This window comes from Lepisma saccharinum, chromosome 2 (assembly GCF_977018435.1).
Source record: "Lepisma saccharinum chromosome 2, izLepSacc3.1, whole genome shotgun sequence".
NCBI classification, from domain to species: domain Eukaryota; kingdom Metazoa; phylum Arthropoda; class Insecta; order Zygentoma; family Lepismatidae; genus Lepisma; species Lepisma saccharinum.
In genome coordinates, this window is record NC_139230.1 from 167,745,585 (window position 1) to 167,889,763 (window position 144,179).

At 38.2% G+C, this 144,179-nt stretch overlaps 2 protein-coding genes across 4 annotated transcripts; one reads left to right on the forward strand and one right to left on the reverse strand.

The window, feature by feature from the left end:
* Positions 1 to 1,906: 1,906 nt before the first annotated feature.
* LOC145984181 (UDP-N-acetylhexosamine pyrophosphorylase-like) lies at positions 1,907 to 63,876 on the reverse strand. Of its 3 annotated transcripts, none has more exons than XM_083117677.1 (12): positions 63,693 to 63,876; positions 29,213 to 29,346; positions 22,917 to 23,077; positions 17,511 to 17,715; positions 16,659 to 16,834; positions 14,495 to 14,667; positions 12,825 to 13,018; positions 11,610 to 11,750; positions 9,886 to 10,071; positions 7,656 to 7,712; positions 7,027 to 7,140; positions 1,907 to 3,614 (listed from the first exon to the last, which is right to left on the reverse strand). In XM_083117677.1, the coding sequence occupies exons 2-12, from the start codon at positions 29,329 to 29,331 to the stop codon at positions 3,419 to 3,421; spliced, it is 1,722 nt and encodes a 573-aa protein (XP_082973803.1). In that variant the 5' UTR covers positions 29,332 to 29,346; positions 63,693 to 63,876; the 3' UTR covers positions 1,907 to 3,418. The 3 variants fall into 3 exon arrangements, with proteins under 3 accessions (XP_082973803.1, XP_082973804.1, XP_082973805.1); XM_083117678.1 differs by lacking the exon at positions 63,693 to 63,876 and adding an exon at positions 62,476 to 62,594; XM_083117679.1 differs by lacking the exon at positions 7,027 to 7,140 and having other exon boundaries at positions 1,908 to 3,614; positions 63,693 to 63,866.
* A 4,679-nt stretch (positions 63,877 to 68,555) lies between these two features.
* On the forward strand, positions 68,556 to 68,972 carry LOC145983752 (protein GVQW3-like). The gene has a single exon (XM_083116801.1). It carries the CDS (start codon positions 68,556 to 68,558, stop codon positions 68,970 to 68,972), a length of 417 nt encoding a protein of 138 aa, XP_082972927.1.
* The last annotated feature ends 75,207 nt before the right edge of the window (positions 68,973 to 144,179 follow it).

Genomic DNA, 144,179 nt, shown 5'->3' on the forward strand with positions numbered 1-144,179 from the left:
TGATTATACGAAGTGCATTTCAAAAGAAAGGGCCAATATTTTATAGGAAACAAGAAAGTACGTTTAGCAATATCGTATTATTGGTTACAAACATGTAATGATCCACTTCATTTTTCAACATAGTCACCATTATTTTCCAAGCACTCTGTACCGTGGCACAAGCTTTTTTATACCCTCTGCATAAAAGTTCGCCACCTGGGAGTTCAGCCAATTCAACACTGTCATTTTCAATATCTCAGTTTCTTCAAATCGTTGAGATGAAAGCCACTTTTTTAGATGCAGGAAGAGGTGAAAGTCACTTGGCGCAAGGTCCAGACTATACAGGGGGTGATCAAAAAGTTCCCATCTGAACTTCTGAATCGTCTGAACAGTGAGGCCAGCAGTGTGTGGTCTGGCGTTGTTATGGAGAAGCACAATTCCTGAATGCAACATTCCACATCGTCGGTTTTGTATGGCACGTCTGAGTTTGAAGTGTTTCACAGTATGCTTGCGATGTGATTGTTTTCTCCGGTTCCAGGAAATCTACCAAAAGTATGCCCTGTTGGTCCCAGAACACAGTTGCCATCATTTTTCGTGAAGATGGAGGTTGCTTGAACTTTTTCGCCTTTTGGTGAATTTGAATGATGCCACTGCATCGATTGTTGTTTGGATTCGACACTGACGTAAGAAATCCACGTTTCGTCACCTGTAACAATGTGAGTAAAAAAAATCATCACCCTCTTGGTCGTAGCAATCCAAAAAGGCACGTGCCGATGTCTCTCGTTTCGTTTTGTGAACATCTGTCAACATTTTGGGGACCAATCTGGGACACAATTTCCAATATCCTAATGTGTCTGTTACAATGCGGAACAATGTGGATGGCGAAACTTCTGGAAATTCAATGGCTAGAGAGCTAATGGTGAAGCGACTATTTTCGTGCACCTTTTGATTCACAAGCTGCACCAAAACGTCAAGCTGAATGCTCGGTCTTCCACTCCTCTCTCCATTGTGGATATTTGTACGGCCTTTCTGAATGCGCAACATTCCCTCTTCCTTTTCTTTTTCTTCCCCCACATTCACTTTATTTTCTTTGTTCGAATATTCCAACTCTTTACCACAAATTTTACGTGCTCTTTAGGCATAGTTTCTGAATTCCTGTCTAACCCATATCAAATCCACACTCTTATTCCTGGTTTTTAAAATATCTTGACGTGGCTATGGAAAGTTTTTCATAGTCAAAGTTTTGGACCTGGAGAAGAGGTCGAAACATCATTTTGTAAATAACATACTCATAAAGCGTAAGTACCATTTTTTGTGTTTTTTGAATATTTTTAAATATTTTTAAATATTTTTAAAATACGTGTTATATTGCTATTGTGAGTAATTCACACATTCATAATGAGTAATAATAATAATGCTATAACAATAATATTGCCACCAACATCAACGTTCTTGAATGTGGCGATGTTCAAATTATGCTGCACAAATTCCATAAACAAAGCAACTAATGGACTTGGAACTGATGATCATTAGTTTTCATATATACTTGGATTCTACAAGCACGGAGCACTCCAGAGCAACTCCGGAGCATTTACACCTTGCAGTTGCTACTCAACCTCTGCAGAGCAGAGAGAGAAATTTTCCAATGCCCGCTGCTCCAATTCAGATTGGAGCACCCCAAGATATCACTCCACTCCAGAGTAGAGTGAACCACTTCTTAGAATATCACTCCTCACTTCAAGAGTGTATGCAACATCTGCTCCAAAACCCTGACTTAAACTAAATTGAAATACTAGTTGATTGCCATTTTTCAAATATGCTGCATAAAGAATGTGTTCTAATTATGATTATTGTTGTGTCAAGTTCATATAAACTTCATTTGGTACTTTCCCTGACTCTATTCATGGAAAAACTTATTTTGGTTAGAAATAAAGCAATGTTTATAAAGTTAATGTACATATATATATCTTTAATCAAAAATTGGAGAATGAAAAAGAAATAAAGGCATCAGATAATACAAAGCAGTTATATGAATAAAAATGTATTTACACCTACAAACCCAAGATAAAATAATAAAATTTAAGAAAAAAGAATGCAAGAAGAGCTAAACTGCTAAATATAGTGCAAGTGAATCTCACTTGACTCACAAGGAAAAAGTATATATGTGATCATACAAAGATATGTTACATAAACAAGAGTTAAAATGAAATTCAAATTTTGATACAATATTATCAGTCCTAATGGCATTGCCATGTAATCACAAAATATAAACTGGTTTGAACCACAGTTTACATATCCTTGCCTATAAGGCAAATCTTATTTTCAGTTCCACCACATATTTCATGGAACAGCCCTACACCCTCCTTTTGCATGTAACTATATACACAACCATTTCTGGTGTCAAAGATAACTAACATCATTGAAAAAATATAAAATTTCTTTTCTCTATAAAAGCAAAACACTTCAGTCCATTGCTTACAGTTTCACTGATTTAACAGTGCTTCGAATCCTTAAGAAATTTTAATTTCTTCTCTGCAGTGTCATTTGAAAATGCCATTCTAACTGCAAGTGTAGTAAGGTGCTTAGTGTGTTTCATTCATAGCATTGACAAATTAATACATAAAGGATAGGTGGACCAACTGAAAATTTAATTTACTTTGATAATTAACTCTAAAATTAACTCCATCTAAAAGTCCAAATTAATAATTTCAACAATCGTAACTCCTATTCTATTACATAGGAACATGGTGTACAATTTACAATATTTACAATGTAAAATATAAAATACTTTTCTACATGGTATCAACTATGTACATGATCCCAACTTTGTTATAGAATTTATACATAAATTATAACTTTTACAAAAATATTATTTAATTGCACATTTTTAAAACAATTCATGAGGAATGTGATTCAACATTCATCAGAACTTTACTATAAAGTAATAAAAGATTTTAATACACAACAAATGACTACATACATTCCGAAATATAGGGAAATAAAGTCAATAAATTATTATTTCTTTTTAGTAACATAAATATATGAAAGGATTCAAGGCTTATGTGCAAAAAACAAGATAATTTAATATATTTGTCTAACAAAAGTTGACTGTCATGGTTTATGGATATACTGCCAATTCAATGAATGACAAATAAAATTCTAAAAATATCAAACAATGATACACTCTTTATCCTGTCACATACACATTCATACTTGCATTCTCACACTCTCACACATCATATTTTACACCACACATGTATAATTTTATCTCTCAATTAAATGCCATGAGTATTTTAGGAATTTTCTTCTGTTGAATCAATCTGTGTCCCATTTCTTTGCATGGCATGTGTGTGCTGTGTGACATTGCATTGTGCAGTCTTCTATAAAGTAAAACTAGAAATAAGATTTTGGATTTTCATAGGAAGCACTTGTAACTCAGTCAATGGTTTCCATTCATACAACCATTTGCAATTATCTTGCTCTCCTTTGAAACATCTTCTTCTGGTGCATTCAAAGATATGGGGAATGTTAACTTCTTATTTTTCACCAACTTGTCTAGACCTTCTCCTGCGTATGACACCAGTGGAGATATTTCACACACCACGGGCACTTTCCACTTGATGAAAGATTTTTCTCTGTTGAAAAGTGACAGAAAAGGCATATCAATATTTCCAAGTTCAAACAATGTCTAAAGGGCAGCTCAAGGTAAAATATTCATCTGGGTGAGGTGGATTTTGGCACCCCCCTACTTTACACCCTGCCCCCCAATTACTACCCTGGTCCCCCTTCTTTCCATCTTTCTCCAATGAAAAACATGACCATGTTACAGATGTAATTAGGAAAAATAATAGCCTTATTTTAAAGTTGCTTTAGGAGTTCAAGAGCACATTTATTGTAGGTATGTGTTTATTTAATACCCACATAATGACATAAAAATAACAGTAATATCTCAGCTTAAATTGCTACTTGATTTTGCAATATAGTTATTACCTTATATAACAGTAACTTCAGTTAATTCTTGTCAACAACAAATCCAACTCTTTTTAAAACAAATAGCCATGCACCTGGTGGAGGCATATAGTGGTTCGGATTCCACTTTAAATTGTTGGTCCAGTCCCGATTACCCTTTCTGTGCATAAAGGAGACTTACAAATAAACTCAAACAAACAAATGGCCACTCTTATGTAATCAGAAATTAGGTTCTGGTGCTAATCTAGGGGGATGTCCAATTTTGCACCCCCCCAAAAGTGGCACCCTGGGTCACCTGGCCCTTAAGCCGCCCTTAAATTAAGTAACCATTTTGTGTAAACAACTATATGTACAAGGTCCAGTGGCAGCACCAGAGGGACAGAGGAAGAATGCCCCTCTCCCCCAGAAAACAAGAAAACAAAACAAAAAATATGGATTTTTGCATTCTCACTCTTCATCTTCCACTGTCACTGACAAGGTATAAAGGAAATAGTGATAGATAGGTACTTTTAAGATGTGATGACCTATGAACATTTGGCCAAAAATACATATTGACAGTGCTTTAGGTATGGCAAAAATTACATTGACACAAACAAATATGGCATTTGTCAAAAAGGCAAACCCTGTAGCAATGTCAGAAAGTCACATGGAAAGAGCAATCTATGACAAAAGAAATTGGCAAAGTGAAAATGTGACTCATTTGAAAGTAACTTTGAGGAATAAGGCATCTTCTTACCCTTCCCAAAGACCTCACAGGGCAGCAGCGTACCATTTACTCCTTCCAAAATATCTAATCTCAGATTAAACAACTTCCATTATGAGTGAAATATAGTCCTATAAAAATTTTGTAAATTTTACCTTCTCCAAAGTACCTACATGTTTAGTATATAATCTTAATTAAATTACTCTTCAGGGCTATTTTTGCTTTGTTCCATTAGCATGTGAATATTTCTGATGTACAGTAATAGTTTCATTGAATTCTAATTTGTTTGTTTGTCCTATTATGAATATCTATCTTGCCCCTCAGTCATTATTTGAATTCACACAGCCCTCATTTTTCTGTTTTAGCTATATCATTGTCTTCAATAGGCATCTCTTTCACTTTTGCAATCTAACATCACTCTCCGCCATTATTGAATTTTCTTTTTCAATCTGCCCAGATATTATTATTATTATTAGTAATAGTTTTGCTCTAAAATGTGTATCCATCACTATTTTCTTTATAATAATAATAATGACAAGAGCAATAATGTAATAATAATTGCATTTTGTGTTGTGCTTGAATAAAATAAAAGAATTTGATATTGGAAACATGTGATAGAGTATAAGGTGCATTTGTGGTTGTAATATTAATACATACAATTTACAATTATAACTGTGTAGATATATTATAGTATAGAGTCCATGCATTTTATACTGGAAGTAAAGTTTAACTTTGTCACAGAGTAAACTAAAAAAAGGTAATTTTTAAGCCTGGTTACTATATTATTTTTCAACTTATTTAGTTTTGTGTTTAGTTCAGATACTTTGGTTTGTTGTAATACAATATATGAAACTATAATCCAATTCAAAACAGAGAAAAAAGCTCCCTTGGGCCAAACATGTTGAGCATTTGACTCACAAATATGCCACCAAAGGTTCCAGTTTCCTGGCATGGGTGTTTCTTTGTGAGTGTTCATTCATTAAGTCATTTAATCATCATTCATCCTCGTCATTGCAATTAGCCCAAAGAGGCAGAAAAGTGGCATAAGAAGTAAAATAAAAAAGCAGAAAAAACAGGTTTTGTACTGGAATATTGAGAGCTGACTTTCCAAAAGGTGGCTGGCACAATATCCTATCATATATTTGCCTCAAAATAATATATAACCAATTGCAAAATGTGAAATAAATGTCTAAACATGAAATATAAGGTTACTGGAAGTATCCAAAATTCCAGGTCATTAATTAATTCTGTGGTAAAATGTGTAATGGAAAATGAACTTCTAAAAACAAAACTCTTCATGAAGTTGAACATTTATAAATATTTAGATTAATTTGAAATTACTTCAAAAATACTCCAGAATCTGTCTTGGCAGGAATCAATAACAGTATCCCTTGCATGTGATTGCTCAGCATTTTCCTTTCTTACTAACAATGCCTTTAACACATATATATTCCATCTGTGGTTCTGTACTATTGGACAGGAAAACCATCACAAAAACAGAGAATATTGAAGTACTCACTTCCATGCATAGGCATAGGTGAGGTTGGAAATTTTTTATTTAGCATTAAAAATGCATGCTTTGAAACTAATTTTGAGATTTTTTACCATTTTAACAATAGAATGTCTTGTTATTACTGAACACAAACCTATGTTTGTGTTTCTTAGGAAATATATATATATATATATTAATTCATCAATAACGTGTGTATCAAATTGACTAGGATAAAATATTAATCTCTAGTTTTAAAAGGTTGATCCAGAATATTTCACTTTGAGTAATTCTGTATGTAAAATAATTTTGTGCTCTATGTGGAAGCATGTTTCCAATAATACCACACTCTCTGGAAGTATGAAATTGAAAACATTCTAGGAGAAGCAAAGTTTTTCTCTCTTGTATTGTGGCTTTCTTTGCTTAACCCTTTTGTATCCCTCCCTCCTTCTCTTCCCACCCTTTTCATGCCATATCCAGAAGAATCCCACCTCGATGTGTATGTATACACTTGAAAAAGTACATGTATTTCAGATCTTCAGTTTAGTTCAGTTTATTTCATGATTTTGTTTATAAATCATTTTTGTATGAAAACATCTTTTGATAGTATATTAAATGTATTACTAAGTTGGTCTATAGGAATACAGGTACTGAACATATAAATTAGCATATCAAATTTACATTTTCAAATTGTATAATTGATGACTGTGAAATATTAGTTTTGATTATTTTTATTTTAGAAATTATTTAGTAATATGTCAAATATGTAGTTTATTTCATTTTATATAACTTTGATTTTTATCTATAATTTACTTTATTGTGAATTTTTATTACAATATATGCAGGTGCTGATCTAATGTGCTCATTTGCCCCAAAAACCACTCACGTATTTTCAACTTCTGTAGATTTAAAACAACAGAAGCCCCGTCCAAAACTACATCTTTGTGTTACAGCTTCGAAGAAATATTCTGAGCTATTGTTTTGGGTTGTGTTGGACCTCCTAGAAAATGAAGGGGCACTATGATGATTACACAAGCAAAATAAAAATAAAAGTTAATTGTCATCAGGCAGTTATTTATATTAAAACCTGTCAACTGAAGTATTTTTTTCATTTTTCTGAAAGCATGAAAACAACGATACGTTTGGTACAGTAAGACAAAGATTAACTGCTGCCAATCACTGCTATGATGAAGCAAAACACATGTATCCAAATTATAAACAGATAATTTGTTACATTGTCAACATATTGTAATATTTATTTGTACTTCAATAATAACAGTTTTCAAGTAAAAAACAAATGTAGACTATGAATTTATTTATTCAATCTACTTTTAAAATATGATTCAAACCAGGAATTGAAATAAACTAGAGAACTGTGATAGCCATTACATTCCTTCCTTCTGTAAAACAGTTTCTTACATTTTCCTCTAAAAGTGTCTTGAATATTCCTTTTGTGAATGAATCACATAATAAACAAATTATACATTTGGAATGATAGATAGTAAATCTACTTACATGTCATTATTATTTGTCTCATGGACAGTACCATTTTCCAGCCCATTGAGACCAGAGCTGCAACAAGAAAAAATAACATTCAAGCAAGCAATTTTCTACTCAAAAACAGAAAACATGTCAAATTTGTAGAATTGTATACTCTTGCAATGTCTTATTTATTCTTAATTTACAGCTGAAACATTTTAACAATTTGCTATGGATTTCTATAACTTCCTAACTGGGTAGACATATGTCTGTCCATGATGTCCTTGATGGGATCTTTGCAAATATATAGAGGTAATAATGGGTTGAACATAATAAAATAGTTCTTTGAAGTAGTGCTACCACAAATAGTTCTATGAACAAATTATGCAATAATTACTTCCAAAATATTGTAACAGAGCATTAATTTAAAATATTTGCTATTATAAGTGCTTATTTGTAAAATATTATATTCTCTCGCAATGTCCTATTTTTCTATACTAAAATGCCCAGGATAGATTAGAACAGCAGCATGAAATAAAAGTTAAAATAACAATAAACAACTAAAATTGCAAGCAAAACTTTTGAATTCTCTAAGTTGTTATCTCATTTTGAGAAGTATTTTCACCTATTTATAACTATTCATTCTCCCTGTATATGTGCAGTGCCTTTCGTGGCCGAGGTGGTCGTGTAGCAGCAGCTATCACAGGGAAGTAAGATCGCATCTGCTGGCAAACTGGATGCAACATCCACGTAACTGAAACTGCTAGCTATGTAATGAAATAAACTCGTACAAATACATTGACAGTTCACAATTAAAATGAGCACATACCTTGTTACAAGAGGTGTTGGAAATGTTGTCCTGCTTCCACACATTTATGAAATATTTATAGGAAATTTTCACTAACACTTATCAGTTCCTCTTCCATTTCTCTCCTTATATTTTCTTTCACTTCTTCTAATGTATGGCTTCAGGTTTAAAAGCTTGGTAGCTTGCCACGCAAACATCATGAAAATGTCTGTTTCTTGTGCAATGCACCAGAGAGATTTTTGAAGAGTAACATCATCTAGTTTCTGCTCAGTAAGCACACGCCATTTTACCCTTCACTTCTTATCAAGAACAGACCCTGATTCCCTAAATTTGTTTACAAGTATCCAAACACTGTCTCTGTGTGAAACAGGAACATCTGGGAATTCTGCTGCAAAATGCATTCTAACTTCCTTCCCTACAAGAATTCGTAATGAGTTAAGAGTAGTACATAAAAAATCGTTGTTCTATCGTAACGATCCATAGTATCTTTTCATTATTATGGACAACGAATTCCAACTTCCAGTCATTCAACCATCGTTTTCCAATCAGGAAATATTCAGAAACATCACAGGAATGCAGTGTCAGACAGCACTGAAGCTCTTCCTGGTCATCAGCGGTAAAAACATGTAAACAGACAAAATCCAGGAAGACGCTACAGCCCTGACTGTGCATTTGTTTAGTAAATTGAATTGCAATAAATGTCTGGGAGGCAGAGAGTTTGGGGTCAGTTCTAATTCAGTTATTGAGGAGCAAGTTACGATTGAATAGAGAGAGAGGAGGAGGTTCTAGGGAGAGTGTGTTAACGTTAGTCGCTAGTCAGACTCTACGTACAGTCACAAGCATAACGTCTCCCAGCAGATCTTCAGTTGGAGTACAGAGACAGGTATATCCTTACATTACCCATGCTGATCCAGTCTTTAGGGGTGTGAAACTGAAGTGTCATGTGTTGCCATTCAAATGTGTAAATTTAGTACCTCTAGCGCCTTACCACCAAGCTCACCACGAGCAGAGAGTGCTTTACCATCAAGGATGAATGATGATTAGTGAGCTACATTCCCAAAAGATCCCCCCCATACCTAAGGGTATGAGACGCTATATTGTATGGATAGCATGTCATTATTCGACTGCAGAAAAGCACCAGTAATATGTAAACCAAGACAGAACAATCTAAAATACTTGTTAACACCTTAACACTTCACAAACACCTGCAACCAGGACACCAGCTATCTGGATACTGAAGCACTAACGCATCCAGTGCCAAGGTCAGCATACAGTACAACTTTTGGTCTAAATGCCAGCAGATGCACTCTTACTTTCCAGGTTGCTAGCTGCCGTTCTGCAGCCAGCTCGGCCGTCAAAGGCACTGTATAATACAGAATTTAATCAAATGTAGAAGCCTACTGTGATAAATAAATTCAAATAAAATGACAAAAATAAACAAGCTAAATAATAACATACCTTGAAAAAGGAGGAATTTCTGTCCCATCTTCATCTACAATCTTGCCTCCAGCTGCTGCAATATACCTATGATGCAGAGAATACAACGCTTGCCTTGCGGTAGTTGGGGTGTCCTTTTTAGCTCCATCTGCATTCTTCAATGGACTAAATTCATCTTCTCGAATTACCTCCCACACAACAAAGTTTCTGCAAAATTGTAAATGGTTATTATGTAACAAGAGCACGTTAAATTAATTTAATTCACTCTGTAGTGGAGTAGTTAGTACAGTATGCTATGAAGCCAGAGATCCTGGGTTCGAAACCCACCCTGGGCATGGGTGTTCTTTGTGATATTCCTTCATCAATTTCATAATATGACCACTCATCCTCATCTTCGAGATTAACCAAAAGTGACAGAAAAGCGAAGTAAAATAAACTAAATAAATCAATCAAAAATCAATCAATGTTATTTTCATTCATTTTGATTTCATTTAAACAGTTCCAAACAAAGAGATTTATATTTTATGAAAGATTTTCATCATCTTCTGTCAGCTTAGACTGCATATATCTAGAAACTTTGAATGCTTTCTAAAGCTCCACTGAAATCCACTGCATAGATGTCACATCTGACTATATGTAATCTTACTACTATTCCTATCCTGGACCACCTATACAAATTTACACCACAATGGACTTAGAGTGAAATGACAAGGCACCATTCCATTCTAATCCATTACAAACTGAACAGGACACTAGGACATAGCATGTATCACAAACTCACTCGCATCAATCTGTACTTAAAATCATCCATTGCAGTAATCAAGAAAAATATATCATCTCTACATACATAGCATTCAAACAGAATCAGACAGCAGCAGAAAAAAAAAGCAAGCTGAAGAGAGTTCTATCCTGCAACTACAAGACAGCCACCAACCAATACAACCCATAAGATATGAAGTCCTCAAACACTGGAAACCCTTCAAGAATTATTCATCATTCTTATCCTCTGATATTCACAAAGCAATGACCCTATATCTGTGGTTTATGGTATAGCTTGCAATTAGTTGCATAAGAAACTTGCATCCAGATACATCAGGTCTAGTTGAAGATGTTGTTAACAAAGCATTGATTTCACCACAACTGAAATCATCACCAACTTATTCAGTTGTTGGAAAGTTGTCATCACAAGAAAGTGTAAAATCCCAGGTTCGATACCCATTGAGGCACATAGTTGTTCGGATCCCACTTTAAACTGTAGGTCCAGTCCCGATTAGCCTTAGTGTGCATAAAGTGGACTTAAAACACCAAATCAACCAATCAATCAACTAAGGAGAGACACTGGCCTACAACTGAATTATGCTTGGCTGGTTTTACTCAATCAAGAACTTGGTCAGACAAGAAGATGTTGCACCTCAATAGCTAACAATCAATGTGGCAAACACTGATTTTTTCCTCACAAACCATATATAAACCAGATTGACAACAAAACTTCAAGTCCTTGAAGATTATCTGCTTTACCAGTTACTTTTCTTTAATTCTTCAAGAGCATTGCAAATCAAGATCTTAATTACTATGAATCATCAATTAAGTTTTTCATTAAAACTTTACATGTAGAATGATCCAATTTTTAAAATAGATCTGCATAAAAGGTTCCTTAAAGAAATTAATAATTTGAACTTTATGACAAGACTAAACTGAAAGGCCTTTCTAAATGAAAGTTGCATATTTGCAGCTGAAGTACATACCGTGAAAACTGAAATACATCAAAAACAAACTTCTCCATTTTGATTCCATTGGGTTTTTCTGGTTTCACAGGTTTTCCATTTTCATCAATGAATGGAATCTTTTTTTCGGCTATGTGGTGCTTCAGTTCCCTTTCATGCTCACTGGAAATAAATAAAATAATGACAAAAATAAACAAATGCAATAGATTTCAATGGTCCAAAAGTAACCATCTCACTTCAATAATATGATACACCTCATTCATTCATATGAGGAATGACTTACTGGTGTTGCATATGTACTGTTTACCCCATACATTTAACATCCCCCTGATGTAATTAAATTAAACTTGTTAAAATGGCAATACATGTAGAATTGAACTTTATGTTACCAGAAGCACACAATAACCTAAATTTGCTTTCATGTGAGCAGCTAAGTAATGGGAACATGTAAATTGCCATTCATATGTGAGTACGTATTCTTATTCTGTATTTCTAATGGCTTTTCAGATATTTGAGGAGGAATTTTGTTGAATGTCCTCTCATTTTGCATTATTAAGAACTTTCAGGGAAACATCATTTTTCAGTTAGAAAGCCTGAACATATGTACAGTATATATATTTTCTCATTCTATGACAAATTAAACTGTTTACTGTTTTATAGAACAAACATTCAAATTCATTTAACACTTTTTGAGCTTTATGTATGAACCTCATATCCTTTAAAATTTTAATTGACAATAATCTGGTATTTCTTAACAATAAACTAAGTACATGGCTGTCACTTTCACAATTATGAAAAGTATTGTCAACATTTGCATGGCATTCAAAGATACAAAACATTACTTGCACATTTGTTAAAATGTTTTGTTCCAAAAGATTCTCATACTCAAATATGTTCACGCAACTTTTTCATATGTGTTATATATTCTGTGAAGTGACTCAATTTTTTTTTTTTTTTGGTTCATCTTGTTCTGGCTTTAGAAATAAAACTTCTAGTTTCCAGTTCAGTTCGGCACATTAATTTTTATGCAGTATCAGGTTTGAATAATGGCTTAAAATTTAACAACATTGAATAGGTTTACATTTGTAACTTTATAAAATCTTTAAGAAAATTTTTTGCTGCAATTGTAAAATATATATAATTGGAAGAGATAATGAGTCTTGGTTTGTCAAGTATACTCTGTCTAGTGAGGTGAATCTAAGGCACCCCTCTCGCTGCTAGTTATTATATACTTACTTGACCACTCTCTGCAGAAATTTAGTAGTGAAGAAATGATTGCAAATGTTCCCAGCACTAAATGTCAGTCTTCCATCCGGATTTCTCTTCTCTGCAAGGTGTGTGGGAATTTCGCTGTATTCAACTACTTCATATAGGCCATCTAATTTGGAAACTACTCCCACAGCTTCTGTTGGAAATTCTTTTTCTACAACCTAAAAATATTAGAAAAGTTTAAGAATAGCTATGGTACAGTACATGAAATCTGTATTTAACTGGCAAAAGATAAACATATCCCATGTCCATTGCACTATGCCAAGAAGGAACAGGGGTATGGGGAGAGGGTAAGGCCCCACATATTCTCTCAATCACCACCACCATAGTAGAGATGTGATCAGCACCGTGATGCAGCTACCTATACTCCTTAGGGTTGCCCCCAGGCATAGAGGCTGGATGAGCCTCAGAGATGCTCTATCAAGGATCTTAGTCATAAAAATTCCCAGATGAGATCACCCACCACAGAAATCAAAACTGTGTCTATCTGGCAGTCAGACACCCTGCTGGATGGACAACCATGGCTATCATTTAAGTATTTATTTATAATATCCGTACCCTAGAGTTTGAGTTCACTTTGAAGACCAAGGCTTGTCACATATTCTTCCTTTTTCCCTTAAGTTTCACATAGTTAGGGTTTGAAGCATAATTTTAAATTTTCCCATGCTAATTGAAAATTGAATCAGCTATTATATTTGTTCTCAAAATGGTACATCAACACTGAATGTGCAACACCCCTAAATGTAAACTTTCACCTTTGTAACTTTTGAACTCATATTTTGTATTTATTTGCATCTAGATGGCATCTGCAAAATATTACAAGAAACTAATAGTGTAATATAAATCTCTAACATGAGAATTTCTGCAAGTGAAAATTACAGATGTATAGAAGAGACAAAATGAAGCAATTGATATTTCATGATTTGGTGATGTTATCACTGGAGATCAAAGGATAGTGTCAGATTTACAGTATAGTCACATGAAGATTGTTCATGATAAAATCATGATAAAACATGCATTATCAAGATGGAGCTCAACAGATCAGAGATACATGCTGATGCTATGTTGGTTGGTATGGTATGACAGACATCAGGTGGAATGCCCAAAGTAAACTGTGATTTGGAGTAAGTGATGAGATTATTTGCTGGCTAGTTTGACTACAAGGAATATATTCACATGTAATCTCCTTTCTGGTGATTTCTGGAGTTCCCAGTGGATAGAAGTACAGTCAGCTGCAGTCATTGATTGTAGTGCTGTGGCTGTTGATTTGGTAGAAAGGGTGATTTCTGAGTTTTGGTTGGAGGAAAATGAGGTTGAAGGTTGTAAAAGTTTCTCCAAGATAAAAAGAAGTCAGCATTCAACACTAGTGGGAGCATATTTTTTTAAAAATCTGTTCCCTATCATCAATCTTCATCTGGCTACACTGAGCAGTCCAATTCGATCATGAATGATAATGAGGCCTGGCCCCAAAATATCAACTGCTTCTTTTAACTCATGGGTGTTTTCCATTTCTTCTGACACTCTTTCCTTGTGGAAATTAAATACCTGACAATGAATTAAATTTGTAGTAATTACACCAGCTACAATTTATAACTATAAACATTGCTCGATTTCACTAATTCATAGAAAAATCTTACCTTTGCACCACAATCCGATCCTTTTGAAATGCAATAACCCATAAATACAGGGTCAGCTAATTTCACTAGAATGTTATCTACACAGTAGACATGCAGGTATTCAATTCCTCTGTCCAGCAAATCATCAAGAATATTGTTGTCTCTCAGTGCCCTGTAGAGACCACCATTCCCATCTACAAGAGAATGATATAAAAGGCACATGGATATTGTCATCTGAAATCGCATGCATGTAATACATATATTTCAAGATATTACAACCTACTTTCCATCATGTACATAAATTTCAAATAGAATGCAGAAAAATATAAATGTGTGCAGATAAATTAGAAGGGGACCAAAAGAGGGCCAGACTGGCAAAATTACAATAATCTTTTCAGTAGATTTTCACTATAGCACAGGGGTTCCTAAACTTTTTCGCTTCAGGGTGCCCATAGTGTTTCAAGATTTTTCCGTGTTGCCCAAGTCAGAATGTAGGCCTATCTAACACTTGCAATGCTCAGTAGTGTGGTTAGGTTACTTGCCTTAAGTTAGAAAATAAACACATATTTCAAATTCAGAAACATTTTATGTGTAAAACAACGTTTTGGAACAATCATATCATTTCAGTGAAAATACTGGAACATTTCACGGCACCTATGTAAACCAACCACAGTGCACCAGGGTGCCATGGTGCACACTTTGGGAACCACTACTATAACATAATAGTGCCATGATGTTAATATCTCACTGGGATCATCAGTGCCAATGGCAATTTAAAGAAAGAACTCGGGCCTCCCCAGTTACATAGTGGTAATGCTGTTGCCTTGTAATTAAGAGATCTCTGGTTCAATCCTCAACAAAGGTGTGTTACACAGTGGTTTGAATTCCACTTTAAGACTTTAAAATGTAGGTGAAGTCTCAATTAGCTTATTGAGCACCAAATAGACTTGAAACAAACACAAGGGAAGAGCTCAGAATAAAATTTTCAGAGCTTAGGTCGATGATGGGCAGAGGATTAATAGGGGCCACACACTCTTGTTTAGCAAATGCAACATGTTCCTTCTCACAATATGGTTTGGTGCCACTGAGACATAGTGGTGACTTAAGCTGAAGTGTGATGCCTGAGCAAGCAAGAGCTAGGACAAGTGAACTTTTGCTTATATCTTGCGATTCCCACCTTACACACATACACAATATATATTATATTATACTATATTATCTTACATATATATAGATAATAAGTGAAGATCTTGGTAATTTTGAGATATATTAACTCACAAGAACGAAAGTTTGCCAGAGTTAAGACAAAGATTTACATAGCTAACCTGTTCTCAGATTTATAGCAAAATAAAACAGATACTTCATTGGGACTATTGAGATTAGCAACTCAGCCAATACAAAATGTCAAAATACATTTACAAAATGCCATGTTATTAGAAGATATAACAGGTCAACCTAAGAAAGTAATTAATTTTCATTACCACCAATTCATTAAGATTCAAAACACGTCGTCCTGTTTGCAAATTGTCCCAGTAATTCAAGTTCATAATATTGTAAATGGTAATAATGGTACAATTACATACCAGTCAAAATATTATTTAAAAAGAAAAAAACCTTAGGGGCTACAGAGGCCAGCTGCTATTTTGGTGGGGGTTGGGAGGGGGTTGGCATATTCTGCCACCCCTCTAGTATCACCACTCAATGTGCAACAGTGATTATTACAATAAGTGCATTTCAATATTTGGAAAGTTACTTTTTAAAAGTAACTGAGTTACAATTACTCATTTTAAAAAGTAACACAGTTATACAGTTACCATGAAGGTACATTTAGGGGATGTGGGGATAGGGCCCCACACATTCTCGATCTCATCCATTTTGGAGGTGATGTGATCAGCACCATGTTCTGGCCACCTTCATCCCCCACGGTCGCCCCCAGGTACCCATTGATTTGAGGCTGGGTGAGCCCCAGAGCAGCTTCATGTGGGAACAAGACCGGAAAAATTCCGACCTTAGATCACCCACCTTGGGAATCGAACTCTGGTCTCCCATGTGGCAGTCAGATGCCCTAACACATTTATATGATTCCAGACATTGATTGTAGCAACATAAGATTTACAAAATGAGGAAACAGTAAGACACTGTAGAATTTAAAGAGAAAATATCTAAGCTATATAATTTGATTTACCTGGAGCTCTTGCAACTTTGTATTTCTTGTCCAAAATTATTTTTCCAGAAAATGTGAAGCAAGGTAGCATTCCCTGCTCAAATACTTTGATATTTTCCTTTTTCAGTCCAAAATAATTGTGTCTGGCAAAGAAGTCCATTGTTGGTTCTTTGGTATGTTCGCTGGTCATGATGTACCTGAAAAAGTAAATGAAATAAATAAATATGAGGATACAATAAATGCAGATCAAGACACAAAACTGAAATCTTTTGAAAAATTGACTCATTAACTAAGCGATTTTTCAATAATGACATATCAAAGACATATTATTCATGTATCAAGAAGATATATCAAATACTTCTTTGTGGCAAAATAACAAGTTAGGTAAGTGCACCATGTTTAAGTATTGTCAATCTACTCACAATTAATCATACATTTCTTGAAACAATAGCTTCATCGTTTCTTTTTCCTTATACAGACTAAATGCCTCAAAGTCAAAAGAGTTATCTTCTGAGATTTGAGTTTTGCTTTAATTACACTTTATGCACAGATAGGCTAGTCAGGAATAGACCTACAGTTTAGAGTGGGATCCGAACTACTATGTGCCTCCACCAAGTATCAAACCTGGGACACCTTAGTTGAGTTTTCTTCTACATGTCTCTCTAAGATGTATTGATCTTTAGCTTGCATTTCTTAACATGTTACTTTTTATGGAAATAGATTTTTTCAGCTACCACTTAATAAATTTCTGAATCAAAATAAATGCCAAATTTTGGCTGCAATGATTAAAACTGATTAAGATATTCATAATGGTAATAACAACAACACTAGCAGCAGTAGATAGTAGTGGTAGAACAAGCAACCAGTAATTACCATGGTATTGTGCCACGTCTTCCTATCCTTTCCTGTACAATTGTTTCCAGTCTTCTGATTCTTTCTGCCTGAAGCTGATACAAGGTTTTGTGGGAAGGCAAATCTACATCATACATTCCTTTCGGATGTGAAACGCCCAATCTTGTGCCTTGTCCACCAGCCAGTAACAGTACTCCAACCTTGCCTTTGGATATTTCTTCCATTCCTGAAATTTTATGAATGAACATAAAAATTACCAACAATTCCATTAGGTTCTTTTACATTGCTTTGCTGCCACTTTTGGCTAATCGCAATGACATAAGAATTTGAATACTACAGTCATTATAAACATTATAAATAGGACTACCAATAGTATGTGTTGAAACGTTCTTGAACATGATTAGTACTAATGGAAAGAAATAATTGCAATGGAATGAGTACTTGCAGGTTTATTAATTTAAGATGTAATTAACAGTTCATAGCTTTAATATGTAGATGGTTATTAAAACCAATGGTAGTGATACTACCTTTGTGCATTCCCAGCAGAATAGAATAAGGGAGCTCTACAGATACAGAGCTTAAATTGCTTGTGGTTTCCAGTACGTAAGGTTTTCAAATATTAGAAAAACTCTAATGAGAATTTAATGATCAGAACAACATCATTGACATTGAAGGAAATAGGATAAATTAAGTAAAAATAATATGCTTGCATGTTATCTCCACTGTGATTAATACCACAGCAATGGTAAAGGTGGAATTTTTTGTATCTGTGCTAAAACATTGGTCTTGAACTCAACTTCAAACCCTAGTTGCTGTGACAGGAACACTCCTGCTCCAATATTTACATTACACGAGTTAAATAGATCACTTTGCAAAATATTTTATGCACTGTTAGAATTGTGGTAATTTTTTATTGGTCAAAAATGTTTGCTTGACACGACACAAATAAGGATCCTTTGATTAATGAACAAGTTCTTCAACTACAATATCAAGGTGTTTCATTGATTTCATATTAAGATTCATAAATGGAGTTGTGTATAGAGAATATTAAACCATTGTTCTTTACTTCATGGTAATTTTCATCAGAGTTTTCAATTTTATCATCTGCAAAAAAATCATATCTTTTAAATATTACAATTGTCTGTGGGGCCTTAATTGCTACCACTGATTAAAAGATTGTTTTTAAAAATTAAGACAAGATGAAATAAGGAAGATAAAAATTAGAATCATGACCACATGATAAATGTCTTCAATTTCCATGTAAAAGTAAAGGATATGACTAAAAGTTTGATCAGTCTTATATAATGTAATTTTTTCCAGAACTTGACATTCCTCTATCTACAAAATCTGTCAAAGCAAACGATATTTCTCAAGAATAAAAAAAAAAACCTTTATCCTTATTTATGATATGTTTAAGACTAAAATTTATTTCCCGTAAAATAATCATTTTATAATTTAACTTAAAGTAAAACAAACTGATTACATCCTTCTCTATCGCCAACCTCCATGGTGGAGTGGTTATCACAGTGTGCTGTGACACCAGGGGTCCTGGGTTTGAATCCCAGCCTGGGCATGGGTGTTCTTTGTGAGTGTCTCTTCATCAATTTCATCATTTCCACTCATACTCATTGTCACAATTAGCCAAAACATGGGAGAAAAAGTGACACTAAATAAAAATCAAATCAACATCTTTCTCTATTCAAATTTTACAGTTTGTTTCTTATGCTTGTAACTCTGTTAACGTTGATGTCCAACCATATGTATAAATAGACTTTGTAAAATTGTCTTAATGTTCTGATTTCATCTCTTACTAGCAGGGCCGCCGTTAGGGGTGTGTGACGCATGCCACCACACGTGCAAGCGAGATTGCATTCGAATAGACTAATAGAGGAAAGAGAAGGAAGAAAAACATAATTCCTGTGAAACGAAAGATTCCACCATAACAAAGTTGATTTCTCGTAACGTACAACAGTGTCCATTCTTGTGAAGCCATCAGTCAGAATTCACCGACAAGGAACAGCGACGTATTTGTGAATCCAACTTTCCTCGATTTCCTGTCATATATTATTGCTCGACAGAGGACAGGCACCATGAAATGGTTGTTTGTCTACTTCAAGCTGAGGGACAACACATTCGATGGTGTGCCACCCCTCGCTTGAAATTTACGATCTGTTCAATTTGAGAAAAGATGAAAAGAAGAGGCGGCATCGAAGTCCTGAAGGACCAACCGCTTAGGCTCTTTTCAAGCCCTCGTGTTTACAACCGCAGCAGGGATTGTTTCTCTGACGGTAAGATGAAACTGTCTTTGGAGTGTTTGGTACTTCAAGTAGTGCAAAGCATGTAACACTCTTGTTTTAGAAAGTAATGTGTATGGCTGGGGATTTGTAGGCAATAGAAACTCCTAAAACAAGTAGGCAAATGGGCACCACAATGATAAAAAGACGTACTTTTCTGTTCTTTGGGCTAATCGTGACGACGATGGTAGATGATATATATAAAAAGTTACTTTAGATAAAAAATAAATTAAATATAAGCATACCTAAGTGAAGAGGGCTCCTCGTAACATAGTGGCTCTGAGAGTGGTAAGCACTCTAGCTTTGGAGCGAGCGGTCATGGTCCCGGTGGGAATCCCCAAAATTTTGGGTTAACCCAGCATCATGAGGATAATTGCGGAGCTACTTGAATAGATGTTGTGTAGTCTCTAAAGCCAGAAAACAGCGGCGATAGGACTCGATGCGCAGACCACAGGTCACCCACAGAAAAGCTACTTGGTAGGCCCTGGCCCTCAGAGGGCTGGAGTTGTTTGTAGCAGCATTAATGTGAAGAACGTTGAAGTTATGGATACGTTCAGTGCTTTTGCAAAATAAATATCATCCCAGTTTTTATACCAACGATTCAATGTAAATCATGCATGACTTTGTCTACCTGTTTATATTACTCGTGGCGCGAGGTAATTGTGTGCGTATCATTTAGTTTCCTTTTTCCAAAAATGAAAATTCTCCACCGCACAAAGTTTGCAAGAAAAGTTTATCTAGAGCATTCTTATTGAGTTCTCTGGTAAGAAAGTCGATCATTGTGATTTTAAGACATGGGCCTACCTTAGTGGTCAAGGTGGTTGAGCGGTCAACCCCACCGAAAATTCCAGGTTCAAATCCTGGCCTGGGCTTCAGTGTTTAATTTCATTTCATTGTGAGTATCCATAAATTTCATATAATGGTGGGCATGGGTGTTTCTCTGTGAGTGCCCCTTCTTCAATTTCATCTAACCATCATTCGTGCTCATCGTTACAATTTGTCTAAAGAGGCAGAAAGTGACGCAAAATAAGAAAAGCACGTTTGAGAACAGTCCTATTGATGGCACAATCAATAATTTGCCTCTTTTTACTTGTGACTGCACAGCACTCAGTTTGCAATAATTTTTTCATGGTATTTTTATTTGGCCTTTTCGAGGTGAGCAATTCGCAACACACGATTGGCGTCCATTTTTATTTAGTCCCTTATAGGGTGATATTGCAAGCAATTAAGATTTTAAATAGCGCTCGTAGCACACTCGTGAAAAAATAAAGCGCAAATTTAAAGCGCTGAAGCCGAGGGAATATTCTAATTACTTCCTGCTACTTTGACTTCAGCTCGTAAATCAGATGAACGATTGTGATATTTGTTCATTTTATTCTGTGAATTTTACCTTTATCAAGTCTTGAGAAAAATAATATCTGCTGTCTACATTTTCAATAATAACGGCAAATAAATAAAGAAGTTTTATCAAATTTCAGAGGGGGCTGAGCACCCCATGGCCCCTGCCTGGCTACGGCCCCGTTTCACTTTCTAAGCAGACATGTCCTATGTTTTCTGCGGCAACCTTTCATCCCTCTGACGTCAAACTTTACAGCTCTATCCATTTCCAAAATGGGGCTTTATATATAAATCTCTCAAGGCAGGCGGTGAGCAGGTCAACGGCCCTTGGGTTGGCATATCCCCCCCAGATGAATAGAAATTAAGATCTGGAGACATTTTTTTATTATTATTTCCTCACAAACCCTGCCAGAAAAGGAGCGTTTGCAGTCAACTATGCGAAAGTGCCAAGTTTCAAGTCAATGAAGTAATTCTTGTTCGAGACAGTAGCGCGTGCGGGTGTTTTGTAGAACTGCAATTATGGGAACAAATCAAATGTCTAGGAAACGGGTCAAATTTCGTAACTTTTAATCAGGATTCCAAAAGGCTATAAAAAAAGGAAAGAAGGGGGGCGCGTTTTTAAAAAGCCAGAAAGGTGCCTTCGAAAAATTGTTACTACCTCTAAATACCGTTTGCTTCCATTTCGCCAATTTCGATAAAACGGAAATAATATCGAAATCATGGGGTTTAGTGTTAGTGTTGTTCGATTTGATTGATTTATTTTACTTCGCGTTTTTTGCCTCTTGGCTAATTTGCGAAGATGGGGATGAGTGATGAAATGATGAAATTGATGAATGGACATTCACAAACAACCAAGCCCGAGCGGGATTCGAACCCGGGACCCTGTAAGTGTTGTTGTTGGTGATAAAGTCGCAGCCGTGTGTGCCAGTGGCGGTGGTGATCTTAAATTTAACTCTTCTGTGAGTCAGGTTGCAATGTAGGAACAAACTGCGAGGAAGAGTGTATTGCATCATCTGCACCAGATGATTGATTAGTTCTGCTTCTGCTTCTAGACTCAGATGAGTGGCCGTCGGTTTTAAACAATAAACTTGCAGTACATGGCTGCGATATCCCAGGGTATTTGGGAGGGGGGTTATAGCGCAGAAATAAGGTCTCAATCAGCAAAAGTCATTAAGGAAAGATGTTTGCCTTGATATCACCTTCCTCTACAGGGTGTCAAATTTTAGATTTCATTGGTGTTAAAATGGAATAGTACATACAAACACGCGCGTGGGCGTGGGCATAACAATAGATAATAATTACCGGTACATAATATTATATCCATGTTTGCTTTAACGTAGAGTTTTACGAGAAACGTATGATGTCGATATTTTCACTGTTCATAATACAGGGGCCTCGCGGATATAGATCGCACAGGACTTCGCGTTCCCTAACGGCGGCCCTGCTTACTACACCTAGATTTATATATGTGGAGGCCTGGAGTTAACATCCTCCCATATACGATTTCAGTTATAACTTTTAGGTCAAGATACATCACAAGGTTACTTACATTATAATTTTACCACATTCCAAATATATTGTTTTTTATTATGTGGCCCCTTTCAAAGCAATTGTTCTCCAGTGAAGATCCAATTTGCAGTTCAAGTACTCTCCCCCCTTAAATCTGGGCCTCTTTCTAGCAAACTTTCCACGTGTTAACATGAAAACAATGATGTTCCCAAGCAAGTGAGAGCAAAGTGATCAAATCTTATTTTCCAAACACAAGTTGTAATCCTCAGAAATGAAACAATCTTACCTCTGTTTTCATACTCCTTAATCTTATCAGGTGAAGACCTAACTACTGCTTCATGGAGTTCTGAAGGAATTGGTTGCAGACGATCGTCAAGTTCTTGCCTGTCCTTGTTTCTCGATTCCATAGCCTTCTTGAAGAAGGCAACTACCTCATCAAAGTCAATCCTGAAAGTATAAAATAATTGTATCATGCGTTTGCTTGTCTCTTCAGTTCTGTCATATACAACTTTTGTCAACAATTGTCATCAGATTATTTAAGTGTATATCAGCGACCTTTTGTTTGAACTTTGTGATCTGCATGTTCAAATTCTTCACAATAGTTAAAGAACATAAATTGGCATGAAACGCAGTCTCTGAAATGTCTTGGTTCTTTTATGGGAAGCTGGTCACACTACAAATGAATCACTTTCATCTTAAATTGGTATTTTCTAAGCAAGATAGAATTTGAACATGGAAGACAAGTGTAACGAAAGTATGGTCACTGATACAAACGTACATACATACAAAAGTAAAAAGTAAAAGTAAAGTGTTCCCCTGTGCATAGCACCACGCCATGAAGGCGTATAGGGGGTGTGGGGGTAACGCCCCACACTTTCTTGATCCGGTCGTGAGTGGGGGTGATGTGATCAGCATCACGCCCCTGACCGCCTTTACCCCCCAGGGTTTCCCCCAGGTACCCATGTTATTCGACGCTGGGTAGGCGCCGGGGCCGCTTCCACCGTTAGAAAAGTTCCCGGATTTGAACCGGCCGGGGATCGAACCCGGGACCTTGAGCATGGTAGTCAGACGCGTTACCGACTGAGCCACCGCGGCCACTAACGTACATACATACTCTGATGACAATTTTGAAAACTGTATATGAAAGAACTGGTAGAAGCAGGAATTAGTACACAAACAAATTAATGAAGCAGTGTGTAACAATTATTGATTTTTGTGTGTAGAAGAGGCTCTTCTGTTATTAAGTATATGTGCTTTGTTTTAATGAAGAAATACTTTTAAAAATGTAAACAAATGTTTGAAGGGAATATTGGTGCGATATTTGAACTATTAATATTTTTGAATAACAGTAATTTGATTTATCATGGATTCAAATTATTAGGTGGGCGCATTGAGTGAGTTTTGGCTCCCAAAATTGTGCTGAAGTTGTGTCACTAAATGCCGCACATAGTTACAACAAGATGATGCCACAGCACACACATATTGCCTTCATGTTCTTGAAATGATTGCGGTCGCTCAACAGGGAATTAAAATTGCTGGAATGCTCCCAAACTTTCTTATATGTGATTTTTTTCCCTTTGGCAATACCCTTGCAGTTTTGGTGCATGTTATGACAACGTCCGCCATCTTAGTGACTGCCATATTGGATCCAACTTCATTTCTTTAAATGGGAAGGGGGCATGTGGAATATGGTTTTGGGCTAGAATTTAACCAGGAATTCAGTGGTGAAGTCAGATTTATGAAAACTTTAATGATAAGGAAGTTTTGGGCATATGAAAGTGATAATTACGTATCATTTGCAGGTGCTGAACCATGCCATTAACGAAGGCCGAACGAATCCAGATCATCAAGATGTGGGGGGAGGGGCGGAAGTGCTCGTGCTGTAGCTCGTGATTTCAACGAATGGAACCCACAACGGAACCCAGTGTCGCACGACAGTGTCCCAATTGCTGACCAGGTTCGAAGAGAGCGGTACAGTCCAGGTCAGACCACGATCTGCTAGGCCCAGAACTACCACTGAACAGCACACGTCGAATGTCTGTGCAATGTGGTGTCAGCCAGAGTTCCATTTGCAGGGTGTTAAAGATGGTTAAGTGGCACCCATACAAGCTGCAGCTACAGCACCATCTCTCTGAGGATGACCTGCATAGGAGAATGCAGTTTTGTGAATGGGCTGTGGAGCAAATTTGCAGAACCCACACTTTGCACTTCATATTCTGCATTCTGATTAAGCAAATTTTTATGTGAATGGGGAAGTGAATAAACAGAACATGGAGTACTGGAGAGATCCGAGGAATGTGGTTGGTGCTGAGAAGGTTATGGTGTGGACCGTGATCTGTGGGACACGTATCATTGGCCCATTCTTCATTCATGGCAACTTAAATGCAGAGCGCTACTTGCAGTTGTTACAAGAACACATTTTTCCGTCACTTTTGACGGAGGATGGCAGCTTCCCCTCATATTTTCAGCAGGATAGGGCACCACCTCATTATAGCGACAGGTTCGTCACTATCTGGACCTCCGGTTCCCTTCCCGATGGATTGGTCGACATGGGCCAGTGGAATGGCCTTCCCGATTGACCCCACTCGATTTTTACCTGTGGGGTCATGTGAAGTCCATCGAGTATGCCGAAAAGATCCGGCATATGGGTCACTTGGAGCGACGGATACTGGATGCCTGTGCACAAATCACACCTTAGATATTACTCCGTGTCCACAAAGCATGGGAGAACCGTCTCAATATGTGCATAGCACAAGAAGGAGAGTATATTGAACACATTGTGTAACTTTCATATGCCCATAACTTCCTTATCATTAAAGTTTTCATAAATCTGACTTGACCAATGAATTCCTGGTGAAATTCTAGCCCAAAACCATATTCCACATGCCGCCTTCCCATTTAAAGAAATGAAGTTGGGTACAAGATGGCGGTCACCAAGATGGCGGACGTTGTCATAACATGCACCAAAAAGTTTCCCCCTAGGCCTAACATATTACTAGAATGACCAATTGCTGCAATCTACACTCCCTTTCATTTTATAAGGGGTGGTCAGGGACTTTTGACTCACCCTGTATATGTATTAACAGGGAGTGGGAGCAATATCCAACCCTTACATATTAGGCCTTAAATTGACACGTGAATTCTGGTGGGGGACAATATCCAACTGTTGAATATCAGTGTTAACTCTTAGATTATGGTGGGAATTTTAGTTGGAGGGTCATTTAGCATTCAATTTGGGGAGCAAATCCAACTCTTGTGTATTAGTATTACGTCTTGAGATTGCGGAAATTCTAGTGTGGGGACTGAGAATTATTTTTTTTTGGAGGGGGCAATATCCACTCTTCAATATCAACAGTAAGTCTAAAATTGGCATGGAAATTTAGGTGGGAGGATTGAGTATTAAATTGGGGGGGGGCAGATATGAAGCTCTTGATAAAATGTTAGATCTTCCATCTTTATTTTGCAAATTAATGGCACGCTAGAAATATCAATTAAATCAATTTCTTCTTCGGTAAAGCCAGGATCTTCCTTATCGTCTTGTATTTTTTTTGTAATTGATTCCACAAGCTTTTACAGATAGCTTGCCATATAGAGTATCATTGGTAGCAAATGTACTTTTCGTAAGACTTGTATTTACACATTTCCTTGCCTCATCACATACGCGTACATATAGTGAGATCTGATTGGTAGCCTTGTCAAGGGATTTTTGTAGTGGGGAGAGGGTTCCAAAATTATAATTTGGGGACTATATTTAGCAGTGGCGGCGATTGGGTCCCAAAACTGGGGGGCAAGGTGCCAAAACTAGGGGGGCAAAGATAGTATATTTCCCTTTGTAGATAAGATTTAGCATAATTCGATGGCAAAAGTGTGAAAATTGAGGGGCAACTGCCCCCCTCGCGCTCCTAATCGCCGCCACTGATATTTAGCGATATGGCATGCACACATTTTCGGCGCTGAACGTGCGAAAAGAGAAGCAGGGGAAGAGTAAATATCGCCGTATCCTATGAAATTACTGACATCCTATTAAATTAATATTCTTGAAAACCTGGCAAGAAATTAATGTAATTATACTATAGCTGCATTAGAAAGACATAAACAACATCTCCGTCCTCCTCCGTGGCCGTGCGGTCTAAGGCGCTGTGCTTTGGGCTCCGACTGCGGGACGGCATGGGTTCGAGTCCGCCTGGGTTCAGTCTCTAGGTTTTCGGCCTGTGTGTAGGACCGGTGGCAACCCACCATCGTGAGGAAATTGGAGTAACCCGGTCTGGGAAATCTCCTACAACGGCTGAGGGTTCGACGTGCTGACCCAACGTCACCCCATTACCAATTGAAGATCTCCACACCCCTAGGTAGGATTGTGGAAGGGAGACTGGCAGTCGGGAGATAGGCCCAGGCTCTTTCAAGGGCTGTCGAGCCATGGGTTATTATTAAACAATATCTCCATATTGATTAATATTTTGATGTCTTAAAATATAATGCTTAGTTTGGTATGCTGCTTAATTTAAAAAAGGCGCATCATTTTGATGATGTAGTTCTATTAGCAATATTATTGTATCCCTGTATGCTGTAATAGGTGTACAAAGTGTACTTCATAGTAACACCTTGCACATTACTCGATAAAACAGAAAAATAAATAATGTCAATTTCGCGTTTCTTACTTATTGTCGTAGGACAATTTTGCTTTAGCATGGAAATTTGCACTTAAGATAAAATCCATATAATTTTTGCTATGGATTACTAAAAATAATTATATTTATTCCAAGCAAAAGGGGCGAGTTCTTTGGAAGAGGCACCTTATTATATTCTAGCAGCAGTCTTAGGAATTTCTAGCTAGGGTTCTGTATGTCTCGTGAAACAATAATTGAATCGGTCACACGAACAAGCCAGACAACAGACAACTGTAGCACCTTGTTTGGTTTGACCAGGTTGAATTTTCTATCTAAGTTGTGTAAAAATTTGTGTTAAGTACTCAAATTGTGAGTTTTTAAAATTTTATTCTTCACTCACAAACATGCTTATTTACATAATTTACTTTATGACATTTGAGATTAACTTAAGCATTCAACCAATCAATGTACTAGCTTTCCGTTATTTCAAAAATTTGAACAATTAAAAAAAAAGGACAGTTTAACAGGCTATTGTATTCAAATAATAATCAAGTGTTACGTATTCTTCCAAACTATTTTGGGGATCATGATGAACGATATGGGAGGACGCATGACATGATCTGGGGGAGGGGGGGAGCGCCTTTGGCCTTGGAGGGGTGGGGGAATGGGCACCGCTGTGACGAGTCCGAGCAGTGACGTGCCCAGGATTTTCGAAATGAGGAGGTTACGTATACTTTTTTTTAGTAGTCAGCCTTAGTTTTCCAATCTTTTCCTGCCTTCGACGTTCTTTTCTTTTTAGGAATACTAGGCCAAAGGGAGGTTATCATCAACCGCCTTCGGCACGCCACTGACCGAGACCTAGGCAGCCATGCACAACTCGAGACGAGGATTAGTTCTAGGATGACATGAAACTGAGACTATGGCAAGCCTCATTTCGATATCATCCCTAACAACTAGCCGGTTGTGGAAGCCCTGAAGGGCAGGGCTGGGAGTAAGAGCGGTTGCTAACCCCCTTTACTGTGCTAGGTCTGCCTCACTGACAATATATATTTTTTAAAAGCATTGTTTGCACATCGCTAATGCATATATGTTTCCTCAGACTAAAATTTTTGAAATTTTAAAAGGCCGAATTAATTCTGCCGCGTCTTTAACATTAATGAACAAGATGTATCAGCACCCATATCATCAAGAGGAAGGGTCCAGGGGGTCCGGACCCCTACCAGAAAGACTTGCCAAGTACTAAAATTAAATAATCAAAATATACTTGTTTAGCATTTGTTATGTAATGGATGGTTATTTATGTCCGCAGAACTTATTGGCAGCCAAGGAATTGGGATCATACGACTTTGATGGACAGTTCCAAAGATTTATGCACACCACTATGATAATATGCATAAAATATTAATATTTTAGTCAACTGGATCTAACTCCTTTTTTATTATTCAATAAATATTTAATTCTTTATCTATTTGACATTAATTTCCTCGCCATGGCAATTGTTTTTATACAAATTTTGGCGATCTTAACTACACGTAAGCTAGATAATGAATACGTGCTGTTATATCTCTATTCTTTTACCATCCTTTTACCTGTTGATGTAATAATAACAATACAATATTAATTAATTTACAAATTTAATTAATATCATTTTCATTTAAATATAATTCTTCTGTTATTACTATTATTGAGACACTTGGTCGGACTCATCACCCGGAAATGTATTTCTAGATACGTGACTGCATATCATCAATATTGTTACCTATCTGATAAAACATTCAAATTCTGACCAAGGCTATATATATATATATATATATATATATATATATATATATATATATAAATTTTGCCTTGGTCAGCATTTGAATGTTTCATTAACATGGAAACAAGGCTTAACAGTGTTTACCATTACCTATCTGTCATTTCCTAACTTTTATTTTCATTTATGAGAACACGGATAAATAATAAATATACTTACTCTTGCAGGTCGCTGCACAGATCACTCCGCTCCTTCTCATCCAACGAATCCCAGTGCTGAAGCAGGTGTTCTTGGCCATAGTCGGCCAGCATCTTCCTAAGAACTTCTACGTCCATCATGTTGTGGCCCTTTTTCTGGAAGAAAGAAAGAACTATGTGTACTGTGCTGTAAATCCATGACATCGTCTGCACTATTGCCTTACTTAAAACAGTCCATCTGCTCGCATTTTATTAGATCAAATTCCAGCGAAAGTTTAAATCATGAATTATGAAAACATGATTGCTTATTTATGAACCTTCATATTTTCAAGAGTTTCCGTTTGTTATAGAAACTCCAGATTCCTGACTGACAGAAACAACGATAAAAATGATTGTCTTATGTGAATCGAAACGAAAAATCTGTTGTACATTCTGATGCTTGCAAAAACCTAAGTATGTTGTTGCACTTCAAAGTGATTTCAGCCAGGGGCGCTAATTTTTCAAAAGCATTGGGTGGGCTCCTTTACATGTATTATGATATTAATGCCAACCAACAATGCATCCTAACTTATTTTCTTTTTAAATCTCAACTTATAGTTTTCAATAAGCACTCCAAAGTGAATCACAATAAATATAATAATAATAATAATAATAATAATACGACAAATTATTGGGTGGGCTCGGGCCTCACGGGCCCATATAAGTTGGCGCCACTGATTTCAGCTGTTCCAAATGGTTTACTCCCTCTGTCCCATAATTATTGTCCGGTACACTTTTGTTTATTGTCACAAAATACTTGTCCGATATTCAAACTGTCACACTTGTGTATACAGAATAAGAAAATGAAACACGGGAATGAGTCATACAACGTTATTACTCAAGGATCAGTACAAATTGGCCGATCAAGTATCCAAAAGAACATAAATAAAAAGTTACCATTTTGGCATACCGGACTATAATTATGGGACAGAGGGAGTACTAATTATTGTATTATTTATATATGTATAATAAGCCTTGGTAGCTCAGTCGTTATGTCAACCTCCGTGGCGAAGTGGTTAGCAGAGCGCGCTACAACGCCAGGGGTTCCGGGTTCGAGTCCCGGGTAAGGCATGGGTATTTGTGATTGTCTGTCCTGAAAAAGAAATGTAAATGAAATGATGTGAGTGAATGAAGTGTGATGGGGGAAGCTTCCGCTTAGGGGCTTTCAAAAAGAAAAAAAGTCGTTAGGGCGTCTACCATGCGAGAGACCCGGGTTCGATCTCCGGTGGAGGAGAACCGGGACTTTTTCAACCTGTTCAAGCGGCTCCGGCGCTGGAGGAAATTCTGGCGGGTAAAGGCGGCCAGGGGCGTGGTGCTGTTCACATCACCCCAGCTCGGCCGAGAGTGATATTTAAACCTTCATGCCCAGGCCGGGACTCGAAACCAGAATCTCCTCCACCGAGGTGGTAACACATTCAAGTTCGTTTACATTATTGATAAATATATTTTTATTTATAGTCTCATTGCTCCTTTGCAATGAATCTATTGTTTCTTTTATTTAACTCTAGGAACCGGTACTAGTGGCATAAAAAGCAGTTGCATATCTTGAAAATCATTTATTCGCAGAGCCGAACACTAGTTCAGATTTTGACCTTTTCCTATTTCCAGAACGTCCTTGTACGTACTATTGGTCATTGCTTGGAATCCTGTACAGTGAGATGCACAAGTATTGGCAAATTGTCTATGACTACTTTCATTAATTTTTCTCATGCATCTTACGTGATTTCAAGGAATTTATTGTTATATATGCTGGAGTTGAGGTTGTCACAGAAGCTTGTTTGACATTTTGTTTCAATTCTTTAAGCTCTCATTGCGTACAACAAAGATAATAAACATGGTGATGGACAATTTGCTTAAAATACTTATGCATTCCACTCTACACTGTTAGAAGTTGCCATAAAGTTTACAATATTCTACCGTTAAGATTTAAGTGTATCTGAATTTACAAAAACAGGACGCAACCGTTTTTTATTTAAATTTTAATATGCAATCATGACGATAGGCGATATATTTTTTAAAACTAATTAATTAAATTTATATTAATTACGGGAAGTATGTAATAGCTGTTAATATATTTTTTAAACTGTCATGGTCATTTCATATATTAGTTGGATGGCAGCGAAAATGATTGATTGATTGATTTGCTTTATTTTACTTCGCCTTTTGTGCTACTTTTGGCTATTTGCGAAGATGGGAATGAGTGATGATATGATGAAATTGATGAATGGACACACACAAACATCCATGCCCAGGCCGGGATTCGAACCCGGGACCCCTGCCGTCGTAGTGCGATGTGATAACCACTCCGCCACGGGGCCGGCTGGATGGCAGCGAAAAATTTACGGTCTTAGACTGTCATTCTCCAGTCAACTTTTTAAATTGTACAGTCGCCGGCAAAAGAAATGGGTCACCTAGATCCTGAAATACTCACTTCCCTGCAAGGCGTTATGTGTGTTGTCTAACTGTACGGTGGTGGTAGAAGGTGCCATTGAAAATTTGCTATTAAAATTCACTTCACCGTGGATTTAGGCAACACACATTACACTTTGCAGGGAAACGAGTATTTCAGAATGTAGGCGTCCCATGTTTATTGTCGGTGACTGTACATCACATCATCATCGTCACCATCAAACTTGATGTGGTTGTTACTTTTCCATATTTTATTTTTGTTCTTTCCGCACTCTCTTCGCCTCAGCGCCTTGGTCAAACACACTCTCTCTCCACGTAGGCACGGCTCTGCAGATTCATGAACAGGTAAGCCAATATAAAAGTGCCTAGGTGAAAACCTCCTTTCGAAATTTCTGGACACGCTCCTGTTAATAGTGTTATTTGTCAGTTGCTTGTTAGTTAAATACTTAAATATCAAATGCATACAATCAAATTAAATCATAACAGACGCATGTTGAAAAGTGCAATACAAATCTTATAAAAGAGAGATTACATGATAAAATTCAATTAGAAAATTCACGTAAAATCGATAACGGAACAATAGTTTAGCAAAAACAATCAAGTAATTATTCTTCTTGAATAAAGATAACATTGTGACGGTTCATTCTTAAATCATATCTTAAGACATAGTCTAGATAAAAAATCATAAGTACATAAAATATTATGAATACATGCCCAAGTTTAAAATCATTGAACTTTCCTCTGCTATCAAATGTTCCTTTCCCGTGTGTTTTCAAACACATTATCATACTCAAGACATTGTAAAGATTTTTATTGAATTCATAATCATATACATTCTTTTCAGTATCATGTGTAGGTTTCAAAAATGCTTGAGTCATATTCAAGGACTGATCTGGCAATCTAATCACGAAACCACGGGATGGTGATTATATAATTTGGTGTGTAATTCGTAATTAGAACAGCGTAAATTATAACAAAGAAAACAAAATTACGGAGGGAAATATATTAAGTACAAAATAAATAATAAGTTTGATTTAACAGATTAATCAGGATTTGGCTTAAATACGATTTGTTTTTTATTGATTTGGTATTTTAAGTCCACTTTATGCACAGTAAGGCTAACCGGAACTGGACCTACAGTATAAAGTGGGATCCGAAGCACTATGTGCCTCCAAAATACGATTTGGTGCCATCAGACATAAGGATAAGGACCCAGGATGAGGACCTACACTGTTCGTTACAATGGTGGTGACGTCGTGGAGAACAGGAACAGCAGAGGTGGGGACAGGTTTCGGGGACTGAGGGACGATCAGCCAATGGCGTTTCCTGAAAATCTGAGGGGGAGAACATATCACAAGCTATCAATAAGGAATGAGAAGCCCACATAGAAGGAAACCTTTATGATCTACACGATGTCCCACAATGGACTATTTCTACTTTTTATAAAGTTTTTCATATTGTGCTCTTTCAATACTGGATCTTGAGTTTTGGTGTAACCAGGCATGGGCTCACCGGGCCCGTGCCCCTCCCAAAAGTTTGCCAAATTGGACTGCTCTATAGTTGATTAAAAAAACAAAACTATTTTATAGATTTGGGGACTCTGAATTCCAAAATGACAATAACCTTTGTCCCCCCTCACTTCAAGCAATACAGATGCTCCATTCGTAACAATTGATATTACATTTTATATTCAATTTCGTTGTTTTCATACTATGAAAAACACCTCTGGAACTAGGTCTTCTCCAACCTCATTATCAGTCTTCAGGGACTGTCAATTTATTATACTTATGTGTAATATAATTTGTAAAATGGACACTCTGGTAAAGGATTGTGGCAGGCACAGATTTTGAAGGGTTTGGGGGGGGGGCTACAGCCGTGGACCTCCATCTGCACAGGAAAAAACGTGCTTTGGAAAGGTCAAAAAAATATTAAAAATCAAGGTATTTGAAGTGTGATATGTTTTTTTTTAAAAAAAAAATACCAACAATATGGCATAACTTAACCTAAACGTTATAAATTAAACTGCATATATATGAAGGACGTCACGATATTGTTAACCTCAGGCCTCCACATGCGCATGTGCAAGGAGGCAACATTACCCACCATGTTATGGAAGAGAATAAGAAAATCTTGACACTATTTGAAACCAGGGTTTCGGAGCGGAGCGGATCAACGCTCCGACTGTTGCCAACGCTCCGGAGCGAGGAGCGAGATTCTAAGAAATGGTTCGCTCCGCTCCGGAGCGGAGCGATGTCTTATCCCGCTCCGCTCCGGAACGGAGCAGCGGGAATCGGAAAATTTCTCGCTCCGCTCCGGAGCGAGGAGCGAAATTTTAGAAAATGGTTCACTCCGCTCCGGAGCGGAGCGCTACCTTGACACGCTCCGCTCCGGATCGGAGCAGAGGAAGTTGGAAAGTTTCTCGCTCCGCTCCGGAGCGAGGAGCGAAATTTTAGGAAAAGGTTCACTCCGCTCCGGAGCGGAACGATACCTTGTGACGCTCCGCTCCGGAGCGAGGAGCGATATTCTAAGAACTTGCCCACTCCGCTCCGGAGCGACTCCGGAGCGCTCCGAGGTTGGATAATACGAGTGTATACAGAAAACTAACGATCAAAAGTTCCGAGTACATTAGTAAATTTGTTTGTGGAATTTGTACAGCATTTGAAAATCGCCCGTTATTGTTGTTATAAAACTGATTATTACTAAAGCTAACGCCACGGAAACAGTCCAGAAAAGATTACGTCACTCACCTACAGTGTCGCCAATATGCAAGGAATAATCCTTACACAATACACCAGGGAAGGCACAATCAACCGCATACGTACTGTCCGTGACTGTACAAGGCGCAATGTGTCAACTGTGAAGCGTAGAAGAAGTGTGACAAACCTGGAGGGCCAGGGGTGTGGAGGAGGCAAGGGGAAGCTTTGATCTTCACTGGATTGTTTTCGTGAAGAGAGCAATATTATTATTAGTATTATTACATTTTCATTATCACTTTTACTACTCTACTACTACTTCTGGGGACAATATATTTCAATAGTAGGTGTGCCACCTGTGGTTTTATAAGTTGAGAGAATGGAACCACTCATTTCCTGCCACCAGGGATCGCGACTGAAACTCATTTCGGTTCAACTTCTGGTTCGGGCTAAGCACTTCGGCATATCGGCCCAACATTACAGTCCACTCCGCGGGAGAAGTGAGTTATTCCGGAATATTGGTTCGAGTAACACTGGCGAAATTACTGCAGAGAATCCATTCGACCTTCTAAAAGGCCAGAGGAAAGGCGAAGCAACTTGTACGGAGGAAGATAAAGGCAGACGGGTGTTCATGCAAAACACTCGCTGGTGCATGATTGTCATATCTAACTTTCTTTTACGCTGGTTATGTATGATACTTTGAATGTAGCGAAAGGAAAAAGTTTAAAGTAATTGGAAATTCAGGTTGCTAATTTTAACTTTTCGATTTTTGAATGTATGAAGTTGAAAATCGGAATCATGCTTATTAATGTTACCGTCGGCCAATAAGGAAACGTTTTAATTTGAAATACAGAGTTTTCATATCTTTTTTAAAATTCTGACACTAGATAGTTGAATACCGGCTTAACCAAAAATGTAAGTTGCCACATTTGATTTACTTTTATGAAGGTATAAAGTCGAAAATCGGAATGCTGTTTGTATACAGCCGAACAGGGGAATTTAAATAGTATGAAATACAGGGTTGTCATATCGATTATTTTTCCCAATTTTAAAGGCAGGAAGTTGAAATAGGTATTTAATGGTTACATACGTATACTACTGCAAAAATTACAAAATGTCTGGTTGCCATATCTAACATTTCAAGTTTGTAAGCAGTAACCTGGAAATAGGCATGGTGGTTATAAGAAAATTGAATTTTTTTTGGATAAGACGACGAATGGAATGTTGCTATATTTAACTTTCTGAGTCTAGAAAGCCAAAAAACGTATACGTATAAAATTAATATTTTTTGTATTGAATACGTTGTACACAGCAAACTGAAAGCAAGTTTTCAGTAATGAACAATGTGTAGTCAACAGATAAGTCGAAACAAGATGTATAAACCTTAATAACCGTGATAAACACAAAATGTAATATTATCTACTTGGATAGGGTCATGTCCTGAATTTTATGGTTTCATTTTGAAAAACAGGGCTGCGAGCAATACGTGCCTTCCTCACTGATGGCATTTGATTTGATTTTTGTTACTTAGCTTTGAATTTTTAGCTAATCGCGACGATGATAATGAGAGAATTGATAAATGTGTACTGATAAAAAAAGAAAGTAGCGCCCTGTACCCCGATAACATAGTGGTAACAACGTCTCCTTGTAATGAAGGGGCACTGGGATCGATAACCGGTGGAGGGACATAGTGGCTCGAATCCCACTTTAGGTAGGATTTAAACTGTAGGTCTATTCTCGATATCGTATTGTTGAGTCTTAAATCCACCAAAAGTCCATAACAAAAGGCATTGTTTCAACGTATGTTGAATGTATAATTGCAATGTATATTGTGATAAATTAATCCTTAAGCAAATATACATTTGTAATTCTGTTTAATAATAAGAGATGTCACTTTCCTTTAAATCTATTCACAAAATCATAAAAATACAACTCGGAAATTCATTTCCAAATGAACAACTTCTTATGCATAGCTTTTACGTATGTGTGTGTGTGTGTGTGTGTGTGTGTGTGTGTGTGTTTTCTGAAATCTGGCAAAGTTCTAATAATGTATTCACTTCATAAATGTCTATTACATAACAGAAAGCATCATTGGGTATTCAATATCAGACGAATAATGAATTCCATGGGAATATTTCAGCGAGTTCGTGGATTTGAGTTCAGCTCTCAACAACAAATGGTGTTGGTTTGACCCGCGTTAATGTCATTGGTGTTTCCTTTGTGTTTGTTTCTCTATCACAGTATAATTCTTTTCCATAGTTTCGGGGTCCTATTTTTTTACCGACTTATCTAGGATTTGTTTAAAATTACGGGTCATGAGAAATATACGATTAAATGCAAGGCAAAGGTAATAGTCGGGAAAAGACAAATTGAAACTTACACTTAGTTGACAGGACAATTTGTCATTGTTGATTACAATTATAGAAATAACTTTATCGAAATACTTGGTTTTCTTTTACATACATATTTGTAATTCTTTTTGTGCACCATTCCATTCCTACTTGAATATGTAGACTATAAATAAAAACTCGGCATGGTTTCCTTCAATTCATTATTACAGTATAGATCTTCCATGATTCTCTTGGCTTATGATGCATAGAATTAACAATTACGGATTTTTTTCGTTCTTTTTTGTTCTTTTATATTGATTTAACAAATCTAGTCACCTTACTATTCTATTAAACGATACTGGTTGGAATGATTTCTCCATTCGCATGGACGTCCGGAAATGGAGGGGGCCACGCCACCCGGAAATTAAAGGTAATCAAGAAGTACATATTTCACGCATATAATTTCATTTCAGTCACAGTAATATATGTTAATTATTGCAAGGGCGTTGCAGGAACATGATAACTTCAAACTGTAGAATATTTTTAATGGGAGTAATACTATTTTGGGGAAATTCTGCCTCATTCTGCCCCCCTCCCTTGGACAAATATCTTGCTTGTCCCTTCCTGGAAAAAATCCTGAAGACGTCCATGTATCAGCGGCGTTAATAATTTCATTAAATGTCCATACATCACCGTTGACAAGGACACATAATATGCATGTAATGATACAAGAGAACACAGCCTTTAAAGGCTTCTTTTTATGACAGTGAAGAGAAGAATAACACGCGCAAGTAATACTTTTAAAAGAGAACAATCTAGCCAGAATTGGTGTAGCATAATTCTAATACAACTGGCAACACTTGATCTGTCTGGCAAAGGCGATGTCTCTACCATGTACGGATAAGTCGAACGCAACGTACAGCGCAGCGAACGAAGTTCTCAACCCCGAGAGCACACACAAACAAGCTATGTACCAGTTTCACCCTCCTCCCCTCTTGAAACGGGCACAAGACCAATGAGCTAGCCGATTGCACTGAGTCACCTGCAAGGAACACGGAATACGGCACAAAACGAAGCTGTCTGTTGTATGGGGGAGGTGAGTCGGAAAAATCCGTAAAGCAGAAAAAAATGATTGCTCGAAATTATTCGTAACCCATTCAACACAACATTCAAACTTTTATATCTAAGAGTCACACTACAAAATTTGAAATACCCCACGGATCCCTGACGTCATAGGGTGCTGTGATGTAGAGCGACCACAAACAAAAAAGCTTCGGTCAAAAGTCCCCGCGCACCTCCTCCTTCACCAGTTCGACTAGGGCCATAAGAAAGCATGATTCACTCTGTCCCTCCCCTCCAAGCGGGGGCGATCATACATACAAACAACTAGAGTACGTGGAAACAGGACTGCAGGCTCTTTTCCATGTGGTCCCATTATAACCACTCCGTCACGGAAGTCGGGTTTAACGCGCCCATTCCATTATTCATAGTTGCATTACAGCATTCGTGTAAAAAAAACTCCTAAACGGATCGGAGCGTGCTGTCAAAAGCACCACGCTCCGGAGCGGAGTGCTGTTGCCTCACGCTCCGCTCCGGATCGGAGCGTGCGTCTAAAAAATCTGAACCACTCCGCTCCGGAGCGGAGTACTGCTGTATCACGCTCCGCTCCGGATCGGAGCGTACGTCTCAAAAAGCTGAACCACTCCGCTCCGGAGCGGAGTGCTGTTGTATCACGCTCCGCTCCGGAGCGGAGCGTGTCTCACAAAAAGCTGAACCACTCCGCTCCGGAGCGGAGTGCTGTTGTATCACGCTCCGCTCCGGAGCGGAGCGTGTCTCACAAAAAGCTGAACCACTCCGCTCCGGAGCGGAGTGCTGTTGTATCACGCTCCGCTCCGGAGCGGAGCGTGCGATTCAAAAAGTCGAACCACTCCGCTCCGGAGCGGAGCGTGTCTCTCAAGAAGTCGAACCACTCCGCTCCGGATCGGAGTGCTGTCGTACCACGCTCCGCTCCGGAGCGAGGAGCGGAGTAGAAATGACGCTTCGAAGTCGCTCCGGAGCGCTCCTTTAGTACGCTCCGCACTCCGCTCCGAAACCCTGTTTGAAACTTGCTTCAAAAGTTGCAGTTTGCAGAGACTTATCGGAAGCGGAATCGAACCCAGGAGGCCTTTGACAAGGTAACGTACGCAAAATCAGCACACCAAAACCAGTTAAATCGCGAGGATAGCGATTCGTTCCGTAGTCAACAGCATCCCGTATTTGTCCATGCGTCAGCGGTTCTCAACTCCCATTGTCGTTGCGGCACAGCCCATATACTTCGAAATTCTCTGTGCTATTTATGGGAGATCGTTGCTGTACGCTGCACGTCATGTCGTTTCGTAAGCTGCAAATCAAGCAAATGGAACGTTAAACAGCGCAATCTGCGAAGTTCCGATCGCACGTACTGTCATGGTTTGTGCTGCCAGTGCAACGATTCTCTTCTTCCTCTTATTTCTGTAGTTTGCGACTGGCTTCCTTGTTGCACTTCTCAACGAAAGAACTCGTGGAAAGTTAGCTGAAACGAGGATGTGCATGAAGTTTGTGTAAGTCTACTTTATGCACAGATAGGCTACTGTTTAAAGTGGGATCCGAAACACTATGTGACCCCACCGGGTATCGAACCGGGGCCCCTTGAATACAACGACGATAAACGATGATGTAGCAATGCTCTACACTCAGCCACGACTAACTAGATTATCTCAGTGGCGTATTTAAGATTTCATTTTGGGTTCGGCTAAAAGGTTATACACGAGTGACTCGAGAGTAAAACCTAATAACTCACACATCTTTCGAAATTGAGCTTACATTGGATCCAGTTCCATGTACCTCCACAACAGTAATCTACGTTTATTCACTATAGCCTATAAGTGGCAGCAACATCCTACACACCCATCTGTGTTACCCACAACACTTTTAGCTGTTTTTCTCTGCTCCATACTTTTGTGCAGCGCTCGAAATGAAAGTTGTTAAGTTGGGGGTGCTTCCTTGAGCATTGAGGTTAGCGCGCGGGGGGAGGGGGGTGCTCCTATGTTTTAACATGGGGACAATGGAGGGATTTTAATGGCAAACTTCTACCGTAGAGTTAGGCAGCACACATAACGCCTTGCAAGGAAGCTAGTATTTCAGCATCTAGATGCCTTATTTTATTGGCAGTGATTGTACATAGCTGTTATGAAGATATACAACATACATTCTCAATTGTGGGAGTGATGTGTTCAGTACCTCGCTCCGGTCGCCCTTACACATAAGTGTCATCTCCAGGATGTCACCCCCATGGCGCAGTGGGAGCGTCATTGCCTTGTAATCAAGGGGTCCCGGGTTCGATACCCGGTGGAGGCACAAGTGGTTCGGATTCCACTTTAAACTGTAGGTCCAGTCCCGATTGTGCATAAAGTGGACGTAAAACAGCAACTCAAACCAAACCCAAGAACCATTGATGAGGGCAGGACATGGAAAGAAAGAAATCCTTCCCGCGATCACCCATCGTTGGAATCGAATCTGGTTCTCGCACTACACTCTATCCCATCTATCTCTGGAGCAGGTGACGGAAACAAGTCTCTGCGCAAGTACTGATGCGGAACGGTTACACCAACGAACTCGCGAGAAGAACGGGATTTCGAGAAGGGAGGGGACGCGACTGCATTTACCAGCTTTCCCATTCGATTCCCCCACTTCTCTGACGCTATGCGCAACTTTGCTCCAGGGATATGTGAGACAGGTTATAGCTTCTGGTCCACCGAGCCTCAGAACTTATATGGCCATAAAGGCCAACAGCGTGTCACCATGTAAAGTAAAGAACCACGTTTTATCGTGAGTCTGACCTCTTCGCCTCGTGGCTCAGACGACAATCACACAGTCACGATACTTCGGGTGCTGTACGGCTATCTACGGCCCACGAGGAAAGTACTTCCAAATGAAAGCACGTTTTGTTAAGTCGAAGAGGGACAATTACGCACCAGTTGTGCATTTATTTCAATATCCTCGGATTGGGCACTGCCATTTAAAAAAGGGATTAGTATGCAAGAGAGTGTAAATTTCTCTCCATGTTGCAAGTGAAAACTGTTTTTCAAGTTGACTAATAAGTTAGACACGATGTTTGAAAAATATGATTAATAAGTATTTACAGAATCCCAGGTATTCCTTATGGGAAATCAACTTCAACTTCACGTTACGGCTAATCAAAGGGAAGTTTCGACTTTTCCTACTACTATGACATAGTTCAACGTGTCCTTTATCCGTCCATGTACTGTTCTACGTCATTGGATGTTTCATATTCCCGAAAGAACGAATAAAATAATGGTCCCATACGCATTTCTCCTTATCTTCTACGGCCATCCTGGCAGTGTTGCCAAACCTAACGTGCATAAAAGAGCTAAATTTCACCATTAATAGAGGTAAAGATGACTTTCAAGGCGCTAGATTAACGAAGGCTGCATAAAGTGCCTCCTAGGGTAATTTTAGGTGTCAGAGGGGTGGGGGCGCTGCTATTACCGTTAGCTTTAAAGTGATGGCAATTTATTCTCAATTTTCACCGCCTAGATTTGGCGGCATAACCCATCTCAATAATCCACTGATGCTCATATGAAGTCGAAAATAAAGGATTCCCGGATAACAATATTGTCATCTTCACCTCAGCCACAGCGCTATATGAAAGAAGCTGGGGAGGTAAGAGAGGGTAGGTGAGGCAGACAATATAACAATATCACGTCACGTGCAAATTGTACACTCATGGCAAGAGTTGGTCTTTGTGGGCCGGAGCCAGTGGTGGCATCATAGTGGGGCAGAGGGCGGGTGCCACAGTTCACAGTCGAACGAGTGCATGAAAGAGCCAGATCTGGCTCCAAAAGAGCAAAGTTGGCAACAGTGATTGGCAGCTGCCGCAGTGAGAAAGACCTAAGGGAAAATGTCCCTCTTCCCCTTAAGAGGAGATGAAACATGGTTATGTAATATCAACAATGCAGGAAGAAGCGAAATGCTAAAGTTCCACCGCGCTGCACGTAGAGCCACGTTAAATGAGGTTCTGTGCGTTCTCGATCTTAGCTGTAGGTGGAGATGGTATGACGTGACTCACTTTGACTTAATTCCTGTTGTCACCTGTGGAACATAACGCATCAACAAAACATATCCATCTGGTCCTACTGAAGGGCATACTCTTTACTGCATTCCAGCTCTTTCATTCCTCCATGGTGTAAGTTTCTTTTAAGTTTATATACAACAAACACTGGCGTACGTAGAGGGGGGCTTAAGGGGCTACAGTCCCCTCCGAAATGTTGAGAAAATCAACATTAAAAAATAAAAGCATTTAAGAACTCTGGAAAAACCAGAGTGGTAAATGAAAGGAAAAACTCCCGATTGCCATTTTTTGAGAGTGGAAAGTTCTAGATATACGAAATATCTTATTGGGTATTCTGCCCCCTAGAAAGCAACTATGTACTGTCCGCCTTTACAATTCCAGTCCCTCCCGAAAAAATCCTGCATATGCCAGTGACAACAAACATCTAGTATTTACATTTTTTTATATAAATACAGTGTTTTATTATTGACTCTTTCTGTAGCAAAAGCGCAAAAAATCGCCTAGGATCCTCTGATATTAATCGGGTACGCCAGAGTGCCTTTGCAGAGTGTGGACAATAAAACATAGCTGCATGTTGTCGTCAACTACAGGAAGAACTGTGGAAGAAAGAGCAGGTTGTCCTCGGCCACCGATGAGCAAGGACGATGGACCGTTGGGCGACGAACCAGCCTCTCGCCCACCATCCTTCCCCGGGGCTTGTTAAAGGTCGCTTTGTGAAAGTGAAAATGTCAGCTAAGCTCCCTCTCAGCGACATTCCACAAGAAGTGGGTTCAGCATCACTCAGGTGTTTATTTTTGTTTTATGAATCTTGGTCTTGCATGCACGGCTGCCCGCGCACGTGTAGGCACTCTTCTAGCTTCTTGAACTGGAGATATTGCGCTACGATCCCAGGTTTGAATCCCGGCCTGGGCATGTGATTGTCGCTTCATCCATCTCATCCCATCACCATTCATCCTCATTGTCGCGATTAGACAAAAGTGCCAGAAAAGCGAAGCAAAATAAACGAAATCAATCAATCAATTGATATTGCAATTATATATGCTGATGAGAGCGGTGATTTCTTTTAATCCACACTCCATTTTTTTCAAGTATCCTCAAGAATGTTTTTTGGAAAGGCCTAATTTATGATCACTTTTGTGCCTAAGTATTTCGACACACACGCCAAAATTTCCTTACGCTCCTTGTAGTATGAAAATTCTACATAAATCCCATGGCACGATTCTCATTCATACTGGAAGAGTGTAATTGTTGCATGAAAATATTTTATCATTTCTATTTGGCCTACATAATTTGCCACAATTTCAATGTCTACTCAAGTAAAATGAATGCTTCATTTATCAGTAAAGTTGAGCTTGATATTCGAAGCTGATAAGATGATAGATTGTTACCAGTTCTGCCTATTACATCATTCTTGTGCAAATATAATAAAAAGCTCTCTCTCTCTTTTCAGAGGTGAATTTTAAAAAAATTGCAGGAAATTGCAGTATTTCAAGTTACATTACTTATAAAACGTGAATCGTCAGCTTTCCACAGTGACTGGAAGCTTTCTTTCTTTTCTCGTTGTTACCTGCTTGTAGACAAACTATCACTTTTCTTTCAGAGCCGCCAGCCTCTGTAAGGAAGTGGTTAGAGTAAGGACCTACAAAGCAAATGTCCTGTAAGTTCGAATTCTGGGCAAGTCTTTGTATTTATCCAATCATTTATTGCAACAGTTCGTCATCCACCTCCAATAATCATGATTAAACTAAGGAGGTAGAAAAGAAACGTAAAATAACCACAATAGACGTAGAAAATTTATAAAAGAGATAAATCTAAATCTCTTTTAAAATTTGCAACAAACTCGAAAATTAGATCACAGATCTTCCTCTGATCTTTAAACATTTTACCATTTCAAATGAGAATGGGATAGTAAAGAGCATTTTATCAACCCTGTTAAAGTTGTTGGACAAGGAAATCGTGAAGAAGTCACTATAGTTTCAATTGTTGTTTTCACTAGAAATTTCCTTTACAAATTTACTTGATGCACCCACATATGTTACAAGTTCCAGGTGCAAAAATGGGAATTATACGTTGCCTGGGCTTGAAAATTTGAGAGGGAGGGGGGATTTTTTAATATACAGGCAGTCCTTCATTTTATTTCGAAAAAGCTATAAAATTATCAAATTTTCAAAGAAGATGCAGCGTTTTAAAAACTCCAACCTGTAAACTCTGCCACCTCGATAAATGGCTGAAAGTTACATACGACGATCGCTGAAATAATTGCATTTAGTTTTCTCGACAAAATAATGAACAGAAATAGGTTACAAGAGCTCTGGGAGGTCAAGAGTTGAAACTATAAGTTGTTTTTTTTATTTTTATTTTTCACGGTCGATCGAAGAAAATACCCTTCACATTCCATCACGATTGTGCTAGTCGTAGGAATAGTCAACATTACAACAGAGCATGATGATGCCGTCACAATGACCGTTAATTGATCTGTAACTGCACGAATATGTGATGAAATGAGATTCGAATCCGGAACTTCTGCTTTACAAGTTTCCAGTTCAATCACGGAAGTTGGTTAGATGCCTTCCCATCCTCATCTCACAAAATAAACCCAACTTCAATGAGGCGTATAAATTCCAGAGACAGAAAATAAAATTGCTGCATTCCTTTACAATCGCATTTCTCGTGATGAAAGTTAACGAGCGCGATTTGAACGTTTCCGGCGTGGATCCTGTGATGCGTGGCAGCATGTGTGGACTTTCCATACTTCACATTGTTTCTTCGCTAGCCTTCCACATCCCAACGCTTCAACGGGCACAATTAAACCATTCAGGGTAAAAGTTATCCATTCAGTACGTCTCATGTCACAATCGCATTCCATTTTCTTTCTTTTACACGTTTCACTGCAGACTGTCGTTACACGTCAACGATTAAATGATGGCTGTTTACAACGGGTGTCCCACAATAGTCAAAGATCTTTTCTTTACCAATGCAGCTGTAGAAATATTGATGTCCAGCGTATTATTATTATTATTTTGGTTCGCGATTCAGATTTCCAGAGACTACATAAAATCTTGCATGGGAATCTTGATTTTGGTGCGAAATTTTAATTTAGTGAGTTTTGTTTCGAAGTGGAAAATATGTAGTCACCGGTAATAAAAAAAGGACGCCTAGACCATGAAAAACTCGCTTCCTGCAAGGCGTTATGTGTGTTGCCTAACTCTACGGCGGTGGTAGAAGTTGCCATTGAAAATTTGCTTTTAAAATCCACTTAAAATCAGTTACAACCACAGCTTTTGTTTTCAAGGCTTTTTCATTGAACAAGAATTTTCCTTCAACAAATCTTCTTAAAATCACGAGAGCTTTGTAGTATGGTGTAGCAATGAGAGCAATTTAAAGTGAAGAAAGGAGTCAAAGGTTCGAATCCCGGATGTTTCACTCTTTGTTCTCTCGCAAATGTGCTCTGTTGCTGTGTTCAACAATGGCTTAGAAAATGCACGTTAAACAATAGAAGAAACATAATAATAATAATAATAACAATAATTAATTATAATTAAATGTTAGTCTTGTATTGACCGCATTCAATTTCCCGTGGGGATATGGCTACGTTAGGGAAAGTTGTTCTTCATCAAGATATTTGACGAAAGCCCTTTAGGAAACAAACGTTAGAACCACTTTAAAAAATAAAATAAGATAATAACCATTTGACCCTGATCTATACTTTTTTATTAAAAAAAGAAGAGATCTCGGATGGATTTTTGCAGTAGTGATCAGCAAGTCTTTAATAACAAGTTGACGAAATATTTTGGAAGGTTTGAAAGGTATAAACAAGTGTAATGTGAGGGAAGTTAGACAAGGAAGCAGTGGAATAGCTCCACTCCTGCCTAGCTACAACCCTAGTATATAATTAAGGCTAATGGTGCATCAACATACGCAGAGAAATGCACCAATGGGTAATTTTATCAGATGCGGCTCCGTACGATGCACTTAAAATGCATCGATTGAGAACATCACACACGGTCATTTCGAAGAAACCAAAATTACACGTCTAACTACGTCACTTGATACATAAAAAATTCATGAATCCTGATTTAATGCATTTGATTTATATGTGTATAGTAATTAGTAAATGTGGCATTGCGGCGAATGGGTTAATTAGTGAGTCTTTCAACAGAATTCTACGCTTCATCTGGTACTTCAATATAGATTAGCTTTGCGAATGTTATCGATAAGAAACATTTCAGGTCATGTTATCACCATGTTGTCCTTGACTTGCTTCAATTTTTCCTTTTTATATCGAACATTTGAAGAGAAGGAGGCCAGAAATAATGAAAATAATTTTATCAATAATATGCTCATTGGTATTGAACTTTCAATTTTCTCCGTTATGAAATACTTCAACTTGAGTGCTGTACTCACGATCTCGCCAAGGAAGGTCCCAGGTTTAGAGTCCTGACATGTATATGATATTCTTTATGTCCTTCCATCAATTTAATCACCCTTCATCCTCATCGTCGCGATTGGCCAACAGTGGCAGAAAGCAATGATATCTAAGATACTGTAGAAGTGGAATGACGATAAATAAGATAGATACAAATGGAATAACGATAAATAAGAAACATACCAAACTACTTTAACCTTTCTCGTTCTACCAAATATTTTCTCCCTACATGCTTCGATCTGATAGCAAAGCTACAAGATAGAGCTGTGTAAAGGTTATTTTTTAGGGCTAGGATTTTTTTACCTAAAAATCACTAAAATATGCCAAATAAAATATGCTCTTAAGACCAAAAATTTTAGAAAATATGCACTATAATCTGAAAAATGTGCACTTATAACTGGACTGTTTCAAACATGAAAATCTAACATAGGGCTATGCTATTTTCACATAAGTACTGCTTCTAGTTCACTTTATGGGCCCTGAGTTGCAATGCACAATGAATACTTTCTCTAAATTTTCAAATAAAAATGAAAAAAGATTTTGGTGCAGTCCCAAAAAAAAAAACCTCGAGTGAACATTGGAGTAAGAACGAATCCACTTCGAAAATGACTGTATATTTCTTGAAAAAGATAAAATATGCTGAATATGACCGAAAATCAATCAAAATATGCCCTAACACGCAGAAATGGCCAAATATGCCAAAATGTGCCCTTATAAAGCACGTTAATTCAATTAGTCTCTTCACAATATGAATTTCTATACAGGGTGATTCTAAAGGTATAGTACAAACGAAAACCACAGATACCTCCCATGAAATAGAGACGAAAGTTCCCCTTCCACTTTGCCGAGAGATGCCTCCCTGAGGAGCTAGACAACGCCGAAAACGTGTGAAAATGAACTTCACACCTCTGTACAGCCAGTACCAGTGAAGATAGAAAGGCGGAACAAACGAAGTCAAAAGGAACACCAAAGTCGCCCATCCGAAAAACACTAGGCGGCAGCTGCGCAACGCATGCGCATGGGGTTCCACAAAGGAAATAGGAGTGTCCCGCAAGACAAGTGAAGGGAAAGGGTAGCGATCGACAACGTTAGGGACAAAAGAAGCAATGAAGCATGAAGTAACAATTGCACAGCGGGAAACAAACACATGCAGCGCGTGGGGAGTCCCCAAACACAGTGGGAAGACACCGCAGCAAGAACAAAGCACGGTTCAACAGAAGAGAAAGAGGACCGGACGGGGAATGGTACCTGCCAAGGAGACAACAAATGCGGGACGAAGGATTCCCCGTAGCAGCACCGAGGGGATGTCACACAGAGGTCGTGCGCCAGCAGGACAAACACAGCAACTAAGGGCACAGGAGGTTTATTGCCACGCAAAGGTGCACTTACAGATAGGAATAGTACGTAGTACGTAGTCGTACCCCGGACTGACGTTGTTACAAAAGTTGCTCAAATTGACGACCACCACATTCAATGCAGGCATTGCAGCGTCGCAGGAAATTCTGGCGAACCCTATCAAAAATCCCTGGCATGGTACACACCTCGGCCGATGCTGCAAGTATCCGCTCTACCAATGTTTCCTTGTCAGGCACCGGGGTCTCGTAGACGAGTGTTTTCACATGGCCCCACAAGAAGAAATCCATTGGTGTGAGGTCAGGCGAACGGGCGGGCCAGGGGACGGGGCCCTCTCTGCCGATCTTGTCACTGTGCCATCAAAATGTGCAGGCGCTCCATCCAATTGAAACCACATACGATGTCGCACGTTGAGGGGTACATCTTCTAGCAGCTCTGGAAGGACTGATGCAAGAAAGGTGCGATAGAGGCGGCCATTTAAACGTGGTGGCAGCAGGTATGGACCGATAATCTGTTCATCGATGATACCTGCCCAGATATTCACTGCAAACTGGGTCTGATGGTGCACCTCGACTGCTGCATGTGGATTTTCATAATCCCAGACATGGCTGTTTCGGCAATTGAAGATGCCCTCACGGGTGAATGTTGCCTCGTCCGTGAAAAGCACATGGCGCAAAAAACGGGGATCGTCAGTACAAAACTGCAACAGTCGTTGACTGAATTCCACACGTCGTGGGTAATCCCCAGCCTGCAACGCGTGGACTCGCTGTGGATGATAGGGATACAGCAGATCATCTTGAAGGATGCGCCACACTGTCGACTGTGATACTCCCACTGCACGTGCAATGCTACGGGTGCTAGCGGACGGTGTGTCGTCCACGCGAGCAAGTACGTCCTCCTCGACCGCCGCGGTGCGCACATGTCTTGGGTGACCGACATGATGGCCTGCACGTAACACACCCGATTCACCAAGGGTACGGTGCACGTTCGAAAACAACCTGATGTCGGGTTGTCGCCTCTCCGGATACCGTCCGCGATAAAGGCGTGCAGCTGCTCGGCCATTGCCATCTGCAAGGCCGTAGACAAAATGCATGTCCCTCAGTTCTACAAATGTGTAGCGTTCCATGGTACGGTGAGGATAGTGCCAATTATGGAATACTGTACTGCAGTGCACAGGTGGCACACACACACACACTGGTCACAACGGCTTCGAAACAACGTACTCAATTGTCGTACGTCAAGCACACCACCACCGCACCGGCTCTTTCACTGACACGCTCCCTGACGCTGCACTTCCAATCAGCCCACACGTCCGCACGGCGCTGTGGTACAATCAGCTGACGTACCTGAGCCACCCGTGCCTGTGCTCTTCACTACCTGACCACTGCCGTCAGGTGGGGCCATGTACTCTGGGGCCTTGTCATCGTGGAACACATGTAGCGTCCTTCATTCTTGCCCCATTCACCCACAACAGGTACTTCGTCCGTCTTGCTCGAGCCGACGGGGAGCACTTCGTACGATCGTGTGGTTTTTGTGTACACCAATGTGGGGTAACCCAGCAGTTGAACAGACGTGCATACCCCCACGTAGCTTCATTACACGATTGTCCCACGCAGTTTATCTGTCCAGCCTTGCTCGGCCCGGTCTCACACCCACGCGGCAGTGTGCGGCTGCGGTGGTGTGAGGCCACGCTTGGTTTCGGAGCGGAAGGCTGCGGCCGAGGAGGGACTCGAGTTGTTCGGCTGGGGTTGCGCTCGGAAGCAAGCAGCCGCGTCAGGTCTGGGAACGGTGGACCTGGTGATCGGGATGGAAACATTCCGACCTCGTCCATTAGTGTCGTCCACCGTACGGAGTGGTGGGGTCCGTACGACACTCCAGCAGCCTTTCGTCCGCTCCCACCCAGCGATGTGCCTCCGGCTTCATTTCTAAGAGGCTGATTAGGCCCCATCACGACGTTTGTTACAACGTCAGTACGGGGTACGTGGTCCTATCTGTACGTGCACCTTTCATTAGCAATAACCTCCTGTGCCTGTAGTTGCTGTGTTTGTCCTGCTGGCGCACGACCTCTGTGTGACATTCCCTCGGTGCTGCTACGGGGAATCCCTCGTCCCGCATTTGTTGTCTCCTTGGCAGGTACCATTCCCCGTCCGGTCCTCTTTTTCTTTTGTTGCACCGTGCTTTGTTCTTGCTGCGGTGTCTCCACTGTGTTTTGGGGACTCCCCTTGCGCTGCACCGCCAGCGCCGCCATTTCTGCCCCGAACCATGTACGCGTCTGTTGCCTGTCGAGTGTCACGGACAACTTTGCTTGCATTCTCTGTGTGTTTTTACATCCTACGTCGTCCTCCCGTGGTTCTGCAACCCCGCACTACTTTTCTCGACTGCACTGCTTCAGTCATGGTGTTTGTTTCCCGCTGTGCAATTGTTACTTCATGCTTCATTGCTTCTTTTGTCCCTACCGTTGTCGATCGCTACCTTTCCCTTCACTTGTCTTGCGGGACACTCCTATTTCCTTTGTGGAACCCCATGCGCATGCGTTGCGCAGCTGCCGCCTAGTGTTTTTCGGATGGGCGACTTTGGTGTTCCTTTTGACTTCGTTTGTTCCGCCTTTCTATCTTCACTGGTACTGGCTGTACAGAGGTGTGAAGTTCATTTTCACACGTTTTCGGCGTTGTCTAGCTCCTCACGGAGGCATCTCTCAGCAAAGTGGAAGGGGAACTTTCGTCTCTATTTCATGGGAGGTATCTGTGGTTTTCGTTTGTACTATACCTTTAGAATCACCCTGTATATTTAGGGAACACATCACCCTTACCAAAAAACATATATTCCACGTCATAAAAATCCTAGCCCTAGTTATTATAAAGGATGTATGTCGAGGATTTGTGTACAAAAATAGAGAAGAAACAATTGAAAGCAAATTTGAAAATATTTTTTATTAAAATTCAAAGCATTTCTCCAATGAAGATATGTGATAGTGAAAAAACTCGAAATGCTCTTGAAACTCTAACTCCCACACAAATAATTTCCGTGCAGTGGTAATTACTTTCATAAATAACCAATAAATCCAAGCCGTGTAACGTTCCACAGTCTTGCTATTCCATGATATTTTGTTTGATTGATTGATTTGGTAAAAGTGGGAGGCATATGCTCCTCCACGCCCCCCTAATCCCCGCCACTGGCTAGGACATAATGCACCCACGCCTTGGCCAGGTTTTAAACTTCGGACCGTTGATGTCGTGCTGAGTCTACGTTAACCACTCCGACAGTGCGTCCAGTTCCTTTCGTGCATTAAGTAAGTAGATTTCTAATTCATGCATTACTAAACAATGCCGAAAAATTACAACCCCTCTGTTTATACTAGGAAAATATGAAATTCGTGAATATGAATATGAAAATGTCTCAGAATCAAATCACAAAAGCTAAGAAGAATTTCAAGTTTTTTTTTTTGCATCGAGTCATCCGTCGTAGGTGTTCCATTAGATCGAAAGGACAATGACTTAGAACATCAGGAATTTTCCTTGTCGACAAACAAGGTAAGTTTGAAGGGAAACCAGAAAAGTTGCTCTTTATTCCGTACACGAAACTTTTGATACATGGTAACTCTATGGCACAAACAAAGGACTCTTCTATTCTTTAAGAAGTCATATACGGTTCGAAGCCTACAGGACATCTGACTGCCCACATGGCAGACCCAGGTTCTACACGTCGAGTTAGGAAATATCAGGAATTTGCACGGTGATATATTTGAATCTAAAACTACCGTAGCTGGGGAAGAATAATTTCACGCCCTTTCCAGATTATCCTTTCGCGGTTGTAACTCGGCAAGTATATATTTTTCAAAACAATATGACAATACTATTTATTTTTAACAAAATTAATTAAGCCACTCTTTTACTTATTGATTGCCGTCCTCCGTGGCGGAGTGGTTAGCACATCGCGCCACGACGCCAGGGGTTCTGGGTTCGAATCCTGGCCTGGGCATGGATGTTTGTGAGTGTCCATTCGTCAATTTCATCATCTCATCACTCATCCCCATCTTTGCAAATTAGCTAAAAGTGGCAAAAGAAGCGAAGTAAAATAAAGCAAATCAATCAATCAATTTCTTATTGATTGTTACATAATACAGCCTAATCGAATCACTAATTTCACTAAGTTAGATCACCTAAGTGCCGTATATTGCTAAGGCTATAAGGAGTATCGAACTTCCAGACTATATGTAACCAGTAGGATATGTGCGCTGTTATGAAATCGTTAAACGACACTCTAAAATCCCTTTAATTTATATTACTTTTGTCAGAAAAGCCAGGTAATAGTAAAAATCAAGAGGTAATACAGGGTGCAAAGTTGGTTTTCGGTATAGGGTAAGTTGAATCTCAGCATGTTATACAATAAATCCATAACATTCTTCTGATTGTACATGTTTTACCACACCATGAGTTGCGGACATGCAGCATTTCATCAATTCCATGTCTGATAATACTCTTGACCTGAAGTTCAGGTAAAACGAGGTCGCTTTCACTGAAGACAAATGTACAACAATGTGGTCATTGCCAATGTCATTTAGCACTTAAATGCTACCACTACTTTGAAACTCGTTCAGTAAGTAAATAATGAATATTAATCGAAGACAAAGATTTCTAATCAAATGCATAAATATTCCTAGGTTTCATAGTTGGGAACTAGCCAAGTAGCACACTTTCACAGAACATGCAACTTGGTTCGTACCAAGCTACACAGGTCAATGTCTGACCCCTGTACATTCTTTAGTCGAAAGAAAATTATGCTCATAGCTTGTACTGTTAACTCATTCGATTGTGTATGAAGACTCGTTGTGTCATTTTAAGTTATGCTTACTTTCAAAAAGTAGCAAACTTTTTCAGTACCTAACGGACTTTACATTGTTTTCGTCTCCTTTGGACCTTTTTGTCTTCTTTCCATGCCTCTTCAGTGATGAGTTTGTTGAATTTCTTCCATTTTTTTTTGAAGTGTTGAATCAGTTTCAAACTTAATTCCTAGATCTCATTTCAGAGTTCGTGTAATGATAAAACCTTGAGTAAGAGGATTTGATTGATTGATTGATTGATAAGGCTAATCGGGACTGGACCTACAATTTAAAGTGGGATCCGAACCACTACGTGCCTCCACCGTTGTGTAAGAGGAGTAGTGCGATCGTCCATTTAAAATATACTCGTTTAAAAGTTCCTATTTTCTAATTTTGGTTACATATAAACTTTTTATTTCGGTAACTGTAATTACATATATTACGTAATGTCTCTTTTTCCTCCGTCAAGAAATTGGTAAATACGAAAAGTTAACAAATCTATAAAAAATATTTCCTAAAAACAAAGAAAAGATCTACACTTTAACTAATGAGAAATGGTTAAAAGAAAAGTTGTTACACATATGTTTGAAAATAGAGAGAGTATACGGAATAAGTTGAAAATATGAAATTCGAAACGTTGATAACCGAAAGTATATTTGTGAAAAATAGAACCCACAGGATTTTTATAACTTAATCTATGACGTCAAGTTAAGTATGCTTGTTTTAAGGGAACTGCACATTGAAAACTTCTTGGATAATCGATACTTACATGAAATTAAAGGAACAGACAAGTAATAATTGTTATGTAGTTCCTAACTACACCATTGCTGCTTTCATACGACGAAAATCCAAGCTTTAGGAATAGCTTTTTAAAATGTAAAATCGTCGGGATTAGCAAAAACTAGCAGATAAGCGACGTAAAATAATCTGATTCAATCAATTAAATGATGTAAAAGGTAATTTTGTATTACACGCTAATAATTATTATCCTCCCTCGTCAAAATCCTCATGGAGTTCCCAAGGCCACGTGAACTCCCAATTGAACACAAACAAAAGATTTTCCAACATTACAAGAAATGCCCAACAATTTTTTAAATGTTTTCCACACGTTTATTAGCTCTTTGCAGGGCCTCGTACTCTCGTAGAAGAAAGGGTATTATTTAGCTTTGCGTGTTGCAGAAGTTTCAGTCAGGGAGACTCATTGTTAACAGGAAGAAGAGAACACTTTACTTGGTCAGACAGTCAAAAGGTGGCAGGGTATGTCAAAGTTATGGTAGAGAACGCTAAAATGAAAGATCATTAGAGCAGTGTTGCCACCCGAATATTAGTATTAATAATATTTATAATAAAAAATGAAATTAGAATATTCCCCTCCACCGGTGCGCCATTAGGTGTATGTATACCATGCGAAGTAGAAGGTAAATCAAGTAAACAAACAGAATGATGTTTGACTAATTATTATATACTTCCACTTATGCAAACGTCCAGCATAGAGTAATAAAAGAAATAATTACATTAATATCCGAGTCTACCAAATTCTGGAACTGACCATCCGCCGAAACAGAAACAATTAATTGAAATTCTTTATCCAGAGCTTTTAAATCATAACTGAAGAGCCAAAATTATCTTATTTCAATAGCAAAGACCAGAAGTCGAGACTTTGTCGCAATTCCGAAGTGTTCATTAATAATCATATCGCAGCAGGGGTGCGTTTTACGGGGGTTATGGGTTCAAAATTACCCAGAAGAATTTCGTGTGTGTGTATAAAATGTTCCGACACAAACCATCCTTCATTACTAAAAATGTTCATCAAATAGATAAAACTGTTTTGTAGAAATATGAACAGCGATTGATTTCATGTAAATAATATTAAGTAACGTTGGACATAGTTTCGGAAGAAAATAAATTGTGTCTACTATATTTTTTGTCCTCCTCCGTGACCGTGCGGTCTAAGGCACCTTGCTTTGGACGGCGGTTGCGGGACGGCATGGGTTCGATCCCGGGTTCAGTCTCCGGGAATTTTCGGCCTGTGTATAGGGCCGGTGGCAACCTACATCGTGAGGAAATTGGGCAGATCCGAGTGAGTGAGCGTAATCCGGTCGCGAAGTCTTACAACGGCTGGGGGTTGGTCGGGCCGACCACCCGTCCCCCTAGTCTCGCTGCAGATCTCCACGCCCCCTGGTGGCCCACGAGGGAGGGAGGCCAGCAGTCGGTAGGTAAGCCTTGGCCCAATATTGGGCTGTAGCGCTATAGGGTTACTTTTTACTATATTTTTTAAACAAAATTATGCAATTAAAATGGTATGATAATCTCAGTAATAATAAAACTACTGATATAAATTGTGCTTTGTGGGGATTTTCTCTCTCTCGCAAGTAAAGAAACTATAGACCACTTGGTAATACAAGATTTAGAAGGGCATGTCATACAGGAGAATTTTCAAGTCGTGACGTACTAATTGTTGTGTTTTTTTTAAAAGTAAGATTCTTTTAGAACCTACTGGCAATGCCTGTGGAGAAAAAACGACAGCCAGAAGAAACAAAACTCCCTTAGTCTTAGACCATTAGCACATTCCATGGCCGTAGTTGAATATATGAATTTCAGATTACACGAACTGTACATGAGATTTATGTACGTGCGGTCATTTACCGTAAAGTAAGTAAAATGGCGTGAGTTTTGACGACAGAGGCTCAGTCAACGGGAGGTAACTTTCCCAAAATTGTAACCATAAACAAACAACATACAATTACTGAAGAGTGAAGACCCAGCGCGTTGAGTGGCAAATTCACAATCTCACCACCAAAACTTTCGGGTTAGAATCCTGGCCTGGGCATTGGTGTTCGTGAGTACTTCTTCATCAATTTCATGTTATAATCATTCATTCTCGTCTTTCAAGTAGCCCATATGTAAGAAAATTACCCCCACTCCAAACGTATACAGTAAACCTATGGGAAGTTCAGAAGCTGAATCCACAAAATTATGCAAAGTATCGCATAGATATGTACTTGGGAACATATGTAACGTTAAAACTTGCCTGTAAATATAATCTTTATTAATGTAGCGAATAATTGGTTACAGCACAGAACTTACAGCTTAAGGTGGGATAAAAACCACCGATTTTTTTTTCAACAGAATTGAACCCGGGTTCCCTTGATTCAGTACTCTGAATCATTCATGAAAATGAAAGAATGATTTAAAAATTACATGAAAAATGAGTGAAAAACCATGGATGAAATTAAAAAATGAAATCTCAAGATAAGGTTGTTCTCAAATATATGAGTGTATAGTGGAACCACAAGAAAAAAAAACCTGAGCAGACCCGCGACTCCTGTGCACCGTACTCCCGCTAGGAGGGGAGGGAGAGAGTGGACCATGCTTCCTTATGGCCCGAGCTGAACGGTCGCTCTATAGTGTAAATACGATGTTTTCTGACTGCACACAATATTATTTTTCGAGTGAGCTGTTAATGTAATTTTCGTTAATCTGTTGGGTTTTGTCACTAATTATTTTTCATTCCAATCAACTTCAAAATTGAAGTTTGTTGTACACTAGAGAATATAACAAATCAATTAATAATTTCGATAATATAATATAAACACGTATAATTAAAACTACCTACAACGGTAAATTATTGTTTGTCTGTTAAGAACCTGCTGGAATCAAATGCTGATTAATATTTATATAAACTAGCGGACAATCACACAACCGAAAGACTCGATATCATCACTTAAGCAAAGCGTGCTAGATTCAAATCACTTGCATACCCTAATTATTTTCAAATACATGGCATCCACTGACTGTTCCTTTAATACGATGCAGGAGAAACTTTCGTGGTAAGCACACCCAGTCACGGTAATGAGTATATTTCATCTTGGTTGCTAGATGACATATAACAACTTCTGAACGAATCATATTCAGGTTTTCAGTTTGATTACATAGCATTGGAAACAATGAAAAATATCTGTGTAATTCTTACCAAAAATACTGAAGTGTTCAAGACATTTGTAGATAATTCATAGAGTATAAAAAATATCACCACCTTCTTCCCTACATTATATTTCTACACCAACCGCTCGGCGTATCTGAAGCTCGAAATCCTTAAAGCTGTATTTGCGTCATCTCCTTCTATTTATGAAGAGAAAGCAAATACTTAGATTTTAAAAATAAAGCTTTGTACTTTGAGTTAACGCTGGAGTTACTCCTTCTTAAAATGTAGTCATACATGCAAAGGTTGTGAGACTTAATGAGAAAAGGGAAAGATTGTCTTGGTCTAACTCACACGACCAAGAGGCCGGAGATATAATTTTAAGGAATCTTGGAACCATTGAAATATTTACTCCACTGGGAATAGGACCTGGGGCTCCCTGAGAACACTACGACAACTTTAACCTCTAAACTATCACAGATTCGCTAGATAGTGAATGCATAATTAGAAACACGTCCGGTGTTGAAGTACACGAGAAAAAAATGCTACAAAAAGCATTTTTAGCAAAACTGTATATCGGTGCCTTGCCAGTCAGCATCGAAATTGACAGAATAAAGTCAAACCATTTTTCAGGCTGAAACATGTAATATAGTTATCTCTGTCTTTTCGTTAGCGACCGTTTCAATTGATCAGTTTTTAAAATGGTGGTTCCAGGTTAGATTTCCAACTCCATTGGTCCAGATCCCATTTTCAAACCGTCCAGTCTCATTAGGCCTTGTGTATAAACCAAGACACTACTGTTGTTGTTTTTAAGTCCACTTTATGCACAGATAGGCTAATCGGGACCTACAGTTTATAGTGGGATTCGAACTACTACTGTGCCATAAGCCTCGATCGGGTACCGAACCCGGGACCCGTTGATTACAAGGCGACGATATTACCACTACGCCATCGGGAGGCCCAAAGAAGACACTACTTTATTAGATGTCTACCTCTCTAAGTAAATAGTGACTATGAAGACGTCTGATGAATTAATAAAATAGATGAAGAAATAAACCGAATGAAAAATCCATGCCTTACCTAGGATTCGAACTTGGACCCCTTGATAACGTTGCATCAAGGCTGTTAAGTAGACAAAGTAAGTACCACAACCTTCACAATGTGGCCTAACATTATTTGTTCTGCTGCCAACCCGTTCACTGCTCGGGATTTTCAACAAAACAATATAACTGGCATAAAGAATGAAATAATCTGAAACGCTAGTATTCTTAAGACAGTTATTCTACCCTAATTGTTATTAAACGTCTTCGAAAAAAACTTTGCCTGTGAATATGACTATTCAGTTCGTTAATTTAATTGCACTTACTTTTGTCAATCGCAAATCTGTATCTGTGTTGTGTATTTAAGTCCCAATGTTTGTTCTCCGGTACACAAACCAATCTTCACATTCATATGAGCACTTTCTCTTTATCAAATGAAACGGGAATGGGTCGAAAAGATAAGAAATAACCACATCTGTGTTTGGTTACAGACCGATAATATATCTGGATAGCAAGATGAATTTATTGAGTTTAGTCTCAAAGGATAATGCATACAATGTTTACATTTTATCGGTTTTAGGATTTATATCAAATTCTAATGCATCAAAGTACCACACAATATTGAATGGGTACTGATATAAATGATTATCATTTTGTTGTAGCCTGTCTGAAGTGTTTGGGCGGCTTTTTCGTTATGCTGCGAATGATAATGTCAGTGGAACTTCATCTCGTAGGCTCCTTTAGAAGTGCGAAATATCCTGTCCACAACTGAATACAGTCCAGTCCGATCCACTCCAATCCAGTCCGCGATTACATTGTAGTTGTACTTTCCTTATGACATTCATAAGGTGTGGGAAGAATGTTTAAGTCTAGTGACAATAACCATGATTTTTCTTCCTGTTCGGGAATATTTCTGTGTGTGCTTGGGAAGGTAGGTTTAGGCCGGCAGATACTGGATGAACACAGACAATTTTGGGTCCTTTGTAGTTGTAGCTAAACAATGCTGATATTAGAAAAGCGTGTGGAACTTTGAGATCACAATGAGAGGATCTTGTTTCCTTATGATGTGGCTTTTAGGGAGCCCTGTATAACAGGCGAACGATATAGATGCCTTGACCATGCATCGATCAAGGGAAAAACCGCTTCACAGTTCTCTAAGTTCTGAAAAGGGTAATCGCGCCTCTGAGATTTTCCCCGCAAGTCGTAATAGCAATTTCAACTCATTGAATTAGATAGTTTCATTCGTGTATGTACTTTGAGATAACGCTGTAGCTTACTCCTCCTTAAAATACAGTATATACATACGCAAAGGCTGAGATTTGTAGGGAAAAACAAAACATCAAACAGGAGAAGGGCGTATTTAAGTTTAGTTCACATGACCTAGGGGTCAGAATGTAGTTCTGAACAGTCATTTATTCACACATCGCCATACCCCCATCCCATAATTCGCACGACACCCCTTTTCTTATTTTCGCAAATCTTAATTTATTGTTATTCTGAAGCTAACTTTACAATCACACCTCCGAGATTAATAAATCTGGATAAACTTCTGGAGAAGTAAAATAAACAAAATCATTCAATCGATTAATTCTAGTTTCTGAACCTGAACTACAGTGCACACACGGGGACTTCATGGAAATGAATATCAATGCTATGTATTCCTAGAGAGAAATTTACATTAAATTAATTTATGGCGTTAGTGTCAGCAGAAATAAACCAAGAGACCGCGAGAAAAAGTAAAAGTTGCATTGCCTTGAAATAAATAGCCTTCGGATGAACACCTCTCCTTACTTATTCCAGTCATGTATACGATCTCTCCGAGTTGTAGGCCTGCATAACGGCACATAATATTTTTTTTCTTTCGTATGGAATGCATGTAGAGAAGCCATTCACTCTCTTCTTCCTTCCCAGAAGGAAACGAAAACATGGTTTTCACTTGATTCTATTTTAGACAGTTGGGCATAAACAGCAAACAGTATCCATTTGGGTTCGTAGTGAATTTTCGGGCAAACAACATCCTCCTTTGGTTGTGAAGAAGGTGATACTGTTCTACTGTTGCCCTTGGAAATCCAGGTCTTCAACCCACCGGATGACTGACATTAACATTCCATTGACATTTCTCCTCATCCTCTCACGTCCCGTGTGTACGTACGTTCTTCCCACGGCACGCGCGTTGTAACTCGAGTGCTCTCACTTCTGTCAGAAACAAGAAGACCATCTTTATCCATTTGCCAAGTCGCACCTTGTCCAACAAGAACGTACCGGGTGAAGCTCAGATTATTTCTTCATTGATCTCCTATTTGTTTCATCGGTGCACTGTGGAATATGCAGTAAAAGGCGGAGAATGCTGCATTAATGCTAAAACCGAAATATTCATTGAAATTAAAATTTATACAGCATCGCTTGAGATGGAAATTATGAGCTGGGGGTGTTTGGTCGAGCCTTGGGGTTGCTCCTATGTTTAACATGGTGACAATGAGACAGCTGGGGGATGTAATGTGAAAAGTTTGCTGCCTGGGGAATACAATCCTTCCACATACCCCTTCACTTCGAGCAATGATATACATAGTAAATATGTGATAATTTACACCATGTGTTTTCAATTTTCAACAATAAGGTCCTTGCAATGTACAAGATAGGTAAATCAAGAATATTTTGCAAGTAATTTCGTAATTATATTGAAGTCCACCACTGTTATGCTCCGAAGAACGCAGATTAAAGGAATCTAAATCACTAAAATGCCCTTGCAGTGGGAATCGAACACGGGCTCTCTTGATTTTTTAAAATTAAGGATGTTTGTACGTATACAATAAATTGCAATTACAGATCCTTATTTTCCTCGGCAGTATAGAAGATTTCAAAATCTTTAAAGGTTATCTATCGAAATTTGCTTTCACTAGCCTTTAAGCACTGATTTATTCTAGGTTGGGAATTTAGTAACATTTCAAACAAACAATGCACCAGTAGAACATTCAGTACAATGGAAATATGTACAGAATTCTGTACAATTACAATATAACACGCATTTTCGAGAATCGTTCTTCTATCTTTTGAGGAAAATTAAGGATGTTCTTAAATATACAAAATGAAAAAACATGCATTTATAACTAATAATCCACGTAATATGCAAAATAAGGTACTTTTATATTCCATAAAATGTTCGAGGAAATCGCACTAATTTTTGCAGGCTAGATTTCAACACACCAGGAGAGCAAAATATTTGTGTTTTTACTTTTCCTGTACGAACCAGCTCTTTAAAATAACAGGTTCAAAGTGACGTAGATACCTAAAATTTTTCAAAAACAAAATATCTTGATATGTTCGGCTTTGGTATGGGTTATTTTTCTTATTTCTCCGCCATTTCTGAGTCATAATTGACTCGGTTTATTTTAAAGAGCTGTTCTGCCATTTTTAGCTAATCGCGAAGATGGAGATGAGTGAAATTGATGAAGGGACACTCACAAAGAACACCCATGTCCAAGCCGGGATTCGAATCCGGAACCCCTGGTAGCAGTCCTTGAGGTGAAATTTCACGGACTAAGATAGACAAAATCAGCATTATGCTCCAGCCACCTTAGCCTTCCCTATCCAGCCAGCATTCAATAATGGGAAGTTGCGTGTGCCCAGAGACACACTCTGGACCACTGCTACTAAACAAGAAATAACAAATTGCTTGTGGAATGTAACAGATTGACTAAGAAGGCGCTGATATTTATATTGAAGATGTGTGAAATTTTAGCAATGAAAAACAAGTCATGGAAGCCAAGGCTTTATACGAGATGAAAACCACGAACATAAAAACGGTATTAAATCTAGATAATTCTGATCACAGGTTAATAGAGCAGAAATGAGATAGGAAATAAAGCTACAATATACACAATGCGTGCATTATAATCTTCAAGTAAACTCGTTTACACAATTTGTAGAACTGGATTAGTTCTCTAGGTCTATTAACAGCTGATAGGATCTTCATTATATATATATCTGTACAGATAAGCGCTAAAGCAAACATCTAGCAAATAGCCTCATTCTTTTAATTTTACGTTAATATTAGATACGTATATCAGATCTCTTATTTATGTGGTTAGAAGTATTAATCGCGAGTTCACTTCCAGGAAAAGGAAGGAATTTAAATTATAGGATATCCAACTTCCATATTGCTAACAGTCATCAATAGCACGGGGATAAAAAAATACAATGAAATTATTGTTATCTGAGCTCTGTGGAAGACGGTTTAGCGAGATGCAATTGAATTGAGTCGTAGGTTCGAATCCTGGCGTAAGTGTGGAAATGTATGAAAGCGACGCACAATAACAAAAATACAATGGATGTATTCACGACACAGTCATTTTCTCTTTACGTAAGGGTAGAAAAATGCAACGTCAAATAATTTAACCAACACTGGCATTGTATTGTGTCTATCCGTTTCATAAACGGAGAGCATGCGGGTGCATTGTTTTATGATTACTATTACGTAAAAATCACACTGACTTGCCATTTGCCTAATTAGAATTAATTAAGTTATTTTCGTGCAAGAGTGAACGAAGACCAAAGTTGTGAAACAATATGAGCAGCTTCAAGAAAGCTGTGCTAATCTTCATAATCCTGAGTATTCGACACGCGTCCTCAACGGCTAAAGCTTGTGTTCAAATTAAAGTCTGTTCAATGCAAAGCAGTAGCTCACAAGTTGGGTGTTCGTTATTATATTTGTTAATTTTTCCATTCTTGCCGCTGCAATGGTTACACAAAATCACTTCCAGCAATTACTGGCATCCCGGGCAGATTATGACACTGTTACAACACATGACAAAATAGGCACGAGTGGCTTTTATCCCCACTTGAAACCACCTACAAAGCAAGTGACCCAAATCTGCAGCACGTCCAGAGAAAGCTAAAAAAAAAACACACCGAAAGTCGCTGAACAGGTTAGGTATCACCACAGACTTTCTCACCAAAGCAATATCAGTTTGCAATTCTTTCGGCGGAGGCACATGACACACGGACTGGATCAGACAGGCCAATGATCAGTTATCTGCCATTTCCATCTGCCGCGAACCAGCAGCAAACCTGGAGAGCACCAAGGTATCTTATTCTGCCTCCAGGGTACTGACCTCGAATGACCCGCGGCTAGAAGACTCACTCACCTAACTCGCGAGAACTCCAAAAGGGTCGGACACAAGAGAGGCCTCCGCTCCAAGTAAGCACCAACAGGGTACACGACGACTGGCCGCCACACCGCACTTCAACTAAAGGGTGTTTATCGAGCACTGGACAGGGCAGAACTGACCCACTTCGAATCCTACTTTCCCAACATGTACCTTCGAAGCGGTGCAACCTCGTGGCGGGGCCTTTACCTTGCGGAACGTTAGCCCTGAAGCGAGCGTAAGAAGTGAAAGTAGATTCGGCATCCCGTCCCGATGCTGTGTGTGTGTGAACTATAGGAAATTAGGAAAGGGGTTTGCACCTGAAACATACGTAACATCACCACCCTCTTACCCTCAATACTTTCACTTTTCTAGGTGCAAAGTCAACATTTTGCGAGCGCTTCCAAGTAGCTAAAACAAGCATCTTAGCAACAATGCGGATCCTTTATGCAATGTCAATGTACGTACATACGTGAACGTAAATGTGTGTAAGAAATCTACAATATGTAGTTATACATTAGCATATCAAAAATACGAGAAATTTGTAATTAATAATTCATTTACGTTGCTTCTCTACCTTACGATGATGAGAATATGATAATTGATGGTCGTGAGACAATAGATACAAAGAAACATTCATACCTTAGCCGGGATTCGAACCGGAGACCAGTACGTTAGATAAATTGTAGGCAAAAATAGTTGAAGGCAATTAGAAAAAAATAAAGGTTTAGCACCTAAATGTGTATTCCTCTAAACCACAAGTTTCGTTAGTGTACCTTTTTACTATTTGTAATGTGAAAAAAGTAATAATTAAGCAATATGTGTCTTAACGTTAGTGACAATGGTTATTTATTATTAGGATGTAATATTATAGAACATTATCCATTGTCTAGCTTCTAATCTATGTACCCTATCACTATCACAATGTCCAATTAAAATTGCTTGCCAAAAATGCTTCAGCAAGTTAAAAAGTATGGGCAAAGTAGGTAACGAACTAAATTACAGCAAAATTATACAAGTATATTATTAATACTGCTCCCCTTTGAACTGCTATCAAAGGAAACTTTCCGAAATATGTTAAATTAATGTAAGACTTGGAATATTTCACTAATATTTGCGCTACTTGCATCATCAAATTTGAAAATATACCATATCTTAAATGTAATTCAACACATCCGAGGTTATAAGTATTAGCAAACTTAAATCATAGGACTGACCTGTATGTGAACCAGTCCCGGTGTTCAGCAAAAAACCACTGTTCAATTCAGACGAACAGGGACAAGTGCCGCCAGATCGAAAGCATCGCAGTTCTGTGTAGATCTTTTATCACCTGTTCGAACTTTGCACCACCATTTCCCTCTCCCTCTCGCCAACTACACGTCGCACGTCACTGACGTGTTATTGGCGTTTCATTCAGCCAGTTGACACGGCAGACGCACATCGCCACACTTGGCGGCGAACACTTGCCGTAAAGCACAATCACAAAACCCGTTTGCAGTTGCTTTATCGCGCCTCCGTGTGTGTACATAAACAGAACCTTGAGGTTTGTGCACACGTGGCTTTGTCAAACTAGAATCGCGACAAGCGGAACTTATTGCCCTCGGCCACTACCGCTAACCCTTGTATTTTTCATAACGGAACTAACATTGCCCAAGGTTACACAATCAACCTTACACATGTAAGCCTGGAAGGCTACCGAAACAGTTGCACAAAATTGTTTTTCGGTCTATTTTTCCTTTTTAAAAAAGCACTTCGCTTGTGAAATCCTGCTGTGACGTTTATCAATAGCGTGCGTCCACAGGTAAAGAATACATGTTCGTCATTGAGAACTATCGGGATGATTAGGATATGAAAATTATGCGCAGCACGGCAAAAATATTGTCTTCCGTTTGACATTTTTGTTTCGAGAAGTCCCCAGAAACTTATCCGGCCCTGGAGCAGTGGCAGCGATAAGGGCCCCGAAGGCCCCGTGGTGCGTCTTCCTCAAGTTAAATTTTATACTACAGCCATTAAGGCACCTTATCTTTAATCGAACACATTCGATTCGAAAGTGTAATCGAATAAATTTCGAGTTTATGAATAGATTCTCTTGATCTATCGACCAGGTGAGTTCTGGAGAAGTGTCCAAGCTTTAGAGAGGTAACATCATTGTCATCATAAGGGTAGAAGATGAGAGTGACGTTAGCTCTCGAAAGCTTGGACACTTCCATCTATTCATAATTCGTCGCCAGGAAAGCTACAAGACTTACTTCAAATCTCGACGTTGTCACAATACTTTTTTTTAAAGTTCTAAGTCCACTTTATGCACAAATAGTCTAATCGGGACTGGACCTACAGTTTAAAGTTGGGTCAATACCAGCATGCACCTACACTGGGTGTCGAACCCCGACGCCTTGATTTCAAGGCGACGGCGTTGCCACTACGCCATCGGGGAGGTCCAGTACAATAACTAGCAATATTTTGAAAAAGGATCTGCTTGCAGATAGTGCGCTGTTGTGTTTCACGATGTCAGAAACACAAGGATATTTCTAAATTTCTACTTTACTGTTCGTATAGTAATCATCACAGTATAGTATTATAATTAATAATAATAATAATAATAATAATAATAACCCATGGCTCGACAGCCCTCGGACAGCCCTCCCGACTGCCAGTCTCCCTCCCACGATCCTCCCTAGAGGTGTGGAGGTCTTCAACCAAGTGGAATGAAGTGGGGTTAGCACGTCGAACCCCCAGTCGTTGTAGGAGATTTCCGAGACCGGGTTACGCTACTCATTCGTAGCTCGCCAATTTCCTCACGATGGTGGATTGCCACCGGTCCTATACACAGGCCGAGAACCCAGAGACTGAACCCAGGTGGTAGTATTATAATTACTATTTCATTTATTCGATTATCTTGCATATTAATGGTGTCATTCGGATCGTTAAATTCTCGTTAAATATTCTTACTTGCAAAATCAAATAGGGTGGTACCTTACGTACTCGAAACTACAGAGAAAGGTTACGAAACTCGATTTACAGATCCCCTTACAGAGTTTTGCAAGGGGTCTGGAACAATCGTTTGCGGAAGCGGATATGCGAGGTTCATAAATCTACAAAATTACGCTAAGGTCAGTGATTTGGCGCATTGGTGAGGCTGACAATATTAAATTAAAAATTAAACCTTCTCTAATGCACATCAGTGATTTCAAAACATGCAAATAATGGTTCCATTTTGATTAACCCAATTGCGCATTAAATAGATTTCGAGTTTAGATTTGAACAACTGAGCAGGCAAAACGAAAAAGATTTTGCACATATGAAGTTGATCTTTGGTGTGTTTATCTCCCTTTCCCTAAATTAATACACATTCAAACTCCTCAAGTCAAGTTTAAACTTGCGATTAATACTGCAGCGTCAGTGCCGGATCTACAAATCTTGTTCCCCCCGACCCGCAAAATTTGGGGGGTAAACCTAAGTAAAGCATAAATACTGATTTATTTCTGTTTGCGGGAAGAGGGGTATTTTTTTTCTCTCCTTAAGGTGGAACCTAATACACTTGAATTAACCTTTGAAAAATAATAATTGCAATAACTGTATTTGACAACAAAACATATATATCAGGGTACATCGAACTTTATTAGCTGGACAAAAAATTCACTGCACTACTGTGATTATGTAATTATACAACATAATACTTTACATGTAACTTTTGACTGAGAATTTTTTATCATATTCTGTTTATAATACTTATTCTAACAATCCTTTATAGGAGTTTAATATCTTCACACATATTTACATAAAAAAGGAAGGCCCAAGATAAAATTTTCATCTGGGCGAGCGATTTTTGACATTTCCGAAGAGAAACAAAGGAGCCTATTTTGCAATGGACTGGCTCATTCAAGAGCATGAAGACTGCAGTATTTCCATGCTTCTTCCTCTATTCTCGCACATATTCATTCATAATATGCCATGTGTTTTCCTTAATTCATTGTCAGTTTGAAAAAGGAAATACTAAAGTAGTAAACCCAAAAGCACAAGAAACACCCTCAAACTGAGTGATAGTCCCACATTATTGATTCTGCCCATTTCAGAACAGAATCCTGCGTAATTTCCCACAAATTATGTGTGAAGTTTCTGTGTGCAAAAGTTATGTAATATGTTGGAAGATATGCATTGGGCCACTTATAAAGGCGTCAAACGAGAACTGGATGGGCCCTGGCCCCTCTGCCCCTCCCTCCCGGTTTCGACACCGGTGGTGATGTGATATACACATATGACACTATTTTCTCATGAAATTGTAGCCTGATTTGATCTAAGGTCGGAATTTTTCCGGCATTGTCCCCGCAAAAAGCTGGCCCAGGGTCCACCCAGCATCAAATCAAATGGTACCCTTTGGGAGGGGGGGGGGGTGTAAATGCGGCCGGAGCGTGGTGCTGATCACAAGATGTCCGGCATGGAAAATATGCGGGGCCCTGCCCCCACATATCCTAAATGTGTCTTCATGGCACGGTGCTACATGCACGGGGAACTTTAACTTTACCTGTGATATTGTATTCGTTTCTGTACCTCTGAGTAACTACGTTATTTTTTATATGCGCATATACGAACCCTCTACTATGTCAATGGCTGAGCCCCCCCCTAAAGGCTTACTTGTCTCCGCCCCCCGCACTGCGGGCTTTTGCGGGTTGTAGATCGGGCACTGTGCAGCGTCTATTTAGAACTCAAATGAAAATTAAGTATGACGTAATGTTCAGAAATGTTGTACGGAGAATACCTTACAACTTGTTTTTCTAAGAAGCATGTTAAGCATGAGGCTTGCTTACTTTTATTAACAGAGAATGTTTCGTATGAACTTCGCCATTAAACAGCTCTCTCAGTAAATTCAGCCTAATTAGCATAATGTCCATAAAAACTCTCCATGGTTTTCAAGGTTTTCTAGTGGGAGAATTTTGTTTTCAAGAATTCTCCATCTGCCATTCGGAAGCTAACCAGGTGCTTAGGAATCTGTTTTCGAGGAAGCTCACGAATCCTAAAAAAGTTACTGTGTTAAATAAACCTCCTCAGTAGAGCAGTGGTCGAGTGTTGCCTAGCATTCTAGAGGTCCTGGTTTAGATTTCCTCACGGAGAGGCACAATTCTATAAGCCAAATCCAGTTTAGGTGTGCGGCATGGACGTCCGCAGGGATTTTTCCAGGGAGGGGCAAGACAGCTATTTTTTACAAGGGGGCAAAAGAGGCACATTTTCCTCATAATAGAATAGGGGGGGGGGAGAAACATTGCTTCAGTTTGAAGTTATGTTCCTGCAACCACGCCCTTGCGAAATTTAACATATACAGTCCGTCACAAAAAAATAGCACCATTCTTAAAAATTGCACGTTTAGCGTGATTTAATAATAGCAATAACCCATGCTCGACAGCCCTTGAAGGGCTTTGGTCTACCTCCCGACTGCCAGTCTCCCTCCCACAATCCTACCTAGAGGTGTGCAGATCTTCAACCATTAATGGGGTGACGTGGGGTCGGCACGTCGAACCCTCAGCCGTTACAGGAGATTTCCGAGACCGGGTTACGCTACTCACTCGTAGCTCCCCAATTTCCTCACGATAGTGGGTTGCCACCGGTCCTATACACAGGCCGAGGACCCAGAGACTGAACCGAGGTGGACTCGAACCCATTCGGAGCCCAAAGAACAGCGCCTTAGACCGCACGGCCACGGAGAAGGACGATTTAATAATAATCATAATTTTCATCCACCCTGTATGCGACCATGGCTCCACCCTTGCTCTGGTCCGGTTCAAAGGCTCAGAACAAAATAAATTGTTTTCTACAAGGTCTGTCTAAAAGTAGTGGCAATGACTCTGTGGCACAAATTAGAAAGAGTTTATTGAAAAAATATTATTGTCATCATATTTATTAGATATTAACCTTTAAAATTATACCAAATTTGTATGTATTTGTTTAAATTTTGATTGTTTTTTTTTTTTCGTTTTTTTCCAGATTGACAAATAGCAGGATGACCGAACTTACTCGAGAAAATCGTGAAAAACAAAGAGCCAATATTTTGTTTTTTATTGGGTAAGACAGCAACTGAAGCATATGAAATGTTGCAACAGGCTTACCAACAAGCTTGCCTACCCTCAAGAACAGTTTACCGGTGGTCTTTTGCTTTTAAGAGTGGCAGAACTGAAACAAATGACATTCCAAGATCAGGTCGCCCAAAAACTGTTCATACAGAAGAATTAGTGCGAAAGGTGAAAGAAATGGTGCAAAGTGACAGGAGAATTAGTGTAAGGATGATTGCAGAAGCTTTGGCAGTAAATAAAGACACAGTTCATCAGATTCTAACAGCGGACCTTAACAAAATAAAGAAGTGTTCTCGCATTGTGCCCAAGGTGTTAAGTGAAGATGAAAAGCTGAATCGAAAAATGTGTTGTGAGGATGCTATTGCAATGTACAGACAGGATGACAGCTTCATTCACAAAATAGTGACAGAAGATGAAACCTGGGTCTATGCTTAGAACCCAGAAACAAAAAGGCAGAGTATGAAATGGCGAGGTCCTACCTCTCCCGCCAAGAAAATAGCCAAGCTGAGCAAATCCAAAATCAAGTGCATGTTGATCACATTCTTTGATTCCAAAGGGATAATTCATTATGAATTTGTGCCAGACGGTCATACTGTTAACCAGTATTACTACATAGATGTCCTTTATCGGTTATTTGAAGAAATGCGTAAGAAACGATCCAATGTTTGGTCCTCAAGAGAATATATTTTGCTCCACGACAACGCCAGGCCTCGCACTGCAATATCCGTCAACCAATTCTTGGGACAAAAAAGGGTAACAGTAATGCCGCACCCGATTTAGCCTCCTGTGATTATTTCTTGTTTGGCAAGATAAAAAGGGAGTTGAAAGGCAAGAGATTTGAAAATTTGGAAGAAATTAAGCCGGCTACTACTGCCAGATTATCTTCCGTCACCAGCGAAGAATTCAGTTCTTGTTTTTCTGATATAGTGAAAAGATGGGAAGACTGTATAAAAGCTGATGGTGAATATTTTGAAGGGGACTCTTAGGGCTTTAATATAAATGTAAATATGTTCATAAATATATTTTATTTTTGAGTTATTGATCCATTGCCACTACCTTTTAGGCAACTCCGTCGAGTTGCCGGAAGATCACATAATTCATGGCAGAGCACAAACGCAGTGGTGCTATTTTTTGTGACTGACTGTATTACTGTAACTGAAATTATTTGTATGAAATATGTAAGTTTTTGATTGACTTCCTTTGACCCCCCCCCCACACACACACCCGCTTTCTGGACGTCCATGGTGGGTGGTTAGCGTGATGAACTGGAATACGTGAGATCGCTCGTTCAAATCTCACGTTCAGGCTTCCTCGATGGCGTTGTAGTAGTGTCGTCGCCTTGTAATCAAGGGATCCCGGGTTCGATACCCGTTGGAGGCACATAGTGGTTCGGATCCCACTTTAAACTGTAGGTTCAGTCCCGATTAACCATACTGTGCATAAAGTGGACTTAAAACACCAACTCAATCAATCAATCAAATCTCACGTTCACAGTCTTGACCGGGGGTTTTCTGTGGTATTCATTCACTGCATGTTCTTCTTACTTCCATTGTTCTCTCACTGCCCTGTATCGGTTAACCTAAGGAAACAAACAAACGACGCTTATTAAATCACCCAACTTACTGAAACCATAAAATAATTTTTGGGTGCCCAATCGAAAACCGTTGCCGTTGTCCAAATAAAAAGAAATTTGCCTACAAAAGTCGTTTGAATTTAAGGGACCTATCGAACCAGGTCGCACCAGACCCCCTTTACCATTTGAAAGTTTCGAAGTACCCTCAGTTACTCTTACTGGGATACCACATTCAAAATACAACCTCTCGACTCGTTACATGCGATTTGGCAAATTAACGTTGACACTTCTGCAGTTTATTACCCATTCAGAAAGCAGTATCCGGTACGTACCAGTGCATACTCATCGGAAAATAGTCGTTGTGATTAGCCAAAAGTGGCAGAAAAGCGCCGTTTAATATAGTAAATCAACGAAATCATCCGAAATATACTCTGTCCCGGTCATCTCTGGAGCAAGCGAACGAAGTAGTGACGCGAGAAGGCTCCAACAACGAACACGTGAGAGGGAATGGGATTGCGTGGAGAGGGTAAGCGACTGCAGTTACCAGCCTTCGCAGCAGCGTGTATGGTTTCGCTCTGCCCACTCGATAACCCCCCCCCCTTCTCTGCCGCCATGCGCAGCCTTGCTTCAGAGATGACCGGAACAGAGTATAGAGTCCGGGACATTCTCCATAACGGTTATTTCTCCGCGTAAAGTAGTGATTTCCTTCTGAATGTTGGCAAATGTGAAAGATGCAGATTTCTTCACACGGTATATTCAATTCAAAAATACCTTGCAAAATTCCAGTTCCCAGCCACCTGTAGACTGCTCTTGCAGTAATATTATGCTGCGAGTGCTGTGCAATTGACATCACGGAATTCTCCTACTATGAAGAAAAGTGCTTCGCTAGCAAAAATTCACGGGCAATGTTGAGTCATTCATGAAAACAATTTACAAACAACTTACGGTAGTAACTTTGATGGCTGAGCACGTTGAGTGCTGGATTTAAAAAAAAACACACTACCGACGATATGGGCGTTACGTATTTAGTGTCTATAAATCAATTTGAACATTCATCCTTGTCGTCGCGATTATACTAAAGAGACAAGAAAGGAGATGCAAATAAAGAAAAATACAACTTAAAAAGAAGAGATGATGAAAGGACTCTCTTGGCCAATCGGTCTCCAAGTAATGAAGATTACATTTGTATTTGCAGTTTCTTTAAACCGTGTAGTTTTCGTTATTGCACAAATTAACTTATGCCTATTTTTTACGTTCCCTTAATTCCGCGGAAATATTTTGTAAGCGTTCATTCTTCCTGTTTCGGTTGATGACGATGGCTGATTAACAGATGAAATGATGATTGGACAAATACATGGATACAGCCATTGGTTCGAACACTGAACCTTTGAATTCGTAACGCGTTACGCTGACCACTCTGCCACGGAGGATGGCAAAATATTTTGAGCAACCTTGATGCGGCCGTCTTTAAGCTATCACCATGGAACTTGTTCTCCTTTCCGTCTACAATCCGATCTTCACACACACATTTCTTGATTTGATTTTGTTATTTAGCATCACTTTCTGCCACTTTTGGCTAATCGCGACGATGAGAATGAGTGATGATGTGATGAAACAGATGAAGAGTCACTCACAAAAAACACATATGCCCAGGCCGGGATTCGCGCTCTGCTAACCACTAAGCTACGAAGGTCGTCTAACACACACATTTCTTACTCACGTCCAGACAAAGAACTGAAAAACCTGAACACAATAATTACTATATTAGGAACAGTGGTCTAAACTATTCCATGGAATATGAACATGGGCATCCTGGAGGGGGCCAAGGAGGGTCACGACCCCGCTCTCCACACATTTCATAAATGTGAATTTATTTCAATGGCAATACATTGAATTATTATTATTATTATTATAATATTAATGATTAAAACTAAGGTATCGGTTCATAGAAACGCCAGAAGTTGAAGTTGGAATTTAGGGGGGGGAGAGGGGAATGCACTGTTTATTTTGGGGAAATTGCCTTGCTTGCCTTTTCCTGGAAACAATACTGCGAACTGCTATTAATACGCATCAAATTCTTGACTTTGTAATGGAATTGGCAAGGATTTATTGCTAGGATGAATCCCTCTCACTTTATCAAATTTATTTCCGAATTGATCCGGTATCAATTTCAGGTATATCTTTGTGTTTTGTTTGTTTTATGTCGCTTTTCTACCATTCTGTTAATCTCGAAGATGAAGATAAATGGTGAACTGATAAAATAGATGAAGGAGCGCATCGACACGTGTCGGTGCCTTATGCGAGATTCGATCCTAGAAGCAACGCCAGGGGTCCCGGGTTCGAATCCCGGAATGGACATGGATGTTTATGAGTGTCCATTCATCAATTTCATCAAATCATCACTAATCCCCATCTTCGCAAATTAGCCAAAAGTGGCATAAAGCGAAGTAAAATAAAGCAAATCAATCATGTAAAACAACAAACGCTGTAATTTGTCTATCACCGCAGAGCAAAGAAGAGAATACCTAATAAATATTATAAGGCGAAGTGATTTGTTATTCATTTTAGATTGGCTAACATGCAATAGTTTTTCTGTTTATAACATCTGTTTAATACTCCATACCACAAGTTTCTCTTCCCTAGCTTTGTGTGTGGTTGGGGGTGGGGGGGGGGCGATCTAATTGAGATTGTACGTACACAGGAGTTAACAGGTGATACGAGTCTCACAATTATTCCAACACCATGAAGCAAGGGACGAGATTATTATTTACTTTTTGGGGGGCTATCAAACCTAATTTGCTTATCTAATCACCGCTGCATTCCCAACTTAACGTATGATGAACCTATTGCAAAAGCAGAGCAATTACAGAAATATTATGAAACAGGTATTGGTCCATCACTTTCAATAGAATTGTTTCTTTAAACAGTTCTTAAATAGTGACTTATCAAAAGTTGCATCTGCACATGATTTTGCAAAACTTCTGTATAAGAAGTAATACAATATATTTCGCGTAGCTTTGCTGTTTCTTTGATGTAGCATCTTAGCTATTGTGCCTCAGGCTTGACGCCTAAAAATACCTTATGTTAATGCTAGAAATCAGACCTTCACGTCAGTAATTCAATTTTCGTAATTCTACCTAGTAAGTTCACCATCTTTTTATTTTTCAGTGTGTTCAGTTTACATAAGAGATTACATTATGAAGTACATTAATCAATAATTATTACCACTGAGCTACCGAGCCAGCCTGGCCTTGCTTGATTTTTCGCTATCGCTGTTTTACCTGCGTGGAATCGCCTCTGCCAGTGCTACCGCAGTAGACTTCGACGTTGTCTGGTTCCTTCCAGCGTAGAGACATTAATTATTGGAGATTAGACACACACAGGAGATGTACTACGTAGAAATTTTCAGCGAAAAATGCAGACTCGACCAGGACTCGAACCCGGGTCTCTGGCATACCGTGCCATTTCTCTAATCACTGAGCTACCGAGCCGGCCTGGCCTCGCCTGATTTTTCGTTATCGCTGTTTTACCTGCGTGAAATCGTCTATGGTAGCACTGGCAGAGATGATTCCACGCAGGTAAAACAGCGATAGCAAAAAATCAGGCGAAACCAGGCAGGCTCGGTAGCTCAGTGGTTAGAGCAATGACACGGTATGCCAGAGACCCGAGTTTGAATCCTGGTCGAGCCTGCATTTTTCGCTGAAAAATAAGCTAGCAAAGTTGTCGCTGTTATTCGGTTTCTTCAACGTATGTGTGTGTCTTGAAGTTCGGGATGAAAATAAATGAGAACAATACAAAGGCAATGGTTATTTGGGAGAAAATTATAGTTGTTGCATATGCAGGGTGCGTTGTTACATACATTGAAAATGTAGAGAGAAAAACTATGGTAAATTAGTATAGCTGTGACAAACACAACTTAAAGTACCGAAAGGTGAATTGTTTTTAAAATACTTAAAAGAACATAGATCAAACATATTCCTAACTTGTCTAAAGTGGATTGAAAACAAAAGCAATTTTATCTATTCTCACGGATATCAAGATGTTATTGTTATCCGATTAAAAGAATGATTCCATAAATACATAACACATTCACGGATGCATGTCATGCATGCTTTTCCGAAAGAAGATACATTGCATGTTTTTTGTATGAACTTTACAATGTAACAAAGAACCGTATCTTGAGTTCGATATTCTGTAAAAATGTTCCCACGATTGTTCTTGACCGACTGTCTTTGGTATCGTGTACTATCATGTTACCTACATGGGATAGTGATAATTTATGAAAGGGTGCATGGTGCCTTTAGATTTAAAAAAAAAACAACATAAAAATACTAATTTAAAGTGTGGGTGCGGTATTGCAAATGAGAAGAAGAGCAGTTTGTTTATGCTATATCCCGGGAATCTCTGGAGCAAGCGAACGAAAACAAGTCTCTGCGCAAGTAGTGACTCGAGAGGGCTCGACCAATGAACCCGTGACAGGGGAGTGAGAGCATGAAGAGGAAAATGCGGCTGCAGCTACCAGCCGTTAGGAGCAGCCCGTGGGGTGTAACCTTCCCAAATGTCAAACTCACTTTCACGTAGTGCACCCTGGCTGCAGACTAACAAGGCTCATGCGTCTGGACCCATGTCCAGTCTGTGGGACTTTTGTTGTGTGCCGTCCATATGTATTTGTGATTGTCCCTTCATGTACTTCATCTCATCACCTTTCATCCTCCTCTTCGGAATTAGCCGAAACTGGGCAGAAACGCGAAGTAAAATGAATTCAATCAATCAATCATACTCGCTTTCTCCCCTTCTCTACCGTTATGCGCGGCCTTGCTCCACAGATTCCCGGGACAGAGTATAGTTGATATTTTCAACGCACTCGTTGTGTTGTGCGTGCTGTGAGGAGCTAAGGGGAAAGTTCCCATCAAAGTATAAGGATGAGATCAGAGACAGAGAGAAACATAAGCCAACATCAGCCAATAAGCCCTAGCTTACCCAAGGGGGGTTGGCTATCAGATCCACGGCCTCTATTTCTTCTATTTTTCAACTCTAAAAATTTCTATAAGAATTTGAAAATAAATTACATTGTTCACTAGGGTGTTCTCAATATTTCTGTATTACTTTTGTTCCTAGAAACGTAAATGTAATATGTATAAATAGAAGATAAAATGCACTTGGTGGACGTATCAGGTGTCATCTTTGAATGTGTGAAATTCACACTCATGCCAGTGACAGTGTATAGCTGGTAATGATGGCAATTACTGTAATTAATAAACAATTGCACCTCTACAAACAAAAAAGCACTAATGAAAAATTATGATTTTTGGGAGTTCTAGTGAATGGTAAAATATATGTGTGACACTCATGCATGGTTATTATTTTCTATTTATTATGGTAATTTTTGAAATTATTATGATTAATGAATAACTGCACTTCTATAATAAACAAAGGAAGCAGTGATTCAATAACAAAATGGTTTCTTGAATTTTAGTAATAAAAAAGTGTGGGCCTGTGAGCGACCCTCCCCCTCAGGTAGGTTATTTTCTCGTATGCACGGATAAGCTAGGGTGAAGTACAGTCTATAAATTCGTTTGAGCTACAAGAGTGACTAAGGTTGTAATGGAATTCATAATTTTATCTCTACCATTTGAAAAACATTTTAATACTATTGTCAGTATTGATTTTATAGTCAGTATGATGTAAAAATAGAAGAGCAGTTTTGATTTAAATGTACCGATAGGCTCCACTTACCACAACCATGGCAAATACAATGTATTACAAATTAGTAACAATTTGCTGCAGGATGAGCGAGATGGAACGTTTACACGTAAGTGAACGAAGCAAGTATGTGCTGTTGACCTTGACATGAATACTGTTTGCAGAACTGTGAAATTACCTAACGCTACATTTTCCACGCAAGTGGAATAGCTGGAAAATCCTCCCATCAAGTCGAGGGCAACTAGCATTGAACTGCAAACGTACAAATAAGAGAGTCCTCAGGCAATTAAACAAGAAACAAACAGCACTGTCGACTTGCAACACGAAAAGAAACATAAACACGCATTAACGACGAGCTAATAAACTTAAGGTATTACAATGAATCCAAATACTATATCCGATAGTTGATTGAGCTATTGAGTCTTATTGGGCGTATGTATGTGTCCTTTCAAAAGTTCATTGTCGAAATGAATAACCTTAACTTCCTGCTACTAGTGTGATTCAATTGTTTAACTGTTGCTTACAGTCAAAACGAACATGTGTAACTTCTCCATTTATTGTAACACTCAGTTCAATGTAATTGAAATATCTAGTGTACATATAAATCTACCTTCTTAGCAACTGCACATGCAAGAAAATAGCTATCTCATTAATTAATATTGATTGAATTGTTGTTCTTAGTCCATTGCATGCACAGAAAAGCTAATTGGGACGGGACCTACAGTTTAAAGTGGGATCCGAACCACTGTGCCATGCGTCTCCACCGGGTATAGAACTCGGGACCCCTTGATTACAAGGCGACGACGTTACCACTACGCCATCAGGGAGGTCCCATTCATTAATATTATTGCAGTAGTTATTAATATTACATTATTATCCTATGCAGAAGTATTTAGTGTTATTTGCTGTGCATAAAGAGTTGTGTACAAAGCAGACAACTAATTACGGAAAGTGAGAAGTACTCTAAGGTACAAGGATTGGTTCAAGCATTTTTCCGAATTATAAGAAATGCCCTTTTATGATCAAGTTCTTGAACCCTGACAAATCTATGATCAATCGAGTATTCCAAGACTCATGAGGAAGCAAATATGTCGAGCTTCTGACATCCAATGTTGTTTTTAAGACTTCCAAATCTGGACAAAGTTGAAAAGATAAGAATGGAAGACAGGTGGATGCCTTGACGGAACCACCGATAGAAATTCGACACGAGCTTCAACAGCGTGTAAAAGAAGAAAAACCGACATTCACAAAGTAATAGGATTGGCTCAAACATGTCCTGAATGATGATAAACAATATCCCTGGCTTTCTGCCTTAATGAGTGTTTTGACCCTGGCTCTCCTGGCTTCCTCAGAGGCAGACGACGCGATGAAGGCCTGGAGGGAAGTTTGCAGTAAATGCCAGAAGACAGCGACCTGCTCCTTGAGCAAACACGGCATTCTGTACACACCTCACAAGACGTTGAACTTCTCCGTACAAGGTATGACAAAAAAACAGACTGCAAGTGAAAGTCAAGAAAAAAATGAAAGCCTTTCGAGCTGCTATTAACTTCGTTGGGCAGTTCTTCCCCTGTGAAGGGCCTTCTTCGTATTACATTTACGCACAAGCTAAAAATATGGTCAAATATGTGTGTCGTTGTTTCAATTGCTTCTCTCGAATGTACATTAAATTTTGCAAACTGAAACCTCCAATGTACTGCTGGCGTGGTGCGCGGCGAAACCAAGTATCTCGGGTTTGAATCGCGGACAGCAATATGTATTGCAATATTGATACAATAGACAGAAAATATTCCTCAGCTCAAAAGTAAACAAGAAAGCTCTTATGAAGTTCGCAGTTTAATGCAAAATGTTGCAAAGTTGCAAAATCAACTGCTGTCCGATCATTCAATTATAAAATTTGTATATATGTGTGTAAGCGCAAATATCTTTCAGCTATCACGATCAACTGTTGATAAAATCAATTTTTCAGTGGTGATGAAGTAAGCATAATTGGAAAATATCGTCTAGTTCTTAATGTATTCATGATGTACATGTAGCCAGTAGGTAAATCAAATAAAGTGCTAAATGGTAAATTCTTGAGTCAATGTGTGCTAAGTAGCAAATTTATGTAAAAATTAGACTTACTATTATTTGTTACTAGATGTTACCAGTTTTCTAGGCTACAAACAATAACAATGATTGGAATAAAGTAGAGAAGTGCCTGTTTGAAATCAAAGCTACAACAAGTAATAAGTAGACCTCGGATTTTTAGGTTCTAAAAAGTGTGCTTTTAGGTTCCTAAAATAGGCTCTAAAAATCCTAAAATAGGTTCGAAAAACCCTAAAATAGTTTCGAAAAATCCTAAAAATAGGTCCTAAAAATCTTGTTAGGTTCGAAAAATCTCGAAGTAGGTTCAAAAAACCTAAAATACAAGTTCAAAATTTCTGAAAAATGCTGATTAGGTATAGTCACCGGCAATGGAAATGGGACACCTATATCCTGAAATACGCACTATTACAGATAAAGATATATAAGTGGCACGATCTTGCAAAACGTTGTGTGTTGCCTAACCCTAAGGCAAAGGCAGAACTTACCATTGGGAATTTGCTATTAAAATGCACTCTTCGCCGTATAGTTAGGCAAAAATCTTTTTCATGTTATCCAAAGTCAAATTCCGCAATTTTGTCTGTAAGGATCATATCTTTTAACAAAAACATAGTCAGTGGTGCAAACTTCGATGCTGAAATGTTAGTTTGCAAAGCGTGAATGCCACAAAGCACCGAAGTGATGCGAAAGTGAGCAAGAGGCTCAAGAGCACACAGATCAGACCACTTTGGACTGTACAGATAACAGTGGCACCAGACATTTTGCTTTGTTTAGAGCTTTGACAAATCACCTTGGACTTTGAGAAAGGGAAATCGACAAAGAGTACGTTTAAAACACGTTCGTCATTTAATTTTTTCGAAAATAGTCCTGTGTCGAAATGAATACACTAAAAAATTACGAACTAGTAATATGGTCAATTTTTTTTGTAACATAAATTACTAAACGTTTCCCGGTACAATACTAATTGTAAATGTTCACAGATTGAAACAATTCAAAGAAGATTTGTTTCACACACGCACTTCAACTGTTGCACAAACACATAACTAGATTACGCATTACATTCTCTGTGTTAGCTCAACGGAATCGGGATATCACGTAAGACGATTAAATAATCATATTCATAAATTAAGCTTTCCATGCACCAGAACCTCAAAATCTAAAAGCAATCAACTTCATACGCCGATAAGTTAATTTATATCAACATGCATTCTCAAGCTTGTTTTGTCACCTATGTAGAGAATTTGAGGTGTTGTAATCTTTCTTTGGCTATTGGATTGTTTAAAGTACCAAAGTTGACGTTTTTCTACCATGAAATGTATGTCATTGTTTACTGTATATGTACAGTCACGGACACTTCTGTGTTGTAACGATTGTATTGAAAGTCAATGGTATCGTTACAACCCAGAAGTATCCGTGACTGTACGTACAAGTTAATGAAATACAGAAGAAACACACGTTAAGGGGTAAAAGTTATGCAATTTATTACCTAAACTTAAGCAAATAGAAAGAAGTGGGTCGGCTAGTGTGAATGTAATTCCAATTGGCACAATTTCAGAAATGATATATAGGTTCATTATTATTGTGTTTGTCATAGTATTACGTTGCTTTACTTACACTTATGGCTAAGTGTAACGATTAAGATGAACGATGATTAGGTGTAATTGACGAAGAAACAATCACGAAGTATAACAGTCATTCCGAGTTAATGGAAGACCAGTTCGAGCTACATATTTGAATAAATAACGGTGTTCTTACATATCAACAACTAGTACTACATAATAATCAGGATTGATTGCTTTGGTATATTTTCCGTCGATTTTCTGCCACTTTTCGCTAATCGCGAAGATGAGAATGTGCGATGATATGATGAAATTAATGAAGGGACGCTCACAAAGAACTCCCGTGCCCAAGCCGGGATTGGAACACTGGATTGGATTCTAGCACGCTGTGCTAACCACTCCGCCACGGAGGCCGGCATTAATCAATTGAAGTACAATAATTTTAATTAAAACCCGATTGGCTCAAAGATTCAGACATGAAATATGTAATAATCCTATTAATGGGAACGGCATTAAAATGGTTTGAAGTGTTCTCGGTTCCTCACAAGAAATCGAACTGGGGACGGCTTGATTAAATGTCATTACCACAAAATCTTCACGTATTCTTCTTATTCCTCTTTCTACCTTTCTACTAACATTTTATTTCAAAGGGCTCGCCAATGTCTATCGAGTTTCAGTATTCTTAATTTATAATGTCCTGTTTCCCCGAAATGGAAATCATTTTGTGTGGATATAGATGTCCGATTGGTATTTTCTTCACTGGGGTGCACAGGATATTATGTTCAATATAATTTGAAGATGTATTCTATGCTTAACTAATAAATAACAATAATAACCGTCTGGAAAACTATGTTTATTTGTTTATTTACTCAGAGTTTCAGATACAGTCTTATTTGGCCATTTTACACTGAAATAACATAAAGTAGAAAAAAAATAACAAAAGATAAAAACAATAACAAGATGGGATAGATTTACATGTTCTTGGTCAGTAATATATAAAAATTACGTTGTGGAAGGAAAATATCTACATCCAGGGGAAGTTTGTTGTAGATTTCTGGCAGCCTGTAAAACAAGGAGCGTTGTAGAAGGGATGGCCTAGTGGTTGGGTTGTGGAAGAGTTGCAGGTTGCGCGTTTGCTTTTGGGTACCCTAAATGTGAATTCACTGATTAGGAGATCTGTTCTGATTTTGCCATTTATTATCTTGTATAAAAATTTCATGTCAGCTAGATCACAACGAAAGGATGAAGAGTGAATATTCAGAGCAGCCATGGTGTCTGATGTTTCATATTTGCCACAAATGGCAGTAGTGGCCTTGCAGAAGGGCTAAGTGTGGCCGAAATGTTGGGAAAGTCTGTCTAAGTGCATTTCAGAGAGTACAAGGGTTTTCCTTCACTTTTTCGTGCAATACTTGGCACACATAAATAAAACCTCCCATACCCAAAATAAACCCATAAATACCCCACTGGCCCACATCCTTGCATCTCCTGATATTTTCTCATTAGAGCCTTTTCTCGCGGCTGTAACTCAGTGATCACACATATCCGGCCATATGACATTAAGTATGGGGAGTGTCATCTTCGTATAAAATGCAGGCTATTAAGGTAAAAACCTTTTACCGATAAAGCTATTTAGCGAGAGATACTAATGGCACAATTTTTTCAAAGATAAATATTTTGAAAGCGATTATTAGGAACAGGAAGTAGGTCAGATAATGTGCAATGGAAAATTTATCATCAATTGAGATAAGTATAGGAAATGTGTGAAACTGCTATGACATAATAGGCACACTAGTTCGAACTTCGGTCATATTCACATTGGATTGTAATATACATGGAAAAAGTAAGCGGAGAATAATACAACAAGGAGAAAGAATATTGAATATTTTATTCCAGATTCAGTCGACCTTCGTCGAGGAGTGGTTATTACAGCACGCTACAACTTTAGGGGTACCAGGGTCGAATGCCGACCTGAGCATTGGTGTTCTTCGTAAGTGTCCATCATAATCATCACTCAATCTCATCTTCGCGGTTAACCAAAACCTGTAGAAAAGCGAAGTAAAGTAAATGAACCAAATCAAAATCAAATCTATTCCTGGTTCCCATTGCGTGATTAATGCAACCCAACCTCTGTGGTGTAGTGGTTAACGTAGACCGTGATGTTTGGGGATAGGATTTCGAATCCTCGGTTCATCTGTGTATGTTTGTGATGCTATTTAATACATTTTTTTAATTTAGTGTTCACATTTGTATTTTAGTTATTTTACCTTTCTAGGTAATCGCGACGATGAAGTTGAATGGTGAATAGATTACATAGATGAAGGAACAAACCAAATGAAACAACGTCTCCTTTTAGGATTCGAACCCTGAACCCATCATATCTTCATTAGCTGACAGTAACTGCAGTTCCTAAGTGTCTTAACTTGAAAGACGACTGGAATGGTGTAAATAAGTGTTTAGGGGGAGTGTCAAGGTAAATTCATCGAAATTAGGCCATTATGAAAAATTTAGAGAGGGGGGAGTCACACGAAAATTTTGGTCGTGTTAGTGACGGTGTTGGGTTGTGGGGATAAATCATAACGTTGCGAGGAAGAAAATTTGGCAGATGGATGAGCTACATAGAACCACCACCATTTAGCTACGTAAAAATCATTAACGACGCAACTTGGTAATGTGGTTTTGCAACCTCATATTGTAGGCTCCCATACATACATATAATACTATAGAATCCAGAACAGGTTTTTTTCTAGGTTCTTTCAAATTGGAGTGGGTATCATTGTAGCATCTATGATTATGAAACAGTACATGCGCATGGTATGTACAGTCACCGGCAATAAAAAAATGGGACACCTATATCCTGAAATACTCGCTTCACTGCAAAGTGTTATGCGTGTTATCTAACTCTACGGTGTTGGTAGAAGTTGCCACTGAAAGTTCGCTATTAAAATCCACTTATCACCATGGACTCAGGCAACACACACAACGCCTTGCAGAGCAGCAAATATCTCAGGGTCTAGGTGTCCCATTTTTATTGCCGATGACTGTACACTTAGTTAATTTTTTTTAAAAATAAACTATTATCTTTTACCAAGTATTTAAGGCATGGTTGCCTTAGCACTGAATTCCTCAATAGTCATCCACATACTTTCATTTATCCAGTCTTCCAAATCCTGGCTAGTGAGGTTGTATTAGCGTATGACGGTGAGAATGGATGGATAATGATGACCTATATTCTTTTCAAAAATATGTCCATGTTTGTAAAATATTACAAATTGTAATAATTACTTTATTGATTTCATTCACTGTTTGTTAAATGCGCTTAGTTGTTTTTTTTAAATTCATTAGCGTTTTTTAAATTGATATTAGTTTTCAGATCTCATGTTTTTATGTGTATATTTCATATATTAATACTTCATAAAATCCGAGCTAATTTTACAGGTTTGCTGCAAATTATAAAGTTTCATATTTAGCACAGATCACATTAATTATGCCAGCAGTGGTAGGCTAATCAATAATTAAAGCCGGATATTCTAATCGGGAATATACCTACAGTTTAGAATGGAGCCGAAGTACAGAAATACAGTAGATCCTCCGAGTGCAGTTCTGGTACCGTGTGTTAAGATTTGCTTCATTATTAAATTCCTACATCAGAGCTGATGTGGCAGAAGGCATAAGAGAAACTGAATGTTTTAATTTTTTTTAAAATCAAGATGCCTAATTCCTATGTTCTACTCCAGGTAAGTGCATGGTAACTTTCTCACTTCGTTCATCATTATCCATCCATTTTCGCTGTCATATATAACTTTATGGTAAAAAAAAATAATTCAGAACTGAACTTTCTCCTCCATTTTCAGCTTATCAATCACGTAAATTTGTACATTGTCGATGCGCAACTTGTCTTCGAAGAATTTTGACATCAATCTTGCGGGTTGTTGAAATGTCACTTTAGAATCCTTGGCCTCCATTGTGCTCCATCGAACAAACTAACATTATCAAGGTTGGATTTCCAAAGCTAACTAGAGCAACGTACTTAGACTGAAATCAACTCCAGTTCAAGGTTGTTTATTACAATGATATTTAATTTATATAATATCACTTAAGCTGACCTTCGTCATACGCAAATATTGTGCCAATGTTTTGCAGATTTAATATATTTGGAAATAAATCTCAATAAACATACTTAATCATGCTACATGGACTATTATACTTCGAGGTATCACACCATGCTAAATTATTAAACAAATTGTTCAACTGTACACCAGTGTATTATTTGTTCTTGTTATTTCACGAAACTTTTTTCACGACTTTAGACTGGAGCCCAGAACTTCGGAGTTGATATCATGAGCCGTACATAAGTGAATCTGATAGTGTTAATTCATAATTAATATAGTTCTTTCGCACTATCGTAACACTATGGTGGGATCAGAAGTTATTCCAAAATGTAAAAATACATAACATTTACAAATTTCTGTTTTTTAGAACTCTGGTTGATTACATGTGTTAAGTGCATAATTATTTTAAGAAATACCTACACCGAAAATACAAAGTTTAATTTTAAAATACATGTTTTATACACAGGTTTGGTCAGACAGCATCAATAGGGGAAAACATAATGCATTATATTCACTGGGGTCATTTATGACCCCCCACTAGAGTAACTACTTGTCAAGATATATTCTTGCGATCATGTTGATATTGTAATCAAGGATTCTTAGATTCGAGACCAAATGAAATCCAATATAGTTCCATTCTTCAAAATAAAGGATTATACGAGAAAAATAAATGAAAAATCGATGGACAAATTCCATGATATACTTTTTCAAAACATAGTACTGAGCTAGATAGGAATTCCATTTTTTCTGCTGACAAACCGCAGTGGCATTAGCTCCTACCCAGTGCGGTTGATATTGTGAAAGTTGATACGGAAAAACCTCGAATAAACCTTCAATAGCTAGATTTATCACAATGGAAATTGCAGACTAACTCACCTTGAGTCTTTCGTAGCCTAAGCTACGCCTTAAAATACGACATGATTATAAATAAGAGAAGAATATCTATGATGACAAAAGAAAGGATAAAGACGTTAGGACAACAAAAGACGTTCATAGACTTTCAGTCACCACTAAATTATTACATAAATGTTATTATTTTTATTTGTCACTGCTAATACACCGAAGTTTTCTTGTAAGGCTGCTCTCGCGACATGTTTCTCTCTAACCGGGCCGCACCTAAGTGGGACATGCAACATACGCGGGGCCTATAACCAAAATTTTCCAGAGGTCTAAATAGGTCAGAAATTTCTGTTCCTTAGTTTGAAGTAAAGGTATAATCACGACATAAACATTATTACAGTTGATAAACAATTAATTTATATTTGGAGTATTATTACCTAAGAGCAATAAGCAGAACATGTTGAAGGTTTAAACCAAAGATTATAGGAAATTAGTGTCTCCTTTCATTTTCGATGCGTCGTTCATAATATTTAGTTGCAAAACTCTGTGTTATGTGTCAAAATATTATTTGACGTATCAAAGTGGCAATTTTTATTTTTTTAATTTTTAATCATATCCAATATCATTCTCTTTTGTTTGCTTTCATTGAATTTTGGCGCTGCCGAGAATTTACGTAGTTTCGTATGAAATAATATTTCACTTCATGGTTTCATTCATCTATAATTAAACGAATAGTGCATAACACGATTTTTATGTAGTACTTTGTTTAGAATATGATTTTAATAATATTCAACATTTTTAAGTATGTCAAAACAATCCACGAAATCAGGAAAACAACAGATTAGTTGCTTAATTGAAAGCACCAGTGTCCTATAAACTCGCGATAAACCGTACACAAACATCTTTTTTATCCTGCGCGGGGGCCCGCCCCTGAAGCACGAGGCCTCGGGCGAGTTCCCGAGTTGCCCCTCCCGGAGGCCGGCTCTGCTCCCTGATATATTAATTTTTACGTCTAATAAGCAAGAACTTTCAATGGCATTTTCTCATTTACTTTTCCCTTTACTCAATGACTGGCTGTAGTGGATAAATTTTTATTAACATTGGATACATTAAAATAAAACATTTTCTGCATTTTCTTCAGAGTAAAATATTGAACTTTCGTTCGAATGAACATTAAATGTCTGATCGAGGCAGTTAATTGTTTGAGAATTGGTCGTAGTTACACGATATTGTCTCCTCCATCCATAGTAATTTGCACAAAAATACTTCTACACATACTTATATACTTCTACACATACTTATATACTTCTACACATACTTATATACTTCTACACATACTTAACGATAGTGTCATTTTCAACGTTTTCTTGAATTCTCACTGGTAACAGTAGTTGTCACAGGTCCTAATACTATCAGTGCATAAAACAGAAACACTATAAAAAAGCAGTAGCAAGTCTAGTATAGCTTTTGCAACAAGCCTGTCTGGACTCTCGAAGTTTGTGCATCGGTTGCACAGATAACACGTATCCAGGGCCGCTGTTAGTGGTGTGAAACGCATTCCACCGCACAGGGCCTCGCACTACCGAAATGTGTACTGTATAATTGAATTGTTTATTCCATAATTTTGTGTGCAAATGCGACCACATTCGAATAAAAGTAAGAAAAGATAAGAAACATACATTAGAAGAACAGCGCCGTTTGTAATCAGAACACGTATACAACATAAAAAGGAAACCGAAGTTTCAAACGGGGACCGAAAGATGTCAACAGTGAAATACACATTATTGCTGTGGGAACATGGAAGACATCCAAATATCAACCTCTCTTCCCTGGACTGCATTTTGCAGACTAGCGAGGCTCTGGTGTCTGGACTCACAGACAGTATAATCCTCTGTGGGGTTTGTGTTGTGTCGTCCCTATATGTTTATGATTGGCCCTTCATCCATATCACGATAATTATCTTAAATGACAGAAAAGCAAAGTAAAATAAACTCAACTATACAAACATGCGAAACGAAAATGTCCGTCGCAACATGGTTGGATTTCTTGTTATGAACAAGCAAGTGGCGAATGGTTCAATATGAAACATTGTTTATATATATGGACAACCAGTGGCAGCGATTGGGTTCCAAAACCGGGGGAGGTGCCTAAACTGGTGGGGGGCATATACAGTATATTTCCCTTTGTAGATAAGGTTTAGTATATTGCGGGGGCACAAGTTGCGAAAAGTGGGGGGCAACTGCCCCTGTGGACAACAATAGGTAACAGTTTACGCAATAATAATTACGATGTTGGTTTTAGCGTAGAATTTTACGAAAATTAGCTATTCTATATTTTCAGTTTTCGAGGATATAGTTTGCACAAGCGCTTTGCGTTTCTAACGGCGGCCCTGTATACATATATCAATGGGCTATATGAGGACCTAGTACAAATGAGAGGACAAAATCGTGTCGAATATACTGGTGATACAACTGAAGATAGAAACAGTTATTCTTCGTGGTATGTATGGAGTTCAGAGCATGAAGAAGCAATAAAATCCATCATTTAGAACTTTATAGTGGAGGAAGCGTGATGTAACGTATATGGAATCACACAACGTTATACTTACAAGACAGAGATCAACTCTTCCTACATCAACAGTGTTTATGGATTTCAGAAAATGGACTCGTGTACATAATGTTTCAGATAGGTCTCATCTATTTCATCATTGTTGTGATTCACATAGATAAGTTGAAACGTAATCTATCTATCTTTCTTTCCATTTATTTTTCTTTCTTTATAATTATTTTACGTAGCTTTTCTACCTCTTGGGTTAAACGCGACGATTAGAATGAATGAACTCTGAAATGAGAGAACAAACTCAATGATACATCAAAGCCGTAACCAGGGTTCGAACCTAGGACCTCTGTGACTTTGTAGCGTGTGATACTGACTATTCCGCACTGAGTAGGCGAAAATTGATAATTGATCTAGGAATTGTATATTATATGTGTGTGGTGTGTGTGTGTGTGTGTGTCTATATATGTCTATATATATATATATATATATATATATATATATATATATATATATATATATATATATATATATATATATACATACACATACAGTGCTTGAAGTGAGGGAGAATACGAGAGGGTGTTATCCCCCACCTAGCAAAATTTTCTCAAATCATCCCCTCAGTTGTCTCATTGCCACTATGCTAAACCACAGGAGCATCCCCCCCAGCTAACCGCAAGGCTCAAATGCTGTGCGTGTGTATATATATATAGGCTGAGCCGATACCGATACCAGTGGTATCGATATCGGAAAGTATCGGTTAGAATTCATGTATTGATACTAGTCGATACTTTTCCGTCATATTGCTCTTTCACAGTGTCGGCAAAAATACAGCGCGATACTTTCGCGGAGTAGTCTATTTATCCTGGAAACTATGCAAAATTAAACTTTATTTTTGTTTTGCACCAATTTTTGACGAAAACCTATATTTTGTGATTACATAACATCTATTCTAATATTCTGATGTAATTCTTGAATATTCTAAAGAAAATTTATTGGTAAATTGATGCATATATGTGGAGAAGAATATTTACACACCAATATTGATCAATATTTTGAACAAATTTTAATTATTGCAATTTTCAACTATTGGTATCGGTGGGAATCGGTAAGAGTATCGGCATCGGTATCGGCTCAGCCCTAATATATATATATATATATATATATATATATATATATATATATATATATATATATATACATAATACATATGTGTGTGTGTTGATGTTTGTGTGTGCACAATATTAAAAACTAAGCACTGACTGCCGATTATTCCCTTTCGACAAAGTTCACATGACCTAAGGAAAGTATGGATTAAAAATACTTTTAACATAAAAAGAACCTACACATCGATTGAAGTTAGTTTACCTCAAGGGAAAATATGGGAAGAAATAAGGGGGGGGGGGTAGGGCAGATGAACAGCAAGTTTCAAACCTGTCACGACAATACATACCGCCTTCAGAACCGTTGTATAGATGGCCTGTGTTGATCTTTCTCTTCGTAACGGTATTTGCACTTTCCATTTCCACAGCGAGCTGCAAGAAGTCCGATTCACTTGTTTTTGAAGTGTGATGTAATAATGTACGGTTTTTACACCTCTCCATCCTTTATCTCTTACGGATTAATGGAAAGTAAAGTTTAAGTTTAAAAACGAAAAAGGAACCATCATAAGAGTTCAAAATGTATTTGACAACAACAGCGATAAGGGCTTCGGCCATTTTGCAAGGACAAACCAGGAGAGAATTCTCAACTTCCCCATTTCATTTTTACTAACAATAATGCGGAATTAACACGATGCGAGTTCACGTGCGTGAAATGACTTGTGCGTGGTATCGGGCATATACTAGATGTATCGAAAACCACTTCTAGGTCTACGATCATGGCGCCGGACTGCTACATAGGAAGACAGCTAAAAACAAGAAGAAGTTATTATTCCGCCACTGCAAGCGAGTCCGAGCATTTGAGATTCTCGTGAAAGTTCACGTGCTTGCAGCTCGTGCGTGTACTCGAACCGTTGCAACTATTCCACAAAGTGTATGCAAATATGGGGTAATTACAAAATATCTAAAGTACGAACGCACCAAGGCAGTTCTATAGGCAGCGGAGTGCAGGGTTGAAGGTGTTATGAAACATCCCTTGTCTCAACAAATAATTCGACAAGTACAAGAAACATCAACACACGATTCGATCCCAGAACCTCTGGCTTCGTAGCGCGTTGTGCTAACAACTCCGCCATAGAGACCAGAAAAGCTGCGATTTGGATGGTACCCAAACAGCGTTGTAAAAATCGAGACGAGAACGAGACCGAGACCATACCCTTCCCGAGAATTTGGTATGTTATTTGAAAATATTAACTAAATTAAATTTGCTGTACTATGCGACTATTTGTGATTTTCCAAGGGGATATCAACCTAAGTATTTATAGTTAAGTCACATAGTTTCTTAACAGTGTTTACAAAGTCGATCAGTTAATGAGTCTGTGCTGCATGGTTGCATATATTCATGATAAAATGAAATTTTTTCGAGGTATACTAGCGTCGAAACGAGGCGTCGAACACGAAATCTTTATTAAGGGCATGCGGAACAGTCCCGACCGGGCTCTTCCCAAGCTCTTCCCCCGTGGCAGTGTTGCCAACTTAAGCTATCTTGAAGCCAGATCTGGCTCTTTCGTGCACTCGTTTGGCTGTGAACTGGGTCGCCTGTCCCCGTGCCCCACTATGATGCCATCACTGGTTTCGGCCCACATACACCAACGTTTGTCATGATTATACATTTTTCACGTGACGTGATATTGTTATATTGGCTGCGTCGCCCCACCCCCTCTTATATCCTCAGCTACTTTTTTTTATAGCGCCGTGTTGACGTGAAGATGGCATAATATTGTTATCAGGGAATCCTTTATTTTCGATTTCATACGACCATGAGATGGGTGATGCCGCCGGATCTAGATGGTGAAAACTAAGAATAAATTGTCATCCATTTAGAGTTAACGGTAATAGCAGAGCCCCACCCCTTTGACAACTAACATTAGCCTCAGGGGCGGCGCCAGAAATTTTCGACAGGGTGGGCAGAAGTTCCATATTGATAGATTAGGGTGGGCAGTATAATTTTAAGACCACATATATGTGCACGTAAGACGTATATGTATCCCTCTCTCTCTCTCTTACACTCCCGATTTTCTTCTTGCTTCTTCTCCCTTTCATTTTCTTGTTTTCCTCTTTATTCTTTTCTAATCTATTCTCGCAACTTGTTATATTTCCTTTCGCGTTGTCTCTGATGACAATTATTTCAACGAAGTGTTTATCCATGCGCAGCCATACATTCACAGTCACATTCTTTCATACATGTTAATATAATGAAATAAATGTGAATTGGGTTTAAGCTTGTGTTGCATAACATTTTGCCCTTCGAGAACAAAAAATAAGGCACATACTTGATTTTATGTATTCGGCGACAGTGATAGAAAGTGCGATGGTAGACAATTGTCATGTTTCTCGTAATTTAAAGGCATGTTCCTGAGCATAGTATTTTCATCGTATGAGTTTTTGACTGAAAGAGTTTTCTTACTCCTTGGGGGTCAATTTTCTTAGCTTACAAGGTTTGTACAACTGACAAATCTATCTGAATGTTTGCAGTAGGGGCGATTGGGTGCCAACATTTGAGGGGCATCATACTTTATTTTTGTAGAGAAGGCTTAGCATAAAGAGGTCATAGTGCGGGGACAAAAAATGGCAAAAAGTCGGAAAATGTGCCGGGGGGACTGCATCCCGCACCTCCCGCTCCCTCTAATCGCCGCCACTGAATGTTTGGATTAAAATTAACGTTTTATTAGGAATGATTTAAAACACACACGGAAAACCAATTCTTTGTTCATTATCCATGAAGTATTCCTAGGCTAATGAAAGGCAATTTTGACAAAATATCACCCATAAGAAATAAGCAGGTAAGATTGAAAAATCTGTTCAGAATTGAAGAGATTATTACCTAAGTTAATATTACCTAACTATTCTATGATATTACTTTTCTGAACTAAGTCATGTTACTCATGCGGGAGAAGAAATACATGTATGGTTACATTGACATATTTTTTGAGGTAACAAAATTATTTCGGACACAAGTAATTCATCGAAGTTGATCACCGTACCAGGAATAATCCATCTATTTCTCATATATGACTTGGGTTGTATGTACAGCATACCCTGCAAACTTTATTCTTGCAGGGCAACGAGTCCCTGGCGCCTGGAACCACAGTCGAAATAATAATTTATGGGGGTTTGTATTTTGAGTGTCCACGTGTGTGTGTTTTTGCCCCTTCGCCATTGAACTTTATCGTCGTCATTATCAAAATTAGCAGAAAGATGACTTAAAATAAAACAAATCATCCACAACTTACTCTTCCAAAAATGGAGTTTCATTAGTACATGCCAGTTCGAAAGTTGAGGTGCTAGTTTCTACTAATGAGGCACATTGCACAGTGTTTATTATTAGATCAAGGCAGCTAATTCCGTGAACAATGACGTTCTTTTCTAAAAGTCTCAAATATTTGTCTCAGGCAATACACGCTCTTAAAATAGACTCATCTTCTGTGGTGGTAAAATGTCGCGAGTTCTTTCTGTATATTTTTTCTCCAATGGCATAAAGTTGTCGCATTATAATGAAGAGGTCCTGTGTTCACCACCCTCTCCTCTGGTGGAAGCACAATGCACACTGGTTCGGACTACACGTTAAACTGTAGGTTTAGTACCGATTAGCCTATCTGAGCATAAAAGTGGGCTTAAAAACAAAATCACAAAAACGTCTTCTGGATATTTCGTGACACAACTTTTTCCTTTACTTCAGCTGCATCTACAGATTCTGTCGATATTTTCGAATGGTTCATGTGGCAAAATTCATGTGTCGAACTAGGATTTCTAAATATGATAAGCCACTCAATAGCAATTGAATAATTCTGCAGCTTTTTCCATACATAACTGGTTTATCAAAATTTATTCACTTCGGTATTGTAGTGATTATTGTGATTACTTCTTATTAATAGAACGAATATAAAGTTGATATTTCACATACCATATTGGTATTTGAAGATGACAGGTATATAAAAGTTGTAATGAAATAAAGAAAGGGACACTTCTGGAATTTCAATGCAGAGCTAATTTCCTTTAGGTCCATCTCAACGTTATCCCTCCATCTTCGTTTTGGCCTTCCTACTGGTCTCTTACCATCAGGTTTCCCAACAAGAATCCTGTAAACTATTCTTTCCTCTGCCATTCGTGTCACATGACTTTCCCATCTAAGTCTTCTTGATTAAATTATTCTAATAATAATTTAAAAATCTAAATAATTTATTGTGTTGTTGGAGGGAGTAACGCTAAGATGATGTTTTTATTTGTTTAATTGGAGATTATTTTAATCATACTCAGGCCGCGATTTATGTACGTATGTGGAGGCCCTGAGCTTACAGCACCAAGACCTCACTCAAATCCCCTCTACACAGTTTCAGTTATAACTTCTCGCCAAGTTAGATGGTGTGGTTTGTTATTGTATTCCTGACAACATCCGAAGTACATTCTTCTTTTTTTTTTTATGGTACTTTTCAAAGCAGTCTTTTCCAGTGAAGACCTGGAGCTTCAGTCCTCAAGTTCACCCTAAATTCTGATCTAATCTTGATCATACCCTGCATAATGTTGAGTTTTCTTAAGCCTACTAGCTGCTTTCAATCATAGAAGTATTAATTTGATCAGGTTTTTTTTTCAATAGCTCTTTCACTTTCTAATGGCAAAATTGGCCTTTTATGGGTTGATAATATGTGAATATTTCTAGCATAAATAATATTCACTAGTAAAATATACAGGGAGGTTATTTCAGTCGTTTACCGCCAGCATGTCGGCCGTTCGGCGGTCTCTTCATGCAACAGGTCCCGGCAAATTGCGTTCAGGAAGTCCGTAACAGAAACCGCTTGTTTTGTAATGTTTCCACTTTTCACAATTACAGTTACAATTACAATAGAAATAAGCACGTACCTTGTCGCAAGGATGTTGGAAAAGGTGTCCTCCCAAATACAAATATTTCTGACATATAATCTTAGATTAGACATCGCTACTTTATCGTCAGTTGACAGAAATGGAAGACAGCATCCCGGCGCATAAAGCAAACCGAAAGCGTAAAATGATATTTAAAAGTAATAATAATGATGATCACTAACCTCCTGTGTTATAAGAGATGTTGAAAATGACCTCCTTCAACAGCAATACAACACGTTTCTTAGGTTCAAGAGATCCTGTCTCTCGTAATTCCCTGACCACTTTTCTGCAAGAATTCGTTTTCACGTAATTATCGTACATAAAAACTCTCTGTTCAAGACTATATTTGTTTAACGGCATAAGTAATGAATGAATAACAATTAACACACAATAAAGCACTGGCCATGAGTAGCACATTACAATAACACAGTATAAACAACACGCGTAATGATAAACGCAAACCATACAACGCAAACAGAAGTGAACATGAACGTACACTGACTACGTCTGGTAGCCGACAGTGTTGCTAACCATTTTTCGGCAATGTCCCTACAGACGTAGTCAAAATGTCCCTACAACTGACCAAATGTCCCTACGCCAAGTAAAGTGACTAAAAAAATAACACCTCATGAGCATGAAAAACAGAAGATAAAATATACACATTTACTTACCAAATCTTTCTGCTCGGTGCTTCCACAATTAATGAAGGAGCGAATTTACAATACATGACCCCTCCCCGATTTTTGTAATATTTGGCATACTCACTAATTGGCATAATCACGAATTTGAAGTTAAAATTTGGAGAAATTGCAAAATAAGTGAAATTGAGTGGTCCGCCATCGGCACGATTGCTCATTATTTACCGGAAGATTTTGTGTTTCCAATACTTAAAAAACGAAATATACATTCCTGATATTACTACGACCCCAAATTTTAACTGTTTGCCTATCCTAACCTAACCTAACCGTACCTGAACGGTTCGTGGGGCTATCCGTCAATGGTTTGTTGAGCCACCCGTGCATGTTTTTTTCGAGCCCAAATTTTAACTATGTTTGCCTTGCCTAACCTAAGTTAACCTAACCTTACCGAGAATGGTCAGTGTGTCTATTCCTGAATGGTTTTGCAGTAATTGTGATTACGAACCGATAAAAAATCTTATTTTCGTAGCACTTTAACGGCAAACGTTCATCATCGAAGACGCCATTTTCGTATCCTGCAATTTTATGATTTATGTACTGTTGCCAAATTTACCTGTAATCAAATCAGTTCTTCTACATCGTGATTGTCGCTGTCACATGTAAGCACGTTCTTTGGGCAATATACTGAAAACCATAAGTTTATTAATTAGCCCACATCCATCCTCCTGCACACTCCACCTAACAATCTGTACAACATTAACAACTTTTTTACTGTTCTCTTCCGCCATTCTTACACAATCCATGCTCTCCAAGTATGAAATCAACAGTGTGGCAACGCTGTAGACAGCGTAACTAATTGTAATTTGTTCATATCCACAAATATGGCTATACTACTTGAATACGGAGAATCATTGCGAGAATTGAAAAGCTTGTTTTACAACTTCTACACGTTAATGAACAATTTTTTCACCTCACCCCAACATGTTAACTTGAAATAAATCATCACGACTAATTATTTCGTGAGTATAAGACGTAGCATAGAAATTACAGAAGGGTCCGGTATGATAAATTCTTGCCTTAATGAATAATAGGGGTGTGCGTGCGGGACAGAATTTTTTGGGTCGGGACGGTAATTTTTTTAAATCCCGACATTCGGGACTGAAAAATTTGCAATTTCCCGACCAAGTCGGAAAATTTTCGGGACGGGAAATGTTCGAAATTTCCCGAAGCACTGGAAATCTCGAATTCTACAAGTCATTTTCACTTTAAGTGATTGTTTTTGCATTTCTAGAATAAAAACTTACAATTTTCGATAAGTTCCAGAAACTTACAATGCAGAAAACGTCGAGAATTAACGACTTTTTAAAGTGACCATTCGGTATTTCCCGACTACTCGGGATCCCGAAAAGTCGGGAAGTCATTTCCCGAAGTCGGGATTGGGACGGGAAATTTTTTGTCCGATTATCATCCTGACTTTTCGGTATCCCGCACACCCCTAATGAATAACGTTGAGTCGTTTACTGTTGATTATGTTATTTCAAGTCATACATGCTGCTGCTGTGAAGAGATAGATGTTGGTTGGTGCATTTCCTGCAGTCTTTAACAATTTTGGTCCCATTTTATTTCCATTTTTTGTTTTTGTATCACTTAACATTTAAAATTTTCTTTCCGTTTCCGCGTTAGAATGCGGCAATGTTAGCACTATTTTCGCGAGAGTGGAAATGTTTTAAAAAAAATAACTTGTCTTGAAAGTTTTTGGTAACCGATAACATGTTCTAAAATTCTGATGGAGATTTGTTAGTTAGTTCTTTTTTCTCCTCCTCGCTAAAGTATCCAGATAAACTAATTCATAAAATGTCATTTTCCAAGATTGAAAAAAGTACCTACGTTTTCCCTCATTTGGCAAAATCTGTCCCTACGCGGGCGAAATTTAGTGAAAAGTCCCTATGCGTAGGGACATGTCCCTATGGTTGGCATCATTGCCGACACGTGCAGTATGAAGCGCCCTCTCGCGGCTGCAACTCCCCCGATAAGCTGCCGGCGCTCTCGCGACAACTGAGGATAAAGTAGCGATGTCTAATATAAGATTAGATGTCAGAACTAAGGTGTCAGAAGTATTTGTATTTGAGAGGACACCTTTTCCAGCATCCTTGCTACAAGGTACGTGTTTATTTCAATTGTAATTGTAACTGTAATTGTGAAAAGTGGAAACATTACAAAACAAGCGGTTTCTGTTACGGACTTCCTGTAATGCAATTTACCGGGACCTGTTGCATGAAGAGTCCGCCGAACGGCCGTCACTCTGGCGGTAAACGACTGAAATAACCTCCTTGTACATGTTATGAACACCAGAATACACTTATGTATTGAGTCATTCACATATCCCCAAGTATATGTACTTATTGAATTTGATTGGGTGGGCAATCGGGTGGGCACAGAAATTTTTGGGTGGGCGCTTGCCCACCCGTGCCCACCCCTGTCGCCGTCCCTGTTTAGCCTAGGAAGCACTTTGTAAATCTAGCTCCTTGAAAGTCAGTTTTAACTCCATTTAAGGTGAAATTTAGCTCTTTTATGCGCATCAGGTTTGGCAACACTGTCAGGATGGCCATAGGAGGCAAGGAGAAATGCATTGAGCTTATGGGGAGTATTTTTTGATTTGTTCTCTTGGGAATATCAAACTTCCGATGGAATAGAAAATTATATCAACCGGAAGAGGGCAGTTTGAAGATGCATTTCACCAGCGGAAAAGTTGAAACTTCCATTTGATTAGCCGTAACTTGATATTGAAGTTGATTCCCCATAAGGAATACATGGGATTCCGAAAAATTTTATTCATCATATTTTTCAAACATCGTGTCCAGCTTAATAATCAACATAAAAAAACGCTTCCACTTGCAACATGGAGAGAAATTCATACTCTTGATACACACAGTTTTTTTTTAGTAGCAGTGCAAATTCGGGCGATATTGAAATAAATGCACAATTGGTGCGTAACTGTACCTCCTCCCCTTAAGAAAAATGTTTGCCTCAATTTATTCTAGGCACTGGGAAAGTTTGTAGTCTATATTACGCGGTATGTCGAGAAAAGACGGATTGATTGATTGATTTGGTTTGTTTTAGGCTACTTCGCTTTTCTGCCACTTTTGACTAATCGCGAAGATGATGATGAATGTGATGAAGGGACAGTCACAACGATAGCATCCCTAGTCGCAATTCAACATCCGTGTTCATGGCAAAATATACAGTACTCAGGAAAATTATTTGAAAACATGATACATATTGTACGTATTCCTGACGACGATTCTGTGCTCTTGTCCTCACCCGACCTCAACTGCATCGAAATGCACGGGCACTCCCGAAGACGTCTATTGCCTTTCGTCCCAATCCACCACGGACCCTCCAATAGCTCACCGAGTCCGCCCATACAGGAATGAGAGAGGATTCCTCAGGGTACACTGGACAACCTGGAGCGAAGCATGCAATGGCGTGTGGAGCGGTGCATCCATGCTCGGGAAGGGTTCATTAGCTCCTGAAGACCAGAAACCACTCCATCAGCGATGGCTGTTGGGATTGCTGACAATTATTAAGCTTAACGCCCACCGAGAAGTGGAAAAACGCTGCAACAGAAAGCAGCAGAATTTCTGTTGTCTGCTCTGCTTCTATTGAAATCAAACGGTGTAACGCCCACTGCAGGGAACCGAAGCGGGAATGTCCGTGCCAGAAGTCTGCAGGTTATCTTAAAGGATATCGCCCTCTCAGACGCCGGAAACTGGTCTGTGGCGAAAGCATTATTCACGTTGGTTGTTTTGGTTCGCTTTATAACAACGCTGCATTTTCCTCTTGTTGATAAAGGCTCTTGCTTTCTGCCTTACTTTCTTGTATATCCCATTCCCTTCAAGACCAATACCGCACACCATCCTCTAAATATCAAATTATGCAACATTTTTTTAGCACTGCAGAAAAAGCAGACGTTCAGGTAAGAGATTTGGTTTCCACCGAAAAACCTATTAGCATGGATGGATGATATCGGAAACTTGATATCGCGATATATCAATAAAATATTGTCACAGACGATAGGATACGATATTTTTTCCGTATCGTGATATCGGCGTTATATCGCCTCCACGATACATATCGTCAAATATCGTGACGATATATCGCTGACACGATATACATAGCTAAAATATCGTGACAATATATCGCCAAATATCGTGACGATATATCGCCAACACGATATATATCGCTAAAACGATATATATCACCAACACGATATACTATATAGCCGACACGATTTATATCGCCAAAATAGTATGACGATATACCGTCTAGTTGATATGAGGCGTTGCGGATACGAAGGGCGAACTCAACAAACGTACATTGTGAGGGAAATGCGTTTCAAGTTGTCAGGCACAGTGCGAACTCCACAAAACGTGGTAAGAGTAGATCGGAATGTTTCCTGCGTTATTTCCAAAGTTTTTTGTTGAGCTTGCCCCGTGCCTCACAAATTGAAACGCATATTCCTCAAAATGTACTTTTGTTGAGTTCGCCCTTCGTATCCGCAACGCCTCATATGGCCTGGACGATATTTTTTCAATATCCCGATATATCGCCCAACACTACCTATTAGCCAGGATATTGTAAAACGTCCCACCCAAATGATAGAGACACAATCAGATCTGCATTGGTCTCCTTGTCTGCAGTGTTCCAGGTTTATTAACACGGAAGCCCAATTCAAATCGCACGTACTACGCTATTGAGCGCTCTCTTTACCCCTCCCCCTGCCATTGTCATTTACATAAAAGCCTTTTGTAAGGAACTCGGTAGGTAAAGAAACTTGAACTCACCACACCCAACATAGCAACGATTCTGATGCAACTTGTAGTCCTCCACCTCACTCATCTACAAAAACCAGTCAATCTAGATTTTATCTGGCACTCCAATTTCGCGCCCAACTCTTAACAGTTCAGACAGCACAGAAAGACCCTGCGATAAATCTACGCGTATGTAGTAGGTATACACGAGGTAGGCAGGCTTACATGCAAATTATATCCACAATAATTTTCAAGTAATATTCAACTTTGCGTTTTCGGTTCTTGTTCATGGCATACTCTTCTTTTGATCTTTTTACCTGTACTTGGATATTGCCCAAGAGGTGTTATGTGGATGGAACACACAATGAGTGGATGTTCATAAGCGCTTATTGCTACAGTTGCAGGGTAGGTGCTTAAGAAGCGAGAACTTGTATTCCATTTTCGATTGATTGATTTGTTGATTTTAAAATTACGAGCACGTCCAACAAGCAACACGGTGATAAGCTATATTGTTTCATTCATTTCAAAATGTGAGCATGTGCTCAATTTACGATCAGGCTTTCACCCATTTCATTTATACAAAATGGAGTACGTGTTCCGAAAACTTCAGAAATAAGTAACTGCTCAGATTTATTCATACGACCCATGGCCACGAAACACACTCCAACACCCATCCATTTTTATCACAAAAGGCCCACCTCCGTGACGAAGTACAGTGCGCTACAACGCCAGTGGTCCTTGATTCGAATCCCGGCCTGGGTGTTCTTTGTTCATCAGACTGTGCACAAAGTGAACTTAAAACTCCAATTCAATCAACCAATCAATCAATCTTTCACAAAGGCCCAATTAAGTAGCCATTGACTACTAAAATCTCCCTTACTCACCCCAGATGTTCCAAAGAGTTGATAAATTAGTCGGTGCTTACGTTAATTTGCACTACCTAAATACACTGCCCTCCAGAAATTAAGCAACAACAAGAAAATGTGAGATAAAAGAGAAAACAGTTGGAGAAAAGAGAAGAAGAGTTGTGGGCACGCTGAAAGAAAGCAACGAATGCGTTAGGGAAAACAGGTGAGTCATAAAGTGCGATCATCGTGCCCTCGCACGGATTTCTGGCGTACCAGGTATTGGAGTCGAAGACGCGCGTTCACGGAAGAGGTGTGTGTGTGTATCTGGAGAGTGCAGAGGTGAGTCAAGTGTGCGGAAAGGGTCGAATATGGCAACCAGGCATCATTTGGCTGATGAATTACGGTGGCGTGCCATCGGTAGACTAGAAGCAGGGCAGCGTCAGGACGAAGTGGCCAGATGGCTCAATGTCGATCGTTCAGTTGTCAGTAGGTTATGGAACAAGTTCCAGAGAACGCAAAATGCATCGCGGAGTTTCAGTGGAGGTCGACCGCGTGTGACATCGGTCAGGGATGACCGATATATCCGTTTGACAAGTCGGCGTAACAGGTCCGCAACAGCTACCCAAGTGCGTGCAGCGGCTATTGCTGCCACAGGACGGCCTATGTCAACGAGCACAGTACGCAGACGGCTACGCGAGGGTGGGTTGTATGCCAGGAGACCAGTGTTGTGTATACCACTCACCCAGCGTCAGAAGACAGCCCGCTTACGTTGGGCACGAGAACATGTGAACTGGACACTGGACCAGTGGCAGTCCGTTCTCTTCACTGATGAGTCCAGATTCTCACTGGACAGTGATTCGCGACGCCGATTGGTCTGGAGAGAGGCAGGAACTCGTTTCCATCCCTCCAATATTGTTGAAAGGGACAGATATGGTGGTGGAGGTGTGCTTGTATGGGGTGGCATTTCTATTGGTGGACGTACTGACCTCTATATCCTCCCACGTGGCACCATGACAGGTCAGCGCTATAGGGATGAGGTCCTTGCACGTTATGTGGAACTATTCTCACGAGAACGAGGTCCGGGCTTCATTCTGCAGGACGATAATGCCCGTCCCCATAGGGCAGGACTAGTCGATCGGTTCTTGGACGAACACCATATTCAACGCATGGTGTGGCCATCCCGTTCCCCGGACCCTAACCCCATTGAACACATGTGGGATGCTCTGGGGAGACGTCTCGCTGGTCTTGTGCCCCCTCCACAAACACTCCAAGACCTTCAACTGTCTCTCTCCCAAGAATGGACCCTCATACCCAATGAGTTGGTCGACAACCTTATTGGCAGCATGCGGCGGCGTTGTGAGGCGTGCATTGCTGCGCGCGGTGATCATATCCCTTATTAGTGTCAGATAATGGTCACTTTCCGTCTCCAACGTTTACCACCTGTGATGCTCCAAGCGTACATTTCATTTCTTTTGCCCACGAGTGTACCTTGTTTTGTGTTTCTTCTGTTCTGTAAGGCGTGGGACACTTGTTTCTTTCGTTACAAATAAAATATGTACACCCTCCGGCCTTGTGTTTGATTCTATTGGATGATCACCATTTGTTGCTTAATTTATGGAGAGCAGTGTATTATATTAAAAGTTGGGTATGTGAAAAGATGCAACAATAATCACCGAGAGTCTAATAAAAAGGCGGCATGTCCTCTTCCTCTATCTGACAAGCTATCGCGGTGTTATATTTCTTTTACCTTTAGTTTGCAAATTGCATAATCTCCTTCTGGCATTGGCGATTGAAGTAAATTCGTTCGAGGGCCGAACGAACAACGCGCAACAAGAAACACACAAGGTGACGTCAGCAAACAAATTATTGTTACTTGTGTAACAAAATGTTCCCGAGCTCCAATTTGAAGTGAGGAATGAGGCTAATCATTCCTGAATAAAAAAAAGGCTCCACAGTAAACAACACTGAAGCTATAATTGAACTTCTGAAATGCGGACTTTCACTTCCTCGTTTCATTCCAAACTGCCTGCGAAGAAAACACAGGAGTTTCGTCACGCGACTTGGAGTAGCTGGTATGTGCGAAAGTTCATTGAACAACCACGGAAAGGCTGAATAGTATGTGAAAAGAAGATAACTGCAACTCAAATGCCTGGAAGTTAATAAACAGGGGCCGAAATAAACACTGACAGCTGTTTTGTTTCGCTCGGTTTGTTTTGGCAAGCGTCAAACAATATTTGATTTGCTTGAATAAACAATTCAAGGACGATGGTGCTAAAAATAAATGCATGCTCTGTATTTAGTTGGTCAGATATTTTGAGGTCTTTGATTGTTATTTGCATAACTAAAACCATAAGCCATTATGGGGGGGTGGGGTGAGGATAAAATTCAACATTTATATATTTTTCCAAAATATATGTAAACTTTTACACCTTAAATGCACCATATCTAATCCATTAGATGAAGAAAAGAAAGTGTTTATGGGTATTACGAAGAGAGGGGGGTGTGAGAAATATCCAACTCTTAAATATTAAGCCTTAATTGACACTCGGGTTCTGGGGGTTATTCGGAATTAAACGTTGGGGGAGGACAGTATCAAACTCTAGGTCTTAGATTATGGGGAGGATTGAGCATTATATTGAGGGGTATCCAATTCTTTTGTATTACTATTGTCTTAGACTGTTGTGGAAATTCTAGTGAGGAGACTGAGAATTAATATTTTGGAGGAAGCAATATCCACTCTTCAATATCAACAGTAGTTTAAAATTGGCATGGAAATTTTGGTGGTAGGATTCAGTATTAAATTTAAAGGGGAAGAAGATAGGAAGCTCTTGATAAAGTGTTAAATCTTAGATTGTCAAGGGATTTCTGTAGTGGAGAGAGAGTTCGAACATTAAATTTTGGAGACTATTTAGCGATATCATATCCACACGTTTTCGACCCCGAACGTGCCAAAAGAGAAGCTGGAAAACATTAAATATCTTGGGATCTTAAGAAAGTATTGACATCCCGTTAAATTAATATTCTTGTAAGCCTGAAAAGAAATGGTTGTAAATATTTTCTTGCTCGTTTTGCTCGCATTAATGTGTTGCGAGGATGCGTGTTTGGCGCTTTACTGAGGTGAATGTGAAGTTTTATACTATAGCTGCATTACAAGACATAGGGGATATTCTCGATATTCATTAATAACATCACTTCTTAAAATATAATGAATATATAATATATAATGAAGATAAAACCTCTTAATTATTCTTATGGAAAATCATTATATTTACCTCAAGAAAACGGGGGAAGGCGAGTTCTTTGAAAGAGAAACCGTATTATATTATTGCCCTGAGCTTAAGAATTTCTAGCTAGGGTTCTGTAATGTCTCGTGAAACAATAATTGAATCGGTCATACGGCTGGAGCATGTTATTTGATTTGCCAAGGTTGAATTTTCTATCTAAGTTGTGTAACAATTTGTGTTAAATACTCAAATTGTGAATTTTATAAACCCATTCATTAGCTTTAAGTTTTTCAAAAATTGAACAATTAAAAAATATGGACAGTTTAACATAGTATTTAATTCAAATAAACATCAATTATTACGAATTCATCCAAACTATTTTGGGGTAAGTCTTGAGTGATAGACACCCCTGTTTGGGAAAGAGGGACAGATCAAGTATAGTGTTCAGTAAAGCTTCGGAAAAAGTTACTTTCGGTAGACACGCTGTCGTAATTAAATACTTTGTGGGGATTACGATATGGTTTGAGGGTGCGAATGTTATAATTTGGGGGGGACGCATGACATGATTTTGGGGGGATGCGCCATTTGCCTTGGGGTGGCTGGGCACCCCTGCTCCCCAATACCCACTCTAAGTTATATATAATGTTAATATACTTCCTACTAGTATATCTTATTTACGATTGATTGAAACGATAATTGCGAATGCATCAGCACTTTGACTATTTGCAATTGTTGCATTATACGGGGAAGATCCCCTCACCATAGCTAAAATCAATTCTTCTGTCTGAGGAATAAAATATCCTTACCCAGGTAAACAAGCTGAGGCTGTAAAGAGACACTTAGCCCATATAAGGACAATGCACAGGACAATGGACAACCATACAGATGATTATATTGGCTGTGAGTCCAAACGTCAGATCCTCGTTGGTTTTCGACTGATTTACTCTACTTCGCTTTTCTGCCCCTTTTGGCTAATCGAAAAGATGTGGATGAGTGATGATATGATGAATTCGATGAAGGGACACTCACAAAGAACACCCATTCCAGGATTCGAACCCGGGTCCTCAGTCGTTGAAGCATGCTGTGATAACCACTCCGCCACGGCAGGGCTCCGTTGGTCTGCAGAAATGCAGAAGGTCACCCTTCACACGTCCCATTCGTACACGAGAAATCTCAACGTGGTTACACCTGCAGAGTTATAAGACGTAGGGAAGAGGCGCAAACACATTTTTTTGCCTGTGGAGGAAAGAGGGTTAATAAAAGTATCAATCACCAAGTTACTTATCAATCCAATATTTACATTTACTTTTGTAAAAACCAAACTCTTCTCTTCGGAGTGACTCCTTTGTAATGAGAATAGTAATTACTTAAATATTTACTAAGATTTGTAAGAAAACGTGCCTCCAACAAGATTTACAATTTTCCTATTTTTAGGTTTGAGCAGGATTTCAAGTTCTCCCCAATCATTCAACCAAATACAAAATTTGACACTAGATATCTTTTTTATTACGCGTTGGTTCGGTTGTCTTCTTAAAATATTTTGCAGAAACATTCTTCTTCGATTTCTCAATCACAAATTACTCCAAGACAATAGTAGGTATCGGGGGTCAATTTTCTCTAAAACTAGTTTCATCTTGAATATCCTCTTTTCTCTGCTTCTTACTTCAATGTTTGCGCCCTCTAGCGCGCGTATAATTACTTTCCGTGCAGGTTGGGGGCAATGTCCCCTTCTCCCTCTGTAGTTGCGTAACTGGGCAGGGCCAGATTTAAACTGTCGCTGCTCCTAAGCCGGTGTATAAAAATACCAGCCTTCCCACACTATTTTCTATGACATAGCATATATTATGGGTCTAATACGTTATCACCTCTAATCACATTCATTGTCAAATATAAACATGTATTAAAAAATGATGCAAAAAGTTATACATGCTAAATACATACATACATACTCAATAGCACCCAGAAATAACTTGTGCACTAAACTCGTTCGCCGCCATTCGACGTGAAAAAAAAATAGAGAGAAAGACTAAACTTGTAGAAAACCATACTTACAGTTTCACGATCACAATTTACACTTAAAACAGACTGACTGACTGCTCCAAAAATCTGAAATGTTGCCTTCGGTAAGGAGGGGTTTGAATCGTTTTATTTAAGTCCACTTTGTGCACAAATAGCATCGAACCCGGGACCCCTCGATTACAAAGCTAAGGAGGGGTTGAAGGGAGACGGTCACAAGGGTGCAAGGTACTGGCAGTGTGCGCGGGGGCGTTTGGAATATCAGAAACTGCCAAAATCGGGAAATGCGTGTTACGAACTTGAATGTAGTTATTATTAAGGAATATACTACTAGTTGCACTTCGAGAGATAAAAAAATATTAGTATTGATTAATAATTCATATTATAAAATGATACTTTGGATTGGAGTTTTTTTATACCTAAATGTTTACAATATCGATCTATTAGAAATACTATTGTAATAACAATTCTAGGTATGCCATAATAATTGTACCAAATATGGATCTACTTAATGGCGCGTTGCAAATTACCCAAATAATAGCAGATAAATAACTAATAAATAATTTCATTTGGAATTTTTGTTACGAAAAGTTCATAGACAAAATTTATACCAATTTGCTACAGGTTCCTTAAGCTATCGATTGGATTGGATAAAGTCCACTTTATGCACAGTAAGGATAATCGGGAATGGACCTACAGTTTAAAGGAGGGATCCGAACCACTATGAGCCTCCACCGGGTATCAAACCCGGGTTTCTGTGTGTGAATATTTAATAGGTGCGTGAACCACGAGATTTGTCCCAAGCTGAGTGGGGACGAATTCAATTCTCGCCCTGACCTTTGAAATCACTGACTACGTGCCTGGTTCAAAACATTTGCGTGTACAGAAAAATTAGTTTCTTTTTTCAATGGAACAGACAGTCCTTTGCTAAGAAGTTAAAAGGCTGTGTTTGTTTTATTGATTTTGTTTATTTTATTTTAATTCCCTTTTCTGCCATTTTTAGTCAATCGCGAAGATTACAACGTTGTTCGTGCAATTACAATTGATGTACTATCATTCTGAAAAATCTTTCCATGAGAAAAATATAAAACGTAGCATCATCTTTAATAATAATAATAAAAATAATAAACGGAAAAGCTAATTAGCCTGCCAACCTTACGAATTATAACCTTACAAGTTTTATAACTGGTTTGTCAATAGGTCTGATGGCTTGCTTTATTGCCCATGCGTTGCTTTGACATCTTCTCGACTCTCGTGCCTCACGAGACATTGTACAGAAAATGTGTTAAAACTAGGTTACTCTAACTTCGAGATTGGGTTACACGGTTACATGATTAGGATAACGATTTCAGCTGCTTACAACAGCTGACGTACAAACTCCATGAAGTGTAACTACTATGCATACAAGTTGCTTGCCGTACGCTGTCTTCTGAACACCACCTCAGCAAGTTGTCGATTCCTCAGAAGGACTGGTCTGTCACTGAACAATTTTAAATCAAGTGAAAAAAAAACCTGTGCTTCTCAAAATAAAAAATTGGGTCCACTTTGAGTGCACAATAGGGAAAATTATTTGAAATTAAGACATTAAAATATTTGTTTTCCTAGGCCTGTGTATGTATGTGTGTATTGGTACACCTCCCCCCCACCCCACACACACATACAAGCAACCAGTTACATGTAACGCTACAGTAATAGTTTTTCAATACTAGTAACTAACTCGGTTACATTCTCTGCTAACTTGTACCCAAATTAGAGTTTGGCATGGAAGGAAATGTTCTTCACCTAGAATTTTGCAATATCTTGAAACATTAATATTCGCCTCGAAGACAGTTGATGATTGTTAAAATTGTAAGAACAATATTATACTTTATTTATGTATTTATTTTATAACACCTAGGACATAAGAGTGTTACGTATAATCTCCGGTAATCATCCTGGACACGCCACAGCTTCTTGGTTCAAAATTATTGTTTGCTAAGAAAAAGAAAACAAAATGTCAATATTCATTTTCAAATTTAGAGGTATACTTTTAATTTTTATCACCTATACATTTCTCGTATTTAATATATATATATATATATATATATATATATATATATATATATATATATATATATAATGATTTACTGAAAAATTAATGTTCATTTTTTGGTGGCCATCGATGGCAATAGAAAAATTAACTTACAATGCAACATGCTATAAGAGTTATATTTTATCAAGAACAAAGTAACTCAAAAAGTAACTTAGTTTTTCAAGTGACGGTAACTGTAATTGAGTTACTTTCTCAAATGAGTAACTGTAACTGAGTTACTTTTTGGACAGAGTAACTACTTGTAACTCGGTTACGACTAAAATGTAACTTTCCAAATACTGATGTATAGGAGACACACATGTTGCCAGCTTCTTGTTCAATAGACGTAAATACTTATTTCAATTGTGTGACATGTAATGAGGAACACTCAACTTTTTTTCGATCATTATTTGCATTACAGAAAAGGTGATATCAATAGATGGTGTAACCACCTTTGAAGTGTGAGATAGTTACAAATGGTAACTACATTAAATATAGCAGAGTATAGCAGAATACCCATGAATACATTCGACCAGAGGTCTTTGTTGTTTCAATAATTAAAACATGTTTTGCACTACTGACAATAAGCTTATTTATTACATGATTGTTCAAATAATCCTTGAATCTATTTCATTAACATTCATTACAATGCAAATACAAAGCATGGTTCTTATTTAACAAAGGACAATTCCCTCCTATTTGAGTGTAATTTTAATTGTCCGTGTTTAAAGTTGTAAACATACTCATTTTAACGATGACTAACATTAATTAATTGTAATAAAGTAATTTGTGGTAGTAGAAACATTTTCCTCACAAATTATCTCCACGCCATAAGGTGTTAGCAATGTTCAGTTCTCTCCTAAAAATCAGTACTTTAGTCATCAAATATCAACGGGGACATCCGACTTTCATTGAAAAATGCTCACAGCTGATTAGTTTGTAACTTTAGGATAAGTACCGTACGTGCAAGAATGCAAGTAAAATTTTGGTAAGAAATTGGTCGTAGGGTTATAGCTCAGAACTAATTGTGCACCAGTCGGATATAATATGCACACAGATAGAGTGTTAACTAATAATAACGCTACAGTTTCATACATCGTCTTTTGTTTTAAGAGTCCGCTTTTTGCACAAATAGGTTAACAGAGTCATACGTTGTCGTTACAAGGTTTGTCAAATTTGCTATTGGAGTCATGAGTCAGCGACATACTGAAATGTATTTTTGGCCTAGCAATCAGCAAATATGTAGATAGAAAAAAAAACAGACTTTCAAATTGATTTCAGAATACGTTATTGTAAAAACAAAGTGCTTACATTTTTCTATTGAATTTACGATAAGGATGATTGACAAGACGGGGAAAATTGTGCGTAAATGACACTATCAATCTACAGAGATTAGAAAACCTTATTCAGCTTTCAGCATGCCAAGACAAACTACAGGTAAACAAGAATATCAATCACAACCTTAACTCTGCGAGTTAAGTAAGTCTTGGCCACAAAATGAAAGGAGTTTCAAGTGTTTTCAAATGAATGGATGAGGGGAATTATTTGTGTAATGGAATGTGCTCAAGAAGACACTGATAGAAAAAACCGCAAAATAATGGTGACGTTGCTGAGTGTGAATGTTCGATAAGACGTTACAATCTAATTTAGATTCAGGTTGAGAACACTTAAATTTGACATAAGTTATATTTTAGTCTCATGCAAGCTTTGCTGGCAATACTAGTGTTTCGGATTTTGTTCGGAGACCTAGAAACTAGATGAAAAATAATGACTTATAATAAGAAGAAAATTAGGAAACTTTAAAGGGTAGAATATAGTTAGATTAACGTATATCCTACCTCATGAGGTCACGACATACATGTGTGAACAAACTCGAAATATCTCGTGTTCATGTCATGTCTTTTTATTGTCGTGTTGATAAGTATCTGTTGAGATAATTCTCTTTCTCATTCTGTGTCGAGCCATGACAGTCCTAGATTTATAGTAGGTTTGCGAAACAGCTTGTATATGGTATCCCCCCCTTCCAATTGTGCTAATATTACCGTATTGACCTGAAAATAAGTCGGGCTATTTATCCAAATTTTAACTGTGAAAAGTTAAGGTGCGGATTATACTCGCGACATTGGCATTTATGACATTTCATCATGTCGTATGCTGCTTAAGAATGGTGCTTATTATCATTATTAAATAATGCAACAATACAGCTAGCGTCTGTAAACAAAACTGGCGGCATTTTAATGACACAACATGCAACGTTTGATTTTGGTGTTAAGATTATGTTTATTGTTTCGTATGAAAATTCTATAGGTACATATTATTTTCCAAATATGTAGATTAAAATTGCTACCGGTAATTTTCTTCCCATAAATCTATGATTATTTTTTTTTCTTCCCCCTTCGAACTTTAAGGGGAAGAGTAACAATTACGCACCAGTTGTGCATTTATTTCAATATCGTCGGAATGGCACTACTGCTAAAAAAAAGGTTGGTATTGCTGCTACAACCATTTTTCTTCGTCGTCTTCTTCTAAGAGAACCAAACCCAATTAGCCTAACCTAACTACCACAGATTACTTACTATCCCAAAAAAGCTACCAGCCAATGGGATTGCTTGAAACAGTTGTAGCAGCAATCACTACCCTAAGAAAACCTCACTATACAAGAGGGTATGAATTTCTCTCCATGTTGCATGTGGAAGCGGTTTGTTCAGGTGATTATTAAGCTAGGCATGATGTTTGAAAAATATGATCAATAAGTATTTACAGAATCCTAAGAATTCCTTACGGGAAATCAACTTCAAGTTACGCCTAATCAAATGGGAGTTTCGACTTTTCCCCCGACTAAGACATAGTTCAACATGTCCTTTTTCCGTCCATGTACGTCATTGGATGTTTGATATTCCCGAGAGAACTAACTAACTAACTAAATCTCTAGCCTTCTTGAACTCGAAGGTTCATGACTGAAGCAACACAGGCCTTTCATCTTTCCCTATCCTGAGCAAGATCTATATACTCTTTTCCATCCCTTCCAATATCCTCCAGGTCCATCTCAAAATTATCCCTCCATCTTCGTCTTGGTCTTCCTACTGGTCTGTTACCATCAGGTTTCCCAACAAGAATCCTGTAAACTCCACTTTCCTCTCCCATTCGTGCCACATGGCTCACCTACGTTTTCTTGATTTAATCACTCTATCTGGACATGAATACAAATTATGTACTTCTAAATTATGTAACCTTCTCCACTCACCTGTCTCCTCATCGCTTTTAGGCCCAAATATTTTCCTAAGGATCTTATTTTCCAATACTCGAAATTTATGTTCCCCTTTCAATATAAGGGACCAAGTTTTACATCCATAGTATAATTAATATTACAGGCACAAAAGTTTATGAAGAGAAAAGTAACATGCATTTCCTGAATTAAGCCTGCTTTTTATTTCCTCTTTAATATTATTTTCATTTGTTAGTATTACTCCTAAGTACTTGAATTTGGAAACTGGTTCAAACGAGTTGTTATCAATAATTAGATTTTGATTATTACCTAACACTTAGTTTCGGCCTGTAAGCATATATTTAGTTTATTTATATATTAGTTTTCTCTTTGCTAACTTCCAAACCTATCTTTAGCTGCTTTGAAAAATATGTTATAATTATTCTTAATTGTATTTAGATCATCCCCCAGTAAGTCTACATCATCTGCATATGCTAACAGCTGAGTCACACCGTTATTTTAGTCCTTCGTTAGTTTCTTTTACTTTCCTAACAGCGTATTCTAAGGCAAAATTAAAGAGCAATTGAGTGAATGCATCTCCTTGTTTTAACCCATCATGAATTGTAAATTTGTCAGACATATTAATATAGACACGAATTTTACGTTCCCGAGAGAACGAATAAAATAATGGTCTCAAAAACCTAATGCATTCCTCCTTGCCTCCTACGGCCATCCTGGCAGTGTTGCCAAACCTGATGTGCATAAAAGAGCTAAATTTCACCTTAAAAAGAGCTCAAGTTGACTTTCAAGGAGCTAGATTAAAGAAGACTGCTTAAAGTGCCTCCTAGGGTAATTTTAGGTGTCAGAGGGGTGGGGGCACTGCTAATACCCTTAACTTTCAAGTGATGACAATTTATTCTTAGTTTTCACCGTCTAGATCTGGCGACATCACCCATCTCAATAATCCACCAATGGTTGCATGATTGATTGATTGATTGATTTAGTTTATTTTACTTCGCGTTTTGTGCCTCGTGGCTAATTTGCGAAGATGGGGATGAGTGATGAAATGACGGAATTCATGAATGGACATTCACAAACAACCAAACCCAAGCGGGATTCGAACCCGTCACCCTTGGCGTCGCCAATGGTTGCATGAAATTGGAAATGAAAGGAATCCCGGATAACAATATCATGCCATCTTCACGTCAGCTACGGCGCTATAAAAAAGCAGCTGAGGAGGTAAGAGGGGGGGGGGACGCAGCCAATATTACAGTATCACATCACGTGCAAAATATAGACTCATGGCAAAAGTTGGTCTCTTTGGGCCGGAGCCAGTGATGGCATCATAGTGGGGCAGGGGGTGGGTGCCACAGTTCACAGCCAAACGAATGCACGAAGGAGCCAGATCTGGCTCCAAAAGAGCGAAGCTGGCAACAGTGCTCGACAGCTGCCGCAGAGAGAAGGACCTAGGGGAAATTGTCTCTCTCCCCTTTAGGGCGCGGCTTACATCTAGATATGGTATTTTTTTCTTTCTTTTTTCCTCTCAAAATGTTAGGATGCGGCTTATTTCAGAGTGCGGCTTATTTTCGGGTCAATACGGTATTTGAAGGAATATTGTTGTGCAAATAATTAGTTTATATCATTCATTGCTATGCATACAACTCTGCATTGATGGGAATTTTCTTCTGGCGAATTCTTCAACCGTTGTGGTTTATGCACAGCACAACACAATACATAAGTGTAGAGATGACTATATTTATTTTAATTATTTATTTATTGAAATTTCCAGTAGAGCAAAGCCATTTTAAACGGAAAGAAACAACAGTAAAACAGTACACTAGTGTTAAAATGAACACACGAAACAAAATAAAATAAAATAAAATAAACAAAATATAAACATAAACAAGTCAAGACAGTACCAAGGTAAACAGATGAGTTTCACAAAAGCATTACTTATATACGATTTTTTCTATGTTGGTGATAAAAGATGGATATGAACTGAATATATCAATTTGGTTTGAGATTACATTGAACTGATTTGGTAGCCTATGAAATAGTGAACGTTAATTGAGTGAGAGTCTGGGAGTTGCAGTGTGGAAAGTATTTTGTGTCTAGGCACTCTGAGGGAGAGTTCGTGGAGTGGGATGCTGCATCTTAGGTTTCCATTAATGATCTTATGTAGTAATTTCATATCTGCAACGTATCTACGTGATTCTGGAGTATTTATGTTTAAGTTTACAAGCAGATCTCTCTTAGGTAGGTGTCTCAGGGCCGGCACTCTATTTCGAACGATGGAGAGGAAAAAGCTGAGAACACTGTCGACCATGGAGGTATGAGATGGGGCAACCATGTTCCAGATGGGTGAACAGTATTCTAGAATGGGGGACAGAAATGTTTTGAAGTAAATGGAAATGCTTTCGGGTTATGGATTTCGGTGAATCTGTAAAGTAAGCCTAGCATACTCATTGCCTTTTTTGTGATGGTTGACATGAGATTATCGAAAGTTAGTTTAGAATCTATGAGGATACCTAGATCTCGGTGTTGTGCTTCTTTTGCTAGAGGGGCGTCGGTGAGTGTATAATTACCTTCAAGAATGTTTTGCTTCAATGAAATTGTTATGTAATAGCATTTCGAAGGGTTTGTGGACAGTTTCCATCGCTTACACCATTCAGAGAATCTATTTATGTCATTTTGGAGAAGTTGCATGTCTGACGGCTGTTTTATTTCTCTCATAATCTTGCAATCATCAGCGAACATTAGAATTGTGCTTGAGATTAAAGAGATCGGTGAGATCATCCAGATATAATATAAATAATAGAGGGCCAAGAACGCTTTCTTGCGATACACCAGCTATAACCAACCCCCGAAGATTGAGACGAAATAACTCTCCAAAACGCTGGAATAAAAATCTCCGGAAGGTCGATTATTTATACACGTGTATAAATGGAGGCACATAGTAGTTCGGATCCCACCTTAAACTGTAGATCCAGTCCCGATTAGCCTTACAGTGTATAAAGTCGACTTGAAACACCAAATCAATCAATCATGTAAAAAGAAAGACAATATACTATTATCTTTTTTGTACTGACCTTTTTAGAGTTTAAATACCAAAGAATGTGTTTCAATAGATACTAGGACACGAGATATAAGTCTGACAGACACCTTCTAAGAAATGGGCGAGGCGATACGAATAAGGCAATTAACGAGAAAAAAACTGATAAGAGGGAAATCACAGGGGAAAATGCATTACATGTCATGTTGGAAGACCATTGACGTCATGCCGTGCTCCATTATCGTGATATGTTAACAGATGGAGGGAGATAAGTTTGTTATCATCACATGAGATACATAAAAGAACTTATTATATCAGTCAACCGATAAGAGAAAAGGGGGAAAACTGTGTCAAACTGCAGATTCAGCATTAAATGAGACTTGATAATGGAGTTAGGTTTAAAATTAAATGGATGTAGAAACAATAGTGATATTGAAAGTCCTTGGGTGCGTCAATGTGTTTTCTGATTGCCATTCGTCATGTTATTTGTGGGCAAGGGTTACTTACAAAAAGCTTTTAACTGCGAGGGGAGCTTATAAGGTTCGTACCTTTATATAATTGATTGAGTTGGAGTTTTAAGTCCACTTTATGCACAGTAAGGCTAATTGGGACTGGAGTTTAAAGTAGGATCCGAACCACTATATGCCCACCGAGTATCGAACCCGTACCTTTATATAGAAAGAGAAGAGAGGAAGGGAGGGGGTGAAGGTTTAGTCCTTTACATATGTATCCTACAAATCACATTTTCTGCAATTATCATGCAAATGGTGATATTCCGTGAGCACAACACTTGTATTTCGCCTATTGAAAGAATTGTTGCATGAAAAGTGTTGAATTCTTAAGATGGAAAATTGTTTCAAAAGCAAGCTTGTGCATCACCGGGAAAAGGTGAAAACTATAATCTGCTCACCTTTATCTTACTCCAAGGTACTACCCTTATTTGTTTTCGTAATACAATAACTTAAGTCCATAACCAACAACTCATAGGCGACACATCTACCCAGACTGCAGCCCGGTCAGTTGAGCAGCAATAACAACATTCTGAATTACATTGGTCTCACGCACAACCAAACTTTTACTTTGAGGATAGCGTAACAATAAAAATAACAAAGTTATGTAAATTAGCATGTAGTTCCGATGAGTATCTTCAAGATTTTTTTCAGAGAGGAGGAAGCAAAACTTTTTCTTACCAAGTCTTAGTTGTAATTATCAATCATTCAAATAATTTATTCAGTGTATTATTATTGAAATGACATTATATGTATTTTTGCCTGATATTAACTTTCTGGGGCGACGCCACTGCAATGACTCAAGCAAAATTAAAACAAATGCAATGAAGAGAATTACAATTAACAGTTTCCCATGCATGCTGAAAAGTTTGAACAGCACTAAACCGCTCATAGTAGTCTATTTTTCAAGATTGTGGTGTATACTCAAAAGTAAAAAAAAGTAGCAATGGAGACATCCAAGGAAACATTAGGTGTAATATTAATAAACAAGTGCAGAACAGAAGAAACATTATTAAAATATCTATATAGATAAATATATGCATGTATAGAGAGTTGTTCAGGTTATGTGAAAACTAAAATTTTGCATGGCAAGTAAGATATAAACATTTTTTTGCTTATCTTCGTCGAATTTGTCAACATGACATTGAATAAGTGGAAAATATGATCAAAAATCCGAAACAAAAATCACTAACTTCATGCACATGTAGGCTACTCGGACTAGAAGCACAGTTTGAAGTGAAATCAAGAATCAATGAAACTGGAAACCTATTCTCTATTCCGATAATCTCTGGAGCAAGCGAACGAAAACAAGTCACTGTGCAAGTAATGACTCGACAATGAAAAACTTGTTTGTAGACTGTATGGCTACTTGGGATTTTTACAAACGTTAAACGTAGATAATACATTTTTGCACTTCAGTTATATTTTTCAATGTCTTCTCCTTTATGGGCGATAAAGTGATTGATGAGAGAGGAGAAGAATAAAAAAGAGGCACCAATGCACTCCCGGAGATACAAACCCGAGACACATTACTTCGCATACGTGAATGGGGGATAGATCTGAAGCATAAAGCTGAATGCTACCATGCATAGCTCTTGATAAACACAGACAACAACAGTGGCAACAATAACAAGATAAAGAAAAAATATATAGTTATGTTTTCATCTCCCCTGAGAAAGGTCACGAAGCCAGTATGGAATTAATTCTCTTTCATGTTCCAGACAATAAATTTCTGTTTCTACTTACAAACCCGTGAGAGTTATGGACGGACAACCAATGTCAGTGACCATGAGAAAGGTCTTTCCAAAAAAGGCTTCTTGCAATAAGCCTCCAGCGTGTGTGGATTGTGCACACTACCCACACGACAAGCCTGCTTCTCAGAAACACAATGGAGAAATAAGCACCGTCGAAGGTTTTATTGCTCTCCTACGCGAGTCTATCTTGTTTGTGAAGTTGGATGGCATTAACGGCTAGTAAAATTCCAGCGGTTCAGAACTCGGGAGCTACAGAGCGCTTTAATGTAGAATACTCCTCATCAACTGGAAGGCTGTTATCAGCAATCAATGTGCGAAAAAAGCAGCAAATAGCAGTCTTTTCCCGTTGTCAAATCCTCACTCAGGTTTCTTTTGGAGGTAGAAGACCAAGGAGGCGAAATCCTGGGATTTAGGCAGTTTCTCAGTTAAGCTTACCATTCAGCTATAAAGTTTGAGCGGACGCACCTCTGTGAGCGAGCGCGTCAAGAGGTCGAGCCACGATCTCACCGACGAAGGTCCAAAGTATGCATTAATCCTGGTGTAGACATGAGTGTGTCTAGACTTTGAGTGTTTCTTCATAAATTTCGTCTAGTCATAAATCATTCTTATTCCGGCGACGCCTAAATAAACAGAAAAAAATGACGAAAAATGTGGAGACCATAATTACGAATTCGTGTTTATAGGTAAACGTTAATGTGGCATTCAAAATATATTAGCTTTGAATTATTTGAATCAATTTCAAAACTTTTACGAAATGGTTTACTATTATAAATAATATCCACGGGTAAAGTATTTCAGACTGGGTCTTAAGCCACTTTCTGATTTATTGATTGATTTGGTTTATTTTACTTCACTTTTCTGCAGCATTTGGCTAATCACTAATGAGTGATGATATGATGAAGGGACGCTCACAAAGAACACCCATGCCCAGACCGAGATTCTAACTCAGGATCCTTGGCGTCGTAGCGCGCTGTGCTAACCACTCCGCCACGGAGGTCGGTAGCCACACTTTAAATTTGCCTAATATGTTAGTTAATTTAGAGAAAACACTGTTGAAAATGTTGGTTTGCTGTTTGACTAACTATCTAACTCTCTAGCATCCTTAAACCAGAAGGTTTATGGCTGCAGCAACACAAACCTTCCATCTGTCTTCTATCCTGGGCAAGATCAATCCAATCTTTTCCATCCTTACCGATTTCCTTTAGGTCCATCTCAACGTTATCCCTCCATCTTCGACTTGGCCTTCCTACAGGTCTCTTACCATCAGGTTTCCAAACAACAATAACAACAGGTTTGCTGTTTGAAGGATTTGGAAATACTTTTATGTTCTAAAGCTTTTAAAATTCAAATTAAATTCACTTTACTTGCAACAGCAGTTAAGAAATAACACTCCCCCTCTACCTTGTGTCATTGTGCTAGTGTTTGTGCTGGTACTCTGAAAAGAGCAGGAAAACTGTTATTCTTATCCTGAAGTCTCCACTAAATTGAGTAGCCAATTGCATTACATTGTTCTAACTCTCCAATAGATATTCCCACGCCCAACGCTGTTATGAAACAACTGACCTCGCCCAGCATTCTCTAAACAACAGGTTTGAACGGTGAGATGGTTCCCCAATTTTCTCTCATGGAAATGGTTCACCACAAGAATAGCAGGCTCCTCCTAAGAATTGCTGTTTTTTATAGTTCAGATTCGTGCCGATTCTTGACACAATTCCTGGCAGTTGTGAAAGTGATATCACGAACACTTAACATCGCACAAAAACCTCTCGAGGTAAGGTCTCCATAAATCAAGCCACTACATCAAAGACATATATCTAAGATAGAGATGGTTAAACGTGAAAGAGAAAAAAATCGCTTTTATTTCTTTATGTGTCGAACAAGTATTACTTTTCTACTTCTTAAAATACTTTACTTCCCTACTTGCTTTTTCCATGATTGTCGATGCGGCTCAAATGTTCATTACACAGAGTTTCCAGTTCAAAACTTTTCTATTTCAGTACGTTACTGCTGGAAAACTATATTTGCAAATATCTTATTGTACATCTCCTTTTTGTCTCTTTAGGCTTATCACGACGATGAGGATGAATTATGCTTAGATAACACTGATGGAGTGACACTCGCTAAGCAAACAGGACTCGAAACTGGAACCTTTGGTGTAGACATCACGAGTCAACCACTGTACAGAAATTTTCAATTAATGTGGCTAGTTGTTATTAAAAATGTTGATACTCGTATTTTAAAGCCAAGTGCATTCGATTTCCAGTAGGGATCGACAAGTATCGGTCTAGTCTTAAGATTCGAGATAGGGTCGAGGACCCATGTGAAATCGAGACGAAACGTTGTGTCGGAGACTATGATCAATTATATTGCATGGCATTGAAGATTTGCCTAAAACAAAATTATTTTACTAAGCGACTCACTCCAACCTAAGAAGTGGATATGTACCTGAATGATGTGGACAATGTGTCTTCTATTGTCGAACACAGAAATCTTACGTTAGAGGGTAGTAATCCGTTTAATGAGAAAGAAGTTGCTGGAAAGTGGTTCTGTTATGGTACGTACCATGAAGTGCAGTCACAACTACTGTAAAACAATTATCTACCTGCCACCTGCTTATCGCATGGTCATGATGCAAAAAGGTCCTTCAATGTTCACGATCGACATGACCAACAAAACGACTATAAATGATTAGATTCGATGCAGATGTAAATCGTTGCCTGAGAGTGATGTTGACTCTCTCTCTCTCTCTCTCCCTCTCTCTCTCTCTCTCTCTCTCTCTCTCTCTATCTCTATCTCTCTCACTATCTCTCTCTCTCTCTCACACACACACACATTATATATTTGATTTGATTTGATTTAATTTATTTGACTTCGCTTTTCTGCCACTTTTGGCAAATCGCGAAGATGAGGATGAGGGATGATATGATGAAATTTATAAAGGGACAATCACAAAGAACATCCGTGCCAAGGTCGGGATTCGAACACACACCCACCCACACACACACACACGCACACAACAAACACAACTGAACAAGCGTTATGAAAAATCAATTAGTATTTGTAACATCGAACAACCCTGAATTAGCTTATACGTGTAGAACACAGATATTTTAATTTGATTAGAAAGTGTTTCAAGGTTTTAACAATAATTGAGAGGAAATGTTCAGTTCAGTTATTTGGCATAAAATCTCTCACACTGACATTTATACCGAACTACTGTGGTTTGCCTTGAAAACAAGCAAGGTCTAACGCACGAGCATCCCTCAACATGTAGGCCAGAAATGTACGCTTAAAAGAAAGTTAATTTACATAAATTGAACTAATTAATGCCAGTATCTTTAAAACACGACTTAGCGTGTGGCAGTTGAAACGAGAGGTTTGGTTTGAATCGCGGGAGAGGCTTGGAAATCTGGGATACGTAACTGAATTTCATTCCTTCCCAATGCAACATAAAAGAGGCAATACTTTAAATAACGGATTCAAACTCTACACCGTTCATTCTGTTGTTGTTGTTATAGGTTTTCTCCTCAGCTCAAGAAAATGTTTGGATGATGCATTTAATCAAGTATGGATCCCAGCCAATGAATTTAAAAGGTTAAATTTTTGGGAAACAGGAAGGAATTTTGGGATATGTAAATGTTATGGAAAGAAAATGTACAATGGATGATACAGAAACCATTTTTTTAAAAAATAGACGAGAAATCGATTATGTCCTTCGAGACTTTTCGAGACGAGATCGAGATCGAGATAGGCATCTGTAATATTGAAACTAGTGTCTTGCTCCATACATTAGTAAACTAGTATGTAAGGTATTTAAAATTTTGTCTAAATCAAAATCGCTTTACTATGGTTATTTATGGACAGGTCATATACAGTATATTGTTTCATGTGATGGCAAAGTAAAATGGACACGTGATAGCTATGTTTCGGAACTCGAAAGGAGAACGAGACATGCTTTTCCAAGCTGAGGCGAGGTCTGATGTATCACACAATCACTGCAGGTATTAACACTGGGAACTCGCCGATAGTGTAATGGTAACGTCATCGCTTGGTATTCAAGGAGTCCCGAGTTCGATACCCGGTGGAGGCGCATAGTGGTTCGGATCCCACCTTAAGTTGTAGGTCCAGTCCCGATTAAGTTCTGTGGACTTAAAAACAAATTCGAACAAACAAAAGCCAGTATGAACACGTTCTAGTCCATTCTATTTCTGGGCGTGTAAGGGGCGACCTTCTGGTAAGGCACCCAAATGTCAACCTCACTTCCACGCAGTATACACTGGTAACTGTCTTTTGCAGGCTAATGAGGCTCTGGTGTCTGGACCTACGGCCAGTATAATCCTCTGTGGGGCTGTGCGTGTGTTGTCCTGTGTTTTGACCTTATGTGTGCTGAGTGCCCCTTTACAGCCTCAGCTTTTAACCTAGGTAATAATATTATAGTCCTCTGACATTTTATTTATGGTAAGAGTCTGGGCCCCGTATAATATGACGGGTGCAAAATAGCTGAAGCACCCTCAAATTTCAATTCAATCAATCAATCAATTCATTCCATTTCTCAAATCATATAAAATGCAATTCTTAAACTTTAGCAAAACATGACAATTATTATTGTCACGCCAAGATTTCCCAATAGGCCTCATAGGCCCGGGCCTAGAGCGGCACTTTGTTTGTTTTACATTTATAAGGAATACCTAATTCTCGGATTGTCTCTTTTTTCCTCCGGACACACAAATGGGATGACTGTAAATGTAAGTTAACAAGGAACATTTCCTAAGAGAAATAGGATAGCAGGGCTCGGAACTAGTTTACTAATTTGTTGTTTTATTTACCGATGTTGTTGTTTCGGATGTTGTTATTGTGATGAGCCGGGTGGGCGATTGCGGCAAGAACGTGGAGCCTGGCGCTTGCTTTTGAAAGACAACACCGGCTTGACTGCTTTCCAGGAACGCCGTTCCTTGTTACTGCCGGCATTGGTCGCATATCAAAAGCATGTGATTTGCGTTGAATTGTCGAGAATTAAACTGTCGGCGCAAGCATTATTAGAGGCTGTTTCGCATTTTACTATTCTACCGTTAGTTGCTCGAGAATATTATTCAAGATGTAGGTGGTGTGCCGCGTCTAGCGTGTGTTAGTGTCCGACGTGCGTTTGTTGAGGTAAGTTTCAAACGTCATTGCGCTCATTATGAGTGATCAAAAAGTAAGACTCGGTGGATCACAATACAAAAAGAGAAAAGCGGAGAAAGATGAAAAGCAGGAAGCATTTCTGAAGAAGGTTCCGAAAATCAGTTCTTTTTTTATACAGAAATGTAATCAGGAAAAAAGTGAGGAAAGTGCCGTTGATGAGCCCAGTGTGTGTGTTCTGTCAATTCTACAGATGTTCCTCATGCATCGGCATCAGTCATCAGTGGCGGATCACCTAATGATTCTTCAGTTGGAATGACGAACTCTGGTAAACTTGAAACTAGTGACAGCGTTAGCGTAAGTGTTATGGTATGGTATGTTGTATGATGGTATGTACCTATCACTTAAATAAAGTAAAAATTAAAGTCTTCTCTGAAAAACAAGGCAAATGTTAAAATGTAATTTATATAATTTGTCATATCGCTTTGTTACATTTTTGTATGTATCTATCATTTAATTAATACTGCATGCCGTTAATAGTAAATATAGTAATACAGAAAATAATGATTTTTTTCATTCTTAATGAGCGGTAAGGGGGGGGGGCTGCAGAACTTGTTTGGCCTAGGGGCGGCAAAGAGGTAAATCCGGCCTTGGTTATTGTTGTTATCATTATTATCAAAAATTGACTATTTCTTGCCTATTGCTTATAAGGTCCCTAAATAAAGGACTAGAAGGCATTTCCTGTTATCAGTAAATTCTAACAACTGAGGTGGACTGATAAAAACTCTAATAGATAATCTAAATAATGATCTGTAGTGAATTAATTTTAGAAATATTGGACGTGGTGCTATATCTGGCCATTGCTGTGCTCAGCACAAAGTAATACTAAACTATTATTATAATAATAAAACTATTATCACTAAATTTAGTGCATTTCTCCTTATTTTGTCTAACTCAAGTTCGTATTACTAGAACCAGGTTAGAACAGCAACACTGATAGACGATACCATTGTCTCTGTTATCCAAGCGATAAGTAAAGAAAAAGTTGTCATTTTTATTAAATTTAAATTATGTTCAATATGGGTGACAGCACACATTCCATTCTAGTGTAAATAAATAACGAAATATGTGAGTTAATGTATCCAACCTGCAATTTCCAGAATATTATCTCTCGTATGGACACAGTGATAAGACAAACCTATTTTTTTACCATTCATATAAGATAACAAGTATACCTACTCTTGCTCTGCATTAAATTAAAACGCCCATAATGGAGAATGTGTTTGAATCAAAATTCACCACAAGTGAATTGAAAACATTTTAGGCTACCTTCTTTTCTTGCGTCGCTTTTGACTTACATTGCATGAACTACAGTTCTTTTTTTGAAAAAATAAAGGAAAGAGAAAGACAAAATAGCCCAATAACTTTTTGCCCCTGTGCTTGAACAAGTAATTCGTTTGAAACTTGACAGCTTAATATTAATACACGTTCATGTTTACAATGATCAAGCTTACGAAAGTGAATACAGTAAAACTTCTCAATAACGGACAGGCCTGGGGGAAAAATAAATGTCCGTTATTAAGAAGTGTTCGTTATTCAGAAAAAAGTGTAGGATGTTACACAATAGGATAAGCATATTACAGTACGTACTTTACGAACATGATACCCTAATTGTTTAGCGATTTGGAGTGCTTTTTCACGAATAAGAGGTCCACTCACAGGCATGTTGTTGCTACGAGCACGACAAAACCATTCAAATGTTAAGTTGTCAACTTTCAAGCCCGGTGTATTGGGAAATGAGCGTTTACCAGAAAGATTTTCATTTCCAGTTCACAATTTAAGGATGTCACTTTTGTTTCTTAAAATGTCAATGATCTGTGTTTTTCCAACAGCAAACCGCACGGCCATGTCTCGAACACTAATGGCCGCGTGCACCAACACCGATTATTTCGAAGTTCAGATGAACGAGATCAATTTTAATCCACTCTAAATGAACTTGGTTTAAAGATTTGCATTGCACCAACGAAAAACGACGTTCAGGAGATTCCGTTCAACTGATCCGAGATTAATTTGTAAGGCTATACCTGATTGGTTGGCTAAAACAAATGACAATCAAGAACCCCATAGAGTTATGTGAAGAAGAAAATAATTCGGGCTGCAAACTTCTCTGAATTTGAGAGATGTACTAATCAACCTTGTCAATATGTACAAGGATGTAGTGGAGTGTAAAAAAATAATAATATTAAAAAAGAACTGACGGAACAACACAAAGGAAGAAGGAGAAAGCATGGAACCTTCTTCTACGTGACTTTAATGCCTTACGAAATGCATTCGATTCTGAGAGAACAGCGTACGCTGAACCTCGCCCGCTCAAATAAAGATATATTGTTATTATTTCTATTATTACTGTACTGTGGTAAGTATTTGAATTTTTCATTTCTTAATTCTTATATATTTATATTGTCGTGTCGTGTAAATAGCCAGTAACATGTATTTTCGTAAATTTATACAATCATATTTCCAACACCATGTAGCAATATCGTAAACATTGCTGTGTTCTAATTTACCTTGCATGTAATATATGACATTTATATATGTTTTGTGTTCTGGGATAGAAAGTACAGTATTTATAAACATTTGTACCACAGAACCACAAATTATTATTATTATTTTGGCAGTTTTTAGTTTACATAGTTCTCGAATTATCAGCATTGTACATCGAACATCTCTAACGTTTGCACGCCCTCGATATCACTTTCCGCTCTTTTTATATTAAAAACAACTGCCTGCAGTCGAAGCGTCAGTATCGTGAACCAGGATCAGACACCAAAAATGTCGCGAATGGCCGATCAGAAGATAAACTCGTTTTGATGTTCCTAGATCGCGATCAAGTGTTGAACCGTCTTCGTGCAATGGAATTTTCCAGTGATCCTTTCCCGATCCGAGTTTAAAAGTTGATCTTCGTTCGTGCACACGGCCATAAGTTTCTCTTTCTCGTAGACGTTGATGACTTCAACTTTTTCCTTTGAAGTCAGTCGTTTGCATTTCTGCGACATCGTAGCAGAAGTGACACACACTTCTCACGATAACCACAAAGAATACTGTCTACTGTCTGCACTTTTAAAAAGAAATACGTTCGGTGTAACATGAAACAATGCGCGCTAGTTCGAAATACTGGCCATTGTTGTGTCGAATTCCAGGAATTGCGACCGTTTTCTTTCAGGCTGTCCGTTATTAAGAAGTTTTATTTGCGTTGGGGAGGTAGTTTTCAGAGTCCGCGTCCGTTATTGAGAATTGATATTGCCATTAAACCCCATGTATTTCTGCCGGGGATTTAAAAAATGTCCGTAATTTAGATGTGTCCGCTATTCAGAGGTGTCCGTTAGGAGAAGTTTTACTGTATTTCGTCTATCTCTCTTCTGATATCTCGCACTCTCTATCTCTCGCACACTCACTATCTCTTACTTATCTACTCTTTCTCCCTCTTTTATCTTTTCAAACACATACACTCACTATCTCTCTTTTTATTTTTCGCACATATACAGGCACTTTCTCTCTCACACTCGCACATATTATCAGTCTCTTATGCTATTACTCTCTCTCTCTCTCTCCCTGTCTCCATCCCTCCCTCTCCCCCCTCTCTCTCTCCCTACAATTGTAAATAAACAGGAATTTCAAGTGTTTTACAATAGCAAAAGCAAACAGTTGGGAGGTGTAAAATTGAAAAAAAGGGAAATAAAGAAACAAGAAAAAACATTAGTATTCGGCTGACAGAAAACTTGCAATTAACGCAATTGGAGGGCATAACAAAGGTCGTAAACTTTCGTTCATTTAACGTTGCTTTGGACTTTGTCAGTTCGGAATTCGCAAGATATTCACCCAACTCTTTCGATCACGCGGGATATGTAGTTATGGCGCGAATATGGAGTATATGTTGAAAAATGTCCTGAAATATGAAAATAATATGTAAAAATAACTAAAATATATAAAATATGAGGGAAAACCTCTATATGTAGAAATATGGAAAATAAAAAATGAATGTTTCAGTGTACATGCAATTATGTTCAAAGATAATACAAAAAAACTGATTTCAGCGTCATACATAAGTATGTATTTACGTACAAATCCCTTCCCGGCTGATGACGAATACCGGTAACGATTCCGATCGCGCAGAAGACCAAATCCAGCGTTGTTTGCAAAAGTGTTTCGTACATTAATGAAATCAGAAATCTTCTCAGCGTGCATGTGTCATGCATGATGGTGTAGCACTTCATTATGCCGGCATAGTGGTCCAGCATCTCAATCACACCTAACCTGTGGATCGGTGATGGCAGTCTTATTTCATGACCAGCACTGTCACCCGATTTGTGGCCCTTGGATTTCTATTTAAAGGGTTGAATGCAGGGTGAGATGTATACATGCGGTATACCGTATAAAGGTAGATACACGTTTTGAATATATTACTCGCCTGTCATTTCTGACGTAATAGACTGGACCCACGTCCATGTAACCTTTTACTTTCACCTACTGGAATATTGCAGATTCCTCCGTAAACACACTGTATGGTGCTCCAGTAGGGAGGGGGCCTCTCCGATGGTGCAGTGGTAGCGTCGCCGCCTTGTAATCAAGGGGTCCAGGGTTCGATGCCCAGTGGAGGCACAAAGTGGTTCGGATCCCAATTTAAACCAGTCCCAATTAGCCATACTGTGCATAAAGTGGACTTAAAACACCAAATCAATCCAGTAGGGAGGTTACACACTCTGTTAAAATGTTTTGATTCAAAATATTCTCATACTCAAATATGTTCATGTAAATTTTTCATAATGTGATATATTCTGTGAAGAACATTTTTTTTTCGATCATATTGTCCTGTGGCTTAGAAGAGGAGAGAAATAAAACTTCTTATTTTCCAGTTTAGTTTGTTTGAATAATGGCTTAAAAGTTAACATGCAGTATCAGGTTTGAATTATGGCTTCTTAAAATTTAACAGGTTATGGGCCCAGCCCAGGTGTTCATGAACTGTGCTGCGATGTACTTTGGAGTTGCTTCATCACAGTGAAAATTTTATCGTAAATTTTTTGTGATGTACTCATGACTGATCACATGTTTTGATAATGCATGTAGTGCTTGTGAAGCTTTGAATCGAACTTTGTGCAATGTAATTTTTTTGTACGAAAATTGAAACAAATTCGATACTACAATGACGACTCCAATCGTGATTAATAGTGGACAGCCAAACATTGAAAAACTGGAAGGTGTTAAGAATTACGCCACGTGGAAGTTCGTAATGAAATTAACTCTGATCGATAGCGGTTTATGGGACTGTATCGAAGCTGCTACTCCAGTGGATCCAGTTCGAGACCAGAAAGCGTATGCCAAGATTTGTTTGTGCGTGCATTCTTCTTGCTACCCACATGTTAGAAATGCTGCAAGTGCAAAGGCAGCATGGAATAATCTGAAGGCAGCTTACGAAAATCAAGGTATAAGTAGGCGCTTAGCAATTAAAAGAAGACTGGCCAGAGTGCGTTATGAAGATTTTCCTTCAATGGACTTGTACCTTGGTGAAATCATTTCATTACAACAAGAGTTGGCGGACGTGGGTTGCAGTATTGATGATGAAGAAATAGCCGAAATAATGTTGATTGGATTGCCTGAAGAGTTTAATCCTTTGGTAATGGGTATTGAAGGAACACAGACGAAACTTACCAGCGAGTTTGTGAAGTCACGGCTCATGCAGGGTGATTTTCGACGAAGTGAAAATGTTTCCAAGGATTCTGCATATTTAGCTTCAGATAAGAAGAAGGGTCCATTTGTACCTATTTGCCATCATTGCAAGAAGGAAGGCCACATAAAGCCTAGATGTCCTCAACTACAGAAGTCCAAGAAGCGGATGAAGAAACCTACAGTTACGAAGCAAGGACCAAGTTCTTCGCAACACAATAATTCGTTTTTGTTGACTACCCACAGTGCTTATGCCAGTAAAATATTTAATGATGATGACTGGTTACTAGATTCAGGGTGTACTTCACACATGAGTAAACGTAAAGATTGGTTTGATAATTATTCAAATTCTAAATCATCTGAAATTACCATTGCAAATAATCAAAAGGTGATAAGTAATGGAATTGGTGATGTGAAAGTAAAACTCAAAAATAATGTGCAGAAGTTAATATCTGAAGTGATGTATGTTCCAGATATTACTGCTAATTTGTTGTCTGTTAACAAGGTTACTGAAAAAGGTTATGTTATGCTTTTCGATGACAAACGGTGTAGTGGTTACAATGTATCTGATATTGAGATTAAGGCTACTCCAAAATTTACAGCAACAAAGGTAGGTGGCATTTATAAGTTAGACCAGGCTGAAAATTTGTCCATGATGAATTTAAACAATACTAATGTAAATTCTCTTGAAAATTGTGAAGAGACAGTAGGTATGTTGTCAGTTAATGCTTCACAAGATGTATGGCATAAACGTTTAGGTCACTTGAATCTAAAAGGAATGATATCTTTGAGAGATAATTTAGCTGATGGAGTATGTTTTCATGATGACACCCAAAAACAATGTATCCCTTGCATTGAGGGGAAGCAGAAAACTGCATCCTTTCCCAAGGGAGTGGCAAAAAGAGCTAAAGAAAAACTAGAGTTAATACATTCTGATGTTTGTGGACCAATGTCCGAATCAAGTTGGGGTGGTGCACGATATTTTGTTACTTTTACTGATGATTATACTCGCAAGAGTTTTGTATATTTTCTTAAATTTAAGCATGAAGTATTTGAAAAATTTGTAGAGTTCAAAGCTTTTGTAGAAAATCAGTGTAATTTAAAAATTAAGAAACTTAGATCAGATAATGGTACAGAATACTGTAACAAGAAATTTTCTGCATATCTCAGTGAACATGGTATAATCCATGAGACAAGTGTTCCATATACTCCGCAACAAAATGGTGTTGCTGAGAGACTAAACAGAACAGTTGTAGAAAAAGCTAGAACCATGCTTCATGATGCTAATCTCAGTAAGAGATATTGGGCTGAAGCAATTTCAACAGGTGTATACCTGAAGAATGTTTGTCCTACAGTTGCAATTAAAGATGCTACTCCAGAGGAAATGTGGACAGGACATAAAGTTAATCTAAGTCATCTTCGTGTATTTGGTTGTACAGCATATGTTTTGACGCCAGACTATAAACGAAAAAAGATGGATAGTAAGTCGAAACCATACATTATGGTAGGTTACTGTGAGTTTTCAAAAGGTTATAGATTAGCTGATACTTCTAATTCTGGTAAGGTTATTAAAGCAAGAAGTGTTATATTCCTGGAAAATGTTGCAGGGTCATGTGTCGATAAGACAGATGTCAATACTGACATGTCTTCTGATGTAATTTTACCTCTGACTGTACAGATACCATTTAGTGGATCACAAGTTAAAAACAATGACAGTCAAAATATTGTAGGTGCTAGACAGAAATCTGAAGAAAAGTCAAGTGACACTTTATGTGTTGATAGTAATGTCGGCGAATTATCAGAAGTAACAAATTCAGAAACTGCTGAATGTTCTAATGTAGGTAGTGATTTTTCTCAAAATGTGGAACAAGAAAATGGTAGACCTGTCAGAAATAAGCAATTACCAATTTGGATGGGTGATTATGATTTATCTGACACATCCTTTATGAGTTTTGAGGAACCTGTAAGTTTTGAAGATGCCACAACATGCAAAGAAAATTCCAAATGGAAGAGAGCGATGGATGATGAATACAAATCACTCTTGAAGAATGAAGTTTGGGAATTAGTAGATCGTCCAAAAGACCAGAGTGTAGTTAAATGTAAATGGGTATATAAAGTAAAACAAGATGTAAATGGGGATGTAGATAGATACAAAGCTAGATTAGTAGCACGGGGCTTTACGCAACGATACGGTATCGATTATGAAGAGACGTTTGCACCTGTTGTAAGACACTCTACCCTCAGACTTTTGTTTGCTATTGGTGTGGAATACAATATGGACATAGATCATATTGATATAAGTACTGCATTCCTGAATGGTGATTTAAATGAGACAATTTATATGGAACAACCACAAGGTTATCAAGTTGATAATAAAGTGTGTCTACTCAAAAAGAGTTTGTATGGTCTAAAACAAGCAAGTAGAGCTTGGAATCAGAAAATACATGAAGTATTAATCAAAATGAAATATGGTCAATCAAAATGTGAACCTTGTGTTTATACAAAATGTATAAAGGGTAAAAAGATGATTGTAGCATTGTATGTTGATGATATTTTTGTATTTAGTGAAGATGCATGTGAAAAACAAATGTTGATCCATGTACTGAAAGAACATTTTGATGTTAAACTATTGGGACCAGTAAGACATTGTCTAGGAATGGAGGTTGACAGGAATAAGAAATTGAATACTCTAACTTTATCTCAAAAGCAGTATACTAAACAGTTACTTACACGTTTTGGTATGAATACTTGCAAAACTGTTTCAACTCCCATGGAGCTAAATGTAAAATTAGAAAAAGCTGAGAAATGTGAAACCAAATTTCCCTATCAGCAATTGGTAGGTGGTCTCATGTATCTAGCAGTTTGTACGCGACCAGATATTGCTTTTGCTTGTAGTAAACTCAGTCAATTCAATAATTGTTATGATGTAAGACATTGGGTTGCAGCAAAAAGAGTCTTAAGATATTTGGCAGGTACACTAGATTATAAACTTAAATTTCAAAAAGGTGGAAATGAAGTAAAAGTGTACACAGATGCTGACTGGGCTAATGATTTGGTAGATCGTAAGTCATACAGTGGTTTAGTTGTAAAATTTGGAGGCTCAATTGTAAATTGGGAATCAAGGAAGCAACGAACAGTTGCATACTCAAGTACCGAGGCAGAGTATTATAGTTTGGGCGATGCTGCCAAAGAAGCACAATTCTTGAAAAATTTGTTATCAGAGATAATTGATATTAAGGTGGCAATTACAATTTTTAATGATAATTTAAGTGCTCATAAAATTGTTGAAAATTCTCAGCACCATAGGCGTACAAAGCACATTGATGTACGACATCATTATATTAGGGATGCTGTTCAACAAGGAGATTTTCGTTTAGTTTATCAACCAACAAATGATATGATAGCAGATTTGTTAACAAAACCTTTATCTAAAATTGTGCATGACAATTATGTATCACAGTTAGGTATAAAATAATTATGGCCATATGTATGTGAAGTATACATATTTGAGTAAGGGGAAGTGTTAAAATGTTTTGATTCAAAATATTCTCATACTCAAATATGTTCATGTAAATTTTTCATAATGTGATATATTCTGTGAAGAACATTTTTTTTTCGATCATATTGTCCTGTGGCTTAGAAGAGGAGAGAAATAAAACTTCTTATTTTCCAGTTTAGTTTGTTTGAATAATGGCTTAAAAGTTAACATGCAGTATCAGGTTTGAATTATGGCTTCTTAAAATTTAACACACTCTAATGGGGATCACGAAAATATTTCATGTAAAATTTAATCATAACGGTGTGGATAACAGGAAATTGAATTAATTGAAGGATAAAGTCATACTACAACAAATAGTATAAACTAGGCAATACAACTATCCAACGTTGTCACGCACACACACAGGCAGGTCAAATGCAGATTATTTCTTTGTGCTAGATATTACAGTTCATGAAGTTTTATCTATTTAGCTTTTGAGATATCGATAGGTCAACGTGCTAGAAATTACTTACGTCATATTGATCTGGAACTTGGAAGTTTCCAGTCAACCCAACTTTTATCTAGAACCATCTATAGATATCAATATATCACGTGGTATCAGTATAGTGTTCCCAGGAATCTTGTACGTCCGTTTAGAACGAGAATAGCCTCCTTTCTTGTTTGTTGCTATTCGGTGCTATCATTTACCACATACTGGTGTATCGGAGTCTATTTTAATAAACACGGTTACTCATATCTGAAAAAAGGAAAGAGTTATAGTTAATCATTTCAAAAAGTAACTAGTTAGATATAGTCGAAAAACTAGCCGCGTTACAAATAAGTCATTAATTCCAGGACATTGTGTGTACGTGTGTATACATACATACATAGGCCTACTGCTCAAAACAAAGTGATAGTCGGTAGTTTGATTGATTGAATTGGTGTTTAACCTTCGAGCGGGCGCGCCTGCGCAAAATTTACGCCAAAAGTAATTTTCTTTAATTTTCTTGTGTTTCCCTTGAATTCGTCGACCTATGCTTTTTATGTATTCCTCAAAGAGGTATTTTGTGTTGCATATTAGCAGTCATTGTTACTAATCCATATGTTATACTCTGTCAATTGTTGTTTATTTCAGATGAGAACACCGTGTCGTAAAGTTTGCGCTTCGCGCCTGCTCCTGTTCTGTAATTTTTTCGTCCGGTTATTGTTGAAAATGAGTCGACAAAACGTAGACGTGAGCGAAATTCAGCGAATCCTTCAAGTTTCTTCTGATGAAGGGGGATCACATGAATTGGACAGTGATAGTGACTTAAGTGACGAATATATAGAAGTCAATCAATATGACAGTGAATCATTTAGTATCATTCATTATGAGCAAGGATTTTTATAATATAAACGTAAATTATTTTGGGTCTACATTTATTTATATCATATCTGAGGTTAATATAAGTGAAACATGTTGAAATACAAGTTAGAATGCTGAAAAAAATAACTTGTAACATTTAGGTTTTCTGCAGGAATATCTGTCGTAAAAAGTACGACACGCGCCTGCTGATGAAAAGCGTGGTGCGCTATAAATATGTAATAAGTTACGTGCTGTATTTTTTCTATTTGTTTCAGCATTCTTACTTGTATTTAAATATGTTTCATTTATATTAATCTCAGGTATGATATAACTAAAGGTAAACCCAAAAAAAATTACGTTTATATTATAAAAATCCTTGCTCATAATGAATGATACTAAATGACGTAAAAAATGCGTCACGCGCCCGCTGGTGACACGATTATGAACGCGCCCGCTAGAAGGTTAAGTTCACTTTATGCACAGTAAGGGTAATCGGGACTGGACCTACAGTTTAAAGTGGGATCCGAACCACAATATGTGCCTCCACCGGGTATCGAACCCTGGACACCTTGATTACAAGGCGAGGACGCTACCACTGCGCCATCGGGGAGACCCCAATAGTCGGTAGTATTCAAAGCAAAGAGAACAACCAAGATAACAGAGATGTCACTACTATGAATACTTTTTTTCTCCTTTGTTGTTAGCGAGATCCAAAATAGGTTAATTTCTGCGTACCCTATCTTTCATTTTGTTAGTTCAATATTTTTTCACTTAGGGGTCACTCTGTTCTTTAGTGGAATGATTTATTTTTCTTTTTTTCGATGTGTCCTGGTGACGGTTTGTGGTGTTCTACAAATCCGCCTATTTATAGCTTTTTGAGAGTAAACTGGCTGTATTGATTCGAATACAAGAGGATACTCAAACAAGACGTACACTCACCGGCAAAAAAAGGGACATCTATCCTGAAATATTCGCTTCCCTGCAACGCGTTAGGTGTGTTGCCTAACTCTACGGCGATAAGTGGGTTTTAATAGCAAATGTTCAATGGCAACTTCTACCACCGCCGTAGAGTTAGGCAACACAAATAACGCCTTGCACGAAAGCGAGTATTTCAAGATCTAGGTGTCCACTTTTTATTGCCGGTGAGTGTACATCTAAATAAGTTTCAGTCGAAAATAATACACAAATAATTACAAATCATTAGTACATTAGTGCAGTTAGAAATAAACAAAATGTTAAGAACTAATTATATTATGTGTATGAAGTGATAATTCGTCCTTCTTTCTTCTCACATCTGAGTCTCGCATATTGTATGAGCATCAATATATACGTCGACGTTGCTAGGAAGAGGGGGAACAAACCCACGTTCATTAATGTAACCCCAGATAGTGAAATCCATGGTACCAATCAAGCGAACGAGGTGGCCATGGAATAGTTCCAGGACGACCAATCCAAGTCGGTACTTGTGTAAGGAAAACAAACGCTCACGCCTCCAGTGGCGGCGTCTGAAACTAACAACGTGTGACAATAAACTTGAAGATATGCTGTCATTGATGTATAAACCATTTCTGTTACACATACACTTTCTTCACAATTAACGGTTACTTTTGTATAACTAATTTATAGAAACCCTGTATTTCTTGGGACAATCTGCGCTGCGGTATAAAACAGGCGTGCATAGTGTTGTAATAAGTATCTACTACCTGCAATGCAAAAGTGTAAAGTACATAGTGTAGTGCAAAGAGAATTGTTTTGATGTTGAAGCCCTGGACTGGGTTCGCTAGAAAACATACGAGCTAACAAACTTTCGAGGTGTACAACAATGGGTGCTGTCGTGTGATATGCCATCAGGGTGCTGAATTTCATTGTGTCTTCAGGAGCTGATGGCATTATGACTTTCGGAGTGCTGTTGCTCAAATCTTGCCCTCCCCCACTATTATCACCCGTCTCTCTGTCCATTCAAATACATCTTATAGATTTTATTAATCATCATAAAAAAATCAAACCATCTTTGGAAGTTCTCCAATATTTTCAAACTTGTGATATAGCTCCAAGATTCGGACAGCTTGCCGAATGTGCTCTATAGTACAGAGAAAAAGTGAGAAATGTGACGTCACGGTGCGCAGGTCAAGTGATGTAACTCGGAAGAGTTTCACCGAACTTCTCTCCGTGAGTGCAATGTGTATGGTATTTTTTTCTAAATTGTTAGTGCACTCTTGCGAATTTTTTAAAGTAATTGTTAGAATTGTTTTTTTCTAAAACGGCAAACCTGTTCACTAATATTGAATATTGATAATACAATAACTGATGGAAATAAGGCGTGACAATTTCGATTGAAAAAAAATGATTGTTCCTCAAATTTAAACAACTGCAACTTTATTGACTAAAATACAATGCTACCCATATCAATACACAATGCCGTTGTTTTCAAGGTAGTAAGATCAACAGAAGCCTTTCAACTGATGAATTATTAAAACTTTGACATTTGTTGTCTGCACTAGTGTATAAAATAATCTTCACAACTTTTTTGGAAAACAAAACAATTGACGATATAAAAGCAGCAACTTTGGAGCTTGGAACTTTGAAACACCATTGTCGCATGATAGAAAAAGTGTGACAATGGTTTTTCCAAGCCTAAAGAAACAAGTTCTGACTCCTAGAGAGCGGTTTCGTGAAATTGAACTATGGTGTGCTGTTCTTATCATAAGCTTATGTGAAAGCTCATATTTTACAATTAAGCTTGCAAATATTACTGCAATTGGAGATGACTGGAAATAAGTTGTTAATATGTGAATTATTTTACATTAATCTCCAAAGTGAATGTGTTTTCGTGTGCTATCGCAATAGGATACGTATTCTTTGCTCTGTGGGAATATTAATGGATAAATTAATCCAAATTCAAATGTTATTTGAATCTACTGTTTCATTTTGGTATGTAGTTTAATCCGTTTTGTATATTTAGTAGTATTAAATAATATTATATAATGATTAAATAATTTACAGTGTAATAATATAGTAAGGCGGTGGTCAGTAAATCTTTTGACAAAATTTATCTCTAGGTAAATCGTATCAATGTTGAACGGCTAAAATACACTAACCTTTCCTCCCGGCAAAGTGCTCTTTTGGCGGACCTAAAAGATGTACTACAACGCTGAGATCTTGTGAGGCAAAGGAAATTTTCATTTGAGAGACGTGTTGATTTTAGTTACGATAAGGGGCTGTTCCTCGTATAATATGGCGGATGAAAATAGTTCAAGTGCTGACGCACTCAAAAGCTATATTTCAATGAATTAATCTCTCTCTCTCTCTCTCTCTCTCTCTCTCTCTCTCTCTCTCTCTCTCTCTCTCTCTCTCTCTCTCTCTCTCTCTCTCTCTTAGTTTTTGGGAGAAAGAGAGAGAACAAGTGAAGAAGAGAAATCCGGGAGAGGAGAGATAGATAGATAGAGAAGCAGAGAGGATATATACACATATATATACAAAGCTACATACATATATATGAAGAGAAAGTGAGATGAGAGGGACAGAGAGAGAGAGAGAGAGAGACAGAGAGAATGGAAGAAAGAGAGGTGAGGGGAAGATAGACAGAGAGCAGAGAGAGACTCTCTCTCTCTCTCTCCCTCTCTGTCCGCCACGGTTGACTTTATGATAGGTTATGTAGTTCAATTAACCAACGACGAAATGAGACAAAAAAAGGCGTCTCAGTAAAAAGAAAAGCTAAAACGAGGCTGAAAGACAGGAAATACAGCTATTTATTATACTACACGTAGTTCTAGGTGCAACAACAAACTCTCCAGACCTTAATGAAAGAAATAGTCGTAGTAACAAGAAAAAAAAAATCGCTAAACGTAAGCGGTCACACAAAAAATTGCAACATCAACAAATCATTTTTAAATGGAAAATTTTGAATTAAGCTTATTTTCGCAGCCGAAGAAAGACAAATGAAATGAAATGAACCAAGCAGCAGAGAAAACCTCAATCAACACTTCAAAATAAGGAATGGAAACACTAATAACTGCATACATTAAATATCATATTATTCACTTAACTATTTCGAATCACTGGCAATAACAATGTTCTTTCCAGCAACTGACTGCACCTACTAATAAAGCTCATTAGAGGAAAGATTACGCAATCGCCCTTGAAAATTTTCGTAAGATTACCAACACAATAACCAAAAGAAAATTAATTTGGGGTGGTGCACCACCCCCGTTACCATATAAGGGTTAAATTTGAAATCTCAATGTGAATCGATACTAAATCTTCAGGGATACGTCAGCAAATTATCATATTTAAATAATAATAAATTATTGACGAAAATGATATTTAACAATTTCACTCACCCTAAAAATGTATTTCTCTGCTTTCCTGGAGCTGAAAACTGAAGGAAGGAAGAACTGCTAATGTTATCCATGCCCTCCTTGAGTTCAAAACAACGCGAGCATGTACGTAAATGCTTCACATCTTGCTCCGTGTGAGTTGGAGGTGCTTTATTGTTTTAACATATTAAAATCGGGAGTGCTTTTTATTCGAGAAAAGAATAAATTAGTAAAAATGTCCAAGCAAGTTATCGTGAATTTTTACGTAAATGTTTCACATGAGAAATACGAAAATAATTTTTACTTCTTTTTCGGGCCCCGCCTGTATGTTACATCCCTGATTTGACGTATTCATTCAAATTATAACGCTTAACTAGAATTTACAGCCAGATAAAAACGGAATATTTTAATTTCTTGCCCACAAAAATTAGCCTTTTCCGTATTTTTCCTCACTTCTATTTTTTTTTTTTTACATATTTCGTGTCAACCCTATGGGAAGCGAGGCTCCTTCAGGCGCGAAGCCATGGGCGGTCGCCCACTTCGCCCACCCCGTGCTACGCCACTGTTTAACAGTATATACTCGCTCATGTAGAATACCATTGTTTAAAGAGAGTACAAAGAACAATAGCATTCTATTGACACAATATTTAAATTCTTGAATTTGTTATCCTTACTGGTGTATGAACCATTCGCCATATCGTTTCGAAATAACAAATGCTTTCAAGGTTAGTATTTTCAAAACGAGTATCAACAGTATCATACTCCGAACATGGTTTACGTGTGTTTCGTCGTATTCTGTGCTCTTATTCACTATGAGAATTTTCAAGGTATGTTCTTTTTCTGTTCCTAAAATTTGGTGGAACTGTGGGTTTCGAAAGAAGTTTGAAAATATAGCAGATTCAATTTGTTGGAGAGATTGAATTAGATAATGATTTTCTGAATTACTAAAATTATTCAAAAAATAGTTTAATGCAAGCTGCAGGGATATTCACAAAATCCCCCACCCCTCTCTCCTTCCGCTGCTCTTTCAACCACACCTCCAGATTCATCATTGTCCGTCAATCCAATTTCGTGTGTTTGAACTCTGAGAACACTTTTTGTGAGTCATCTCAAGAAGAACTTGCAAGACGGAACAAAGAAATATCAACAAAAGAGTTGTCTTAATATGGCAAGGTATCAGTCGTGTAATTCAGCACGATGCATTTCTCTCCCCCTGAGAAGTGTGGGTGGATCACTGACCTTGATATCGTCTGTATGGTGTTGGAAAGTGATTAGTTATGTGTGAATAGTGGTTAAAACTAGTTTCCCATCTGGGGAATATTATATTTGACCAAAAGTAGCAACAGTCTAGACATATTCTGTAAAATATTAAATAAACAAAATTGGGGGGGGGGGCAGGACAGTTCATACATATGGTTTAGTATAGTGCGGGTGCAAAAGTAGCAAAAAGTGGAGGACAACTGCCCCCCACCTCCTAATCGCCGCCACTGTCTGTAATATTTGTATACGTTTAAGCAAATTAATAACTATGTATTTATAAAATCCATTTGTGGGAACTAAATATTTCCAAACTAGAACGGGGCTTAACCCATTGAATAGTTTAATGTAGAATATCAAATCTTTATTTAAATAAAATGCATGAGCTGTTGTATGATGAATGATGTTGTACGTTGTCAAGCATACTTGCTTTCGTAAATAATTAATAAAAAATATTTTTAAAAGTTATTTAAACAAAATTGAATAATGAATTTATCACACAGTATGAACAAATGACTAATAACTTATTTCTTTGGGCTGGTAGGCTGGCCAAATCGTATCTGCTGAGAACGCACGCACAAATATTGTCTATGAACTGTTCTGTTTTTCAGACATGTGATGGTGTTCTACTAACATACTCGTATTGCAAGGGAAATTACATACGATATATTCACCAGTCTTTTGCTACTTATTTTAATAAAGTCTTCTTGCGAACTCTTTTTACACCTTTTTATGGTAAACGCAGATTTTATAATGTGGTACCTGGAAGCATACTTTATTTTATGCAGATGCGTAATTGCTATTAGTATAGTATGTGCTCATAGGGGTTGATATATTTGAAAAATTGTATAGTAGAAATAATAATAATCATATAACCATTAATGTAAACTAAAAATAATAATTGAAAATTTATATTCTTATAAATATCTATACAACGTAAGCCTGGAGATATTCTTCTACTCGATACACCAAATTGGTGAATATCCAACACCACTGTTTTCTCTATTTTTCACGGTTCATACCGTTAATATGCTGAAATGCATAGTTTTCTATTGCTATTAATTTTTTCACACTTCACTGGAGAAAAATCTTGAAAGTGCTAGGAAAAATTTAGTCATATGAAGTTCACATTCACAATAAAAATAATTTTTGAAATTTCGGAAACATATGGAAACATTTATTCGTTGAATTAATTTTAAAAGTTAACTCGTTTTTATCCCCTTTGGTTATTGTCGTTTTGCTTTTTTTATCTCGTTATTTGATATTAACTGAACTTTATTTCGGTTATCGACTGTCAAAATAATAATGTTTTTGCTTTTCTCCAATTGTGAATTAACTATGCTAAATTCCAGGAGAGGTCAACTGACGGTTTCCCCCACTCGGTCGCGGACACTTCTGGATTGTAACGTTCCCATTGAAACTCAATGATGACATTACAACCCAGAAGTGTCCGTGACTGTACCTTGAATAGGAACGTAAAAAGCTATCTTTAGAAGTTTTTTTACACGTAATTTATCAATTCTCTTTTCTTTCCAGGTTCTGCGAAGCGTTTACAAAACAATTTGAAGAGTAACAATATAGAACTGCAAAATGAAGTCAAACAGAGGCCCTTCGATGAGGACGTAGTGAAAATTCTGGAATATTGGGCAATATTATTATTTGCGATAATAGTGTGGATCTGGCTGCCAATTTTACAAAATAGACCAGATGTTTGATTCGTGCATTTGGCAATCATTGTGCTTACAAATAAAATATTTGTTAAAGTACAGTTGGAAATTTTGTACTTAGAAATACCTTCTTTGTCATTAATGTTAATATATAATAAGTAGGCTACGCTGCATAAGAGTCACAATTTAGAAGTTAATTTTGATAAGACGAGAAGGAAATGTTTTGAAACATAAGAACAGTGAGGGTAAATTGAAAATTTACCGCGCAGTTAAGAACATTTCGGTAAGGCATCCCCCCAGTTAGGATAATTTGTGTAAGCATCTCCCCCCCACCTATCCCCAAACTCGACGAAGCATTTCCAAGCTAGGAATTTCCACTTCCAGCACTAGATAAGTCTCTAAATTAGAAATTTGCTGTATTTGCTGACATTACAGAGAATAGTCTTGATGATGATTGGCTCTACATTATGCGTAATACTCCTGTAAATTAGCACCGAACATCATTTTACTACTACTTTCTCGATCAGTGGTTCCGGAACGCAATGACACTACTCAATATGTGGAACAATAAGGGGAAAATATATCGAATTTGTATATATATAGCGTCGATTTTAAGCCACTTTTGGATATCACAACGATGAAGAGCCCACGCCGAGACTCAAACCTGAGAACTTCAGTGGCGAGATCGAAAGTTGACCACTTAACGCGCTCAGCCACAGAGCCGGCGGAAGGATACATTTTAGTCTGAACAAGAGAATGAAGAGAAAAAAGCGAGGAATTTTACTCTTGTACATATTTTGAAACAAATTGAAGAGAGAAGTGGAAAAGTAACATTCAAAGAGGAAGTTAATTCTCAATTCGTTATTAACTTGATACAATCGAGTTGTATGCTTGTCATCAGATGCAGTGTGGTGTGATAATGTCGTGGTGTTCCGTTTGTAATTCCAATACGAGGAAGTTCAGAGGGTTTCAAAAGACGCTAACCTTACATTGATCTCTTATAACGCTGTAAGATATATTTACACGAGATTTCTGCATTATGAAGCCTCCTTCCTTCCGATTGCCACTTTACTCCATGCATAAAATTATATAAATAAATTAATGGCTCAAGTCAGAGTGATTTTTTTTCTTTTCATAATGCCAATTTCTGAGGAGAAAAGTGATAATGAATTGTCGAGGGATCATAATTCGAAGTTCCCATACTGGCGCTATGCTAGCGTGGTTTGTAGCCCTAAGTGACGAGGTGACACTTAGAAGTTCACTAAAGAAGTTCACTAAAGAAGTGAAAAGTTGACATTTTAGTGGTATATATTCTCGGTTAGCAACACTAGCAGTCCAGGTGACTGTGTTCTTTCCCTACTCGCTTGAGAACTTTCCCATTGGTTCAGTAGCAACGTCGTCGCCTTGCAATCAAGTGGTCCCGGGTTCGATACAGTGACGGCGCCAGGGGAAGGTGACTGGGGGGGTGAGAAAATATTGTAGGGAGCAGTCAAATTAAAACGTCAGATAACACTACATATATAAATATACATAAATATATAATAATAATACTTATTATTATTATTATCATCATTATATTCATGTATGGTGTTTTGTGTTTGTTCTTTATTCAGAGTGGACGTTTACTGCATAAATTTACTTCTTGATTAAGAGTTTATCTCCATATGATTCGTTTTAATAAAGACATTAATTCCTTTTTTATTCGTGGGAACTGCCGTAAGTTGCGTTGTTGTTTCTAGTGACACATTTCAGTATTGGAAGAGAGGTAGAAAATGGTCTACAATAGTTTCCCCATTTATATATTCATAATTCATCGTCTATCTTGAGATGATTTGATTTGATTTGATTTGTTGTTTTAAGTCCACTTTATGCACAGTAAGGCCAATCTGGACTGGACCTACAGCTTAAAGTGGGATCCGAACCACTTGCGCCTCCACCGGGTATCGAACCCATCTTGAGATAAAACTACTGATATAAATATTCAAGTTAAGGATAATAATATAAATGACGAAAAAAATGATTCGAAGAGTTTAATTTTCTTGCAAAATAAACATGACGTTGGAAAAAAATAATTTTCTTAAGCATTAGAAACAACGAAAGTTACTTAGTGAAGTGCAATTCTCCTATGGGAGAATTCTGCTTTGTGTGCTTTAGAGAACACATTGACCACCTTCGGTACGTCCAAGACTTGACATTCCTCCTTCTCAATAGCAAGGACAGCCAAATGAGACAGCCTGGCATCCAGCATTCTGTAGCGAGGAAGGATTTTCAAGCGTTTCAAACACGAAAAGGTTGTTTCAGACGCTGCATTGGAAACTGGGATTGTTACAGAGAATACAACTAGTGTGAACCTCTTGAAATGCCAATTTATACATTCCTAGGATTTCGAAGAAATCCATTAAGTGGACTACTTTCGTTCCATCTTCATAAGGCTGAAGAGTTTTGTACAAAATCTTCGATTCACTTTTCAGGGAAATGATATCACAGGAATTAAAATCTGAAGAAGGTTAGTTTTCTCATAATTCAAGAAATATTTTGATCCTGGTGCACCTCTCACTCTACCACTCCAAAGTATCTTGTGCTACACAATTACAGGCATCTATGGAGTTCTTGGAAAGATGTTCTTTGATTCTGATATGTGCAAGGAGCAAACCTACATCTAATGTTTGAGAAGCGACAAATCCTAAAAAGCTTGTTTTTTTTCCTGCCCGCGATACAAATATCTGTCCTGTTCCTTCCTCGCAATGACTTTTGTTTCATCTGACATCAGTGAGAATACTTTAGCCTCTTCCACTCCCTGGATAATTTGGCTGAGAATAAGAGTGGACATTAGCAGATTAATTTGTTTTGAAATGAATTTTGAGTGTAATTTCTATTTTAAGGTTCAAGTTCAATACATTTGCAAATAATATCGCCTCAATTTGAAATTAACTTCAAGAGGTCCAAGAAATTGCCTCTGTTAAGGCTTGCCTCAGACTCATCATCATCTCGAAAAGCAAGTGCCTGAATAGTAAGAGACTTCGATGCACCCACAACATCTGCATGTAGTGTCCGTTTTCTTGAATAACCTTTGAATGTCTTTCACTAATTAGCGTTGCCACTAATGATACACTATTAGAAAAGTTCGCCCGTGTTACAGATAATGTTTTGTGATCCTCAGAATGTTCGTGATGTTTTAAAACCATCCACATTTAACGCTTTTTTCCAGTTCTTGTAACTGGCTAAAACTTAAGTTAATCGCGACGATTACAGGTCATAAATGAATGAGAAATCACCTATGCCCAGGTCGACGCTGGAATCTTGAACGAAAATCACACACACACACATATACATATTAAAACAAAATTAATTTTTGTTAGTCAAGTTGGTATTATAAGCAGGAAAAGTGACATCATGCAGAATACACCACTTAGAAAAGGTAAAAATCGTCGTACTCTAAGAAATGAACTCTCTTATTATTCGATATTTCATTAACGTCAGTTGGGGGGACGGAAGGGGGGGCGAAGTGTCTGACTGGGGGGCACGCGCCCCCCTTCTGGCGTCTTCACTAGTTCGATACCTGGTGGAGGCACATTGTGGTACGGTACGGATCCCACTTTAAACTGTAAGGCGAATCCCGGTTAGCCAACCTATGCATAAAGCAGATTTAGAACATCATCTCAATCCCTACTCACTACGGAGTGGAAGCGAATAGAAGGTGAATTGACTTGGAAATATTAAATGTTTTAAAGGAAATGTCATTGCAGCGAAGAAGACTTGGATTTACATACTTGAGTGTGCATTGCGACTGTGCAAATAGGCATTAGTCACCATACACAAAGGGACATTCAAATACGCATGATTTTTCACAGAGAAAACATTTTATAAACTATCCATTGTGTAATTGTTACATTCAAGAGTTCGAGCCACTTGTTTGCTTGTATAATCCATTGTAATGAAGAATAGAACAATCCATATTTATAAAATATTATCCTTCAAGTACAATCGATTGTAACATTGCAACACAAAATACAGACTGTATAAGCCGATACAATACCATGGTTATGAAAACTTCAACATTTGTTGTCTTTTCTAGTTTATATCCTTTGGAATTATCTACATTATCAATTAGAAGCTTCGTGTTGTAGAGCCTCAAAAATTATTGCCACTACGTCGCAGAGACGTGAAAATGGCATTTTCAAATTTATAACGGCATCATCTTAATCCGAAACATGGTTTTCATGCATTTTGTATTGTTGTGTGCAATGTTTGAGTATGTGCAAGCACAAGGTATGTTCTTTTCATTTCTGTAATCGTGTGTAACAGTGTAATACTCAAAGTTTGAGAAGGAAGTGGCATTGATTTTTTAGTGTAATTCAATTTAATTTAGCATCGCTTTTCTACAACTTTTGACTACTCGCGACGATGATGATTAGTGATTATGAAATTGATGAAGGGACACTCACAAAGAACATCTATGCCCAGGTGGGCCTGGATTCTCTGGGACGTTATGTTCACTGAGCCACGACATTTTGTATATTAAGTTTTTAAAAATGCAGAGAAGGGAAGTGTTCCTAATGTGCATTTGTGTGACTGCATACATACAAGGAACCAACCTTGATGATTAGGCTACTAATTGTTTAACTAGGATGACCAGATATTTGTTGACCAAAAAGAGTATAGTCTATAGGTTGAAGGTGCGCATGCATTTTGCTCTTTCACGGGGTCCGCAAAAATCCCGCGCGACTTCTTGACAGTCTAATTATCCTGGAAATTATGCAAAATTAAAACTTTCTTTTTATTTTACACTAATTTTGCACAAAAAACTATATTTTGTGACTACGTAATATCTATTATAATATTCTGATGCAATTCTTGAATATTATAAAGCAAATTTCTTGGTATGTTGATGCATATAATTGGAGGAGAATATTTACACACCAATATCGATCAATATTTTGAACAAATTTTAATTATTGCAATTTTCAACTATCGGTATCGGTGGGAATCGGTAAGAGTATCGGTATCGGTTCAAAGTGGTATCGGCTCAGCCCTAATCATTATCGTTAAATTCCAATGAATTTGAAATATGTTTTGCTTGTTGATGGAATATGAAAATGACAGTTGAAATTGTTCGTAGGAAATTCTTGAGTCAAGGAGTAAATACTTCAGTTTGTTGACATCTTGACGTTTTCCGTTCTGTGGATTTTAAGGTATTTTTACGCGTAAAATAATGAATGAAATTAAATAGCAATGAAAAGAGTAGATTTGGGGATTTTTGCAAATTGAAAAGAGTATAGAGTATATGAACCTCTAAAAGAGTATAATACACTTAAAAAAAGTATGTCTGGTCACGCTAGTTTAACAATATAAAATAATTATATATTTCAAAATGTCAATATTTATTGATTCATTTATTGATAGATAGGTACAACTTTGGTACGGAAAATGTTATGCTATGCTGAGCACACAGTCAAATATTGTCCGCAAATGGCCCTACAAATGTTGAATTTGAACCTGTAACCTTCTGAACAATTGATTGATTGAAATAAAAATTCCGCATGCGTCAGAACTAGGGCTATTTGAACCCGTCACATTATACGGAGCCAAGCCTTTTACCATATAATTAAAATCAACACGTGTCTCTTGAGGACTAAAGTCTCCTTACCTAGATTAAAAGCTGAGGCTGTAAATGGACTCTCGGGACGCGCTTTTTCTTTTCCAGTCAACTTGTGAGTGCGGATTCGTTTCTTGCTCTCTGATTGGCTGTTAGAAAGTTACGGTGCTCTGATCGTGAGAATATCTTATTTGCGCTGTACGTTAGGTTAGGTTAGGTTGGATTAGATTAGAAAGCAACAAATTTGCGCTGAAAATAGGAAATAAGATATTCTCACAATCAGAGCACCGTAACTTTCCAACAGCCAATCAGAGAGCAAGAAATGAAGCCGCATTCACAAGTTGACTGGAAAAAAATTCGCTCTCGGGACATATAAGGACAAAACACAGGACATAACACAGTCCTACAGAGGACTGTGTGTTGTCCAGAGACACGCTAGAGCCTCATTGGCCTGCAAGACTGCAGTTACCGGGATGTACTATGTGGAAGTGAGGTTGACTTTTGGGTGCCTCCAGAGGTCACCCTTCTAAACAAGTTTAGCCTTTTCCTGATGCCCCAGGAATTCTAATTCCCT

Bases quoted from the DNA above. Each gene is read 5' to 3' on its own strand.
- LOC145984181 (XM_083117677.1), bottom strand. From the start codon at position 29,331: ATGATGGACGTAGAAGTTCTTAGGAAGATGCTGGCCGACTATGGCCAA. The intron at 23,078-29,212 runs GTAAGTATATTT...TTATACTTTCAG, and splicing joins CTGTGCAGCGACCTGCAAGA to GATTGACTTTGATGAGGTAG. The intron at 16,835-17,510 runs GTAATTACTGGT...TTACTTTTTCAG, and splicing joins AGACGTGGCACAATACCATG to GTACATCATGACCAGCGAAC.
- LOC145983752 (XM_083116801.1), top strand. From the start codon at position 68,556: ATGTTGCAACAGGCTTACCAACAAGCTTGCCTACCCTCAAGAACAGTT.